Here is a 143,736-nt window from a genome sequence, read left to right on the forward strand (position 1 = left end):
GAAGTAAACTGTATCTCAGGCCCTCTGTGCCTCTCCTGCTCCTGCCAGTGCAGGTGGGCTGCTGTCAGAATGCTGGTCTGAGGCCTTTGCTCGTGCAATGTGTGCTGTGGTAACTGCAAGGGTAATTGGAAAAAAAGATGTGTCCACTGCAGTACAACACAGCTTGTCACCTGCAACATAGGTATCAAGCCCTTGCAAGTTTTGAGGACAGGAACATTTCACAAGATGTCCTGTAAGGACAAGATGCAAAAGAGGCTATTTGTGCAGAAGCATCTTGTGCTGCTCACCTTTCAGACACTGATGCTTCCCCTTGCTCCCAACAAAAATAGAAACACACCAAAAAAACCCCAAAAAACCCCAACAAAACCAAAACAAAACAACAAACCAACAGAGGCTCTTGCTTAGGAATCTGAGCTTATCTGCAGCTCTTTTCCCATTGCAGGCCCTAGAAATATAGTCAGATGTTTCTGGGTAGTCTTTCTGATATTTTTTTGGAACAAAAGGTCTCTGCTGGCTTAGGGCATTAATTTAGGCGGATTTTACAATATGTATAGGGAGCATAAACTATTACTTGCTATTTTCCTTTCTCTCTAAATAAAAATGTATGTGCTTTCCTTTAAAAATGTATTTTGTGTGTAAGTCACATAGTGATAACATTAAATGTGGTATAAAGACGGTAATAAAAGTGGTTGTAACATTTATATATTTTTCATGACCAAAGTGCTCTGCACTGGGAGATGCTATAAACACGTGCTTGCCACTGGAGGAAGCAACAGTCCTATGCTGCAAAAGATGTCAGCCACGTGAGCTCAGGCTCCAGTTCTTCTGGGCACAGAGTGGGTGGATAGGCAGCTCTCCAGGACAAAACAAGGGTGAGGGCATCTGGCCCAGCATGTCACTGCCATGGGAAGGTTGGGTGCTATTCCTGAGGAAGAGGCCATGGTGGACAGGGTGGAAAATGCTGCTGGAATGGAGAGGAGACTCCTTGCGGAAGCATCTCTCGACGCAGCAGAGGAGGAAGGCCTCCTCCTCCTCCTGTTGTACCTCAGCTCTGCCAATTCTCCCTCTCCTTTTCAGCTGCAGAGCCCTTTGAGGGCCTTGTGTTCAGCATCACCCAACCTGCCCAGAAGCCCTGGGCTGTCTGTGGGAACAGCATACTCTATGAGGAAAAGCACATAAAAATAGCAGGAAAAGGGAAGAACAGGAAAAATGCTGCTCTTGGCACTTCTGTTGAGATGTAACAGGATGAAGCAGACTCCAGGCATGCCGACTGCCCTCTAGCCGTATCTTCTAAAACAGCCACAGCTTGCAGAACTCCACAGCCTTTTTTGGGGACTCTTTTTTTCCATTGGGAGCATGGCTCATGTCCCTCCCCAGCCCGTGGCCCAGGAGCCGGTGCGCTCGCTGCAGGCTGCAGCGGGCAGTGTGTGCCAGAACCTATTGGCAGTGCAGCCGTGGGGAGCGGGAGGCGAGGGAGTGATGGAGCGCTTGGAGCTGCAAATCCTGCCATCGGTGCTCTCAGGAAAGCCACGCTCTGGCTGGCAAAGAGCATACGAGTATCTGAACTGCTCTCCATTAGAGGGCACTCAACATTTGCACGGGCACGAATCTGCAAAGTGAATTTTTTTTAAATGTCCAGTGACTTTTACAGAAAATGCACAATGAATATTAAATAAAGGGCATTGCCTATTACTGCACTTCAGATGCTGTTATGTGGTGTGACTTTTTAAAAACTTTTTTTAAAGGTCATGCTGTTTATGCTGCATAATATATAATACAATTGCACTGTAAATTAGAGACATGCTTTACAGCCTGCTGCTGTGCTTCATGGAGGTGAACAAAATTTGAAATCACGGGTCTCCTCCCCACGGGGAAACAGTTGTGGGAAATATTTAATATCACAATAACCAAGGGCTTAATGGCCTAGTCTAGTATGAGCGATGGAGGCCTCTCTAGGACACCTTGCTGCATCTCCTGTCTCCTCTCTAGTTTCCCTAGACCATTTTCCCATTCTTAACACTTAAATTTGATTTTAATTTGCTGTTATAGGACATTTAGGGTAAAATGTAGCATTACCTAACCCACAGCATTTCCTTTAGCTGCATGTGATATGCTTAGCCCTGAGAGGTTTCTCCCCCTGCAGACAAGAGTTGACTTTTCTCTGTGTTGAAATGGTTGTAAGCCTGTGCAGTTCCTAAATACATTAACTCTTTGGAAGGATTAATTGTTCTATTCCTTTATAATAGCTTCAAAACTTCAAAAATGCAAAAATGCTACCTGGAAAGAAAAATGCTTTTTCTTTCCAGGTAGACCACAGCACAGAAACTAAATTCTGAGGGACATGCAGTCTGATTCTAAAAATTCCCTCAGGAATTTCCCTCCTCTTCAGGGAGCTAATATCAAAGGTAAACAAATGAGTTAAGCCGTGGTTTTTTGATCCTTATTTTAAAAACTTCAACTCACACATTGCTTCAAAGGGCAGAACACACAAAAAGGAGAGCAGCCATGGAGAAACAGACTGCATAAAAACGCTGGAAGGCATTTTGGTCCCACTTCACTGTGGAACACGTATGTTTGAAAAGGGATGGGAAGACTGTTGAGAAAATACAGACTGATGCCAGGGTGAAGGAAATACCAAGTAAGAAATTAAGCAAATAAACAGCGTCTTGAAGTGCCGAGAGGTGCATGAAGAGTGTAACACAAGGAGAAAACTGAGAAGCAGATTTCTTCCACCTAAGGGTACAGGTTGTAAGCCTTGCATGAAATGGAAGTTAGATGGGTTTTTCTTTAAGAAAAATGAAAAAGAACATAATTTCACATTCACAGGTCTCTTACCAGACTGTTTTAAGAATAGTATTTGGACTGGAGGAGCTGCACATGGAGGAGTGAATTACTCTGTAAGCACTTGCTACCAAACAGGTTTGCAGGGCAACAGCTGATGCCCAGATGGTGTGGGCACCAGGACTGATGGGCAGCACTGAGCAGGGTCTCTGAAGCCAGTTGTCACAACTAATTTTATTTCAAAGTTAGATCTAACCTGAGGTATCATCCTAATAGAGCCTTCTTGGAATTTATTCCTGGTCCCTGTATTAGTTATAGAATTTGCTAGAACACCTGTGCATTATTAATGAGTTAGAAAAAGGAAACATTTATGATGTAGAACTGATTTTTTAATATAAAGCCAGTTCTCTTGTTTAAATATACTATCAATGTGATCTGCAACATATTAAAAATACTTTAGAAAAAGCAGAACAAAGAAACATTTCACACAAATGCACAAATTAGATAATTAAATCAACAATTTCGTCAAATTCTGTCGTAGAAGAGACAGATAACTTTTTTTTTTTTTTTCATATGTCAACAAATGAAAAGAAACTTGATCAAAATTTCAGAAGGATAAAGTATTATCTTATGGGTGAAAACTCCATGGTATTTCTATAATGACATTCTTGTCAACACATCTTAAATTTTATTTAACATGACTGGTTACTGAGAATGCTCCTAGTTATTTGGTACAGCTTAATTTAATGAAAATGTACTGTCTTCTACTGAACGTTGTTAAAATACAGCACAAAATCTTTAAAACATTTTGTGAGGGTTAGCATTACCTCAGAAGCACAAGAAGAGAACAAAGTTCTCATTTCTGCTGTATGATAACAACATTTACTCAGGCCACCCACTGATCTTATACATCAGTGCCCTCAAAAGCCTGGCTTCATAGGTGACTGTGTTTTTCCCGTTCTGCATCCCACTCTCTTCAAGGGGGTGCTCAATGACAGCTGGGATGTTTCTTCCATACTGTTCACATTGCTTCAGAAACTGCAGGCACTCCTGAATCACACTGTCACGCAGCATGATCATGTGCTTGGACATGTTCTCCAGCAAGGACAGGAAACACCGCTTAGCGTAATACCATGTGTCCGTGCTCAGTTTTTTGTTATATGGCTCCAGGCTTTTAATGATCCTGGAAATACCGAAGTCATAGTTCCCCTTCACACAGTAGAGGGTACCAATGACTAGATTGACAATGCAAAGATGGTAGGTATTTTTATCAGGATGATCATAAGACAGCTGCTCTTCTGCCTTCTCGATCTTCCTCATTAGTTCCTCTGCATCCTCATTCTGGCTTGTCAGGATGTAGGAAACGCAGAGGTTTGCCAACACAATGGCACTGACATCGAGAATGTTGTCGTAGTGCTTTCTAACTATTGGCTCATAGAAGCTAATAGCCTCTTTATACCTGTTCTCCTGCATGAAGAGCACGTGAGCCACATTGAGCTTCCACACCTCGTGTTCCTTGCAGAACTCCACTGATTTGTGGAAGATCTTTTCTACCATTGTGTAGTTCTTCATGTCCCAGTAAATCTTTGCCTGGGCCATCAAGACAGGTACATATTTATCCAGAGTCTCATCATACTCATTAATTGCCTTTTTTAGAGCTTCATCATCCCAAATTTGCCTAGCTTCCTGTACCTGTTTTGTGAGTTTTCTTAGCTGCTCAGTCATCGTCCCTGCTAAATCATCTAGCTTGTGGAAAGCCTCCTCAGGGGCGGTTTGACAAGTAATAACAGCATCCAAGAAGTTGTACAGATAAGGTGTGAGCAGTTTGTAGGTCAGGTGGGCATTCTCTGCCAGCACATCAGCTGCCAGGTCATAGTATTGATGCTTGCAATACAGAAGTAGCAAGTTACCAAAAGTCTCTGGTGGATAGGGGTTCTGCAGGAGAAGAAACTGCAGCTTCCCAAACCCATCAGTGGGCTGGCTGTCCATGTTCATGAGCGCTTGGTTGTGCAGCGTGACCGGATCCAGCTCCTCCTCGGCCCTCGGCGGCATATCCGTGAGCGCTTCCCGCGCCGCTTTCCCGTTGCGCAGCTGGTACTCGATGGCTGCCTTGAGGTTGAAGGCCTCCACCAGGGCCGTGCGGTGCAGGAGCAGCGTGTTGCCCACGCTGCGGACGTCGATGCCCTCGGTGGTCATGCCCACGTTGAGCTCCGGGTGCTGGTGGATGCCGCGCTTGATGATGTCGGAGATGTACTTGAGGGCAGCGTGGTACTGCTTGGCCGCGTAGGAGCAGAGCGCCATGTTGTAGGACAGCTCGGGGCAGTAGCCCAACACTTGCATGGCGCTGGCGAACTTGCCGCTGGCCTCTTCGTGCCTGCCCTGCCGGTACAGCAGGCAGCCCAGGTTGACCTCGGCATCGGCCCGCTCCGAAGGGTCCTCGGCTGCTCCGGAGCCGCCATCAGCAGCGGCGGCGAGCTCCTCCTCCACCAGGCTCTGGGCCGCCGGGAGGTCGCCCTGGGCATAGTGGACGGCGGCCTGGAGGCGCAGGGCCCGGCGGTGGAAGGCGGGCACGTCCAGCAGCGGGCTGGCGACGCGCAGGGCCTCGGCGAACAGCCCGGCCTTGTAGAGGGCCTGCGCGTGGCACAGGCGGTAGGAGTGCAGCTGCGGGTGCAGCGCCACCAGCTGCTCGTAGCACTCGGCCGCCGCCGCGAACTCCTGCAGCTGGTAGTGGCAGTAGCCCAGCAGCGAGAGGCAGCCCCGGGAGCGGCAGCTCTTCTGCAGCCCGCGGTTCAGCAGCGACACCGCCTCCGCGAAGCGCCCGCCAGCGATGAGCCCGTACACCACGGCCGTGTGCTGCCCGTCGGGCACCGGCGAGGCCTCCATGGCCGGCCCCGGCAGCGCCGCGGCGGGGGCGGAAGCGGGGCCCTGGCTGCCATGGCAACGGCGCCGCCGCGGCGGAAGTGGCCCCGTGCGGCGGAAGTGGCCCCGTGCGGCGGAAGTGGCCCCGTGTGGCGGAAGTGGCCCCGCGCGGCGGAAGTGGCCCCGCGCGGCGGGCGCGGCACCGGAAGCGGCGGCGCGCGCGGAGCCGTGTGGCGGGGGATGGCGGCGGCCGCCGTGGCCGGGCCTGAGCGGCCGCTCTGCCGCCAGTGGGAGCTGGAGCCGCGTCCTCTGCGTTCTCCCGCGCTCCTCCGCTCCCCTCCCTGCGCCCGTCTCCCGAGCACTGACACGGCGTGTTCAGTGCCGCTGCCGAACTGGCGCAAAGAGCTGGAGCTTTCTGAAGTCGCTGCCTGGGCCAGAATATTTCCCTCGTTTCGGGATCTCGGGCAGCTGGAGGAATAAAGAGTAAAAATCAGCTCCTGTGCTTGTAAATGCTGTGTAGTATTTCCCTTAGGCAGTAAGTGGTGTAAAAGCAGGCTCTAAGTGGAACACGTAGCTTGCGTGTGCCTACTCGGCAGCAAGCATTTAACTTCTGTCTTGGGCTTTGTCAGCATGGAACATCCCCTTTACAGACCATCAAGATCCAAAGTTGGTTAAAGCTGGTGGAAGGCAGAAAATATGTCTCTGTCTTGGCACAATCGGACAGTTCTCCTGCAGCTCTCAAAAACAGAAGAAATTACTTCCAACTTTTCTTATTCAACAATGTAACTGTGCTTTGGGGGGACTTCTTTCCCTCCATGGTATTTCTACTGAACAGTGATACTCCAGACCACAGACTGCATAATCTGTAATTTCTGTAGACGGGAATAGCTCCCTTAGGGTCACCAGACAGATCTGGTTTCTGGTCACTCCAGACTAATGCCAGGAGTATCCAGTGAAGGAGTTTGGTTTGCCCCAGGAATGAGTGCTACTAGGCTGTGTGTCAAAAATCCTGTCTCTTGCATGTTTTCAGCATCTTCTATTTGTGTGACTCGGTAGTCGACAGATAAAGCTGTGGTTGATCCCAACAAGTTTCAAAGTAATAATAATAAAAAAGAAAATCATAGTAAGCCATTAAAATGATTTATTTTTTTAAAGACTAGTAAACCCAAGTTGCTAGTTTCAAAAGCATGCTTTGAAAGCTGAACCAGCATAGTTTGAACTACTAAGCAAAACAACACGAGTGATGGTTAAAGATAAAAAGAAAAAAAAAAAAAAAGGATGCAGAAGTCTTTTAAGTTACACATTTTGCAAGTATCTGGGATTCACTTGCCTTAGAACAGACACATGGTATTTCTGTGCATCTGTCAGCTGTCTCCCATAGGCAGAGGTTTAGGGTTTATAATGGTATTCCCCAGAAAACTGTAAGATGCAATGGCCAACATGCTTAAAAATTTGTAATTAAATACAAAGTAATCCAAGAAAGAAAATGTAGCAAGCAATATACAGGATGTATTCTGATAGTGGCACATTCCAGTGACAGGAGTCTCTGGGGCATCTCAATTCAGCAGATTATACATCCCACTTCATTGCTATCTTAGAAACCATTCACATGATTTTAACTCTTTGAAAACTCTTCCTTTGGAAAAGCCAGTAAAAAAACTTTATTCCTCTATATTTTCTTGCCCATAACACTCTAGGCATTGAACTGCCTGTTAGTATGTTTTATGTAGCTTTGAAATAAACCTGTTTAAAAATTTCTCTCAACGCACAAATGACTTATCAGGAACTAAAATTGTTTTAATTTTACAAAGGGAAAATAAGTATTTGGCCTGCAGACTGAAACACTTCTGGTTTTCCACTAGAACAAATTCATCTAAATATTACAAATGACATTAGGCACTGCTGGTTGCAGTTTTCAAAAATAATTTGTGAGTACTAGTATTGGCTTTATTGATAACTACAGGCACATTATGAGATTGCAGTGCACTCTAAGAAGGAGCCATTAGCAAGGTCACCAGACCAGAAAAATGCAGCTGCTGTACCAAGGACACCATCTGCAGAAATACCTGAGCTAAAAGGAGACACACTTGTCTATGCTGTGGTTACCAAACATACAACAGATTCTTGGCAAGACCCTTGGCCCTGCAAATAGTAGGGGTTGTCTGAGACAGAGCTGTGTGGAGAGTTCTGTGCCCACCTGCCACATGAGGCATCCAGTTTAAACCTCAGTGAGCTGCTGCTGCCTGACCTTGTGCAGCTCTGCTTTGGAGCAGGAGCAAAGTCATGTCCTTACAAGCAGAGTCCTCATCTCCATCACATGATGAAGCTGTTCTTATTTGCCTGTAGGTCCCGGGCTGGGAGGAAATTGTCTGGTTTCACTACTTGGCCTATGGCCAAAGACACCTTTTGGGCATCTTGTTCTTGGGAGGTTCTTCTGTCTCTACCCCAGGTGCTCCTTGCCTTGAACAGTGTTTGGTTTTCTGGTGGGCTCACAGCGTCATGTTGCAGGGGAGCACTTTAGTCCAAGGGAGTGCACACACAAGACCAGAGTTCTTCCACCAAAGCTTGTCTGCTCCATGTCCCTCCCAGGAGTGAGGCCAAAATCTGGGCTGTACCCAAGGGGCATCCTTTTCTCCTTGCTGAACGCATGAGAGGGGCTTTGGCAGAAGGGCAGGAGACAAGCCCACCCTTGTTACTCACCACCAGCTGGTGGGGCAAGTGCACCTGCAGTTCAGAAGGCTGCTCGAAATCAAGCAGGATTTGAATGTCAAGCTCCTTCCTGATTAGCCTTTGCAACTGCAGAACATTTATGTTTTTTTTAAATGTTGGGGTTTTAAAAATAGTTTTATTTGGGTTTCATTTTTTTTTTTTGTGAGGAAATAATGATTTTGGTAAGTGGTTTCACAAGTGGGAATCCTGAGTGAAATTACTGTTTGGCCTGAACTACCTTTGAGGATAGGGATGAAGTCCCAGATCTTCTCCTGAGCATTTTCTGGTGATAAAATTAAGGCTGCTGCCTGACTATTGTGAGACCTCAAGGCCTGTAGTTCACAGGCTTAGAAACCTGACCGAATTCAGGCTGCAGCTGGCACGAGTCAGCAGGACACCTAGAAAAAAGGCATTGCCACAACCAGCCTGAAGCACCTCTGGATGTCCTATGGAAAATCCATGTGCCCATCAAATTTTAGCACTGGAATTGTAAATGCCAGAGGCCTCATTCAAGGCCAGATTTCCACTTACAGGTGGGGCAAAGAAATGGTGACTTGTCTTTTGCTGGTGTGCTGGGCATCTCAAGGGAAAGGCCAAGCAGCACTGTCCTGGGTAACAGTTGTGTTCTCCATGTGTTCTCTTGATTTCTTGTGGACCTGTGTTTTATATGCATTCAAAGAATTAGGCTGATTTCAATGTTTGTTTGGTTTTTCTTTTTAATCTCTCCTTGTTCAGCGGGCAGGGAAGCAAGTAAAAGACAGAGAATGAGATTAAAGAACCTACACAATAATGTCTCTGGTGCATATCTCAGAGAGTTTGGCAGAACTGATTGAAATACTGGGAAATTGTTTCCCTATCAGAAATAATAAAAAGCAGATACAATTTCTGATCATCAAGTTTATAAGTAGTAGCTAAAAAGTGTTTCCCACAATCTTAAAATATAATAGACTTGAAATACATTTCTTTACTGTACTACATGCTTCCACAAAGAATCATCTTTTTGTTACAACACTTTTTTTGCTGTTTCCTAAGCTAACTCTTAAAAAAGAATGTAAGGTTTTTGTTTGTTTAGTTAGTTGGTTTTTTAAGATTGAGCTACATGACTTTCAGAGACCGAATGCTGTTCTGAGATGCACTACTGCCCCCCCCCAGTTTCAGTGGGGTTGCTTCATTTTGCATGAGAACAATTTGATAAGATCGAGCCGTGTGCTCTAATTTTCTTCCTTGTGATGGAGGAACAGAACCATAACATTAGTCAGCAGTTTCTGAATTTTGACCCCCAATGGCAAAGATACCAAAAGACAGGAGAAATAGATGGAGGCAATTACAAACAGTCACTTGATTGATGGTTGACATTGTTAGGGCTTCAGCTGTGTGTCAGGCTGCGGTGCTGCGAATCCCCATCCCTGCCAGTGGGTGTTGCCATGGGCAACAGTGCATTGAAGCCAATAAAAAGGAGAGGAAATGAGGGGAGACTCAACCTTCGGGGAGGCTGTAGGGTATGCATTATAAATTATGTTATACTTAGCAATATACAATATCAAAATTCAAGAAGCCATGTGTACCTGCCAGCAGTACTGCCGGTTCCTAGTATCTGTTTTTTCCCAAAAAGGACATGTTGTACGGCTTGCTGCTTACTAAACTGCACCTGGCTTTATTCAGAGAAGAAAGAAGTGGTAAAAGAACAGCAGAAACATTTCCATTTGCTGCATGTTCTCACTGCTGTGCAGTTTGCATTTCTGCCCCTTCCCTGCTTCCTTCTGCAAGAGAGTGATGTGATTCAGTTGTGCTGAATTTAGTTGAACTAACAGACTGGCTTGCAATGCGACTGAATTTCCAGCTATTGTCCTACACACCATTAGAAGCACAGAGCATTTTTTTTCCGTTGTGTTTCTTTTGAAGAAGGGATCAGCAGATTTGTTGTTTCTGTTTGATTGTGAGACATGTAGTCAGCTTTTCTAAGGCTCTAACAACTCCGTTTCCTTAGAAAGGAGAAAAGCCCTTTTAGAATCTGGTCAGCTGGGCCAGGTTCTGATTTCCATTAAGCTGGTGCCAGTTCAAGGTAATTCCACTGAAGGAAATGGAGTTTGGCACAGGTGTAATACTAAGCTGAAATCAGCTTTAATTTCTGCTGCCAGACAATCCTATATTTAGAATCCCATTTTTCATGGAGTACAGAAGCGCTTTTTTTCTTTTCCCCTATGAATGGGCACTCACAAGCACTGCAACATGATTCCTCTTGTGTCTGGTCATGCAGCAGAGAAAGCACACTCAAATCACAGGTTTGCTGCATTAATGATCTTGGCACTAATGGAAGGAGACCAAATTTCAGGTAATAATAGGGTCATCACACAGAGACACATTTGGTTTTGTGACCCATCATATTTGATTAGATTTTTAGGGACACCTTTACCACAGATGTCAACATGTGAGCCTTGACTAGTGCTGTGCTACCTGTAGTAACAGCATTTGAAATTGAACTGAAAGAACTGCAAGAGTGTAAGGGATAGTCAGTCCAGTGTGATGATTTTCTACCTCTTCACCATTTCAAGATACTAATTTCAACTGGAAATTATGCTAGAAAGGCTTATCCATGGTCTGCTTTTCAATATAATATAAACCTGAAGCACAAAGCAACAGATTTCCTTTTTTATTTGTATTCTATTTTCAAAAAAACACATTAATCTTTTCCTTAGGTGATACTATAATTTTTAAAAAAATGATGGCGTTACAAGAGCATCTTTTAAAAGGAAAAAAAAACACTCTAAAATTACCATGCAATATTTTGCCTTTATGCAAACTTCCTCTTGCTGAGAAATCTGCTGCACTGTTAATATGAATTTCTCTGTGAAGAAGGGACAGCTTGGTGTTTTTAAAGATAATAAAGTTTGGTTTTAAATGTAGCAAAGGTAGGCAATTCTAAAGGCCCTGATCAATCACTAAGAAGCTTTGTTGTAAAAAAATACTTCTTCAGAATACAAAGCAGGCTTTTCAGAACATTCAGGCATAAAAGAGGAGGGAGAGTAAGAGAGGAGCATCACAAAAGCAGGCATAATTGATTCATAACATGTACGGAAGAGATGCAAAACAACAATGTAATTACACACTACTGTTTTCTGCAGCTCCTTGCATATGAATTGACCAGTTTGCATCCCAGTCCTGCTCTGTATTATTAATTTTATTAAGCTGCAAGTTCTTATATTTCAGTCTGTTGTCAGCTTTACAGATTTTTACAGCAGCAGTTGAAATGTAGTGGAGCTGAATGAACGCTTCTTCTGTTCAGTGTTCCGTGTCGCTCCAGATACCAGCGCAATCCCACTGCAGGCTTCCGTTCAGTCCCACTAAGCCTTCCAGGAAAAGAAAACTACGCTGCCATCAAGATAATATCCGATCAATTAAGCATGTCTGGGAAAGCATTTCTTAAAAAATGGTGGGTCTAAGCTTATGAAAACCTTTCAGACAGCTCTTATTGTAAAGTGACACTGATATTTCCAGGCTTAATTTATGTCTTTGAGAGACATGGTGAAGCTAGAGGAAAAGGAGGACAAGGATGCCGCCTGAGAAGGAAGTTTTTTTTGGTGCAGCTCCTCCCATTTACCTCTATTTACTGCCACGGAGTCCAGCATAGGCTTCAGTTTCACATTCAGCTTCACTAGACACTGAAAGAAGATTAAAAAGAGGATGAGAGAAAAAATACTGACAGTATATCCACTTCTTTTAAGGACAGTCCACGGCTTAGCAGGGGCACAAAAGAGTTTAGTCTGCACTATGCCCCTACCCTCCCCACTCCCAACTGTAAATACCTATGGAGGTAAATTTATTGTTCCCATTGAGTCCTCTTTATCTATCTGACTTGTTTTATGTAAGGCTTTAAGCCACCAAAAATGTAAGAAAAAGCATGTAAGATGGCAGAGATGCCACTCAGCTACTTTTTTAAGTAAAAAAACCTTTTCTTTTACTACTTGCAATCCTTAAACATAGCCCTTTTGAGGGATCCCCACATGCCTGAGACTACCATCTATGGCATCTATGAGCAGGAAGGTCCACTGGCTGGATGACAAGCTGGACAAAACTAAAATAATCTCCCTAGTGCTATATTCTTTTATCCTCTAGATGACTAAACCACAACTGTATTGTGCTTTCCCAAGCTGGCAGAAAAAAACAATTAGCGTGTGCTCAAATGAAAGAAATATAAATGAGTTTTCTTTGGTTTGAGGTTGCACTGAAATCACCTCTTCTCTACATATCCAGTCCAAAGCTCGTAGAGGCCAGTAAGAATCTTTAATCTGGTTTCATCTGGCTTTGAATACATCCCCAGATTATGAAATTCCTGCATACCTTTGCTACAGGTTTATTTTACCTTCTTCTTTAATATAACCTGTTTATATGCAAAGTCCACAAGTGGTTCACTTGTTTTGTGTATCTCTATTAAAGACAGAAATTAACAGAGGCCGTGGATGTCAGGAAAGGGTTAACCAGTTGCCTCCCGAGTGGTCATGTAATGTGTCCTTTCAGGACAGAGGAGTGCTCTTTTGCAGCTTTTCTGATTAGCAAGCAGTAGCTTTTGCTGAGACCTGGGCAGCATGCTTTCTCCTATAACATGGAAACTATGTATTTGTCATTGGAAAAAAGGGGTTGGTGCTAGATTAAAAACTAAAAAGGACAAAGAAGACAGCAAAAGTTGTTCTTCTGAAAGTGCACAAAATTATAAGAAAACGAAAGGAAAGGGGAAGCAGGTACCTTTGCAGTTGATAAGTTTTTGCTTTAAATAGCAGGGTTGCAGCAACTGATTTAAATGGTCCCCAGAGCCCAGACACCACTAAAGAACTGGATTTTTTTATAGCTAGCTTGCAAGCCATGGGAGCTTGGCTTGAAGTCTTGGTAGATTTTTAATTGAGCTATTTTATGATAATTAAGGGTTAATGGCCTGATTTTAAGATGTGCTGAAAACTTGCAATTTCAGTTTACTTCGGTAGGAAATATGAATGCTCATTGCTTAGAAAAAATCACATCATGAGGAAGAAGCTGGAACTTGAATCAAATTCACTTGAAATGATTTCCTTAGAATATGGCCCAGACTGGACAGATAATTTTGCAATCTTGGGCCTGGGGTAAGGGGCAGGGTTCACTGCAGTCTCTGCCCCATAGAGCATTGGTTCCGCTGATGGTCATTTATTTTATAGAATGGATGAGGATTTTTAACATTCCCATTACCATGCCTCACAACTCAGCATTTTTATATCTTTATTTCAGACTGTTGTGTATTCCTTAAACCTAATTTGGTAGAGTCTAAAACAGAGAGGCAGTAATGCATTATAAACAGCTGAAAGTATCTGAAAAGCTCACTGTCATTACCATCAACACCTGCATTACCACTGTCAGCTCAGTGTCCAGAGGTAGCACATGAGATACTCAGCCCTTGACAGCAACGTATCAGATCCTTTCTGCACAAGGCCAGTGTCTTCAAAAAGATTTTGTGAAGTATTTTTCCAATATACACCTCAGATTTAAATATAAGTAAGTAAATAAATAATTAAAATATATAAGCCAACAACCCGGTGGTTAAATCACTGTTTAAAAATCAGTATGCTTCAAACCTCTCTAAGCACAAAGGTGTTCTGCACTCACATCCTGTCAGCCCCAGGATGTGTAAGTACAAAATGCAGTACAGGCTGTTCCTGTGTATATATCTATATATACACACTATATATACACTAATATATAGACTATACCCAGGAACCTATAGCAGCTACAGGCAGCATAGAGAAGACAGAGCTCACTGGGGCTGCAGACTCTGTCTCAGTGTGGCTGTGCAGCTCTCCACTATGTCTGTGTCCTTTCTGTGACCTTGCTTTTTTGCCAAGACTGACCACAAGACCAGGATACTTTCCAGCCTAGTGCCAGGGAGCAATTGCAGAGCTCTGGGCATGACCTCGTGCTGTGCCTGTCCCTCCAGGCCTTGGCATCTGCCATGGCTTATGGCAGGAGACAGCCCTGCCCCGTACTGTGCCAGGATGGCTGCGAGTGCTCGAGGTGCGTACAGCAATTAGCTTTGCAGAAACTACAGCAGGGACCAGGAGCCCAAGTAGGCTGGGAATAGATTCAGGAAGCACTCCCACAGTTCTATGGTAATCACTGTTATCTTTTGAGCTGTAAACATATTTTAAATCTGTAAGTAAATACACATGTATTTCTTCAAAATATAGGTCTAAGTGGACATTAGAGTCTAATAGTCCAGGTGCAACAGAGGCTACCAGGTAAATAACAAGAACGGTTAACTACTAACATTAAATTTGATGAAATAGATTAAAAGGAGTATTTAAGAAAGAGTAAACCATGTCTTTGATTTAATTTTTACCATAGCACCAGCAATTAATTCAATGGAATACATACAAAATATATAGTGTAATTTTAAGAAACTTTATTTTGTTACACATTAATTTAGATTAGTGATTCTTGACAGTGCAGATTTTGCACTTGGTCTATAAACTGTCTTTATTCAGACATTGATTTGATGTTTGAACCACTGCTTCTGTATTTAGTATCCTTTCACTTTGGGACTTTTTCATTCTGATCTAGTCTTTTAATTAAACTGACTACTATAATTCCTATGGAAATTAGCTTTTATTTTATTTTTTCCAGCTACCAAAGCATTTCAGTAGGGCTTCTCTGATACAAAGTGCACAAATTGGATTTTATTTCTTCTTGAGATGTAATTAAAAACTCATTTGATTACTATATATCTGGCCATGTTTTAATTATTAAACTCCAGTAATCAATTTGCTTTTATGAAGCTTCTGGGAAATTATCTCAAAAGCAACACATTTCTCTCCCTTCTGGCAGGGTCTGGACCATTTACTGAATTACATTCATTGCACCTGTTCCTGATCCGGATTAAACCACCAATTTATTCCCAAAGCTCTTTATTTGGCTGTAGCCTTGTCAGGGTTTTCCACCTCCTGGCTGCAGTTTTTGCTTTCCATTTTATTGCATGAGAACCCCTTGACGTACTGCTCCTCCATACCACTATTTTTGATGCATGCCTCTCGCAAACAGCTTTGCTCATGATCTGTCTAATTTGGTATCTAGGTTCTTAATGTCTTATTTATTACTTGCCTTGCTAGGGAAAGGCTTGGTCTTCACCAGCTGTCTGACATGGGATACCAGCACATGAAGTCAGAGGCTGCAGCAGCGCCCTGTTGCTGGTCCCTGCTTGCTGGGGCGGGCAGGCTGGGAGCTGGCAGGCAGCCGGGAGAGGGGGACAGGGAACCCCTGCCTGGGGGAGCTCCTGTTTCCCGAGGCCTGGGACCTCACTGCCCACTTGCAGTCTTTCCACTGCAGTGCAGCTGCCTTGCTACACAGCAGGGCATCCGTGACCTTCCCCATTCCACCCCCTTTACTGTAAAAGCTGTTCTTAGTTGCAGAATGATAAAGCATGGGGGAGGCACTGCCTGCTCCAGCATTAGGAAAAACCGGAGAGGTTTGCAGTTCCCTTCTGCATCCATGTGTTACCTCAGATGCATGACTGAGCTGTTTGTCAGAAAGTTACCGTGTAGCAGCGTCTTTTTCGTAGCTCCTTCATTTATTTAGATGTCTTTTAGGATTGTGTACTACTCTGCCCACAGCATTCTTTCCCAAGGTATAGCTCTGCTTACGTATAAGCTCCTCCAGCACAAGAAAAGGTTAAAGACACTTCAGCACTACATTGTGTGCACCGGAGAGAGGGGCAGGGCTGCCTGAAAGAAGAGCTCAAAATGGGGAAGAGCATAAGATACTCAGAGGGAGTTATTTATGTGAGAAGCTAAGGAGGCCAGAGTGGCTTGGGTTTTTTTCTCATTTCCTTGTGTATAGAGATGTATGCTTTGGTAGGTAAAGCATGTAGACTCCAGAAACAGTAACAGTAGAAGCAAAGCCCTTCAGGGAGAGGGTGATGGGGAACAGTGGAGGCATTTGTTTGTACCTCTGGGTACCCACTTCCTGGGTTGAAATGGGGTGTGGGGGGAAGAAGACTTCATCTGCTACATCACCTTCATCTCTGGGGAAGGATATTAGCAAAACTGCCAAGATGCAACACAGATGTGTACAAGGGACTAAACTATTTGTAAAGCAAATACAAAATTTTGTTGTATTCTAAGACAAATCTCTTTAAAGAGGAGCACAATATGTCCTAACCTACAAACACTGCAGGACTTCCAGAGTATATACTTTTCTTTTTGCCTCCTTCCTGCCAGAGATTCTCATCCAAATATTGACCAATTCTGACCTTGCTTAACTTATGAGCTTTGACAAGATTACAGCTCATGAAAGTATGGTTGCGGGGCTAATATTTGTAAAGTGAGTTTATGGAATAAGACCATATAAATTCATTTTTATGACTGAGCACATATAAAAAAGTTATAGGTCTCAGTGTTCACTCTACTTTGGAACCCAATGGTTTCTAATGAATCACTTTTATTATGTAGGCAGTTTCTTAGTTGGAAGGGAGGACCAGTGACCGAGAAGCCATGGGGATAAATCCAGACTCGGTGTAAGCATATGAAGCATTGTTGAAGTCAGGAGTCATGACCAGTTACAGCAAAGCTGAATTGGACTCCTGAGTTTTGCTGAAGTGGCTTTCACATGAGAATACATAGGCCAAAGGTGAGCCATCTATCTGAAAGTCCTTGAACTTCAGATTAGTTCAGATAAAAGGGAACCTGTGCTGCAGTTATCCATAGATTTTATCTTCATAATACAAATACTTGATGGAAGTTGTTTAGAAAACCCAAGAGTATTTCTGTATATATGCCCATATACTAAACCCCCAAAAATTGCTAGAATTCTACTTTCCATAGTACAATACAGGAGATAAAAGTGATACAGAGAAGATGTAGGGATTAACTTCTATGAACCCTTGGCTGTGTGTGTATATGAATTAATTATTAGCCCTACTGATTCAGGACTGTATTTAATCATTATGTTCTGCAAAAAAAGTACAGTATTTGTGAGGGGGTTGAGTTCATGAAAAAAAAATTTATTGCAATCTCCTTGTGGTTGAAGGGGACCTTGTTTATTCCTTTAAGGCCTTAATGAGGAAGGGTCCAGGTCATCATGTACATAATGCATTAGTGGATTACTTTATCATTTCTGCCAGGGAATTTTTTCAGATGCCTAAAAATGTAATTAGATTTAATGAATATATTACTAATTTCCCTTATAGAAAACAGGAGTTTCTTTTAGTTTCTCTCTAAAAATTGTTAGTGGGTGGAAGCCAGTTGTGACTGGAAAGGGATCTAATACATGCACAAGTGTTCTGCTCTTCCATTGTGAATTAATGTTAAGCTTCTTTCTGGTGATGGTACACTGGAAGAATAATACTGTACTCCTCTGGAAGTAAACTACTATAGTGGGATGATTATGAAGTAAGATTAACCCTTGGTGAAATGTGCTGGGCACTTCAGGGAGGAAAATATGTACAGAGCTCCTGGTAGCAAAACGTGCTCTGACCAATATGATGCACTTTATGCTGCCAGAGGGAGAGCGATTCTGAAGGAATGGGACCAACTGAAGTAGCTCTACTGATGTATTGCTACACTGCAAAGGATTCATCTGTTGTTCATTACAATTTCATGAAACCAAGGGTTTGCTTGGAAGAGTTATTATTTCATAAACAACTTCTTATTTAGCTCTACTTTTTATGGTTTTGATTCTACATCTAGAGCATGTGAGAGACAGAATGTTTCTGACTCCTTTCCTTTCAACATTTTAACCAAGCAGCTGATCAATGTCTTTTGCCTTGCTATTAAATGGATTTTGAAAAATTCTTCAAATCATATCAGTCTCATATGTCGATTTAGTTCTTTGAATTTACCCTCAGCTGGGAATTCTGCAGGCAACCGTGATTCTGTTGTGTTAAACACTTACTTGAAGTGTTTCATCCATCATCATTTCTAGTCCTTTTCTGATGCAATGTAGTTTGTGCTTTGTCTTTCTTGAAAACTGAATGGCTGTTAAATTATCCATTCATCTTCTTTCAGATTTGCTGTACAATTTGAGTTCCCTCTATTGGCTGTCTCTTCTACCTTATCTGCCAACTTTTCAATCTGCTTCCTCAGATCTTTATATACGTTTCCATACATGACTGCCATGTCCTTCACAACACATTGGGCAGATAATTCTATGTAAAACAGCAGCAGAAATTATAATATTACAAATTATTCCATTTTTCTCACAGATTAGGGTGAAAGCCTTTAGTGAAGCTTAGCTTCCCTGAAGTCAGTGGGAAATGTTTGTTTTTCTGTCTTCTCCCAAATACCTTTGTTGATGAACTGCCCTTTCAGCTGAGTCTGTTTTGGCATAAGATGACTCAGAAGTAAGCTGAAGTACTCTTGTCTGAAGGAAGAAAAGTACTCCTTTCTGCTGCCTCTTCTAAACATTTGGGAGAAACTTGTAAATTCTTAAAATTGTTGATTATAATACAATATTACATCAATAATCTCACCAAGTTATGAAAATCATGGCAAAAATAATCTAATTTTCAAAGGCAAAATGAAACCCTCCCTGTTGTCAGAAAACAGAAAATGAGGGTCAGGATCCTTGCTTTACCTTTTGTAAAAAGGTGTTCATGATAGTCACAGACAAAAAAAATCTGTGTTCTGAAACCACCAAAACTATGCTTTTCCGTATTATACGTGAAATATATTATACGTGAAATAGTGACGGACTTAGATGGAAATTGCAAATAAAATAATTCTTTCTATTCCTAGTTTTTCTTTCATGTATAGCTCTTCTTAACCTTTTCTGTTAGTAAGAAAGTAGCAGACAAAAGCTTCTCAGATTAAGGGAAATAGGTAAGAAAAATAATTTGGTAATGCTTATTCCATTTACTGGAAGTTTTAATACAGGGATAGAAACTGAGTTTTCTGAAAGTTCCAGAGAATTCATTCTGGGTTTCCTCATTTACATTCATCATTGGTAGACAAGAAACAAAGAAAAGTGCTGAACCTACTTAAGTTCCTACTTCGAGGCTACAGAGAGATCCTTCTACTGTGCCAAAAATCTCTTTTCTCTGGGCCAAACCCTTATTCCTAACATGGTCCTTAGCTACCAGCTTCCCCCCAGCACTGGTATTTGGCCTGATTAAGTTTCCTCTGACGCAAATTTCTTACAAACACAGCAGAATATGTTGCACCTGCTTTTCCTTGGTTAATATTACCCACTGGATTTCAACAGAAAGGGAGACTAATTCATCTGCCAACATCTGTTTGATCTGCCTCAGTCCCTGCTATCACAGACTGCATCCCGGGCTGATGGACCTTGCTAATCCTTGTCAGCCAGGCACCCTCAGGAAGCATTAATGCTTTATCTCTCACTCTCTGTGTCCAAATCAAATGTCAGAAACAAACTCTGCCAAAAGTGTTCATCTTTGTGGTGTTCTTTAGGATCTATTGAAAGTTATCCTCTTCCTTCAACATGCTACAAAGGAAAAGCTGGCTTCAATGAGAATCACACAGAGCTGATCAAATAGCTTCCATTGAACAGATCCTTCCACACAGCTTAGTCCTGATTATTTTTGTTTGTTTTTTTTTTTTATTAAAACACTTAACAACTTATGAACATGTTTCATGAACTGTCTATATATATGCATGCTGAACAGCTAGTGAGTTCCCTGCTCTGACTAGTTGCTAACTTAAAATATAAGAGCAGTGCCCTGACTTTCGTATCAACAATCCCAGGAATGGGTGAATGGTGGAAAACCATTTCCAAAATATTCATACAGATAAACTCATCTTGTTTAAATAATTTTAGAAGTTTTTAGATTCTAATTGTATAGATGGAACAGAAACATCTGAAGGAAGAAGTCATTGTTTTGGCTGCATCCAGTGACTCTTGCCTGGGTAAGGACTAAGCCATGCCATACAGTCCATTCTGGACAGGCAGGGTTTCTCAGAGGAGTGGAAACCCTGAATTTCTTATACAGTATTTCATCATGCAAAATTGCAATTGAAGGACAGAGGGAAAGGAATAGAAGTGGTAACTGAGGAAGGGCTGCATTGGGATATAGCAGTGTAAGCATGATTGTTGAAGAACACCTTTTTAATGTTCTCTGCAAAGGAGGGGCTGATCTCCTGTCTAATAATTTCAAGTAAAGTAAATACCTTTGGGAAAAAAATCATGGTGTGTGTGTATGTACTTCCAATTCAAGTATCAAAGTCAAATCTTGAACCAGAAAAGTTAAAACACAGAAAGCCATGACTGTTAAAGATTTCTGTGTATTTTTTCCGTGCTTTGTAGAAGCTCTGCCATTTATGACACCCTGTGCATTTGATCTAAGTTTAGAAGCAGAATAGATGCTTTTGCTGCTACATTATCATAGACAACAAATAGATTTCATTACAAGGCCAGGCATTATCTTCTGTAGGAAGGTAGGCATATCAGAGCTCTTGGAGCTGCAGACAAAGTGATTACATTTCTTTGTAAGTACTTCAGACAATTTTAAAGAAGGAATCTGTCCCTCTATTCAAAACATTTAATGTACTTGCTGGGCTAAATGTTTCTACTCTTCCCAGGTTCCCCCTAGAATCCTGGATGGAGTAATGCAAATTCAATTCTGTAGATACTATTATATGCTTGAAGTTCTCAATACCCAAGAAAATCTTGAATAGCTCTAAAAATAGCACTAAAATGGAGCAGTTCAAGGGAGCACTAAGGTAGAGGTGAGCAGGGCAATCTCAGGCACGCATAAGTTGTAAAAGCCATGAGCTTCTTTATCTTCCACAAAGACATCTCCCTTAAATTTAAATAGCTGCTGTCATTGTCACTGACTACCTGACTATGTATTTATCTGCTCAGAAGCAGAGTGCATGGCCTTTGGCCCTGCTATTCATAGCGTTACTGTCTCTGCCTAACAATGCCCTGAACAGAGCTGGGTTTCTGTTAGCATCTTTTGTTTGATGTGAATCGCTGAAGCTTTGATGTTGTTTGTGAGAAATATAAAGGTTTAAAAGAATAAGATCTTCACTCTCCCACTCTTTGTGCTCCCCACAGAGAAATCTAATCTGAGTTGGGAAAAATCTGTGACTGATCTGTTCTTAGGTAGACACAAATGATAGAGTGCAGAAGAGAAATCTCTTAGTGTTGAAACTCTTAGCATCTCTTTACTGGAGGGTCAGAGAGGTAATTTGTCTTAATGATCAAAATTCTGTTTCATGTTACATAAACATTTATAAATAGGTACAAAATACTTCCTCTGTGTGAACACAACTGTCAGCAAAGACATAGTTTTTTATTTTCGGTGGGATGCTTGAAGTTTTCTGCTTTAGTTGCATGCACTTCCTCCTTATAGGATATTCTAGCAAAACAAGGGATTGACTATTTTATACTGAAGCTACATTAGTAGGTTTGAAATATTCTACGGTTTCAAAAAGGTGCATTTTTCTTTAAAGAATATTATTCTAATAAGCTTGTTTCTCATCTTTATTGATAAATGCTTTTCTTACTGTCAGTTTTGGATTTGAAGAGCAAATGTGATGCAGTAAAGTGTAACTAAAGCTCCTAAAGTCTGAGATTCAGTGTAAATGGATTGCTGTTTTGCTACTCGAGGCAAAAACTACTGTAACATAAAAATACTCTGATCTGGGATCACTACAGTAACAAAAAAAGTAAATAATAAAACTGTAATGTCCTAAGTGTAATAAAATGCAATGAACAAAAAATTGGGATGCTTTTATCTTCACAGACCTTTGATCCACAGTGTGGAGGAAATGGATTTGATTACTAAGATATGAAATTGGAGGTGACTTGATTCCTACATTGAGCAGCAGATAGGGGAGAGAGCAAGGGAGCAGAGCTGTGGCTTACCTTCTGCCAGGAGCAGTCAGGTTAACAGAGGAAGCACAGAGGTTTTGGATTTAGACACTTGGATATGGGAATACTGTGCATAATTCCAGATATTAATTATTTTTTTAATATATATATAGCTGCATATAGCTATAAAGACCTTCAGTCTTTACAGTAACTCATGGTGTGATACATTTTGTGTATCACTGACCTTCTTTCTTCTGGGTGGGATAGGAATTCCAAGGGGCAGTCAAACAGGACTGCTAATGGAAGTTGCATAGATCTTGTTGATTCGCTAGTCACTTGTAAACCTTCTAACTAAAAGGGGCCAAACTCAGGGACAGTCCTAGCCAGGGAAGTAGAGGGATGTGATGTTCCCCAATAAAGGAGACTTCATTACCCTTTACCTGGGAGAACTACTGCACCTCAAAATGAGCTGTCTTGAGCTACCTTCGGGAAATGCGGAAAGCAGAGCAGATAGAGCCAAATCTCCACAAAGGATATTTCAGAACTGAGGAAAAAGCTCTAGAAGAGCCATAACTAAAATGTGCTGCAAAGTTTATGTATTGTTTTAAGTATGAATCATTCCTCATGGGCACTCTGGTGCAGCCTAGTTCCTAATCTTGGACTGCAGAGAGGATAGATTGTTCTGGTACTGTGAGAGGCACTGGGATGGTATCAGACCACTCCTGGAAGTTTGGGCTGTGAATTTTCTTCAGTACTGCATACTTCAGATGATCTCAGCTACCAGGAACAGCCTGCTCTTGGGAGTTACTTTGAACAAAGACAATTTCAGGGAGCTCTGCTGATCTCACATAGACTCTAATGGGAGTTGCCAGCATTCAGTGGTTGCTGGGATCATCTCTGCTGTGTGTGTGTGTGTGTGTGTGTGAAGAACACAGAGCAGATCATTAGGACTGGCACATTCCCCAGAGCATTCCCTTTGAGGCTCTGGATGCTACAGAATCCCACGTGGATTCAGGATTTCTAATCACTAGCATGGAAAAAAATAAATACAAAAGCTTTGGTTTTGTTCTCTATGGTTTAATGTTGTAGTTTTGGTATGAAAATAAGTGTTAAATGTTTGTGGGTTTTTTCAAACATGGTTTTTCTAAGTACTGTGGTAGTGAGCTATAGGAGTATTGCTAATATTTTACTGATTTATCAGCTGCCACTGCATCTCTTTATATTGCATTTGTAATTCTCTCCCCACATGCAGTTCTTACAATGTACTACAGTGGCAAGAATTTTAAAGAATGTAAAAAAACCCACCAACCCAAAATCTAGGATGTGGCCAGAGTTGTATTTTTCAGCCAGCCCGAGACAGCGGATTTACAATGCCTGAATACTCTGCTGATGGGATCTGTGTATTGAAGTTTGATTAAGCTGGATGTGAAAATTAAAACTTGGCTCCACACTGAAGAGAGAATCTCCTGCAGTGTGATACTATGGCATCAAGTTTTCTGTTTACCCCTAAGGCTGATGCGGCTGTGACTTCCAGGTTTGATGGTGTCTCTTTTTTAAGCTGTTGAGCAGCAGGCTAATGGCTGCACAGCATGATGCAAGCACAGTGGAAAGCAGGGAAATCAGATGTGAATATATTCCCTAGAGATCTCCTGCTAAGATGGAGCTAACTAACCAGAGCTTTAGTGCTCAGATGTAGTTTCCTCATGCAGAGGATGGGCTGATTATCAGCTCTTCCTGCTTTACTGTACATTTTTGGATTACAGATGCTATTAGAAATAATGAATTCTGGTATAATATGCATTCTAGTGTAATATGAGCTATTTTATTGAAAGGAACATTATTTTTAAAGAGTGTCTGTTGAAGATCAGTGTCCATCATCCCTCCTCCATATTGTCCAAAATATCTTGGTCTTTTAAACAATAAACAATATTCTTCTGTGCTTGCTTTCCTGTAATTGTTTGAAAATGGTAGCTGTAGTTTATTTTATCAGGAAAGAGACTGACCTTAGAAAGGGACAGGATCTCTTGGCAAAGCAGCAGCCTGGCTTACTGCTTACACAAGTATCTGCTCTCTGTGTCACAACAGGAATGTGTCACATTGCTGCTGGGTCATCATTTCATTATTTCCATGGTGGCAGCCTCAGATGCCACAAGGTATAGAGGGAAGAGGGGACATTGTCCTTCTTACAGGCCTTATTATGTACTTATTGTATGATATTGGTGATATATGTGGTCTATAAAATGAAAGGAACTGCCAATCCATTTTTACTTGTGTGTAGGGAAGCTACATTCAGGCACAAGTTGATAATTTTAATGTTAATGTGGAAGCTGTTATTGCTGTGTATCATCACTGACCCATTCATTGCTTTGAGGTCTTAGGCAGTTTAGGGTGCACTGGGAACAGGGAGAACTTGTTGCTGTTCCCCAAAGGTGCTGAATGAGAACATCCTCCTGTTTGCTCAGCTGTCAGCAGCCAGTCAGTCTTTGGTGGAATAAGGCAGTCTGCATGGTTTCAGTCAAATCCTGAAGCTGCTTAATCCAAAAAGTCAGAAGCATTGTTCTGATAGGAAAAAATTCTTCGTGAAATGGTGGCTAAGCATTGGAACAGGCTGCTCAGGGAAGCGGTGGAATCACCATCCCTGGAAGCGTGCAAAAATCCTGTAGATGTGGGGCTTAGGGATATGGTTTAGTGTGGACCTGGCAGTGTCAGATTAATGTTTGGACTCAATGATCTTAGAGGTCTTTTCCAACCTTAATGATTCTGTGGTTATCTCTAGCCTTAATAAAGGAGTACTTGGGCATTTACACACCGTGTGCCAAGCACCCAGGCAGCCTGTGTAGAAGCGCCATTAAAAGAGTAAACTGAGTTAAACAGCACAGGTTAAACAACAAATTGCTTGTCACTGACCCTAAAGGCTTGGCCTAGAGTGCCCCTTAGCAGTTTGGGAAGCTGCCAGAAGAAAGTGTAAAGGTTCAGGTTTGCGTTTCCTTTTGCATTACACAGATTTGGACAGGTTTTGGACAAGTTTGACAGCACCTACTGAGACTGCCCCTCTAGCACTCCATACCTCACCCTGATGAGAACCAGTTTGTCTCAAACATAATAAACAATTGCCCTATCAGTCAGTTTCTATAACTTAGAGGGGAATTTACAGACATTATGGATCTTTACAGACAGATCTGAAGACTTCTTCACAGAATTCCAACTTTTGGTAAAGTCAAATACAAGAGTTCAAATAGCCTTCAAAGCAGCTCTGAAAATGAACTCTTTTTCCCTCAAGAGACAGGAACAATCTTCTCTGGACTCTACAGGAGCCGTAAGTAAAAATTACCTCATACAGTGGCATGCAGATGCTATCAATCCACTCAAGCTGCAACCTGGGTAGTTCATGCTTCCTGTTCCGATCAAAAATGGCCTGAATTTAGGAGGAAACAAAACTGTCATGCTTTAATTACACTGGAGTATTTTACAGACACATCATTCAGCACTTTGCAGCTATGATCAAATTCTCACAACCAGAACACTTTGTAAACCATAACCAATCTTTGCAGCTGTCTTCCTACTGCTTTGCCTGGCATGAAAAATAAACTGTTTATTTTCAATTTTGTTTTGAAACTTTTAGGCTGAATGTGTTTGTGTTTTATAATTCTGTATTGTAAAATAAATTCTCCACAGCTGGAGTTGAGCTGGTAAGTAACCTCCTGTAGGAATGTAAAGCAGATGCCTTTGCATAGAATTTTCTCTTTTCTCACATAGGGTTTTGCAGCTCAGCAAAAGAGAGATGGATTTGGGCTGGCTCTTTTCCTCCCAGTTAAATTCTTTAGAATACTTTTTTGTTACCCTTCTTCTGTTGCCTCCAGATAATGGTTGCTCAACATTTTGAGTTATTCAACCTGATAAGGCTTTCTCTTCTAATTGTTCAGAGAAAATCTTTATCAAACTTTCCTAGGCCTTGTTTGGTGCTTTATACCCATCTGCTTTTATTCCACTCAATTCCATTTTATCCCTTCAATCACAGTAGTAAATTTATACTTATAGCAATATATACTTATAGAAATGCATTTCGAATAACACAGATACACAGCTGCAACTGTAAATTGCATTGTAAATGAAGTAAATCTGACAATTTTGATTTCCACAGGTAGCTGTGATTTTTCAGTTCAAGTCTGTATATTAAACCCAACACCTGCTGCTTAGAAATTTCACTGATAGAATAACCTTAGGAACCGATACAGAAAACAGGTAAAAGGGCTCAGTGCAAAAATGGCTATGTTGACTGGAGAGCTTTTATATATGGTTATAAATGCATATCCTTATTGGGCAGAGCTTTTATTTAGTCTAAGGTTTCTCTTTATGTACAAAGTACAGTTCATTTTTCTGAATGAGCCCAACAATATTTTCTTACTCTATTGAAGTTAGCAACTATTTCAGAAGTGATAAAAACTTACTGAAGGGGTGAGTTTCAGTTCAGATCTTTCTCTGTCTCCTTGTTCAAAGAACTCACTTGTTACCAGCTCGGCTGCCTAAAATGAAAATCATTATGAAGATTAGAGTTCTTGTTACATAATTTTTAGGATAATGAGTTTCTGCTCAGACCATGACTTCAGCCTGTGCTTAACTGTAAAGAAATGAATAACCTCACTTAGATGACTGACATCAGGCATGTGTTCATATAATTTTTGGGACTGGGCATACAAGGAGTATAAACAGCCATAGTCAGGCACAAGGACTTATCCCTTTTTGATAGGGAATTGACCTGGGGACTTACATTGCACTGCCAAGACAGCACTCAATGCAGTTATAAGCAATTTACTCAAGAACTGAGACCAAAACAGAAAATGATAGCTTTTTGTTGGCATCCACTATTTTGTTTGTAAAAATGCTATGTAAAACATGCAAGTGCTCTCTGGTTACTTACAGGTTGTTGCCCTATAATAACAAATTTGCTTATCAAAGAAACTTAACCAATTCCCTCTGTTGTTTTAATCTAATATGGATTCATGAAGGGGTTTTTTCCTCCACTAGGCTTTACTTTTTTCCTGGTGACTGTCATCACTATAGGATCTGGAAGTGTAAGAATGAGCTCAGATTTTAATGATCATCTTGATTTAAAATCAAGAAGTGGTAGGTTGGAAGTTAGAATGCATCTTTCTGACTTTTGTGAATGAAGACATTCTATTCAATGCAGAGGTTTGTGCTTCTTAGAAGAAGACAAGACTTAAAAATAAATTTACTTATGGAAACCTGAGGAATTTGAGGAAGTCAAACAGTAAGCAGTTCTGATATATTACTGTACTCCTGTCATGTGCAAGACTTTGAAGGTAAGCACATGCAGCATTTTGAGATTCAAAAAAACTGGAAGCCAATCTACTAAGAGGCATTCACATGCTAAAGCTCCTGTCATGTCAGTGTATTGTTTTTAAGCTAGGAAACTATTTCATAATGCCAAGGAACAAGAGGGTAAACTAAGCAGAAAACCTGTACTTCATAAAATCTCAAAATTTCTTGCTTTAGCAACTGCATGCTAAGTAATGTTCACAAATGCTAAGCTTGTTGTAGTTGAAATAATGAGTACCAAAATACTTTGGAAGTAGGTGAAATGATGTTATAAAGTACTCTTAAATCTTAAGCCAGCCTATCACAGTTTGGAACTTTTATAATGTGCATAATCCAGTGCATTAATAAAATTTGGGATCAATATTCCAGAGAGAGAAATAATTTAACAACTTAGCAGCAGTTAAGGGTTTGCTATGTGTATTGTGTAGAAACAGTCAAGACACAGTATCATCCCTGTCCCTCAGTGCTATTCTGATCACGTTCTCCTCATATCCTTTTCTCTCTTCTTTTATCTGTTTCAATCTTCTCTTCCTGAATTTTTCCATTTTACATGTGGCCTTTATTCCCTTTGTTTCAAATATGTTTGGTTTTTTTTACTTGTGGCACAGTTAAGGTTCAGCTATTTCCTGTTTTGCCTCTGCGGACTTATTGGCACTTCTGCTGGACTTCTTAGCACTTCTGCTCAACCAGGTAATGTTTCAAGAAATCCCAGACTGGATTTTTCAACATGAAGTAAACCTGTATAACTAAGCTGCAAGGGACTTTTCATCTGTAGACCTCAAAAGTGATAAGTATAAAAACCCCAGTTTGACAGAGACTCCAGCACTTATTCAGTAGCACAGCACAAAGATTCACAAATAGGAAAGCAGACCCTACCTGACACTTGGCTGTCAATGAAAATGCAGAAGCTAACTGGGTTAAGGAGGGAAAATGAGGAGGGATTACACACACTGCAGCAGTGGCTGAAAATGGCCAAAAGTGGCACTGAAAAATCTCGTTACTCAAATTTCCTACTGCAGGATAGAAGCAGTGTTCCTGATTTCCATGCGAGGTGACCTGACCATATTCTGGCCAAGCAGAGCAACAGCCTTAGAAGAACTGTTGTCACAGTCTGCTGATAAAACAAAAAAGACTCACTGAAAAGTTACAGGCAAAACTAAAAGCTGAGGTGAAGCCCTCCCCCATTAATGTTTTTTTTATTCAGTTGATATGCATGTAACTTCTGTAGATCCCTTTCAGCTTCTGTTGCTTCCTTGTCTAAGAAATCTGGCTGCTCCTGCATCTCTAGTTATCTGGACTAGCTTTCTCTTTTTCACCCCATCTTTGCAACTATTACTTGCTGTTGCACCAAACTTCCTCCAGGTGTGTACCCAAATCCAGCTGCACTGGTATATTTTCAATTTGCTTCTTGATACTGTCAATTACTCCAAAACCCAACACGCTCTGTCTTCTACTGGCTTTTTCTGGGCCTCAGTGAAGGACAGAGAATGACTAGCACAGACACTGGAAATATTAAGGATGATTTCTGGGTAGAGAAAGATGTCTAGAAGAGGGAGAATCACGGGGCAATGGACAAGAGTTTTGGGACAGGCTGCTTTCTCATATTGTACCTGTTTGCCAATGCTGGATCTGGTTTTTATGTATATTTCTAACAAGCCTACTCAGCATCAGAACACAGAATTTTTATTTGTTGGTTTCTAGGTACAGGACGTTCAAGAAAGCCCTATGCTACACTTGGAGTTTTGCAACATTCTTAAGAAAATGAACACATTTATTTTATCATATATACTGAAGATTTTATGCTAGTGAAAATTTGCAGATAATCTGTTGGTATTTTTGATTTAGGGAAGACTCTGCCATTGCCAAGGAAAACTTTGGCATGAAGCAAGTAAATGCAGCTATATGAGGCTAAATGTCTTCTTTGTTTAATCTGTCCATTTTTGAGTATGGATTTAAAATGTTAGTAAGAGGAGAGGTTGTAAAGCCAGATGTACACACCGGCATGTGTACAGGGAAAGATTACGCAATAAAGCATTTTTTGCAGAAACCCCCTGCTATTTTTTTATAGCATTAATACCGCTGTAAATTGATTCCAGTTTTGGTCCCTTGTAAGCCAGGGCCCTGGGAATATTGTCCTGCCAGTCCCGCCTCCTCCCAGCCCTGCTATTAATCATGACTTGCCTGTCTTGAAATCTCCCACGGTTTGGTCACAGCTCCAAGGTCACAGGCTGTCATTAGCATTGATCTGAAAAACAGAAATGAACAATACAAGCTGAATCAACCTTTGTTGAATTTCTAAACAACTCTGCTCTGGATGCATAAATAAATAATACATATATAAAATGTCAGCTCTGGCACCTTCTTTTCCTCCAGAAAAGAATGGCATGTTTGAAATCTTAGCCATCAGCGTGGCTTTTACATTACAATTGTGCCTTGGAAATCTAATGTGTTGCAGGTTATAAGATGAATTTTGGTAGTGTACATTGCACACTAGAAAAGAAATGATATCGCAAGGGAGTAACTGCTAATTTTGCAATACTTCTAACACTACTTACATTAATACCTATAATATATTAGAAAGCATGTGCTTCACATGATATAAGTAAGGGTATTATTACATAATAACACCTGCAACTGGATTAATTTATATGCCTATTTGTAAGTGACTGCTGTAGCAAGAGAGCCTATAATCACAGGAGGCATCCCAGACACTGTTTAAGCAGTTTCTACTGCTCATCTACAATAAAAATTGAAGATTTACTATGAGCTATATGGTTCCACTGTAGTTTAATACCTAGCTACAACCATGTTTTATATGCATTAGGAGAAAGAAACCATTCAGCTGTAGAAAGCGTTTATGTACAGTACATGATGCAGATAAAAGTCTAAGAAAGTTTAAATGAAGAACAAGGGCACTGAAAATGAAGCATCAAATATATTGCCTGAATCTAAAATTAGGAATGGGTGAAATGGTATGGAAAATAGAAAATGGCCAATATTTTGTCAAAAGACCAAAAGATAACAGAATTTTAATGAAATTTCAGATAAAATGAGACATAATCAGGCATGCATATACAAATACGCACATTTTATTGTCTACAAAGTGTGATCTACTCAAACCACCCACAATGTCTGAGGTTTTAAAAAGGATGCATGCTCAGGGCATTCTTGAGGGATGGAAGGGCACTGAGGTATATGAAAATTCACAGGTACAGACTGAAAGAGCAGAGAAGTGCATGGCCAGTGAAGAAAGGCAGATGAGAGGAAGAAGGATTGGGGAAACAGACAGGAAAAATCTTTGTGTAGAGAGGCAGAATATAGATACTTTCTGGAAAAAGAGCGGAAGGGCTGAACAGGAACTTGTGAAGCTGGGAGAAAGGAAAGAAAACAGAACTGAGTGTGTAGGAGAAATAAAAATGGAGACAGTGAAGTCAAGTTGATTAATGCCAGCTATTTGCTAATGTTTAAAAATCATACCATATATTTCTTATTATGGATTATATTGTTAAAACAAGATACCTTCTCTTGTTATTCTAAACCTTCAGTCCACAATACATGAAATTCCTTCAACAAACATGGCTACACTTTGAAATAACCAGAAAGCAAGAAAAAACAGCGCTTACCGAAATATTTCTCGGTGGTTTTTTGTATTCCAATCATAACCGCCTTTACTGACAAGTTCAAAAAACTCTGTCCTTCTCCTGCAAAAAACCAAATTGTCAGAGAAGGAAACAAGACACTTCCAGGGCAGCACTGCAGCAGAAACGTTTCTCTGTGTGATACAGAATCACTGCACCTCATGTATTATTGTTAAAGCTGTTACACTGACAGTCCATTTAAGCGAAACATACTAATTTTCAAACATGTTCTATAAATGTCTGTTATCAATGTCACAGTTGCCTAGTAAAAGCAATATTGGATTTATGCTCTCCGCAGATAAGGAAATGAATGGCTCTGAAATGTTCAGTCTTCCACAGAAGCATGAAATGTTCACCTACAGCAGTGGACAGACAGACGATAGAAATATCCCAGAAATACACACACTTCTGTTTTCTTGTCCTTGCAAAATGGTTTTTACTTCTATATCCTGAAGGGTTTTTCAGAGATGTGCAATTCCTGTTATTTCCAGCACACAGAAAGAAACAGAGACACACAGGAGCTGCTGCTGTCTTGAGTTCATAGTTCTTTTAGACTGGAAACTAAGTCTCCCTGCTTGGTCCCACGGTTTATCTTCTCATGCTTTCTTCATGTCCTCAAACAGGGACAAAACATGAGATGGACAGAACATGTTAATGCTTGATTGCTACCTTTAAGAATCAAAATTCTGACTCATAGTCTGTAATCTTTTATGGCACTGAGACTCCAAGCAGCTCTTACCGCTTGCGATGTGACTACATTATGTAGTCACAAAATATAGCAGAACATGAGGTACAAAATATTGGAGCCATTTTCCCCCAGTGACATAACATATGAGCATCAAAGCTGGAAAACAAATAAATACCTGTGTCCTGAGTGGCAGTCCAGTGCCCCATCTCATATGAGACTGTGCTCTTTGTCAAGAGGAAATGTAGTTAGATTCAACAGGAGAGAGTTTGCAAAGTCTTGTATTTTCTATGCTTACTTCAACTAGACTGAAATTTGGAGCAGTGATTATTGACAGTGCAGTCTGATGGCAGCCAGTACACGTTTGCACACAAGGAGATGCACGCTTCCAGAAACACTCCTTTGATCAGTGGACAGAACATTATGTGGGGCATGTTGCAATGTTCTGGTCCCTGTCATGGTTATATGACCAGTCACTCCTACTGTAAGGCTTTTTTCTATAATGGATTTTATACAGCAGCTAGAAGATGGCTATAAAAGGGCTGCACGATGATATCAAATACCTTATAATTTGGGAAATAAAAGATTTCATTTAGAAGTGTTAGTTATTTTGAGAAATTCATATGTTTCTGGACAAAAAGCAGGAAAGAATGTTTAAAGCTGAAAGCTCAGGAAGATCCAAAAACAGTAACTGAAAATGAGAGCCTCAAGGCCTTATGTTAAGCTAAAACCTTTAAGGGTTTTCTTTAAAATTCATTTAAATGGATACAGAAGTAGTAGTCCAGCTCCACAGAGAAGTTTCAGTGTAGGAAGGACTGAACCGGAGGAAAGCAGTCATGTATGATGAAACAATTAGCATTTCCTACTGGTTTCTTTGGCACCCACAATTATGAGGTTTTCTATTAATAAGTAAATATAATTTGGCAGAATTTCAGAAACAAACTGAATTATAACTATTTTCCAGGGTCTTTGAATAACATTGACTCTGGCTGTATTTTGCCTCAAAGGGAGGTTGTTTCCTTATGTATAACAAATCCATTTGCTCTACAGCCCAATGGTTCAAGATACCATTTGAATTAATTTCCATATTATTATTCCAACTCAATATTGGCTCCGTGCTTTTACTTGTATTATCTACAAGTGTCGTTATCTAGAATTATAAATGAAAATCAAATATATTTCTCATCTGATCTTTCAGTGAAAGTAATCTTTTTGTTTGTTTGTTTTTATGAAACGAATGCCTTGCTCTGCCTGGAGTTTTGTTGCTGTTTTGCTACTTGGAGCTTGTGATCATTAGGTTTAGTTAAGAATACTGATATGAGAATTCCCCTCTCTACAAAAATATCGAAGATGTAGCAAACTGAAAAAACAAATTAGGTACTTGTGTAGAAACACCTGTTCACATAGGGTGGCTTTAAGAAAGGTAACACACCAATGTTTCTAGAGATTGATTTTCAGGCGCTTTTGGAAATAAACTAGCATAGCTACCACCTCATTAATGAATTTTAGTAACACAAGAGGAAAAAATCTGCAGACTTATGAGTAAAGAGGTCTCATTTACTAAATGTCTTCTGATACATGCGGCACAAAAAAAAATCAATTAGGTAAGTAAGAAAAAATTATCTTGAAATTCAGTTGTATCCCTTTTGGACATTATTTCTCCGTATTAAAATTAGGAAACCAACCTGACTTTGTTTTTCAGCTTAAGGCAGTCAGGGGAGAGAGTTCCTTCACATCTGGGTCTGAGCAGGGTCTATCCCAAGGCACTGCCATTAGCTCTCTTTGGCTCCTCCAGGATCTCAGCCAGGGGGAGCACATGGAGCTGTGCCAGGGCAACTGTCCCCTCAGTCCCTGTCATTCATCTCCTTCTTGAGAGCACAAAACATTTCTGCAGCATTTATTTATGGTGAGACAAGAGAACCTATGGTTCTTGTATCTCACAGAATGGAAGATTCAAGGTCATTAAGCCCAAAAGTCAACCCAGCACCACCATAATCCCTAAACAATATTCCCCCTAAGTACCATATCAAGACAACTCTTTAATACTTCCAGAGGTGGTGACTCCACCCTGGACAACTTATTGCAATGTCTTACCACTCTCAGTGATTTTTTATTTCTCTAAGATAAACTTGCCCTGGTACAATGTAACCCTTTCACTTGAGACATGGCAGAAAGACAGACAGGATAGGATGCCAATGGACACCAAACAAAAATTCCTAAGGATGACTTTATTGTCCGGACTGGGAAGGCAGTGCACAGAAGCTGCACATCTGCCAGCACTTCTGCCCCTAAGTCAGGTGCAGGTTAATGCCAGATGTCAGGAGTGCAGTGCAATGGTGACACTACAACTCCTCTGACTACATGCATCCTCCCACACATCCTCACAGGACCAACTCGAAATCCACTTTGAGATTTGATTTGCAAACAAGGAAAAGGAAGAAAACTGTGTGAGAGACATCCTAGTGTACTTCTCCTCCATTAAGCTTTTTAGGACCTGTTCTCATCGCATGATGTGAATCAACATAATTTGTCTTCAAAGCAGCAGAGTGTCTGCTCTGTTAACTCTGCAACCGGGTCTGTAACTAAATACAGTATTTCTTAGCATACATGTTTAGAAATGCTGAAATGGTGGAAAAGAATTCTCAAATGTTGTTGATTTTCTATATGCCCGAAGAAATGATCATAGAAAGGACAGAAAAATTACGGCACTGAGATGTAATTGTTTCCTGGGATTGCTTTGAAGTATAAACCTAGGATTTCATTTGCTTTTGGTTGATACAGACATGTGACACATTAAAGCAAAACTTACTTGGACACTTGAGATATTTCTATTAGTCTAAAAGATACTAAGTATTAGACTAAACCTCTTCAACCATAGCTAAACACTAATTTCTCATATTATATATCCTTATTGGTATTTAATAGGTTATTAGAGTAAGTTCTCTGAATTTTCATTCATCAAATACCAGAAATGCCAATACTTACTCAAAATACAGAGTGAGGTCTGTTGCCAATATCGATTGCTTTAGAAGCTGCATAAGGTCACTGTAGTCCTTAGAGGACAAGTTAGCAAAGATGTTGTGACCCTATAATGAAAGAGATAAAAGAGGTAAAGGGCTAAAAATCAATACAGGTTTTTAAAAGGTTTTCTAACTTGTTAGTCTACTGTTTCCCTGTAATGCAAGCCTTTTCTGATTCATGGCAAAACTATGACAAAATAGCAATGTTAATACTGCTGAGATTACATTGAGGCAGAAGCATTGATGATTGTTATCAAGCATCTGGTATGTTTCTCTAAACTCTGCTGAAATTATAGCCTGTCAAGTAAAGATTTACTCTCTGATCTGACCCTGCACAGACTCAGTTTATGGGGAAAAACTATGGATACATCTCAGTCTCTCATCTTATTAAATGTTTTGGGGAGCTGCATATTGGAGCTTTTGAGTAGTGATCCTAATAGATGTATCTGTGCTGCTGCTTGCATGCACACAAACTGCTGTTAGAGCAGCCAAGGACACTAAATCAAGTTTTCATTCAAAGCAGCCCATTTGCTCACTCTGCCTGTTACTGCCTTGTCCTACAGTGTGTACAGCCATTGCCTATGTTGGCTGAAGAACCACAACTTTATATGCAGTTTAAACACCCTCTGTGGGCCCAAGCGGCTGATTTTTAAGGGATTGTGGATTAAGAATTTGAAAGATGCTCTATGGCCAAAATGAAGGGAAATTAATTATTTGATGTTGCTATTTGAGAGGGGGAAAATTCTTTTGTGACTGAATTTCTGAAAACAAGAGGGACAGAGATCCTATAATTCCTCTGTGAAATTATCGAGAAAATAAGATGAAACAAAAAAAATTAATGAAAAACTCTAAATGTAACCTTAAGAAATTATCTTTGTGACAATAGTCACATATATTATCATACATAAACGTATTACAGGCCTTTTTTTTTCTACTACACAATCACCTACACAAATATTGAAGTTCTTTCTAAACAGAGTCTGATTTTGCTGGTATTTAGTCCTGCTGTGCCCACATTCAGTATGCACTGCCATCTACTGCTTAGGAAGATTAAAATGCCCTTAAAACCAAGAATTTTCCAGCAACAGGGTTACTATAATCATGATGGTATGAGGACATATATGTGATAAGGTCTGGGGAGCTGGAAGTGCCATTTTTCAATGGAGAAGCTAATTGTTGGAATAAAAAAGTAATTTTCCATAAATGCATAAAATAATTCATTTTCAGCTAAATATTGAGAAGGCTTTGTGAGTCTAAAACTTATCTATGAAAAAAAAATAAAATTAAAACCAAGGTACTCAGAAGAAAATAGGAGTTTTTTCAACAGGGCTAATTTACCAACTTGCTATTCTGTAATATCTACTGCCTTTCCAAAGTGTTTCGTGGAGAATAAAACCATGTCACTACAGAGCCCATGATCACTTATATTGAGGTTGGTATGCAAAGAGTAAAGGATAAATAGCCCCTCAGTCCAACGTGCTAAAATCTGAATAAGTGATAGAGCATGTTATGTTTCCAACTAGACAGCAAAGACGGACTAGAATATTTCAGCTTATTTGAGAGAGACCGATTGCTCAGCTGGTAACAGAATCTTTAAGTAGATTGAAGGTTCCAAATCTGCATTTATTCCAAACTAAGCAGTGTTCCATTAGCAAACTGTAGGTGTTGGATAAAAATTCCATAGCATTCATTTTCTGGTTTAGACATGACGACCTGGAGAAGAAGCTTCTGAATTATCAAAGGTGAGGATTTACATTTCAAGTAATATTTTACATCTCTGAAAAAAGCCAGAGTAGAGTCCAAATAATTTTTTAATAAATGTATTGATTTTTAAGCTGAAAAGATAAAGAAAAGCATATCAATTGACATGATCTATGAACTTTTACAGAGTTGTCCATATCTTGAGCCTGAGACATTCAATGATAATGATTTCAGGAACTAGAGAACTCACTGTTTTCCAGAAAAGCTTCTTCTAGAGGCTCAATGGTGTCACAAGTATAAGGAAAAAAACAACAAAAAACCCCCACCCAAACAGCTTTCCTTTTTTCTTATTCTGAACCAGTCTGTTTCACATTCAAATGCTGCTTTTTTGGTACACCTTTCCCTGGCAGTATAAGGAGCCATTTAATTCCTAGTATCACCTTTCATATGAGCTGGCCAAGGCTAAATGGATTGAGCTGTTTAAATCTCATGCTGGTGCTCTCCTTTCCTATGTTTACTTTTTAAATATAACATCAGGAAACTGAACACTAAAGATGCAGTTCTGTGACAAATCTCCCTGGCTGTGTACACAGATGTAAAGCCATTCCCACTTGTCTGTGATCATGAACCAATCCAGATCTCTTCAGAAGTAACTGCAGATCAGGCTATGGTCTCCAATTGTGCTGCACGAACAGCAGTTTTGGTTTTATATTTACTGAATGCATTTTTTTGCCACCAATCTCTGTAAATTAAGAAAATGCATCCATTTTGAAAGGACTCCATGTCCATCCATTTTGAAAGGACTCCATGTCCATCCTTCCACTTTTCTCAGTTATTAAATACATGGTGTAGTATATGCTGTATAGTGTTACATGCAAGATATTCTAGGCAAGAACTATGTCTATGTCACAGCTATTTGCAAAGCAATTAATGTACTTTGGACAGCATGATATTAGTGATTTTAATTTTTAAAAATAGTGTATTAAATTATGGAAAAATCATAAAAATACTGCTTAGAGCAAGGCTGCCGAAGAAATTAAATTGGTGCAGTAAAAGGATGGCTCTGATACTCTGAATACCTGAACTGAACCTGTGGGGAAAGGTAAGCAACTGTTTCAGCTACCTATAAACCACTGAGCAGGATATATGTAAGAAGAGTGAGAAAAGCTGACAATATGATTAGGATGTATTCTCCTTGCCCCTTGCTGATTGAGACAGATATAATCTCTGGGCTCTATGATCAGCATTTGTAGTTGTTTAATTTGGTGCTGGTTGTGACCTTTGTGGTAACCAATAAATAATTCTTCAAGGAGAGGGCATTAAAAAGGTACTGTACATGGTATTTCCTTTCTCCAGCTGAAACTGCCCAACAGCTTACAGTGAGATTAATAGTAATGCTTTTGTACCTCACTTTGGAGAATCATGACAGCATGATTGAAATGGTGGTGCTCCAAGGTAGCAGAGGTGCCGTAGAGCTGAGCTAAGGCTGATCCACTCCTGAAACAGAACATGAGAAGTCAACAAATCCTGCTTGTCCGCTTACAATGCAGATTACAGAGACAATTTAGTGACAAAAGCATGTCACTCCACCTCCACTTAAGCAACCTCACTTAAAACAGCTGATGAGATTAAAATACTAATTTAAATCCAGATACAAAGCATATATGTTCCAGTCTTTGCTAAATATTGCCAGCTGGCTAAAGATTTTTCTGGAACTACAAGAAATTTTGTAATGCAGCTTTCAAAGTGCCTCAGCAACAGCACAGACACAGAACTGCGCAGTAAAGACACACATTAATGTCCTTGAGCTGGGATTGGCTGTTCCCCTGCTACATTTTATTTTTAATTCTTAATAGACATAAGCATGAGGGCTTACAATGGGCAGCTACAAACTCTTGAAATAAAACCCCAAAACACAACAACAAAAAACCCGACTGCAAATACTAAGGTAAACAAAAAACCACTAGCAAGAGCAGTGAATATAGAAGTAAAGCTTACTTAGCATATCTCTAGAATGCATTTTCTCTACACATTTATTGTCCAGACCAAAATCAGATTCAAAATACACAGTGTAGGTGAGTCTTCTATGTTTAAAGGACAAACATATCCGAAATAATATTATAAAATTGCAAACTGCTGGGAAGTGCAGAGAATGGGACTGGATTGTCAGAATGGTCACTGTACACCAAGTACCAAAGTAGTTCAGGCAAAGTACTTCACTTCTGGGACCCAGCCTAAAGTGACAAGATGGGTTTTCTTTCCAAAGAAATGAGAATAAGAGATTATGCTAGAGACAGAAGGAGTCTCCTAGGAGCATATACCATAAAACTGCACTGTACTGATACTTAATTATCAGAAGCAGCTATATGAGAGAAAAAGATGTCCAGGAAACATCATCCCTAGAGAATGTGATGTTGACATATATAACAGAGCCATTTGAGACAACTGTGATATTGCCTTCATCATATACCTCTTGAACTTTCATCATACAGAACAGCAGTATTGGACACCGAAGATAAAATAGGAAAATGTGATGCTTAAATTTATGTCAGGTTAGAGGAATAAATCATAGTTAGCGTTATGAAAACTACAGCTTCTGTTTTCAGGGATGTTTTATACATGTGTGGTAATGTTTGTCTTTCATTAAATGTCTTCAGCAGTTTCTTTATGGAGTCGTAAAATGGTAGCCTCCTCTCTGTACTCTGCTGTCAAACAACAAGCATGAGTGATAGCAGTCTAATGCTGAACCCTGTACCTTTAACTCAGCCATCCCTCTGCACAAAAGATACTCTTGTGTAATGGTACAGCAGAGAAGTGGTTAACTTAATCAGAGCCTAAAATGGCCAGGATGTAAATCTTAGGTCTCGTTTTCGTAAATTAGGAACATAAACATCAATCAGCTGAGCTTCCTTCCCATTTGTCTCGTCTATTTTGATTCTCTTCAAGACTCAGCTGCAAAAAGGCATCTAGCAGCCCTTGGTAACCTTTGCACCACGAGCTCTGTCTTTTGAGCTCTGCAATTGATTTTCCCTGCTATGGTGATTGAAGATCCAGACAGTGTCATTGTTTCATTGAGATTGTATGGCAACACCAATACCTCAGGAAATGGCAGCTTAGTGAACATCAGAAACATCAGTTTGAGTGATGGTCACTGAGGCAACTTGCCCCCAGAAAAGCAGCAGCCTGTGCATACACACATTGCAGCAGTGTACTTCTGCAAAAGGTAGGACAAAATAGGCTAATACAGCATCACTCTGCCTTTCAAATATTGCTGGACAACCATTTGACCACTCCCCCATCACACTGGAGGATTAGCAGTAAGGCAGAACAGAAAAAGCTACAAATGCACACTGGGATCTGCAGGACAAGAATGCCTTGGGGTCTCGTATTCTGACTGTAGAGGAAAACGGGGAGTGAAGAAAACAAAATGGGATTTGAATCTCTGTGTCTGGCAGCTTTGTTTCACAGCTTGGCCAGGATGTTGCTGGGGACATTTTCTGTTGTCCCTCCTATTCTCAGGGAACACAGATTTTGGAATGAATTTGACCTTAGTCTAAGGAGGTCCCTTACCTACACAGTAAGAAGTACCACCCTTAAACCTTCTACAAACCTAATTCACTGTGCCTGAGGGCAGCAGCATGATTTCATTGCAAGCATTATTTCAATTTCCCTTATTTTCTTTTCTTCGCAGTAGCGGAAGGTTTTGCTTAATGTCATGCACCCCAGTCAGCAAGAAGAACCCAGACAGACAATTTAGGTTCTTCCTGGGCTGAAAACCACAATCAATAATAGCTGAGCCTGAAAAGAACATCAAGTTTTGGCACCACATTTCAATATGTGGTGTCAGTTCAACAGCCAGCTACAAAGGACAAGCCAGCAATTACTTAAAGGAACAGAGAATGATAAAGATGGATAGTCCCTCACTGCACACAGGAATAAGAGTACTTGGCCTTGGCCTAGAAGGCTTGAAATTAATGTTTCATTCTTTATCCTGGTCACCTTTTGCTCTCCTGTGGAAGAAAACCAAATTAAAATAGTAAGAATTAGAAAGCTTACTTGGCTTGGAAGGCATTGTTGGTTCCCCTGTGGTCAAGGTCATGACATAAGCATCCCACAATCAAAGCTAAAATTTCAATTTCAGTTAGAATCTCCTGAAATCCTGCGGTCTGAGAGCAGAAAAAAAATAGCAGCTGTAACTATCAGTAGCAAAAGGGATAAGTAATGTTAGTCCATCCAGTAACAGTCAACTTTGTTTTGATACCATGAATGTTTCAGTAAGGAGAAGATAAATGCTTTATTGCCATATTCTATTCCCTGCTGTATGTCAGATGGTTAGCAGAATAGATAATGTCCTTGGAGTGATCTGTTATTATCTCTTTGTTGCATTTCCAGCATGCCATTTCTCTGCTACCCAGGAGGCACTAAAGGCAAAAGGAGCTGAAAACAAATACCAGTAACTGCAAACTGAGACAGAAACTGGATTTTTCTATCAGAGAAATAAAAATTTCAAACTAAACTGATAAAGTTTTAAAATTATTTTTTAGAGAAGTACTTAGAAAGATTTCTTCAATCCTGAGATGACCATCTTAGTCAATTCCTACTGTCAGAGATAGCTGACATGTTAGGTTGGAAGAGCTTTTAAAGAACACAGACAAAAATATACTCTGTGGAACTGTTATGAACTATTAGGAGATTTTTTTTTTAATCTGGCACAGTGAAATGAAGTGGCATGATTTAGAGAGGAAATGTCTCAAATGGCATATTTCGGCTGCAGATACCCACTTGAATTTGGGAGACGCATTTGAAAACAGATGCAATGAAATTCCCTACAAGCAGCTCTGACATGATTGTGTGAATGGGGGAGTTAATCCTAAAAACACTTTTTTACCACTATGTTTTTCCTCTTGGATACTTGTCATAGCAGTTTTCCTGCCTGAACGGGCTCATGTCAGAGAGAAGACATTTCCTAACCTCAAGCATCCTGAGCAGATCCTGTCTGGACGAGGTGCTAGAGCCTCTGTGGGACACCACCTTGTCGGTGCTGTACCTCTTACCCATGGCAGAAACAACCTGGTTCTTCAGAAGCAGAAGATGCAATGCCTGCAAAAATGACTGGCTGAGGTGGAAAATCATAACACTTGTCTTTTCACAGAGCCCGTCTCCAGTGACACTCCTCAGTTAGCCACACGATCTAGTTAGCATGAAAGGAAACTACATACAAGAAATACTAAATACATTTGTATTGGAGGACCAAACCAAGGCTGAACACTAACACCATGTAAGAATTCCCAAATTTTATTGATTTTCAAAGGGGCATAATTTCACCCACAAGAGAGAGGGCAAGAAGAGGGTTTAAGTGATACAGTGGGTTTGTTGCCCTTCCTTGGTAGGAACTTACACTCAGAAACACCAGTTAATTGCTGCAATACTCTGTGAAAGCTCTGCTTTTCACCCCGAAGACCACAAATTCTGCTTAGAGAAATGCACGTTCAGATCTAAGTATCCTCTTGTTTAGACAGTCTGAAATGTGGCCACAGTTAATGCTTAGGCAGTACAGGGAACCAAGCCCCACCAGGTGCTCAGGAATGCACTTCAGTGGGAATTGAGGAAGTGAAAGACTTGCTACAAAACCTTTATAATTGCTTACAGTTTATACAGGAGAAAAGATTATCAAGTATGAAGAAAAAAGAGATTAATTAATTTTGTGTTGAATCCACAAGTGTACAGAATAACTTGAATATTAGGAAAGAGGTTCACCTGATTTCTAGTGGCACTGCTTTTGTTTTAGTTTCAGTAACATCTACCCAAGTAGAAAAAATCCTCTAAAAAGTGTTTTCTGTTTTTATTTTTTAACATAGCTCTTGTATAACAAATAATAATAATTTTTCATATTTATTGATAAAATGTTGATAATAGTGTCTATTGATAAAAAGGGATTAAAATAGTTTGTAACTGACAACACACCATATGTCAAGTTTCAGTCTAGAGAAAATATTCATGGCTAAGTTAAAATAAGTTAAAAGAGAAGTTTTATAATATGAAATTGATGTTGTAATAAATATTCTTTATTGTAATCCAATTTGATTACAATAAAGATTAAATCAGATTGATTACAATCTGATTAAATTCAAAGATTCAGACTGTATTGCAAATGCAGGAGAACCAATTAAGGAATTCACTAACAGTAGCAATATCTCAAAAATAAATGCCACATTTTATTTAATGAAAAGTCTTGTCACTGAATATATGAAAGAAATATAGTATATGTCACATAGTAAAAACCATTTCATTTAAAACAATACTACAGTAAGAGGATATCTTCTTTGAACATAATGCAAGTAAACAGAGGATTACATTTCCCCATTTCTGAATTTACAAGAGAAAAAAACCAAACATGGCTATAGATGGTGGTGCAGTAAAATTTATTTTCACCAGAAAAGGAATGACCCATAACTCATGAGTGGCAGAGTCTCCAGTGAGTTATGGAGGTCATTCTTTCATGTGAGGAAATGAATTGCATTCATTATACCTTGCCCCACATCTATATGTTTTGTTATTAGCACACCAGATGGGATTTTAATTTGGTATTGCTTACTTGTTCATTTTTGCCCTTTGAAATAAGTATCAATGTGAACTGTGCTGGCAAAGGCACTGATAATGAAGTCTGGGCTTTTACTCTTTTGTACTCCCTTAACTTGCAGGAGCAGCCTTGCTGCAGTGCTTGTCTTCAGAATTCCTGGGTATCTGAAATACAGAACTATGGCTTGCAGAACTGGGCTTCTGATTGTTTGGGAGAGAGAAAATACAAACTTAGATATACAGGAACGTGCTTTACATATGCAAAAGGCTGAGTTTACCAGGAGTGAAACAATGGTTTACTCTTCGTTGAATTTCTGTTGTTTGGCTTGTTCAACACAGCTGAATTTTCTTTGTGCATTCAGTAGGAGTATGGTGGGGCCCTTACAGGCTACTGCATTACAGGTTAGACATCACTATGCTATGGTAAATCCTACCTGGAAATGCCCTCAAATAGAATTACTGGTTTCTATTTGTGGGTGAGTCTATATTGCTGACTATTGTGGAGAAATCAGAAATAAGGTGCAATAACTGCACAAAGCAGTTCCTTCTTGACTGGCAGAGAAGGGCTCTGCTAAGCCCTTCAAAGGGTTTGTCAAAGAATTTTTACCAGTGAATTTTTACCCCTTTTTACCAGTGAATTTTTACCCCTTTTTACCAGTGAAAAAAGAAGGCACATACTAACTTGGATGGAGTCCCCAAGACAAACGCAGTAAGAGCAAACCTTGTATTATTACTAATCTCAAATCTCTCTTTTTTGTCTTTTTTTTTTTTGCACAAAATGAATCTTTGTGTATCAGGAAGGGGGAGCAGACCAAACAGATCACACACTTGAACTTATTTTGATCTCAGCCAGAGCCAGAGCAAAGCTGGGTGGGATGTGTGGAGACTCCAGTGCTGTGGCCGCTCCCATCCAGCCCTGCATGTGAAATTGCTCATTCTGTTTATTACCAGGGGCGTGGGCAAGGACACGAACTTGGCTCAAAAATGCCCGATCACATCTCACAGACAGCTTTATCCCTGTGCTGACTGCTGAAAGGATTCTGAAATGTCGCTGTGAGAGCCACTGTCAGAGCATCTGTCGGAGGCGGCCGGGCAGGCGGCTGGGGGCTGCTGGAGCAGCAGTGCCATGACTCCTCCCTGCTGGCCCCAGCGCGGGCACCGCTGCTAGCCGGGATGGATGGAGGTGCCCGGTGCCACCGGGATGGATGGAGGTGCCCGGTGCCACCGGGATGGATGGAGGTGCCCGGTGCCACCGGGGATGGATGGAGGTGCCCGGTGCCAGCCGGGATGGATGGAGGTGCCCGGTGCCACCGGGATGGATGGAGGTGCCCGGTGCCACCGGGATGGATGGAGGTGCCCGGTGCCACCGGCAGAGCATCACGCCGCAAACCTGGCCTCGGAGCTCCACCTAGGGGTGTCAGCGCTGGGGCTGGGGGCTCCCCGCCACGGCAGCCTCTGGCAGAAACTACTGTAATTCACACCCAGCCGCGCTGCCCGCCTTTCCCCATACTCACAGTAAAATGCTTTTCCTTTTTGTAAAACTGGGGGGGGGGGGGGACCACGTCAGTTTTATAAAACCATAAAAACTACCAACACCCAGGCATTACCACCAAATTTCCTCAGAGAGCAGCAGCAGGTGCCTGCTGATACAGTGCTAATTCTGCACAGCTGAGCAGCCTCATGCCCGGAGGAAGAGGTGGCCGTTCTCTTTGCACGCCTTCCTTTCCTTTGTCTCACGGTCACAGCTTCACTGTGCCTCCAGCAACACTCACAGAAACACGGCCACCCTGCCGGGATGGACCAAGCACTAGAACATCTTCACCTGCTAGGGGTGAAGCCAGAAGAAGTCAGAGTCTTTTTTTCTTTCCCAACACACCAAGTTCTGGCATCCAGGACCCCTGAGTTTTTATTGGTACATTTACAAGAATGAACTAGCCAAATAAGGGTTGTTTCATGCAGTGAGGTTTCTGTGGGGTAGGGAGAGAGAGCAGTATACTTGTTCTAGTATGTTAGCAGTGGTACTTCCAGCAGAATGTACCTAAATTTCAGCAGAACGTACTTGTATGCTGAAAGGAGCTACAGGTACTGCTGGAGATCACTGCTACTAAAATCCTTAAGTGTTAACAGCGTCCAGTGGGGACTCGAGATTCACTTAGATCACGATGCTGGAAGGTAATTTTCGAATGTTTTGAGGCAGTACCTTCTAAAACTATTTAGATGAAGCTGGATAAGGAGATATAATAAATACCAACATAATAAATACTTTGGGATTGTAATCCTTAGTTTTGTACTTCCCAATTAGGAGTTTGAAATAAATGTCAAATCAAAGACTTCCAAAAGAAAAATATTTTGTAAGATCAAGATCTGTAATAACAAGAGCACTCCAAGACTGCCATCTGTTTTCAGTCACTTTAATGTGCCTATGATATCACAGTCACTAAAACACTATAAGGCTTTGCCAAATATGTGCTGCCTTAAGTTGAGTATGTTCTGTCTGCTTTGCTATTGGAAATGAGTGGCATAATAACTAGAAAAGAAATTGAAAGCTGGAAAATGTTTAGACAGGTTAGGCGATGTGTCAGTAAAAGCTCTTGTGGGGCTGAGTAGCGGGATACTCACAGTTAACATGGCAAACATCAGCTGGCAGACGTTGAAAGCGTGCCTCCAGTTGTGATACAAAACCATTCGATAGTTCTTCCGCACCGTCAAAAGCCACCTACACAGCGTCTGAAATTAAAAGTACAATTCGTAGCAGGGCTACTAAATGTGTACAAATGGACAGAGCAGTGCCAAGACAAAAGCAGCAGATATTTGCAGCGCAGATGGTTACCTCATAGTCAATTTTAAATTTCTGAACCATTCCAAGCTCCATGAACATCCGCAGGGCTGCAGTAATCATGGCATCCACATCGAGTGAGAAGTCATCAAAATGGATATCGTCAATGCCAAGCTCTGACACCAGAGGGATGTTTGCTGCCTGAAAATGCCAAAGGCAAATTTCTGATTCAAAACTTCAGTCTTTTTTCCTTTTTTTCACTCTTACCAGAAACAAACTGTATATCAGTTCTGACCTGCCAATACATCCCCTGCTTGATTCAAATGCTGAACAGTAAAAGTCTTCATCTGAGAAACACAAACATGTCAAGCTAACAGAGTGTGGAAACAGTGGGAAGAAGAACCTGGTATGAGCAGGAAATATGTTCACCATCCCAACTGGAGCCCAGATACAGCATTTAGACTGAAGGCTGACCACTTTACAGCCACTGCAGTAACCCAATATATTCCAATGCAAATTACAGTGCTGTAATGCAAGAAACATCTGGATAGCCAGAAGCTGGGAGTTTTAATTGCTACCATTTAGAAATGCAAAGTAAATATACTGCTCTGCAGAATTTCTTCATCCAAATGCCTTCACAATCATAAGCACACAAGTGCCCTTTGCTTTACACTGTTCACTACAAACACAAGGAACCAGAGAAAGAGGAATACAAGAAATGTCTAGCAGAAGTACTCTCCAAAGGAAAATAAAAGAATTTAATTTTCAACATGCTGATTATATAGTAAGTCAATAAAGCAACAGCAAAAGCCTTACATTTTGCTTTGTCTGTGTAACAGGGACTTCTGTTTGTAAGGGAGGAATGAGCTGCTCTTGCACACACAAATACAGGAATGTGTGCCAGACAGGCTGATGTATTTAGCTGAGCACACAGATGTGCTGTGGCTCGCTCAGTGGCAGCACCTGCATGAGCTGGGCAGAGGCGCTGACAAACCTCCCAGGCTTCTTTCACCTTCCTTACACCCCTGCAGACTTGCTGCTCATCCCTCTAGAGAGGGCAGGTGCAGGTGGTGCATTCACTGAAGGAGCATCTGACCCCTCTCCTGCAGTGAGAAGGTGATGGGTCAGGTAGGAGCCTCTCAAAGGGGCTGGATCCAGCACACAGGCTATGAGCTGGACAACGCTGAGTTAGTTAAAATCACACAGAAACAGCTGTGGAAAATCCAGTTACACGCTTGCATAAAATACCAATTAGCTCATGCAACTGCAATGAAAGTTCAACTTGACTGTTACAGGTTCTATGTGACTGCTTCATAGTTTCCTTTTTGAAAACTTGTGTTTTGAAATACTGCACTCTAACTACAAATGACTGAAATTATGTTAATGAACATTATGTAAATAATGTAAATAGACTATGAAATGATGTAAAATCTTCTTTTGGCTGAAGACAACGTGCCACCTCAATAATTACTTTATGCAGAGATTTAGCTATACCACATAAGAGAAGATGGTGTAAACCTGTCATAAAATAGTATTAACATTGTGTTTTCAACTTACGAGCTAGGTAGAAGAAAAGTCTTTTTGGTTCCATACCCAGTAGAGCACACCAGTACCTCAGAAAGTCAAGGCACTGTGCCAAGGAGTTAAACTGATACAAGAAATACAGCAAACCCATCAAGTGAAGTGTCATCCCAGGACACAGCTTAAGAGCCTTGGAGCATGCCAACAGAAATGCAAGTTCTGTTAGCTGCACACTCAGTTATCTGCTAACATACCTACCCAGGCTGAATCAATTGACATCTTTTTTTGAGTAAACACCAAAATGTTTGGAATACTTCTAGATGATCCCAACAGGAGTTACATCTTAACACCCTTTAAGATCTGAAAAACTATGTCAATACTTCCAAGATAAATAAATAAAGAAAATATGGTTAGGTGTGAAGCAGGAATGCTGTCCCAGAGACTGTGCTGTCCAGACCTTCAGCAATCTTACAAAATTTATGACTTTTTAATAATTCAGTTATTCTTCAAAGACTTGGGGGATACTGGATGTTAATATTAACTCTATGAACACACTCACTGGACAGAAATAAGACTCAATATAATCTCTTTTTGGGAAGAAACACATTTATAAATCATGCTCCTTAATTGAAAGCTTAAATAACAAGCTGAAAGAGAAGCCCTTGATTGTGAGTAGACCTTCTTGAAATTGTTTATCAAAACAATCTTTACAAAGCTACTGCTGCATTTTCATTAACTTTGAAGTGGGATGTAATGAATGTTTTCAGAGTTTTTTGCCTCTTAAAGAAAAACAGATCTTTTCCTTGTTATTTTTTCTGGAAACCAACACTTTTATCAGCCTGTTGCAATTCAAGGTAGAACACTTGAAGCAGTTGCTCAAGTAAAATTGTCTTCCCATTTGTCAAACAGTGGAGAAATAACAATATATTCCAAATCTATTATAAATCGAACAACAGGATATTAGCAAAGCAAGTCAGAAACGATTTCTTCCCACGTCAGTCTGAAACTTTTAAATATTTATGAGGTTTTACATTCCTAAATTTAACAGGAGTGCCATAATCCAAAATAACTGCTGAATTAATAGCCAGGAGATAACATTTGTATAAAAGAACCATTTGCTTTACAACAGCAATAAAGGAAACAACAGAATTATGAGTGCAGAGCCTAATTTGAATAATGTTAAAAAAAAATGATATGTTGTGGGGCTGCAGCAATATTCTAGCTGCACCTGGCATTGACTATCCTCAGCTTCTTAGGCTAGAAATGCAGAAGTCCAGGGTTTAGAGGAGAACAGTCATTAAAACTTCATTTTTTTTTTAATTACAGAGATATAAAAAAATATTAGTAATGCAGAATACTAAAACATAGCCATCCCTGAAATTTTGCAGGGCTACAGGAAAAATTTCAGTGGATTTCTTAAAATAAACAGCAATAACAACACTCTCTTTCAGGAAAATAGAGAGGAGGAAAGAACCATGACAGCAAAAGGAAAGGGCAGGCAATTAAAATTCAAGTTACAGTGAAATTGTTTTTTAAAGCACTGCAGTGATTTAGAATCACTTAAAATGCTATGGGTTTTTTAACATTTGGAAGCTGAATTTCTCCTTTCTAAAAACACATAAGAACATTTTACTCTGGAATCTTTTTACCCTGTGAACCAAGCAATTTCAATGCTCTTTGTAACCCTGAGGAAAATTCACGACTCTTCCATGAGCTTATGGTAAGTTAAAGCCAGATGTTCCTCCTCTGGTGACATTTCCATACCCCCAGTGCTAACACAAAAATTTGTCTTGAAAGGAATCAGGTTTGGCTGAACACACAGAAGGCAACTGGTCTTGCCTAATAAAATACAAACTTGGGAGTTGCCAAGGAAAATACTGTCAGTCATAGGTAGCTTGAAAAAGAGGATGTCATGCCTCCAAATGAGCATAAGGATAAGATCTGTGGTTACTCCATACTCAGGCATGCATGGAATAGGGTGGAATGAATACAGGAAGGAGGAAAAGCACCTTTTTACACCATTCAGATTAGAGACAGATTCTCCTTTCCTCATTGCTCTTTTCTACCACATAAATTCTATCACAGCCTGCTTATTATTGGTGAACAGGTAAGAGACAAGGGACTGGTTGAGCCTTAGTTTCCATCAGCCAGCACAAAAGGTCGTGTCATTAATGACCCTCTTACTGTCAAAACACGTGGAACATCAAAGTGCCTTTCACCGCACAATTCTGGCCACTATAAAAGAGATAGCCTATGGGAACAGAAAAATAACATTTTTGGTTCAGTATTAATAAGCCTTTGGGCTCCTGTGGATGAATAAAGCCTTACTAAATGATTTTGCACTAAGTAATCTAGTAGCATATTCTTTACAATCTTCTGTATCCATATTTGATAATGTGATAAAATCAGATGTAAAGAAGCTGTCGAGTTCTTCCAAAAACATTCTTCCTTTGTAAAATGTGCCCTACCATGGTAGCAGTCCAGCTAAACACAGAAAACATTGACATCCTACTTTGCCATGTCATCTTAAAATTTCTCTACTTCAGTTTTAGTACCTGTGAGGTTAAGACAGTGCATATTATGCAAAGAAAGTATTTTGAAACATACTGATAAGTATATTAGTATGGCTTTGTTTAAGAATAAGGTACATTCTGCCATTTGATATACTCAGCTTCCTTCCTATGTGATACCAGAACTGCTCTGAAACAGCAACTTCCCCTTACTGAATGTAGTCCACTTTTTTAGCCTTATTTACAGTGGCATGTGGAATGATCAGCAAGGTTTCCTCATCAAAATACTGCCAGGCTGATGGAAAGAAGTAACAAGAAACTTGATTATATCTAACACATATAAAGATAGCTCATGAAATACATATCCCAATGTAGCAAAAGGATGGCAAAATTATGTGGTGTACATCTTAAATCCCAAAGGCACTGTTAGAGTCCAGAGTCCACATACTAGTCGAATAGCAGGTCAGGATCTGACCTCATGTACACTCTGGAGTGAAACAGGAGCTCCAGACAACATGAAACACACAGAAGAAATAAAATTGCCTTTTCAAGTATCTCTTCATCTCAAATTTCTCTCAGAAGATTAGGATCTGAAAAACCTTAAAGGATGATCATCAAAAGCTGAAGAGAAAGTATCAAAGTGAAGAATATTTAAATGTGATGCCTTCATTATCTCTCATATAACCTTCTATGATTCCATGAAGCCATTTAGAATACATCATTTTCTGATGGCAAAGATTTTTATTTGTGAAAAGTTCTTTTCATATATAAAGGCTTCTAAAATACTTGCTTATATTTATAGCTGCAGGCAGGCATCTTTTAAAATTTATCTTTATAGTCAGTTATTAGCAGCAGTGGACATATTTTGTACTTCTTCATAGCCATGGAAGACCAAAGCCTGTTATATTCCAGTCTGACACATTTACTCTCTCCAAAAGAGAAAGAATCAAATGTTGCAGCTCCGGCATGTTCAATGCCCAGAGCAAACTGGCTTTTAAAGGCCTCCATCTGTTACTGGAGACTGCGGATGGCAACTCCTTGCCCTTCACAACACTGAGTTAGCACCTCTTTTTCAATGACCAACTGGAGCAGAGGCAGGACAGTGGCATTAAAAGGGAATTTTACAATATTTACTGTAAAGGTGGGTGGTATGGAAATTACTAATTACTAATTAAAATACAGTAATTAAATATGTGCATTTTCCTCTTGATTTTGATTCTAATAATTTTTTAACATGATTATTACAGGACCATTGCTCTGCCTTCAATAGTGAAATCACCCAGAAACACAGCCTTGCTTAGTTTGGAGAGAGTTTTTGAGACCAACCAGTCCTATGTCCCTGCCTCAAGGAAACCTCATGCTGCCAGATAAACACACTTTGCAGCTGATCTACCAGATTCCTTCGATGTCCCAGTCTCTGTGAATATCTTATATACAAACAGTTGTTGGATGAAAGGCATGGTGGAACAGGATTTGTGTATTTTATATCTCCCCAGAAAAACCCCACAGATAAAAAGAGGGTTGCAATTGTGAAATCAAACGCCCAAACTCTGTCCCAAGTCCAACAGTAGGTGTCTGAGCCCTTTGCTGGAAAAGGTCATTCCTTGATTTAGTGAAAGTTTCACATCTGTAAACCAAGAATAATGCAGCATGTGCATCCAGCTTCAAGATCTGCAGCTGAAGCGTGTACATGTATGTGATGCAACTGCTCCACCTTTGAATGGCAAACGAACAGCTTAACATGTACTTTAGACATGAAACATAGAACAAAGAAAGTTGTATTTGGACTTGTTTCCAAAAGTTGTGTTTGGTTTGACCATTTACCAAGTATAACTACTGCTTAGTGTGGTGCTCGTATTTCTTTTAATTATAAGAGAAACTTCACAGCATTAGGAAAGATTTAATCTGCTTCTTCTATCAGAACAAGAAAAGTAGCCATTAAGCAATATACCACTATTAAATATAGCATTTAGGATTTTTTTTTTATTATCGTGCATTGTGGGCTTAGGACAAAAGTATTTACCTTCTGTTTTTGGGATAAACTAGTATGTGTCTGAGGAACGGATTTGTCTTTTATAATTTTCATTTTAAAAGGGCAAGCAAAGGTATGTCGTTACAGCGTTACACGTGCTATTTCCAAAGCTAGCCCCAGAATTACAGCTAAAAAGCAAAAAGCATTTTGAATATTTCTAATCAGACAGTCAATCCTATCTGAACATACTGCTTTTTGAAATTTGGATCCATCAAAAAGAAATAATACATTTCAGAGATAAACATGACATAAAATTTTGTTACAAACTATAATAGACACAAAAGATGTTATTTTATGTTACTAAAAATCAACCCTTGATGCTAGAGTTGTTTCCTAGTACACAGAAACAAAATATATGGCAGCCTATAAAAGGAACAAGAAATTTTGATTTTAAAAGAACAGAGGCATAAAACAAAAACAATTAATGGTCTAGGCATCTATTATTCTTAAGGCCAAAGTCCATAACCACAGCAGCCTAGGGCTGGAGTTTTACAGGGCATGCACATTGGACACAATGATCTCCCAAGGCGCGCTGTGGAGCGTTCACGTCCTTTTGGCTGATGGTGATTAGGAAAGAACCAGTGTGTCACATACTGCAGGCTAGCAACTGTCGAGTTTTTATGACCATCACTGCAGATGAGAAGTTTGTACAAAAGGGTCTATTCAGTCTCTGTTTCAGAATTTCAAACAAACACAAGCAGCAAACCTAGGGCAACTATTTCTCTACACTACAAAAGTGTCAGGCTGCCATTTCCCACAAAGGTTTACTTGGTTTTGGTGGCAAAAAGTCAGCTTTGTTACTCCCATGAAGAGCAGAATGGGTAATGTGGACTGACCCCCCTCTCCACAGGCCTGTAAATTTGGGAGGGTGAGGAAAGTGGGATACGATGTAGCCTTTTCCAACCCAGAAAGTGGAGGGAAAGTTCTAGCTCCTTCTCTGAGGCCTGAGAAGAGGAAAAACACGATTAAGGGTAGAAGGAGTAGAGACAGGTTCTTCTCACGGTGGACATGATGTGATGGCATAGTGGGGAGCTCACACATCTGGGGACAAACAGCCCAAACTGTGCCCTGCAACTCTCAGTTGGGCACACAGTGGAAGAGAGCATGTGGAAAAAGTGAAGGGTTCCCAAGATCAGACACTAAAAAAACCCCCCAAATCCAGAACACCCCAAAGTCCCCCCAGAGCCACAATGGCACGTGCACTGTTACCACACTATTTCTGTGATGCCAGCACACTCCAGCAGATCTCAGTGCACCAAAGCCAACATGCAGGACCACCAGTCCCGTGTCACCTTGGGGCCATGGTGGTGCTGCAGGGGCACAATGGCACTGGATGGGATTTCCTGGGAGCTACTGGAATTTTCTTTCTGAGCAGCTGTGACAAATCAGGCTGGCAGTACAGGGGCTGGTGGGGAAAGTTATGCAAATGTATGAGGGGTTACTGCTCCACTGGGGAGAAAGTCCTATTTCAGACCTGCTAGAGTGACAGCTATAGCAGAATACTGTCAGGTGGACAGTAAATAATATTGACAATACCTTCAACCTTAAAATGTACGTTTACAGGAATCCTACAGAGAACATTTCCATAATTCTCCTTAAAGTATGTTTTTGTCTGTTTTTCCTTACTTTTTGTCAAGTTCTGATTGTATGTTTAAAAGAAATCGAGCCATCCTATTCTGAACCCATAAATCACTCCCTAGGAGCACTCAGGGCTGCCCCAAAGAGCTTTCTCCCCAAACTCAGAGGTTCATCTCGCTACAGCTTCACAAGCCAGGGCTTACCCCATGTGAGGCTTCTGCAGGGCAGGCTGAACACTGAGCCCAGCTCCTTTCCCCAGAGCAGAAGGTACATCCTCCACTGCCCCCTTCTTCCACAAAGCCGCCCAGCAGAGAAAGCCCAAGCACCCTGCACTGCAGCACCACCTCTGCTTCACACACAACTCACAGCCTCAGCAACACAAGCTTTTTGACAAAACCCAAAATGTGCAGATCCCATTCTTTCAACAAAAAACAAATAATAGGCACTTCAATCTTATATTTATTTAGCTCCTTATTTACTACCCACATACTACTAAAATAAATTTATAAATTTATTATTATTAATAATAAATTTTCTCTAAACAAAAGTTGCTTTCATATATCACTACTTTGAGGTAGAAGGCTGCAATACAGACATAAACACTTGTTTCTTGACATTCATGTTTTGAATACATGTATATATTATGCTGCTTATAGCTTTTCCTTATCACTCACAGCAACAGGTTTCCTTCAGAGAAAGTAGAGGCAGCACAAGTAGATACTGGAATCAGCTTAACAGTAGAGTTTATGAAGGCCATACATAGAAATTGATTTTTTAATTATTTTTGGGCTGGGGTTTTTTGTGTGCCCCGAGCTTGTTGCAGGGACAGAACACACACAGCTGTGTGGCAGCAGAGAAAGCAGGGGTAGGTGAGTTACACCGAAGCAACCAAGCAGGCTGTTATATGCACAGGCAGATTATGATGGGGTGTGTGTGCTATAGTCTATTTCTTATACATGTAAAGTGTTTGCAGTTCAAATTTGAAAGAATAAACCCATAAAACTACTAACACAATTTGTCTTAGAAACTAAATTTACTCTGTCAGGGATTTTGCCCACACTAAACCAGTAGCTGATGCCACCCTGAGCAGACAATGAAAGAGTGTAGTAAAGAACCTACACAGGACTACAATTACAAATATTTTTGTACATAATATAGGCTAGATAATGTTTTACTTGGATGACCCAGGCCCATAAATCCCAAACTGATCTAGAAAACAAGTGTGCATCCAGGGAATTTTTTCTTTCAAAAGAGCCCAGAGCCTAAGTTAATACTGTATAGAAGCACAGTCACTCACAAGCTCATGTGTGGGAACAGCCCTTTCAGCACAGCCTCATTCTCACCAGCTGATGGAGGAGTTAAAAAAAAAAAAAGTAAAAAAATTGCTGAATATAACATGGCTGAACCCATCAGGATATTTCTCTCCAGTCTCTCAGTGCAAGAAAGACACGCTGCCTTGTGCTGGGAACATACTCTACCACATGCACACACACAGAAATTATGATGGTGTGAAATTGCACTAGCATTACATTTTTTCAGGATTTTATGGCTTAACAGAAACGCTGCTTGGCGATCATCCTTAGAGTGGAGCAAGGATGGCACCCAGTGGCCAAACAGATTCATCTCAGAAAAACGTGTCCCACTCTTTGGAGAGTTTTACTTGTAAAAAGGCTCTAGCTCTAATATCAACTCCTTGGAAATATCAAAAGCCTTTAAAGGACACTGCCTTCTTCCTTTGGGGGACATTTTCTCGCTGTAAAATATTGAAAAAAGAAAGCCTGTAGAAATATTGCCATTAATAATTTAAAATCAAGACAAGCAAACATTTATGACAAACAACTGCTTGCAGCTGGAACACTGCATAAAGGCAGAAATGAACAAAGAAAAAATATTTTTTTTCCATTTGTAGGGTATATGCTAAGGGAAAAAATATCCTGTTTTTAAATTCAGTACAACTAAGTTTTTAATTTTAAAATTAATATTGATATTATCAATGCCAACTAGAAGGTTTCTATCTAAGTATGCAAAGCAACTTGATTTTTTAACCAGAAAATTCCTAGTTATAATTCTCAGCCTGCTGGGGCTACAGAAGAAATTAAGCACAGATAAATAAGGAATAATTTAAAATGTAAACTATTATGCCATTTTTATAGATTTCTTTGAAAATTTCTTTATTTCATAGGTTAAAATAAACACTACAATGATCTTTCTGGAACAGTTGGGAATGCAGGTCTCAGAAGAGTCAGCTATCACATACAGGGCCAGCCCGAGGGATGTCTTATCAGCTGTGTGGGGAATAATTTGCTCCTCATTGGTGGCAAAAGAACCATGATAAAGTCACACTGAGGAACTCTGAAATTACCTTCTTTCACTGAACTACCTTTTGAATTATGCTGGCCCACTTTCAGTGCATGAGTCTTTGCAAGATAAACTTTTCTTCCTGTTTGAAAATGTTTGCAAATAGAAATTCCTAAGTCTGTCACTGACTGAAGTACACTACTTTATTATTTGACAAGTGTCAGTATTTTTTTTCTTTTTTAATCATCCATTAGATATCCCTCTGGCTTGAATGGTAATTCAAATGTATTCCATGCCTTTCCACTTTTTGCATGGTTGCTGGTTAAATAGCAGCAATGTTGAATTCTGTTTCTTCCTTGATGTTTTCCATCTGACAAGGGATTCTTACGGACAATGATGACTGATCAGACTGAAGGACAGACAACAGGTCTGTTGGGTAATAAATCATCCCATTTCACTTGGGAGCAATGCTGTGTTCCAACAATTGCTTGTTCTAACTTGTTTTTCTAAGCATTTTCAAGACCTGGGCCAATTGTGGTTTTGCCTATGGAAACAGATGCAAGCAACACAAGCTTTCCCATGTGAATAACAAAAATCCAGTATCTGAGAGCAGCATAGTAGCAGCATGCTTTTTTCAGTATGGACAACTTAATAATCCTAAGTGCTTTATTAGTCCTCTGCTGAAAGTGTCTGTTGTTTAAGTATCGCTGTATTACTGTGCGTAATTACTAAGAAACTGAAAAACAGCCGCTATTAAAGGCAGTAAGTCAGTAATATTTTTCAACTACTTGGAATGTTTTTTTAAGTACTGTAAATATTAGAGTATAGCAGAAATAATTAGAATTATTTAGATCAATTGAAACCAATTTCAGCATTGGAGGCTTTTTAAAGCAACTAGTACAAAGACTGTTTTGATAGTGCACATATTTTAATTTTCTGGTTTTTTAATTTATTAAAATATTTTTAATTTTTAAGTTATTTAATGAGGAGATTTAAGCTCTGGTACAACTATGAAGTAGCTTATTTGGAAATAGTCATTTATTATTTAATATTTCTTGTTACTGTGTGTCTTTGCAGTTAGAATATAAATGTTGATTTTTGTTTTTTTTTTTAAATCATAACATTTAAGATCCCTTCTTTTCAACCTACAGTGTAAATGAATCCAAATATTATTGTGCATATCATAAATATGTTGAAATAAATATATTTTGCTTTTGCATATTAAAAATTTCCACAGAAGTTCCTTATTGACTTCTGCAATGCCCTTGCTCTGAAGCAGTCCAGACCAGAATCTATTCCTTGCTGAAAGAAGACTATCCCTTTTAAAAATTCATTTAAAGACTTGTGCTAAACTCATAAATTAACAGAAAAAGTTGTCTGGGCATGGGTATATGATTAAAATTGTGGGCTTTATCTAGCTTCCAAGCCCCAGGCTTCTTTCTGAATTTGACCTTAACTCTCCCAAATCATATAGAGTTTTCCTCAAGAGAAAGGTTTATTTTAAAACAGGATTTATGTATCTCCTACACTAGAAAATAAACTGGTTTTGTGCAGGCTTATCATATAAATGCAATACAGTTGCATCACACAAATTTGTTGCAGTCCAAAAGCAGAACTGTTGAAACCTTTCACAGATGTTTTAATATTTCTGTGCCCACTTTGCAAATGGGAAACCAAAACATGAAGCAGTGCCCTGCCCTGCTCAGATGATTTGGCACCACAAGGGCAAGGAACTTGCTCCATTAGACTGCAAATATTCAGAATGCAGATCTGTCCTCACAACCACTGCAGCCTCCCTTGAACTCCTCCAGAGCCAACAGGCAGGGCTGGCTGGACCCAAGAGGGCAGCTCGAGCCTCACCAGGCTGAAGTACTCCTCGTGAACCTTCCCTCCACAACATCCTGGAAAATTCATATTCCATTTGCCCTGGAGGGAAGGTAATATTTTACTCTGGGAGCTCTATGTTTTCACCTGAAAAAATAAATTTGGCCATGTTAGCAATTTTACAAGAGGAATCCCCCCGGTGACCTTTTGTAGCTGTTTAATCTCATCTTGGTTACCTATGAAGCCAGTAAACTCAAATGATGAGATTTTAATAAAAGTGAATGTGTAAAAGTTTTTGAAACCAAGTTCAGAATTCTCACTAGCTTTTTCAATTTCCTTGAATTAGGTTAGGCACTGTAGCATGGCACCAGTCTAGCAGGACAGCTCCACAAGTAACTCCTGAAAGGTGCCTCTCATGTCTCTGACATGCAGTATTTATCTGACTATTTCTGATAAGACACCTCATGAAAGGAATTAAGCAAAAATTCTCAGGGAATATTATTTGAACTGAAAAAAACATATCTCCCTGGTGCACTCTTTTCTGCTTTGGTGAGCTGCATGTTGGAGATTCCCTGACCTAGAGAAGATCAGTCTCAGTTTGCCTTTTCTTTCTTCTAATTCCTCATTTTAACTCATTAACATCTACACTGATAGGTCATATAGATTAACTACAAGTTTGCTGAAGAGAGATTCTTAATCAGATTAAAATCTCCACCCTAATTTCATTTAATGTATCTAAATCCAGACATTTTATGAGAAAACCGTGAACAATCTTTCCCTACTCCACTTTTCCATGCCATTCCCTGTTCACTGAAATTGGAAAAAAACTGAACTACAGAGCACTTGTCTGAAGTCAGATGACAACCTCACATTTCAGAAACCAGTATAAACACTCAGTATTTTATCACTGTTTATTATTTTCAGTGTATGCAATGTGTTCTTGACTTCTTATTTCCATGACAACTGAAGACATAGGCACATGTCAAAGCATACAAAATAACATAATACAATAAAGACCTTGATTTTATGAACTATGAAACTCTTAATGTGGTGCTGTAGTTCTTACGTGGGCAGTGGATGTGGAAAAGCAGAGAAATAAACTGTGTTTTACACCTTGTGATCATGTACCATTCTCAAAAGGGACAAAGGGAGCACAGTTCATTATCAACACTTAAGCCCTGGTTACTCTCAAAGTTTTTCTTTAGTTTTTATGCAAGTGTTGCTGTTCCCAGTGGAACCTGAGCAGCTGGAACAGCACTAGGGAGAAGCTCAGTGCCAGCCAAAGGGAGTGTGTGAGCAGCCTTGGAGGCCAATCTGGACATTCCCGTAGCGTGGGAAGAGCTCGGCGTTTCCCCCCGCGCGTGGCTGGGCACACGGCTCGCAGTGCTGCTGCTGCAGTGGCACTTGGGAAACACAGGTACCAAACTGATTGACACAGCAGTGCCACCAAAAAGCAGCAGTATTTCATAAATGGTCCAAAACAAAGGCCAGATTGCCTTTCTGAAGTTTCATTACTGATGAAGACTATGAAGTAATTACTATAAACTACTAAAAAATGTTTAATTACAAACTTATAAAAGTAATTAAAGTAGTTCTAAATTGAAAGATGACATCACAGCAGAGAATAACATAGCCGAGGAATGCTTTCCCTGTTGTTTCAAATATTGAAGATAAAATCAGTATAGAAATTGCTTTTTTTTCATTGTGATGCCCATTGTTATACATTTAAGGCATGAAAAACAAATGTTCAACCATACATAACTCACGCCAAGTATCAAATTCACATAGATACATTATCTTACATGGATTCCACTGTTTACATTGTCATATACAATAGCAGTCTTAAAAGTTGTTTCTTTTTTTTGGTTCAACTCTTTCATCATTCTGTAGTTAAAGAGTATTTTGAAGAAAGACACAAAAGCCTCCCTGTGTGAAGGTAGATCTTAAATAGCCACACCTCAGGCTACAAAATGGAGAAATGCAGAAATTGTTATTCATGCTACATTTTGAACTGAAGGTTCTGTAAAGCAGGTGATACATTATTTTCCATTGTGTATCTCTCCTGTGTGCAGTTTGACCTAAAAAAGGGAATCTCTCCCAGGGCTATAAATAATGCATCATAGTCATTAAATATTGATCTTGCTTATACCATTGACAGCTGCGCAATTAGGCTTGCTGCTTAAAAATAGCTTCTTGTACATTGCCCATAATAGGACAGTGTTTACATATTGTCTTTGGAAACTACATTGGTTAAATTTAAAGGTGATGTGTGTTTGTGGGGCTGCTTGCTAAGTCACAGGACTTGTTCATTACTGTCTCATAAATCAGTAACTCTTGCTATAAATATCCTATCCTGGACACAATTCTGCGTTCTTTACTCATGTATCTATATTTGTCTAACACATAACTGTATTTAGGCTTGCAGAACCCAAATTTTAGTAAGAAAAAACCTGGCACTGTAGCACAATGCAATAGGATAGCTTCAATCTCAGATTAATCAGATTTCAAGTGCCTTATCTATTCCAATGACACAAATGCTTATAGCACTAGCACACAACAGAAATGACACAATAGTCTTTTAAGTCTAAAATACAAGGGAAAACTGAGTTGCCACAGTTTTTAAAATCATAGCTATTTCTAACTTCTTTGAAAATAAGATTAATATTTATATGATTCAATGGTGTATTACTTTAGCTTATCCAGCCAAAATTCAGTTTGAATATAGCATAGTTATGTAGATGCAAGAGAGCAGAAGCACTGTGATAAATCAGGCTGAAGATTTCAGACATTCTAAGAGAAATTTGCACTCCAAGTAATTTTTTGTTTGTTTGTGTAACTTGCAAGTGCCCATGAAAAGTATAGTTTAGTTTTTCTTTCTGTATCTGAAGGAATGGTATCAGAAATCTACCTATCACAGTAATATGGCACATATCAGAAAACCTAAAAAAAAAAATGCAGTTTATGTATGAATTTAACAGTATATTTAATTTAAATATTTTTGAAGCCATCATAATCTAAACCTGAAAATTTAAAAAAAATTAAAAACATTTAGTAGCCAATTGTACAACATGGTCCATTTTCATACCCTCATGTTTTGTTGTTCCATACTGTAAAATTAGTTCTGTATATTTCCAGCTCCTCCAGCAATAATGCTTTGCAGTTTTTCCCAGATAAACATCTGGAAAAAGGTTTAGTATGTTAGGGGTTTCTTATTAAGTTGGGGTTTGCTTCATTAATTCTTAGATGGGATTATAAGAAACAGAAATAAATGTTATTTATTTTACAGAACCTATTCACAGTGATTATGCTTAATTCTTAAAAAGATACCAGATATATTTGTGAATTTGTATGTTTTTTAATTCACCCACTAACAGTAAGAAATTATTGATGAAATTTCAAATAAAAAAATCAACTTTAACTACTCTTGCTAGGCTTTCTATGGTGCAATAAAATAATTCACTGGTAAAAGCCAGAAGAAAAATAAACTTCAAGTACACTTGCAATTTTTCACTTTTTATCAGAATATTCTTGAGATCCTAAGCAAATAAAAATTAATGAAAAAAACATTTTATGAAGACTATAAAAAACAAGATTACAACGAGGGAAAGAAAAATCTTGTACTACAAGAGTATGTAATTATTTCCAAGATCTTGGGGTCCAGTTATGGCATGTTTGGGATAATATGTTGAGAAGCTGTCAACTCAAATGTATTGTCACTGCAAAGTCATTAATTACTGCTGGGTGCTGTGTCAGTCAGGAGCCAGTAGTGATCTCCTGGCACTGGTCTCATTTAGATGTTCCTGTCTGTGTGTGTGTGTGTCTCTGCTCTGACTGAAGCAGGACATGGGGTAAATCGTAACAGACATTTGCTCTGACATCTGCCAATAAATCACCACACAGACAGGGGACACTTTCAGCCCCAAACACCCCCAGAGGGAGGGATGGTTTATTAGCCAGTCAAGTCTAGAAGATGACCCTAATATAACAAAGGGCTTATACAAAATATAACGATCTAACAAACAGGGGAAAGAGCAGTGATTTCAGGGTAGGATGCCTCTGGAGACCTCAGCAGGGAGGCTGGCTGTAAGCAGGGAGATGGGAGCAATTTCATCCCACAGATGGATGGCCCTCTCTGGGGTGAGCTCTGTGTCACAGGCCCACAAGACATGCTGGTTGTCTCTGGGTTTTTGTTCTTTTGTTTTGTTTACATCCAGTGGTGTAAAAGCATTAACAAAGACTACTTGAAAGTAATTTTGTCAGGAATTGAAAGTGAGACAACTGGACATAAATATAGAAAAGGGACAAATTTTCTGAAAAATAGCCTGACTTACTTTAAGCATTGCTTGGTTGTGTTCCTTATTTTCTAATCTACGTTCTTTATAAGAAATGTATCTTTTGGAGTTACGTCTTTTGGAATTATTAATGAATAAATGCTTTTTGTTTCCTTTTACTTTATTATTGGGCATTAAATGGATAGTCACATGCCTTCAAGGTAAATGGATAACGAAAAGATATTTCTTACTTGGTCTATCTATTAATGAAGTCACCTGGGAAAACAAGTAGAATAGCTTCTCATCACACAAGCATCTGAGTCCAAAGAGTAACTAACATAGCAGGCTGTTACATCAGCTACAGAGACTATGAAGGAGAGTTGTCCTTCAGTGGCTGACAGCAATCAACTATGGCCCTCTGGTACATACAAAGATACTGATGGAATCCTGAGAGTCATAGAAAGTATATTACAGATGCATATTCTAAGGTAAATAGAAATACAAAAAAAAAACAGAAAATTGATGGTCCTGTCTTCTATCCCTTCCTTTCTTCTTTCTCAAGTTCTTTTTGCCAAACACAAATACAAATACGACTTACTGTTCACACAAAAGTATTTCCTGTAGTGTTGGATGATCTTCCAGTATGCTGATTCCAGCAATACTTCAGTAATCTCATCTTCAGCATACACAAGTGTGGGTAATCATACCAGTAACTACAGTGGAGGGAGAACATTACACCCCTATCATCAGGTATCAATACAGATACCAGGCACAGCCATCATTTGGGCAATAATCTACAAACTAATTAACTATCAAGAGCTGCCCTTCCTCAGCCCAGATCACTCAGCAGTATCAGCTCCATGCCAGCCATGTGTTCCCCCTTTCACCACAGCCATCCCCGTGGTGCAGAAAACAGGTTGCAGCCTGACAGCCAAATGTCAAAATAACCACCCAAAAGCTATTTTTCAGCCAGACAGATGCCAGGGCTCCAGAGCAGGGAATGCCAGCAGTGTGGGGTCACAACAGTCCAGATCTCCTTCCCAGACCTCTCTACAGTCTCTGATGCACTGTGGGTCCAAGAGATCAACAGTGATACCCACCATGAGAGCCTCCCAAACAGGTTTGAGGAGCCCTCTACCTGCATTGCTTCCTCACAGCCAAGGGAAGCATCACCAAATTTCCCAAGTGCCTCCTCAAGCAGGAAAAGACAAACAGTCTATCACAAAAGCGGCTCTGGAATGCTGGCAGTGATGAAAGCTCAAGGTCATTGTTCCCCCTACTTTCTAGGCCATGGCAAGGCAGGATTCAGTGAGAACATGTAATTATTGGTCCCTACCAATGCTACCCTCAGAACACATCACTTTCACATTCTGCCAAGGCTGCTTACAGGAGTTGGAAGATCCCTCACCTTCCTGTCCAGCCTTCTGAGCTTATGCACAATCTGGATAGTGAATGCTCCACTTTTCTAGTAAACACAGGGCAGCTTCCATGCTATAATAAAGTCTCAAGTTCCTTTCTTTTGCTCTAGTCTCTCTCTCATCTCCTATGTTGTGGTAGGACTTCCCTGTGATGGTTTCTGGTGAGGAGGCCACCAAACCAACACTGACGTGCAGTGCCAGTAGCTGGTGTTGGGACAATGGGACTTTGCTGCTGTGCACCCACCACTGCAGCTCCTTATCCTCTGAAAGAAACTTTCCACCTCCCTGCTTAACAGCCTTACATGTAATATATCCATTGTAAATAATTTTTTATTAAGATTTTCTGCTTATGATGTGAAACTTCTCTCATATAATCTAGACAAATATTAATTTACTGTTACAGTTTCAGAAATAAGTATATTAAAACCTTAAAGCTTACCTTGAATTTATCAACTTCTGCCTTCGAACATGTTGCATGATAAGACAACACCTGCCCCAGAACAAAAGATAAAAGCCATTTTTGTACACTTGACAAGTAGCAATATCAGGGCTCTGTACTGCAGTCTAATCAATTATGTTTAAAGCAAATTTAATTAGCATTTGTGTAATAATTCAGTTCTGATTGACAGCATGTAATAGCTAATTACAGGTTATCAGGCATACATTTGGCAGTTACACTGCCGGGAGTTTTATAGGGAATAATGAACAGTAAGTAATTCAATATTATGAGGATTCCTACATTGTTCTCCTGAAGTTCTACAATCAAAAGAGAAAGAATTTAATGCAAAAATAACAGTAGATTTACAGACTTTTAATAATGCCTTTTGCTATACTGAAAAGCTTTAATGCCTATACTAGTGGCACATTGCTGCATCCAAATATCAGCACCTCTGTGCTGCATCTGGCATTCCCTTCAATACATTCTGGAGATGGCAGTATCAAATAAAATGTACAAAGTACTGCACACCTGCTCTAATTACCTCTTAGTATGCAGCCATTTCTCTGTAGTGTGTTCTGTCCTTGTGGGCTGACACTGAACAAGCACTGCAGAAGGCCAGGGAGCCTTGGCTCTGGGCCACCATGGTCTGTCTGGCTGTGCATGGGATGAGCTGCTGGTCCAGGAGGGAGCTCCCAGAGCCAGAGCACTCCCAGCAAGGACAGCTCCTCCTGCCCACACCTGACCTGCTGATGTGCTAAAGCTTTGGTACAGACTTCCACTTTGAAATCATTTTCATCTATGAATGTCTCTGTTATTCACACAAACACCTAAACTGTGTCTCACAGGGCTTTGATTTGCAATACCTCATGGCAGTAAGTCCCAAGACATATTTACTCTTATCAGTTTTAGAGATGCCACCTTTTACAGTAACAGGAATTCATTCCTGGTCTGTAAAAGAATAAATAACATAAACTCATTTGTTCTGTACCCCGTTTTACTTTGTATGATTATACATCACGTCCTTTCTCAAATAGTATCTATTTTTACGTCCAACCATATTGCAACTTCTCTCAGAAATTGGTAAGGTTAGTCAAATTACTTCTTCTGCTATGACAGATTACACTTAATACCAAAATTCTCATCAAGCTTCTCCTTGATCTATGTTCATTATATCCCTCTATATTTTTACAGTCTTCCTTAGTATTTATTATTCCAATGTTTAAATAATTTGCAAATTTTGTGTCCCTAGTATAAAAAAAAGTATTTAGCCTGGCTTGGAATCATGGCAACCTTTTCTGAACATTTATTTATGCTTTGCTCATCTATTCATTAGTCAGTCTTATCAGAATACTATATGAAAACCTGTATCAGGATATATGGATACGAATCTTATTATGATATATACAAGTTCATTCATTTTACATCTGATACCAATGTAATTTTCAAGTGCCATTCATTGCCATTATGGCTAAATACCTAAACACTAATGAAGTATTCTAAGTATTCTATTAGCAAAAACCCAGTCTTTCATCTCATACCATTTTAGTGTTCGGCACTTTTCTCCTGCATTTTCCATCACTTTATGCAAATGTTATCAAAAGCTGTTTCCCATGTTTAGAAAGAATTACTCTTCATTGAAGAATAATGGCTATTTATCAAATCTATACTCTACATGTAAGCTATATGGTTATTAGTCTTTTTTTAGATCAAAGAAGGAAACTGTAATTTAAACAAAAAAATTTTATTTTCTTTTATTTCAGTAGCAAATAACAAACTTCTGTGCCAAGTTTCATCCCTATATATCTGTGTGTGACATCTAGCACTGCTTGTTTTTCTTACCAGGAGGAGCATTCATTCTAAGGTATCATATTGCACAAACATCTGGGACGTATGAAGGCTTACACTAATTCATGGCTATGACATGTAAAGTACAAGGGATCTTGCAGGAGACCTGGACAGATAAGCTTTTAACTTTTCCTCCTACATGGGTAGATATATACAAATAATAAAGATAGCCGCTTAGGCTTAGAATTTCTAACACCAACTGTCTTACTGACTTTGGAAAGTTTTAATAGGCCTGTGTGCATCACAGGATACAACCCCACTCTGCAGATTAATATCTCAAACCCTAAAGAAAAGAAATAAATCCTCTTTATAGTAATTCAGTTGGGTTTGATGTTTCTTTTAAAGGAAAGAAATTTATAACTCATTCAGGTCAATGTTATTTTTGTGATCCTTATTGTAATGGTGAGTACTGGAGAAGCTCAAAAGAGTTACACAGGCAAAGATGCACACATTAGGGATAACTAGATCATTTTCTTTTCTTATCACATGGGAAATTTAAAATACCAGTATCTTAGTGATGTTTCCCTTTCCTCAGAGCGATATTTTAAGATTAATCAGTCCTGTATAGTGCTTTTAGAAAGATCTGAAAGTTCATTCGAACCACTCAATTATTGTAGGAATAATACAAATTTGTAAAGTTATCCTCAAAATTCCAGGCTTTTTTCTTACCAAGATTATTTTTAATATGATAATATTTAAAATGATGTTTAAAATCTTATAGTAGACAACAGTGCTATATTGTTGAATCTGGTTAGAGAAGTTTAAATAATCACAGTATTTTTAAATATAGTGGGCTCTTTTACATGTGACAGTTAGGAGCAAAAATGGTTTCACAAAGATGTACACATACGTCAAGAGCCACAGACTGTTTTGCCCAGGATTTCTTCACTTGGTCATACATAATTGTGTTGTTGATACCCAGGCCACAAAAAATAACAAAAGCCTAAAATTTAAAAAGAGAAAAAAAGAGCGTCAATTATGAATTGGTTATAATACAGGCACAAAGATGAATACTGGCTTAATCATTAAAAGAAATTGCATGGAAATATTAGGAACAATCATGTTTAAACAGACTATTTTAAGAATGCAGGTGAGTCACTGGCCTCCAGATGAGAGATTAGATGCCAGAAACTTGTTTTAATTAGGATGCCACCTTCTAAGTGAGGATTACTGAGAATTCATGTCAAACCACAAGATATTCTCCCCCCATCCCTGAAGTGGACTGAAGCAGATTACTGAGAAATACCAAATGCTACTGAAAAAGTATGTTAATGTTGAACTGAATGCCTCTTACTTCAAACAGTCGCTGGTCAGCATCGTCAAAGGATTTCCCATCAAGCCTGTTCAACACTTGAGCTACCCCTTCAGAAAGAGTTAATATGAATTATAATCTTCATTCATTCATGCACAATGCAGAATGTTTTATTCATTGGTAAAATGTAAACCCCATATTTCAAACTGAAAAGCAAAATGCAAATATTTATTCTGAAAATAATTAGACACAGATGTGCAATAATTTTATTGTTTTGATATCAGTACTTTCAGCTGTTATTCTTTACTCTCTTAGTACTGAAAATCTAAAAGTTACTCACAGCTTTTCACAAAAGGTTAAAGATCTATTTGAGAAAGAACTTGATCATTTTGCTAACAGCAATCACACAAGTTGTCTTAAAAATGTGGAGTTACCAATACAATTTACTGAATCAATACCTTCATTCCTAAAATCATAGTTAATTTAGCATCATCGGGGTATATAAACCCCTTTTTACTCATGACTGGTTCATCAATTTACTGAGCCATTGAAATAAATGCATTTTCTGAACAAATGCTGATTTCTACTGCAACAAACATTTCTATTTCATTTAGCTACAATAAGCCCTTAGAAAAATACTTTAACAGTAATCAGCTGCCAAGAGTCCAGATTATTTCCTCTTGAAGATAATGCGCGGTTCACAATAAACAACAAGACGTATTTTTAAAAGACTCCCACGTCATCTCTGCTAAAGCAGCTCAAAGATCCTGCATGACACAAGTGCCTTCAGCAATGCACTACTGATCTCAGCTCTCCCTGACAGCCACAATGCACAGGGATCTAACTCTTGCCCTGACAGTGTAAGTCGCAATGGCTTTGACGTCAGTCCTTCTGAGGAAAGTTACCAGAGGAATCTGGCACGGTTATTTACAAGCACGCCTTTTTGTGCCAAAAGCACGTAATAACACAGGGCAAACTGCTGGTGTAGCATAGCTGTGGAGCTATCAAAGATCCCCTAAAACCATGTCACATCCTGGTCCAGCAACCACCACTGCAACAGGCAACCCTGAGCACTGCCACAGCCCCTCCAGTAAACCTTCCCTGACTGTGTCCAGAGGTTATCATTAGAGGGAAAAGACCACTTCACTTGACTTCAGAAACAGTTGCCCATGTACTAAAGAAGAAAACCCAAGGAAAACATCAATGCATATAGAACAATTTTCACTAATATGGTTCAACTTTCTGTTTTCATCTCATTAAAGTTCAGTACAATATGTAACTTAACAACAGCACAGCTGGAAAGCTGAAAAAGTCCATACAGTATCCAAGTCAAAACATCCCTTCTTGGATATTTAGCATGCATCCTAGGTACTGTAACTTCTTAACAATATTCAGCTGGGAAAAAGAAGAAAAAGGAACATAGAATTAAAAGGATAGAACTAAATTTATATTAGTACAAATATTACACAGCCACGAGGAAAGTCTTACCAATTATTTGGTGGGTGCTGTTCCATATAGGAACACACAGAACAGATCTTATGTGAAAGCCAGAAATCTGGTCAGCCTAAAATGCAGAAATGAGAGCTTCCATTAGTGGTGCTGTTTCCAGCCTTTTAAATCACAGTCATAGAAATGTCAAGGAGTGAGTTTACATTATAAACGTCATTTCATATGAATCAGCTCTCAGAAAAAATTCTGCTAAAACTTCATCCACAGTAGCCAAAAGTCATAAGGATTATTCTAAAAATTGCCAAAGAAAATACAAACATTGGCATCTTTGCCACATGAAACTTACACTATTTGACTCTGATTTGGCACTAAAGATGAACTATAATTGAGGCAATGTCCAGACAAATTCTGGATTACTTACACTGGTGGATTAGCAGAGATAACTTTCTCTGAAAGTTATCTCTGCTAATAACAGAGATAACTTGCCTTAGAAGTACTCTTCCCAATTGTCAAACTGAAACTGGACTTAGCAAGGCAGCTGTAAAGGGAGGCTTACGGGAAATACACATTTTCAGAAGGAAGGTGAGAGTAAGTAGGGAATTGTGCAGAAGTGCAAGTTAGTAAAAAATGTAAGTTTGGAGCCAAACCCTAGATTTGAGATAAGTGGTCCTTTCATTCCAATGCCAATTTACTGTTTTCTATCTAAAACAGTATACAACTTTACAGTTTATTTTTTACAATATTTTAAGTGTCACTGATTCTCTTTTTTCTACAATTAATAAGGGTTATTCTTTAGTGCCACCGCTGTGAAATCTAATGAACAGAAAACAGTTTTTCAAAAGAGATTAGAGAGTGGAATGAGTCCACTCACAGAAGATCAGGAGATGTTCTCTTACTGCCACTGCTAGAGGCAATCTTTAATAGAAGAAAACTAAAAGACCAGCAATAATTCATATACAGGAAGCAGAATAGGATCACTGTGATCTCCTAGCTAGCAAAAGATATAACCCAGGTTTTAATTAGATTACTGTCTATTTATACATACTCAGAACTCATCACTGAAACCGGTGTGGAGTGACACCAAAATCCTGGGTAGCAGGGCAATAACTGATTCAGATGTATGTCTTAAAATTAACTGCAAAATACTTTTGTATAAAATTCTTGATGGATGAGTTGAAAATTGAGCATCAACATTTGCAAATGAGAAGTAGTGTTCTGAGAAAAAGATAAGAGATGATTTTCAACAGAAGCAGAGAACAGAATTTCTGTTCATAACTATAAACGTATGCTTGATTCTATCTAAGTAATGAGGGATACTATGTTCCTCTTACTACTCTTGACTGAAAAACTAATTTAGTAGAAAAACTGAATTTAAGAATTAAATTTTCATAGGAACCCATCAAAAGAAAATTATTATTGCCCTTATGTATCATTTTCTTTATATATATTGGGCAGTGCCTCCAACTTGGAAAGAACTAAGTGTGAAACAAATAAGAGATAGCTGAATTATTCAGGACATGATATAATACAAGTACAATTGCAAACATCATGGATTGGCATGCTTTAAGTTAGCATATCTAAACGCCCCAGGCATTAATTGTACTTGCAATTCTGAACAGATTAACATCAATGCAGTTTTTCTTTACACTTTTACAGCAGGCCTCTTTTATTTTTTCTTGTTTCTAAAATTTCTGCTGGTTTGAGAGATAATCCCTTTAATGACATGTGGAATAAAATTGGAACCAAGCAAATTCTCAACATGAAACACTTCCAAGAACACTTACTGTAGCAATATGTTTTGGGAAGATTTCTGACCAAGGCTGTGATTAATGTACTGTCCAACTGCTGGCCAAGTCCTCCATAGTAATGCTGGACTAGAATTCAGTGAAGATTTTGTCCTTCCATATGTTTCTAACATTTATTTAGATGTTGAGTATACTTACATTTTTATCTGTAGCTACACCTTTCTAGGAGGAAATAAATACCTTAAGATACACAAAAACTTTTATTGGGAGTGATAAGTATCTTGAAGAAGTACCCAATTCAGTGTGTATTCGAGCAAATTAAACTGTTGGTTGGCTAAGTTAGATCACAAACAACATTTGTCTGTCTGGATACCAGCTCTGTTTGCACTCTGTCTGTGTACAGCCCCAGTCACCCCAACAGCTAGCAATGCTGGTGCTGCTAACACTGAACACCAACAAATTTTCAGCAATAAAAATCAGTTTGCATAAATATCAAGTCAATTGGTAGGAGAAGTTATCACGTATAAATAGGAAAATCAAAGAATCATGGACAAAGTAACTGCTTAAAGTCATACACTAATTCAGTGATTTGTGCTTACAGTATAAAGCTGCGTCAACAACAAAAGACCAGAAGGATAACTTACTGGATAGAAAAAATAATTAAAAATAAATATTCACACATCTCACAGCCACTCGGATATAAACCCAAAATTTTGATATGAGTTGCAGTGCTCAAAAGTAATGTAAATTACATTTGTAAAAATTTTTTACCTCAGCATCAAAGCGAGGATCCTGATAGGCATCACTGATGTTCACTGGGAGACCTGTGGAAGCGACGAGCTCAGCAATGCTATTATTTATTAGCCAGTCAGAATAAGATGATGATTTTTCCATGCTGTCTTTGAAACTATCAAAATGCAGGGCAAGGGGAGAAAAGAATACAGTCAATGTTAATTGCAAGTCCAGAATATCCTACATGCACATTAATAGAACCATTCACAATTATTAATGGTTACCAAAAAATTAACTATAGAACAATAATTTGGTATTATTGAAATGGTACTTCAAAAATTCTCTCCTTTACATGACTCTTTCTAATGAAAACAGCATTAGTATCTCAAGTAAATAAAATATTTGATAAATTTTACCTATGAACCAACAGTGGATTACGTTCTAAGTCTCATCTGAAAGAAAACTTAATATGCTTAGAAGACTATAAATAAAAATAATAATTATTTACAGAAATCTAAAGAAATCAACTTTCATTTGGGATAAGAATTTTGAGTGACGGTAATAAATGTTACATGTATACTTTGACAGAGACCTATATATAAATATATTGAGCTAAGTAAAGAAATCGCATTTATAATTTAAAATTTAATTCATAATTTAATTTATTTTAAATACTTTGGAAGAAAAAGATCTTTAAGGGTAAGGATCTAATTTCAAATACATAGTTATCAGTTTGTAACTTATCTGAATGGTAGTATCATTATCATATAAGACACATAAATCAGGACTCTATTATGGGTGTCAAGCACTTTAAGCAGAAAATTAATTCAAGTAAAGGAAACAAGCTAAAAATTCATGAAGAAGTTTTAAAAGTGGGTTCTATTATGTTCTCTCCATTCCTAACAAGCACTCTACAGCCATACTCCAGAAGATAGGCACATCATCCCAGGGACAGTAGAACAGCTGGGCGATTTCAGCACTTCCTCTGTACCAGCCCAAGTGGGAAGGAGAACAGGTATTTTTGCCCACACAGCTCATACTCTGGCCCAGGCAGGAGAGCTGTCCACTACCACCGGTACCCAGGTAGAGAACTGTCATCTCAGCTGCCTGCTAAAATGTAACCTCATCTGCCAAAACCGCTGCTTCTGTGCAGGAAAGGCACAGCCCGCAGCACGTTCCATCAGGCCCATCTTCATCTAGATCACACCAGAACTGAGCCCTCAAGGATTCTGAGACTTATGCAATATTTTTTCAAAGGGAGAGAAAATTCAGGGGTCTTGGCTACTTCAAGAACAAAATCGCTGGGAAAAACAAGAGCATCAATGTGCCAGTATCCAGTATGGATAATAAACAAACTTAATCATGACATGTGATGAAAAATCGCAAATTGAACAGATAAACACAAGTGTGGCCTTGCAAAGTACTTTTTTACAAACAACACTAAAGAAAATAGATAAGAGTATTTATTATGATATTTAGGGATTTAACAGGTGAGCTGCTATCGCACATATATAAGGAGGGCAAAAGAAAAGCCAGCTTCTAAAACTGTGTGAGAAAGTATATTAGGGCATGAAATAATGTCTTAAGACCTTCTTTCTCATTTAGATAAAACTCATAATGAGAACTGTTCTCAGCCTAAAATTTCTTTGGATTTCAACTATAATTTCAAAGAAATAATATTTTTCTTAACTGCTGTAATGATGAACTCGTCTTACCATTTTTTCCCCCACATGAAATGTCTCATGACTTTACATCAGTTACAGCTGCAGAATGTAGAATGAAAAGGGCAAAACTCACTAGAAAAATGCTCAAATGTCAAGGGCTCGCGGCATTGTTCTGTATCCTAAATAACCTTTATTTTTCCACAATAGTGCCAATAACTCAAGCTGTGCCTCTGCAAGATCCAAATGTGACATCATATCTGCCAGTCTAACCTTGGTCTTCGTAAATGCAACTTCACTCTCCACAGGAAAAAATCATCAAAGAAAAAGCAATGCATCTTTATGTTAAAATGCACACAAATATACCTTTATCAACCTTATAAAGGCCAGCTACCAGGTTGCATGTGTTTATTCATGTCTTAGACTAAAGTTAAAATAATCTTGACTTGACTACATGCAGAGCAGGCTACTACAAACTGCTTTGTGGCAACATGCTAATATAACTATGGTAACAAGAAATGAGCCAGCTTGGTTATCTTGACACCACTCTGCATTGTTTTGACAAATCTGGCTACAGATCAAGTTTGAGAAAAACAGGAATAACAACCACATTCCTTGATTCATACTCCTGTCCCTGAATAAAAGAAATGTATTTGCACCCCCTAGGAAAGACCAACTGCTACTCTGAAACTCTTTGTCAAAAACAGTAACTTGTGATTTCTAGATGAATCAACAGATTATTTATTCATATTTAAATATTCCTATTTTTTATTGCTTGTTTTCCATTTGCTTCACCATTCCCATACCAGGACATGGAAGGGAGATAGCTTTTACCCATATTTCTGTGTGGCCCTGGACTTTGCTGTCAGCTTGCACATCTTAGAAATCTTCTAACACTACCCATTTTTCTAATGCTGTGAAATCAATCCATGAAATGGTTTATCACCATGACAGCCATTTGATGTGGAAAATTCTTCCTCAGAACCAGTATGAATTAATCTGCATAAAACCTGTGTGATAAACACTGAGCCCTGAAAGATGAAGAAATGTTCTCACAATAGCCCTGAATACTCATCCCCTCATTTGGTATATAGGACATTTTATGTGAACTGCTACCACTGGTGTTACCATGCAGGGAATGATATAACAACCCCACAAGAACAAAAATCTCTCTTTTACTACTTAAAATTGGCCCTTTATAAATGTTTACAGATCCTACTAAGCAAAACATATACTTCCATTTTGACTGGGCTCCCAAACAAGATTTAGTCGCAGCAACACAGTTTCTAGGAAATACATATGCTCTGCAGTTTCTAGGCTTTCCAACTTGACAAGAACAGAAATAAAATTTTACTGGAAACCTCTCAACACAACTGTACAGAGGAGTTTTGTAAGAGATCGACAATCAAAAGTAATTTTGTAATTTTTACTTCAATATTAATCATTCAAAACAACATCTGAATGTTATCAATGAGTTCAACCACAAAAAGTCCATTTTCCCCTGGTTTCTTACCTGAGACCCTTATAGAATATTACTGCATGCATACACACACAAACATACATATATATATAAAAAATATAGGCATGTATATTTATTCAAGCAAGTCTCCATTTAAAGCAAGCAGGAATCTTGTCTGAGTGAAAAACTTCGGCTCACACTCTTCAATCAAATCTACACAAAGTTCCATAAGAAAATAAAATCTTGACCAAGCAAACTTTAAAACTGTGTGAAGAATGAAGTTATCCATAACCACAACAGACATGAGCACTAACCTGTTGTCAGTATCAGCACTGCATTTTGGAGATAACAATTCAAAGGATTTTGTAAATTTCACCACCTGTCACAAAAGAAGTAACTTAAGATTGTTATTAAGATGAATAAACATCTAAGAAAACAGTAATGTAAGGTTGCTCTATTTAAACTGTATTTTTATCCAATAGTCTTAGGATAAAAATACAAATTTGTATCCTCTCAATGGAGAATTCATGTTTAAAATACAAACTGTGCACAGTTCCCTAAAACTCAGTATCAAATCAAATGATGTCTTTAGATTCCTTCAGAAAACTATTTTCCACAAGTGTATACGCTTCCCTTTGAAGGCTTTTGGGACGTGAATTACAGAGCTTTACTCAAACTTCACTTTTTTAATACAGAAAAACAGAAAGGCTGCTTTGCATTACTATCTGCAACCAATCACACTTGAACATGTGTCAGGAGTACATAAGTGAAACATCTTAGGAGTGGCTAAAAGTGACACTGAGCAGAGGCCATGTGTTTGGTTGTGTCCCCATCTTCACTTTGGTTCTGAATTGTAAAAGCTTTCTGCACCATGTACAAATGACAATATTTTAGACATGGTTAGACACTGAGTTACTCTAAGGAGATCTATTTTGATATATATGTGAACCCTCCAAAACAGGAGAAAGTCAGGAAAATAACTGTTTTGCCACTTGTAAAAATTACCAAGTAGGTGGCAAGATGCTATTCTCTTACTCCAAATTAACCTAAGATTTCTGACCACTTAGAAAAAGTTTAAGCTTTTTGTCCACATTTCATAACTTTGTCTAGAGTAATAAGAACTCATGGCTTATGGTTTGTTAAAAGCCCCTCCAAGCTCAAAGGCAGATATAGTACCAAGGGCAGAAAAATGAACTGCCACCCACAGCTTCTTAACACAATGGATATTTCTGCAAAAAATAAAACTCATATTATACTTATAAACACACTTATAATTTCATAAGAATGTAGTAGAACTGCACCTTGTAATTATAAAATAGGGGAGGGGGAGTGGCTGGGGAACCTAAAAAGAGAAAATTAACTAGAAACCTTAAAATTCAATAATAGAGAACATAAGCAAAATAAAAGCCTTGATATTGCTTTTAGAAAAGCTGGTGTAATTTAGGGCATACTCCATTGAAAGTTCTTAATTTTTATTAACTGAAATGAAATGTGAATCGTATCTTTTCTCCAAGGAAAAGAATGGGGATTTTTTCTGCCGTACAAACAAATTTACGATTCTGTCTCTGACTTGTCACAGCCCAGCAACAAATAATTAACTTTAGAATCAGTGAGTACAAAAATAGTAACTGAATAGAAAAAAAGATATTACAAACAATGTTTTATCTTTCAACTACTTCTCAAATCAGTAGAAAGCAGGGTAGTTTATATTTAACAGCCTGAAAACACCAGAGGGAACTATCAATATAAAGGCAGACAATTTATTGCTAATAACAATACTCATAAAATCTTTAAACATTTTTTAAAAGGCTCTCATACCCTATGAATATCAGTACTGCAAAGTCCCAGTGAAAGCCTTGTCAAAACTGTCAAATACTTTCATACCGTTTACATCCATCTGTTCAACAGAGCTCTGCAATGAAATAATTATTCATTGGTCAAGCAGACACAGTAATTGCAAAAAACCAGAAACACTTCAGTAATTCTGAAAGTTGGATTTCCATTTCACCTGCTCAGTGTGAAAGCTTACTGCTATCACAATATAACCGTACTGGGAAAGAGACACAACAGGGGTGTTGGTAAAGTTTCAACATGTACCTAACTTACATTTAGGAAGAACACACTGAAAAATACCTGCTGTCCTGTACTTACATGCGCTATGCAACTATACTTACTGGTGATTCAATATCTTCCAGAAGTAATACTGAGCACCGCTCACACTTCAGCAGAGTCTGGGCCCGATGCATAATTTTCTTGACAATTTTCTCTAAGTCAGTCTGTTCTTCAAAGAGGTCATTCACTACTTCCAGTAAAGCCTGTATACAAGGACAGAAAACTCTTTTCTGTATCGGTTGTAGAATTATTAAATACATGGAGCATTGCAAAGGAGGCATCATATTGGGGATGGATTTTATAGCAGTGATCCATTGAAATCTTCATTCAAATAAAGTTCTTAATCATTATGGCAACAAAATTGAAGTGCGGGTATCTGAAGAATGAAAGAAGTATTCCTTAGCTCACAGCTGGGCACAATCCAACTCTTAGCAAACAATGGGAACCTTTCAAACTGTTTCACTTTGTTCCAAAAATGAATAAATAGCTGTAATGCAATGCAATATGGATTGAGTTGCTTGATTTTATATATTGAATTTTCTAGGACATTCAAACTACATTTTATTCTCTTATTACCCATTTTTATTCTCTTATTACCCATGTTCTTTAGTGTCAGTGCTTTTAAAGTAAGGGTTTCCCCTCTCATTTCATCAACTTTAAAAAAGGCCGTGTTCTTTCTTACCATGGGCCCAAAGAAGCTTGCTCTTTTCTTTATTCTCATATAGAGCACTGACACTAAAGAACATCAGTAAAAGTAACCATATAAACTGGAGTGGTCTTAGCTCTTCTAACATAGTGGTCATCAGCAAAATGTTGGCTATAGTTGCTGGAAGGTGCCACCATTAAGGTCTGGCTTCATAGGGAAGGCACAGTACAGGCTTGTGCACCTTGGTACTTCCCAACTAACTTCAGCCATGGACCAGGCAAAGTTAAACACCACCAGTAGTTTAGAAATACAATCATGTACAGGCCACCACATTGCTGTCCAACAGCAATATTTGTTACACCTTGCATGGCTGAAGCAGCAACAGGAAATGAAGAACCTCTAACTCAGTTTACCAGAATTTACCATTTTCTAATGAAGAATGGGAATGCCCCTAACACTTTTCCGCTGATTATCTCCCTCAGAAGATTAAATGCTAGCTCCTCAAAAGTCTGTATTGCTCCCTGCAGTGTGGAAACCTGTAGCAAAATTTAGGTCTTTGTAGTCAAACAATTATTTTATTTGAACATCAAAAAAACCCACAAAACCCCAAACATCCCAACCAACCAACAAAAAAAAAAACACCAAAAAAAGCTTTGGCAGACAATCTTCTTTTTTCCCCACAAGTCTCCTCCAAATCTCTTCCCCAAATATAATAGTCTGTTGTCAGACCTGGACAGAAGACAAGCTCAGCCCAAGACCCACAAGAAACTCAACACCTCGTGACCCTTAAATATAAAGTCTTTAGAAAGGGCCATTGTTATTTTTCAAAGTAGTGAAAAGCATTAGTTTTCATAAATTAAAGCACCAAAGTCATGAATACAAAAATGTCATAGCCCAATATACAGATCCAGACTATTGTAGTTACCCCTACCTTGCGAAGAAAGAGTAGGTTCAACACTACCAGAGGTATTGTTACTCAAGTTTTGGACCTGTGATCTAAGCTAACAAAAATATAATTTCCTGTCACTGCAGAAATTATGATAAAAAAGAAGCCAACCATTATTAAAAACCCTCCAAAATCACCATTTTTTTTCTTCAAAAAATAAAATACTTGTCTGACAAGGGAATGACAGGGGAGCTCAGCATTATTTTCACTTCGGAGCCTCCTGTCCCAATGCATGTATGGCAGCAGCAATCATGAGTGTGTTTTCTACAGAGACGTGTTGTCAAAACCCTTCACATATAGGGTTTTTTCCCTTGCTTAATTTTATAAAGATATATCCACATTATTTACACATGAACTGAATATTTAAAATTCAGGATTGAAAAGGCTTGAGATTAGTAGAATTTTATGAGAGCTTGGATCTCTGCCTAAGTAACACTTTCTCCTGCTCTGTCTGTGCCACAGATGCAATTGTTTAAGCACAAGAAAACGTGGAACTGACATCAGGAAACAACAGCCACTGCTACAAGTGTATTTCCCTCCCACACTCTCTGCTTGCTGCCTCAATCAAGACAGGAATCTTTTGAAAATGCAATCTTTAAAACAAAACTGTCTGCTTAGCAAACACATATGCATAGCTGGAACCTGCAGGAACAAAAGACAAAAGTTTGATGTTGGTCCACTACACATTTTGCACTTACCCTGCTTCTGTCATATTCTTTCCTTGAGGCTGCAAATAGCTGGGCGTTGGATATGGCAATCCCACAGAATGGGAGGTACATCTGCATCACCTAGTATGGAAAGAAACCTGCAGTCATTAAAAACAACTGCAATTGTTTATGGCAATTTCTTACCAGGAAAGAGACCTAAACTTAGGGGACGCATCACAGGAAGGTCTCAGGAAGGTCTCAGCTCACTCTTCAGCAGAGCACTAAACACAAAACAAAATTATCATGGGCAAGGCACATCCGATGCATGGAAAGAGATCAAATGTCTACGAAAGAACAAATACAATTAAGTTCACAGATCCCAGAAATCCAGGTCCTCCATAATTTCTCTGGGCATCTGTGGATTCTCAACTCTATAAAATGTCTTCTGAAGACCACTTTAAATTACTGTTGACATTACAGCTTCCCTAGAAATTATTTATTATTTCTCTGGATTGCTTTTTTGTTCTGTGCTCAAGAAGCAAGCTCAAGTCACATTCCTGATGAGGAATTCTACATCTAGAGTACATAGATTTTGGAGAATACCAGCACCATGGAACACAGCACATTGATCCTGCACTATTAGTCAGAAAACTGATTGTCTTCTCCAAGAAGGTTAAAAGAAAAGTTTAAAGAACATGCTTGAAAAATTGAGCCTTAATGTATATATTTAAAAATACTGAAAAGGAGGGATTGGGAATATTGTTTGAGGTGCCCAAGATGATTTTAGGTTGGCTGTGTGAAGTTCATAAACTAGACCAGTCAAACACTTGAATATCTATGGGACTAGCGCTTTCACAAGGATGAGAGTAGATCAAGTCCAAACCCATCATTTTTTAGCCACACACTGGTAACAAGTCTGTAACATACTGCCATTCCTGAGTGGATCCCAGGCTTAGGTCTGAAATTTTTAAGTAAATTTTACAGCTGCTGAATAGCCTTAACATTTGCAAAGCCTGTGGGAATTGAGGCACTCTGCTGTTTACAGAGCCAAAAGAATGCTGCAGCAGCTAACCTTTCTTCTCTTTGGTCTGTCTGTCTGTTGTAAGAAATCCTCTCTGTGACAAATTTTGGCATTAAGAGAGTGGCATTTGTCTTCGAAATTCTATTTAATTAGAAAAAATACTGCTAACCCAGAGATGTGGGCTATTGAGACTCTCTGAGGAAAGAACCCAGAAGAACAGAAACAGCAGTAACTGCTGTTGGACTTTATCTGCCTTGAACACTCCAGTGGTTCCATACCTGCTTAGTCTGTGTTTGAGTAATGATGAGCTTTTGGAAAGGATCCTCAGATCCTCTGAATCTTTACACCTGGCACTCTGTCACAGTAACTGCAGACTTTAAGGGTGCACATCTATACTGCTAATTTGGAAACACCCTGCTTTCATCCTCTTCACATCATGATTGCCTCCAAAGGAAAATGGCACTTTAGACTCTACAAACACTTATCTTTTCAAAGAGGCAGTAATTGAAGTAGCCAACTATCACACCAGATCTACAGGACAGAGTACATAAAATGAAAAATAAAGTACAAGGGTAAAAAACTGGTAAGGAGGATTAATTCTTTTAATGGTCCGAGTTTCTCTGACAGAGTTTTGCATATTTCAGTTTAGGTTTTATTTCCAAATGAAACAAAAAAAACCCTATCTATATTTTCTTGTAATAGTACTAAAAACCACAGCCATGTAAGAGATCAGAGCAGAAAAAGTTAACTTAAGAAAAATCCATCCTTTAGTGAAATTTTGAATATCATAATGAGACTGGATATGTTTTTACTTTATAGGTAAATACTAGTATTTATTGTCTGCACACTGGAATCTCTGTTCCCAAAATTAATGTGGCCCTGTGACAGTGGAAAGCTCGAGAGAAGCTTATGAACCTTCAGGCATCACAAAACCAGCTAGCAAAAAAGTCATTTTAGTGAGAAGAAAATAAAACCTTGCAATAGTGACAACCACTGGTCTCTGGAACCCAACCTCCAAGGCACTGGCTCTATACAGAAATTAGCACCCATAAAACACTGTTTTATGAAATGTTAAGAGCCACTGACATCCATCACTCTTTTCACCACTCAGACTAATTGTGTAAGGCATAGCGCAACTAAGAAAGGCACCAAGTTGTTCAAGAAAACCAGTAGAATAAATAAATGTCAACAATTATGAGGAAAGAAACCAAGAGAAAACCTGCCAGGTAGAGAGGAAACACCCTGTGGTTCATTTATTCCTGTTTACCTAAGACTGACAGAACAAAAGCCTACTGTTCCTCTTTTGTACTCTGAATGGTTAAAGTGAATTTCCCCTAAACAAATTGTAATACAGCACCCAGTACACAAAGAATGAAGATGTTTCTAATGGTAGCTGACTTCTAAATTAGACTTCTTTGACCAAAGTTTTTCAGTGGGATAGAAAGCAGTTATTGCATTATTATTTCAGATTACAGATTTAAATCTGCAGTATTAAGACTATTTTACAAGCACCTCTTACATGTTTATGCTATGACTGTGGACATTCCATACAAATATGGAATAATTTAATATCTGTCTGAGCCACAGACTCTAAGGAGCTGCTATTTTTATGCCAGATTCACAGTTCAGGGATTTTCCCCCCAAAGAGAATAAAAAAAGTTGAGGAAATGGCAAATAACACCATAGGATAGACACATCTTTTCCCCCTTCCTTTTAAGTGACAGATAACTAATTACTAATTTACTGGTGCTCCAAGGTAAAAACTGGCCCAAATGTTGAGTATGCAACATGCATGAAGTATTTGTGTTAAACTCATGGAAAAACACAATATACCCTGTAATATACCCTTCTGACGTACATAAGGTATTTTCCCTTTGTTAAACTATTAAAAAATTAGTTTTGAAGCAAAATGGAATAGATCTGAAACCGAATTTCCTTCCACATCTATTTGGAATTAATTAAAGGATAAGATTCTGCAGATTTACTAAATCAATTTTCTAAGAAAGTAAATAGGCAGAATTAAAAAAAAAATCAAAACAAGCTTTAACAGATGTGCCTCATTAAATTATTTTGGCTAATAGCATTAGTTGCAATGATTCATCAGTACTGTGTGACATATTGACAAACACATCAGTAAGGGTGTAATAGTACATTTTATAAGAATGGTGTTTAGGCTGAGTAACAACCTAATGAATGTGAGATGTTGAAAGAGACTAGTTTTTGTTGGATTGTTTTCATGACAACTATGAAGCATTCTGATACAGTAACTTTAGACTAACAAGTTTGTAATGTGAATTACTTGAACATTCAGGGTCCAGGTGACCTGGCCCAGTTTCTCTTAATTAACCTTCCAATAAGTATCCTTGGGTAGCAACTACACTCACCTCACAAATTCACAGCAGCATACGAAAGCTAAAAAGCTGTACTCACAAACTGTTCAATATTTTATCAGCACAGGAAACCTATGAAAAGATGCAGTAGTAATGGGCACTTTCAATATCTCACTTTTTTCTTTTTTAAATTCTGTTATTTCATTCTTGTATGTTAGGAGTATTAAAACACAATATGAAGGAAACAGTATAATTACAAGAAGTTTTAGAATTCAGTTATGTAACTACTTACATTTTCAGCTAGATCTTGAAGATTACATATCTTTACTTCAAAACTACACCAGTAAGATTAAATATCTGCCCTGACATAGTTACTTTTGGCTTCCCACAGGATATATTTCCATTGCTTTAGTATCTCCACACACCTCCAGACTTGTATCCCCAAAGTTAGACCTTCAAGTCCACAAAAATAACTGAAGCAGAAGCTTGATATTTGGAAGTATAAAGCAGATAGTCTTATATAAAGTTAATATTCTGCAATATTAACTACTCAGATAAGTAAGCTACAAACTGTACTTTTTAGTGGATACTTTTATTTTATGGCATCAGTTTAGAAACACACCAGTGCTCCTCCAGAATTTTAAAGGGCAGTCTTCCATATGTTTCCTCTTCATAACCACAATTTTACAGGCCAGCAAGTTCCACACCTGGTTGCACAGTTGTCAGGGCACATCAGCATCTGGACACCTACACTACAGCAGCACAATGTCTTGAGATGTGACACTCATTTTCCTTTCACATAGCTTTTCATAGATAATGAGACATCATCTATGAAAATGTTTCTTACTGTTCCTATGAACTGCTAAAAATTAGGGTTTCTTCTCATCACCTGGGTTTGGATTTCACAATAACTTCACACACGATACAAATCTTTTTGTCATCAGAAACAGGACAGAGACCTCTGGCCAAGCTCTTTGTGACAATGTGTGTCATCAAGAGACACACCGCCTCTCCCTTCACTGCACAGCCTGGGGATGAGGCTCCTTATGGAATCTGCAAACTCTTCCTTTGCTGGGTAAGAAAAACCCCTGCTGTTTCCAGGTGCAAAAGGCTGTTTTCTAGAATTGTGTGCCTCACAGGAAGCAAGTTCTGAAATCTTCTCTTCTGAGAGGAAGGCATAAAAGCAACGAAGTTGCACGCGTGCAGACCTGCAATGCAGAAAGTTATTAGCTAATGGTGAAAAACAGCCAGTGCTGCAATGGCAGCACACTGCAGAGGTAAAATGTGAGTTTCACGCTTGCTGGCTGGAAAGCAGCCCTGACTTCAGCTTCAGCAAACGCAGTGACATTTACCCTGCTTCCCCCACACACGGCTTTGCCCTCACGGAGCCCTGTCCGGGAACACGCGCTGCCATAACTATCCACTACAGTCTAACTCACGGCTGCTGGCATGCTCCAAGCACCCCCTGCCTCTGCAAGGAAAAGAAAACACTTCTGATGCCTAACAGAAGAAAGCAGCTCCTCAGTAGTGCTTGTGTACTCACTCTGGCACAAACTCCAGGCTGAGCTCTCAGCAAATGCCTGTCTGGTTCAGCTGTTTTCTTTAGCGGCCACAAGAGCCACTTCTCTTTACACAGCTTGCATGGTGAGCCTGTGGGGAAAGGAGCTAGGACAGCCTTCCTAGAAAGAGAAGTCCGTTCAAAGGAAATGGTTTTGCTATAGCTCAAAGTGATAAATGTTTTGTGGCCATGAAACCAAATCAGGGAAGCCAGCTGCCCTTTAAAACATTTCCTAAATGTGTTCAAAATAGGTTCAGAGAAAGAAATATTCTACTGAATTCTGAAAGCAATAAACCAAATCCAATTGCAAAATGGTTAAACACAAGCGCTCATCCAAATTCCATTACCTTCTCACTGCTGTGCAGGGTCTGGCTAGCCACACATTTGATAAAATCTAATTATCATCTAAGTTCACAATTCTAAGAAATATTTACCAAAATTATTTTTCCACCCTAAGCATGGAAAGAACTATTGGTTGGTAAAAACACCCCATAAATTGTAGGTGCCCAAATAGGGCACATCACTGCTTGTATCACTGAACCTGCAGAGGCTTCTGGGCCAATCTTCTACTGCCTTTTTTTTTTTTTTAAAGTTTGTATTTGCATGTGGTTATTAATGCAGTGCCATAAAAATGTGCTAATGCTTGCAAACATACAGCAGCATCTCTGCCCTATAAAGCTCACTATCTGACTCTGGAAGCTTTTGGTGTCTGTAAACAGCCTGAAAAGGACCACGGGAGCAATCCTTCAGCACTCTGTACTTGCCTGCCTCACAGAATTACTGGCACGCATTCAAACTAGATAACTGCGTCACCAGACAGATTACAAAACATGTCTCTGGTAGACACAGACTTATTGCAGTTTACAAACCTGACTCCTATGTAGGTCACTGTCCTCACAAGCCATGGCACTGGGAGACTGTTGCATGCAGGACCAAGGGGCAGGAAAGGGTGGGAGTGCAGCCAAATGTGCTCAACTCTGACTTTTCTGCGGGCCCCATCACTCCCCTCTAGGTGTTCAATACAATCTCATCTTCTCTCTTTTCTGCTATGCACCCAAGGTCTTTAAACTGGGAAAACAAATGAACACATTGAACTTGATTTACAATAATACACCTGCAAAACTGTTTGTACAGTCAGAACACATCTACTAATCTTAATTTTTTTCTGGCAGGTATTTGAACATTTCTTGACCTGGTCACTTTACAGATAAATATTATCCATTATTCCCATCACCACCAGGGTGTGAGCCTCAAAAAATCTAAACAAGCCATGCTGAATTATACTGTCCAAAAAAACAAAATCATTGGAAGTTGCTATTAAACCTATTTTTAACAATATTCGGTAAAACATAAACATTTTAACATTGCATTAGATTTAGCACCCGGTATAAACTAAAAAGGAGAAGAACTGTACTGTAAATTTCCTTACAGCACCTCATTTTAAATGGTGTTGCTCCAAATGAATCTGAAATATGAAAACATTTCTGCTAAAGACTAGAAGGCCAAAAATAAATATATGTTAAATGGCTGCTATTCTAGGATCCAATCATCTGAGATCTCCTACATGCAAAATCCAGCTATTTTCTCTGGAAATGTCTCTATATTTTACACAAACCTGAATCAGTGATGCCCACTAATAAGCCCCATCCCAGCAACCACGTCAAACTGCCACTCAGTTATTCAACATATGATATTAAGCCAGGATTTCCAGAGGGGAAAATGAGGACAAGACAAGGAAAAAAGTTACACAAGGAATAGCAGTGGTTCTATTAGAATCAGAAGTGTATGAACTGAAAAAGAGCAGAGGTAGCAGAAAAGGAGCATCACCATGCCAGTGTAAGCACCTGTAAGGCCAGTGCCTGGCATCAGCACTTAGCCCCAGGGCTTCAGCAAATGCACATGGAGCTATAAAGCAAGGAAGCCTCAGCTTGCAGGCAGCCTGAAGGAGGGCTGCAAACTTACAGCAGTTTGATTAAACCAGTGAACCAACATGTTTCTACGTCATAAACATACTGACAGCCATGGAGACTCCTTACTGCAAGGGCGACTGAGGACTCAGGTCTGGATGGTGGAGGTATGGGCTGTGTCTGTGGGACCACCTGCAGGCAGAAGGCCATTAAATCAACCCAACAGTTATAAATGTCCTTATCAACTCTAGAGTTTCTACTCATTGGACATTGGCAGGGCTTTGAAGTGCTAAGCAGCTTTTATTAGCTCATCTGAAATAACAGTGATAAGAAGTGATCACAAAAGGCCATGAATCCTCAAAGCCACAACTCCTACCCACAAATAAAGTTCCTCCCCTTCAGAGAATGAACATCAGTTATATTTGAAATATCTAAATTATATCACCTTAAAAAAAAACAAAAAAACAAGCAGAGCTAATTCACAGAGGACATTTCACCTGTGTAATGCTTTCCAAGAGGGGCTGTTACTGCCTGGCTGCTCTGCCCTCTTTGAAGAGGAATCACTAGAGGCCAGCCCCAGGCACAGGAGCCTGAAGCTGTTATGTAAGGCAGGAAGCTCTGCAGTGCCTAAATCTCAGTGTCTCAAAGCACTTTGGCAGACAGACCATCAGCAAAGTTTTACAGCAGCGATGTCAGGTAGTAATTTTTCTCTAGAGACAGCAAAACTGAGCCAAAGAGAAATTAACTGATTTCTGAAGGGAGGAAAAAGGTCAAAAAGAAAGATTTTGTCAAAATTTTGGAAAGACTCCTGGCTCCCATTATGCTTGAATCAGTGGAACCAGCTTAATAAATGTCACTGCATGAGACGGGAAGATCTTGGTATTGGCAAAGTGAGAGCTGTGAAGACTGATACTACTAATGCTAAAAATGGGAATTGCAGATCAGAATTTTAAACTGGCATAGGAGAATTGGTAAGTATGACCTCAAAGCTATCTTTCCTACAACACAATTGCAGACTTTGATCTTACCATTTCAAGTTGCACTTGTCTGTCATCTGACAGACAATATATATAATTATTGATCATGCTAATTGAATGGCATTGAAACCAAGAGATCAATTCCATATGCTTCCATACAATGAGAATGTAATCTTCAAGTCACAGTTCTGCTTACAACTCAATTACCAGCTCCCAATTCTTGTTCACAATGAGAAATAGATTTATTCACTTACTTCCTGCTGCAGACCATAAGTATTAGAGTACTCAAACTGAAAACCACTTCTACTAATTCTTGACTTATCCATAACTGAATGGAGATGCCTTCTTTCACTTTTCATATGAATTAAAATATTCTAATTGGAGCTACAGTGCAGATATATACAGAATGACAAACTGACTGAGGCTGGATGGGGCCTTTGGAAGTCCCCTGGTTGGCCCAACACTCTGCACTCAAGCAGGGCCACCTAAAGCTTTTTGCTTAGGACTTTGTCTAGACATCTTTCAAATATTTCCAAGGATGATGGTTTCACAACCTGTCTGAGCAACTTGTATGTCTCTCTCATAATAATAAAAAAAAAAGTATCCTGACTTCCAGAGTTTTTGATGTTTAAGCATATGTTCATTGCCTCTTGTCCTGTCACTTGGCACCAGTGAAAAGAGCCTGGCTATGCCATTTGTATTCTACCATCCCCTATTTATACACAGTGATGAGACCCCCTCACCATGAACATCTTCTTCTCTGATAAACACTCCCAGCTCCCTAAGCCTTTCCTCACAGGGGAGGTGCTTCAGTTCCTTCCTTAATCCTCTTGTTGTACCTGTATTGGACTTTATCCAGTACATTCATGGACATACTTGTACTGGGAAGCCCACAACTGGACATGTTGTGTAGTCATGAGTGAAACTTATCCTGTGGTTGCATGAATGCTGTGTGCAGTTTAACAAAGAAAAAATTTAGCTAATTTGCATATAACAGTCTGCACTGAGATCCCAGTGATACTAGTAAGTTTTTATTCAGGTTCTTCTCTCACATACTTCAAGATGTGTTTCGTGATATTTGAAGAGGAAATTACTTAAAAAAGTAGCCTTTTTTCATATCAGACTTTGTTTAAGAGAGAATTTTCCTGGCAGAACTTACTGCAGAAGCCTGATCTTTGCCATGCTGAGCTCCTGTTTCAGCAAGGTGGGCATTTTTGCCTGACTGAAGTAGCCAATGTCAGCAAAATCCTTCCAGCTGAAGCTCCAACTGGAACACAAAAGCCTGAATCTAGCACATTAACCAACCAGGTAACATTGTGCCTGGTGTGAATAAGTTTTTCTCACCCAACTTGTCACAAGCATTAAAGTTCCAGGGGGATGGAAAGGGCTGGCTCTGTTCCAGTAGAAAAAAAATGTGAGGCAATTTTTCTTAAGTGATATGCATAACTTGGTGACAGCTTAAAAGAAAGCCAGGGAGTCAAGACACCAACTGTATTCCCTTACATTACTGTTTGTCAAACAAGGCATCTCTAGTGTTTCTTATGCAACAAAATCTGTACCCTCAAACAGAAGAAATCTTCAACTGAGTAGAAATATCCCACAAAGGACAACAAATAGCATAGGTGATTCTTCCTTTCATCACATCATTTTGTATCTCTCTTCCAAACAAGAGGCATCTGTACCTTGACCCTTTCTTCCATAATACATAGAAGCACCACAACCCAAAATAATCACATCATACTTTTTACATATATCCCTACTTTATTTTGTAGAGTTTCTACTCAACACTGGGAAATTTGCCAGTGGTCTTCTACATTTGCCTGTTTCAATTTTATGTATATTTAGTGGCTAATATTGTACTGAATGTCATGGCGCTTCATGCTGGTGACACCTGTCTACTCCTCATATAGTTCTACAGAGAGTAGCTCTTATTTTTTTTTTCCATTTTTTAAGATGAAAAAATATAGAATAAGGAATGTAGTGTATTTTCAAAGTATCATTTTTACTCATAAATTTTTCCTTAGGAATGCAATATTTCTGCAAAAGCACAGAATCTAATTCTAGCAGAACTGATTATACAACTAGACACACTTGACACATGCTATTATTTGAATCTGATTATACAAATTAGGTAATCTGAATTGCTATCAATTATAGCATTTCCAGACCTGATTAAAAGCACTTCTAACATATATTGTAATCTGTACCCATTACATTGTGATAATGTTTAACATAAGGAACTAAGGGAATAAACCCTACAAACCTTTGCCTTTAAGAAAACAGCTCAAACCCTCATTTTGAGTCCATATCTGAGGAAGAAAAAAAGGCACCCTATAGTAATAACATCTTTAGAACAGTTACTATATAAAGTGATGGAGAGTTTGCTGGAAGGAAACTTACCTATAAATCTAGACACTCATTCTTAGTGGTTTGAGGTTGGCAGCTACTGAATTGGTGACAAATGAAAAGTAACCTGATTCCAAGACAGTAGAATAACTTCTAAACCACAAGAAGGAAGAAAAAGGCTAATTTTTATTTGTTTCAAATGAAATGAGATTTTAAAGACCATCACAATGTACAGAAAAATTCCTGAACTGCTTTCTTAAAAAAAGTATTTACAGAAAAGTATGTTCAACCATTATATATTACCTCTCCTTCATTATGAGCAGTTTCAAGAAACAATAGCAGGAAAGTAGCTGAGACAAATACTACTCTGATCTACATCACTGTGAGCCTGCAGTTATACCTCTGACAACTTTATTTGGATTTACATGGCTGCAATTTACAGAATTTTGTTGTCTTTAAAAATGTGGAAAGGTGGATGAAGCCTCAGGCCATTTATAATCAGATCTGGCAGTACTAATTTCACTGAAGGCAGGCTGACGTTAAATTGTTTTACCTTTTCCTGGCAATGTCAGTCAGAAGAAGCTGAGCATAAATATTAACAGAATTTCTGTGTAACCAGGTAATTTTTAATACAGTCTGAATGGTTTGACATTCCTTGCTTTTTCTGTAACGATATTCTATATCCACCAGGATGTCCAAATATCACATTTTACTGCATGCACAAGAACATGCCAAGAGAAAAAGGAAAGGAGATTCTAATCTCTGCACAGAACTTTGAATGCTAACTGTAATTCCAATGACAGTAAGCAAAAAATATATGGTACCTTTTGGTAAGACCTAACATCAAAATTTTAAAGTGATCCAAACTTGTGCTTCAATTTTCTCTTCACTGCAAAAATAGGAAAAAGAAGACATATGGCAAAAAAGATTGTCCAACAAATAGTAAAATGTGCAACTTATGAAGATAAACAATGATTCAATCTGCTGTATTGAAAACATACCAGTTGTAGGATGCAAATGTGCTTTCATATGAAACAGGATTCTCTTACTTCTCTCTTTAAACATTAGTTATAAAAATAACTTAAATCCTGTTTGAAAATTCAGTTGTTATGCTGGGAACCCTCACCTGGCATCAGGACTCAAGGTATCCCCTTTCAGCTCAAGTTAAGCCTTAAAAGGATAAAAATTGCCAGACCAGTTAAAACTAAATCAGGCATGTTCTTGAACTAAGAGTTCCTTTTTTCTTTCCTTTGAATTCTCTCCAAAACCAGCACCTAAGTGCTATTTTGGTACTGGTAGATTTCTTCATTACACCCTCCATTAACTCTGCAACCAAGGAGGTCAATATCAGTCACTGTTTCCAGTTTCAACTCATGAAATTTTAAAAAGAAAATCAAATAATAATTTGGATATTTTCTTAATTCCTTAGAATTTACAAGTATGCATTCTAAAACAATGATTTACAGAAAGCAGCTTTGACACACATTTGTGTATCTTTATTGAAATTGTGATAATTAACTCAGGAAATTGGTGACTTACAAAACTGCCTTTTGAGCATGACTGATCAACAAAGTACGGGGAGAAACACTGGATTCCATATTACTGCACCTTTGAGTTTTAAGTCTGGGTGGGCTTCAGCATCCTGACTTGAAAAATTTATATTCTGTGCTGCAGACTTTAAGGGGCTGATGGAAGTGTGTGGGCTGGTTTGGATGTGAGCCATACTTTTTCCACACATCATTGTGTCTCCTGCACTAATGACTCACACCTGCACATGCTGCTATCTGATTTCTAGACAAAGTTATTTATAAACTGGAAAAAGCACTGCCAAAGTCTGGTGGTGTAACTACACCAGTCATTATTTACCTAAAGCGCTTGTCTGTGAAGCACAGACAATTTGGGGACACTGAGTTCACTCACCTTTGAGAAGCCACGAGAACTGGATGCAGCTTCTCTCTGATAAAACCCACACTGCAATTTTATCCTGCAGATTTCTATGGATTTGATGTGGTAACACACTACTTTTCACATGGCTGCAAGCTAAACATTGGCTTCCTAGGACCCAGACACACAGAAAAAATCCTATCTTCTCTCACAGCAGCTACTGGAACTATTTCCTATAGTGGTTTTTTATACTTGGAGACTTGCATGTTGCAGACATTAAAAAAGAGGTATTTTATTTAAGCAAAAATACGGTTGCCCCAAGCTTATGATTAGCCTTGCTGCAGTGACTCGCTCACTGGTCCAGAAAAATATTTAAATTTCACATTACAGTCTCTGTCTTCAGACACTGTTCCCCAGCGCTCAAGTTTTGCTAGCTGTGATCGTAGAAGTATCAGCATTTGGTACCAATTACATATCTCTTTCTCCTTCTTCTGCAAGTGGCCATGAAATGTTTTTACTACAGCTTCAGATTAGGCTATTTGTCTTCCTTTCTTTCTTTGGGGCAACTTGGTGAAGAGCACAGAAGAAGAACAGTTCAGAACAACTGCCTGAATGACCTCTCAGTGAGAAGAGCATTATGAAACATACAACGGGTTACATGCTTAGAGAGATAAAACAGTCATCTTCTGCTGTGTGAATTTTCAAAGATGTTAATCTCACGCCTAGTAAGCACACAGCATCCTGCTCCTAAATTCTAAAAATCATACAGTGTCTTGAATCTTGAAGTGATTGTGCATCTAAAGAAAGCTCTAAGTGAAAAAACAAAAAAAACAAAAACACAAACAAACAAAAAACAAAGTCTTTATACAGAAAATCAGGTATATAAGCAAGCCTGCTCCTGTTAGTTACAGACATGTATTTTGCTTCCAGCAACACAAGGTTCTTCCACACATATACTTACATGCATTTCTCACTGTGTGCCTCAATGTGGCTGTTGAACAGCACACTGGAGAGCATTTGATTTCAGGTAGCTGAGTTGTGTTCAGAAATCAATATGCTGCTCTCTTGTTGGTGCAAATTTACTGATCTTAAGGGTTTGCTTCTGCCTCTGTTATTAGCAGCTCAATACAGGGCCAAATTATTTTAAACTTTAACAGATCACTCAACAAAATAAGGCTTTGCTCCCAGTTAAGTAGTATCATAGTTAATTAGCCTTTAAGTACTATCAGAGTTAATTTAGCTTGATTCTGTAGTACTGTGGATTAAAATACTGCACAAACTGAGTAAGGATATCTTTAAGCTACAGAAATAATAGGAAAACTATTTCCTTTCATCATACAGGATATGGTCCCCTCATAGATATTTTATTAAAAAGTGCAAGAATAGAACAATGTTCTTTGATTTGATTAGGGTTTGAGTAGGTTTGCACTTTTTTTGTCTTCATAATTTTGTACTGCACAAAAAGTTGACATTAATCAAGCAATGAATACTCACCAAGGCAAGGCTGTCTGATCAGGGAGGTGCCCCAGGTCATACACCCCTGCTTCTTACAGCTGAGTATAAGTACAACAAAAAAATTGAAATTCAGTTCACTGCATGTGTCCATAATTGCCCTCCTTCTGCTTTTGCTCATTTTCTATGTGTTTAAATATTTTCCCAATGCCCAGTATTTCTTACCTGCTTAAGAAACTCTCATTCTTCATTTAGAGCATCTTTTGATGTACATTCAGTCTTGTTGCAGTTCTTACACCCACTCATTTTTCCATCTTTTCTGTCTTCTTTTTTAGTTTATTCTCTTCTCAAAATTATAATTTTGAACTTCATCTCTGCTCATGAAGCAACTAATTTATCTAATATTTCTCAAAATTAAAAATGCCTTTAATTAATTAGGTATTTTTTTTAATATAAGAAATTCACTACTTCCTTTAAGAAAGTATTTTCTTTATTCATGGAACTACAACAGCCCAAGAAAGAATGGGTGATTTTTGCAGGCCTGCCTGTCAATTGTCCTGAAATACTACACAGTCTTGTAAATGGGATTTGTTCTTGCTACTTTTTCATGACAGAATTTTTACCAGTACCTGTGTCACAGTGAATTTTTATGGTGTTTTTAGGAACTGAACTCAAAGCATAAATTGATTTCACTGAAAAAGACCAATAGATGGTGCAGTACTATCAAATCCAAAGAATCAAAGATTCTTATACAAATCCTTATACAAATTGCCTAAGGCATTTTATAAAGAAAGAGCTTTCTGCAAAGACTTTATCCATTCCGAAAACAGAACATTTTAAATTTGTAACTGTATATCTGATTTCATATGCTGGGGAGAAAAAAACAAGAACAAAACCAACTTAACAAAAAAACCCAGGAAAAAACCCCTCAAACCACTGGAGAGAAAAAACAAAAAACCAAAGAAATAAGAAACCCCCCTACACACACTTTTTCAATCTCCTGTTTCTCACAGCTGCTGGTCTAACAACTAGCCTTTTCTGTCATTGGCGTTGCTGCTCCTTCCTTCCCCATCTATCCATTTTTACCCCGTGCAGATTCATGGAAAGCCAAAACCCAAATCCATACTGATAGGGGAAAGGAGGCTGCAGAGCAGAGGAGTATTTCTGATTTTATCTGCTTTCATACACGTGGCTGGCGGGCAATCTCTGCACCACCAGCAGTGTCACACACCTCACTGGGGGCTGAGCAGTGCCACTTGTGCTGAGCAGCACACAGGGCCCCACAGCCACTACAGGACATTTTCCTGCTGGCCTACAGCAGGAGCTACAAACCACATGAAAACTGTCAGGCTTTTCCTAGTACCCAAGCTGTGTATATCCCAGCTCACAGTCAAGTGCCAAGAATTCCTTTCCAGAACTTTAATGTGCAATAGCTTGTCAAAGAAAATATTTTCAAAAACAGTTTGAAAAAAAATATTTTGAATACACTAGAAGAAAAAAAGGTAAAATCCAAAGGGGTTTCTTCTTCATTCACCTTAAATATCTAAAATGTGATGAAGTGATAAGTCACTGAAAAAACATTCTGTGGGAAAATGATCAGCCACTGTCAGCATCTAACAAAAGGAAATATTGTTCAATTTTTAATAATTGATGATACTACTAGACTGAAGCACCAATACACACAGAGATGCTGGATAACTTTATGGACAAACAAAAAACTGTTGAGTGCAAGCCATTTCTTGGATCAGGTAACCATAAAACTATTTTTGATGATACCTGAAGTACACTTAAGTCTCTTCATCTTGTCAGCCTCAGAAGAACGCTGAAAAGTGGGAGGCAAATAAGCTACACAACAAAGCCAGGACAAAGAAATAGCAAACATTGTTTGTTCACTGTTTAAGGCAGATACGAGAAGCCTCTCCTAGGCAGCTGCTAGGATCAGAAGCGCACGTGAGCGAAGCTAGGCTCAGTAGGATTTTGAAGGTAGGAGGAGGGATGCTGAGAGTGCCTGTCCCCCTCCTGATGGCTCTGGGAGCGGCTCGGAGCGGCTCGGAGCGGCTCGGCACGGGCGGCTGCCCCGCCCGCAGTGCGCTCCCGCCGGCGGAGCGCCCGTCCCAGCGCCGCGGGCACCGCCAGCACGGCGGGCTCCATCCGCGCCCAAACAACACCCACAAAACGGGCTACAGGGGTACAAAAAATAGCAGAAACACGAAGCGATAGGAGAATTGCCCCATGTCTGTGGAGTCCCTACTCTAGCTATGTGCGCTCACTTCAGTTTGTAGCATTATCACCACCAAGGAGGAGTGCAAGCCACTAGAGGGGGTGAGACCCTTTTCTGGCAGCGCACGAGTGCGAGCCTCAAGCACAGGACCGCAGGATGCTCCCCATCACTTGTCGCTGTGTCCTCAGCCTGGCTCTGCCACAGCTTTTCAATCCCTCAGCCCTGTCCTTTCCTGCCTCCACTTCCTCTCTCCCTGCCCCAAAAACCTGTCTTAAAGCGGTAACAGTTTCTCTATCCCTACCTGTGCTTCTAAATGCTATTTACAATCAGCCCATTCCTGTTTGTTTGTTTTGGGGTTTTTTTGGTGACAAATGAAAGTGATAAGGTATCAGCATGCAGCTCTGGTTACTGCAAAAATACAATCACAAGACCATAGATTTGAGAATTAATTCAGTAGTCCCACTGCCATATTAACAGGAGAATTATAACCATGCCATTAGGCATGGCAGCAGGTACTTGCAGCAGCGGCTGCTGCAGAGACGTCTGTCCTCCAAGAAAATCAGAATCAACTCACAAAATTAAAATATTGAGAGAAAAGGAAATGCAAAATAATTCCATTAAAGAAAGAAACCTAACACAGTTCTGCTGTTGTAACTCTGCCATTGTGAAAGATACATCCAGATACACAATGTTCCAATTATTGTTCCTGATATTCACTTTCATGATTCACAGTTATATTCAAGGGTTCACAATTATATTTATATAAAGTCTCACTGTAACTTCCCATCAGAAGTACAGCAACTATGCCAGAAAAGCAGGTTCTGTTTAAAAATATTCATGAGATACTGTTTTAACAGTCAGATACTTCCTGCTCCAACATCACATTCTACTATAAGCATCTAACATTTAATCTTTTTATATAATCAAAAATAGATCTTAGTATCTGACTTGACATATCTATTCTAATAAAATCCACAAAACTGACAGCAGATGCAAAACAGAAGGCCATGCATATTATAATAAAATTAAATTAGAATCAATTCTGATTATTCATCTCTAGTTCAGTTTTCATTAAAAGAAAGTCTAAGTACCTGATGAAACAATAATTGAAGTATTTTGTTTTAATATTCAGGACATAATACTGAAGTATGACATCAGTGAGGAACACGGTCACTGAGTAGTTACTCAGTAAAACTCATTTTCACATTCATTTTATTGACTCCTTCTTATACACAGAAGCTTATCAGAAAAGTTTCTCACCATTCCTGCTCTGAGAATGGAATTTAATTTTTAAATATCAATTTTAATTTTAAAAAAATTTTAAAGCTGTAATCGGTTGAGGGGAAAAAAACCCCAACCAACCAATAACCCCCACCTCTTTATTCTTCCAAAAGTAAGCATTAATGCCACAACTTCAAACTGATAGCTGAACACATAAAAGGCTCAAGCTCATTCCCATAGGCTTTTATGGTGGCTTTTCATATCTCACTGGAATGGCCTTTGATGCCTATGTATGGTGATTTCCTAAAATCCCCTAAAGAAAAATAGAATGCTTTCCATTTCTATATGAACTGCTTGGTCTGGCAGCAACTACTGAGTTCATCACCCAGTGATGAGATGCTCATGAAAGCACACAAAACCAGAGGTTATTTCTTTACTTACAGGGCAAGCTACAGTCTCTACATTATATGTTTTTTCCAAAACGTAGGTTAAATACAGTTGCTCCAGTTTGTTAGTGAGAAGCTCCTTGTCAATCTGCTGTTTTAACACTTCTGCAGGCAGACTTCAGCTTTTGTAAGTCATCCACATCTTCACTGCTCTAATCTTACCAACTTTTTGGTTCAGAGTTATTTGATATTAAGAGATTAAGACCTTGGAACAGCTGTATTAAAAAGGTGACATTTCAGCTTCTGTGCATGCCCAATAGGGTAGCAACAAACTTTGCCACCACTGAGAACCAAAATTTCTGGACATTCAGGATTAAAAGTGAATGTCTTTACACTTTGAGTTGAAGAAGTCCTGAAACCCTAGGCTAGAGCAGATTACCAACCTTTGTAATTCAAGCACAAAAGCAAGTACCCAGGCCCTACTAATTTTATTTTGTGTTTGGGGTGACAGAAAAAGAAAATTCAGATTGTGTTTATGATAACATGTCTAGGCAAGCTACCTCCTTTAAAAGCCCCCTCTCCTTAGTAGGGGGTAGTACCATATTCACAGCTGTTCTGCTCAGTGGGACAAGTCTGCAGGACTGCTCCAGCTCAGACCACAGCATGTGGCCCCACTGTCCTCTAAGATCCCCACATGGCAGCTAGGACACCCTCAGCTCTTGGATGTCCACAAGTCCATCGCTGCTTGGCACTAAAACCATGCCACAACACTGTAGAGCTATTATCAATGAATTTGCTTTGTAACCATGACACCAGCTTTGCAAAATGCTAGTCTGTTTTTATACAGCAAGAGCTTTTTCTAACAAGAAAAAAAAACCAAAATCCTTCACAAACCCCATCCAAAAAAAAACAGAAAAGAGAAAAAAACAAGGTTTGTTTTCACCTATTATACCACATGGACAGCAAATTGCCAGCAAATTGATACTAAGGTTAAATCTGTGTCAAGTTTAGTCCAAAAACTTTAGCCTTAATAGCTGTCGGTATAAATATTGTTTTGTTTCACTAAAAATATATGTGGATAATTATTCTGAGTAATAAGGCTCCCCAGAGACCAAATTAACAATTAAGGGTCCTACTCAGAGCTTTCACAAAGTGCTGTTAAATGAAGCATTCTTCCTGGTGCCCCACCTCTCTCACTGTGTTCCACAGGAAACATTTTTTTAAATACAGTTCACTAAACCTGTTAAATGCTCTGCATCATTTCCTGCCTGAAATTTCTGACCCAAATTCACTATTATGAACAATGTGGCTCAATTCTCTTACAGTTCCAACAACATTTTGACTACAAAAATCATCATAATATTGTTTTAACCCTAGTTTAGTTCTTGCCAGTTATGCAAGAGATGCAAAATTATTATCCTTAATGGTTAAACTACTTCAGCTTTCATAATTTCAGTGAGCTCTGGTCTAGAACATGTAATCTGACTACCCAGTAACTCTTAATTGTGTTGACTAATTTTACTGGTAACCCATATTTTTCATGCTTTGTTGTATGTTGGGGTTTTTTGAATTAAAAACCCAGCATCCTCAGTGATTCAAAGAGCCGTGGAATCTTTCATATGAACAAATACAAAATTAACAATCAGAAAAATGAACTAGCTAGTTAAGGGACAAACAAAAGGTTTTATTCATGGTAATGCAGTGACAGCAAGACGGCAACAGAAGCAATGAAGGCATGCTCAGGCTTTCAAAAACAGTTCTGGGCATAACTAAAAGGTAGTTTAAAAACACTAAGAAAAGAGCAGTTGCTGTTTTTACACACAATGTGCAGGATACTGTGAAAGTTACAAGCTTTTCTTGCTTCAAGAAATGCCTGAATTCCTAAGCAGAAAATCCCTGGGGTGGTATTAAATACACACATAGCAAATAACAGTACATTGGTGGGCTATATGAGAGAAATGCCATCCTGTGCTTGCCTCATTCCAGGCATTTGCTTTCAGCTGCTGACAGAGAAAGGTCCCATGAAAGACGAGGACAACAGTTTTATTCATTTGTGGCCACGGATTTAACCAGCCATCTCCCAGATACAGAGGAACCACATGGCTGTATTCTCCTAACAGGCATCACAGCTATGCTGCAGCTTGCATATTCCAGCTGCTGGATGCAGACAGGAATTCCTCATGTGGACAATTGCAGAGATAGCATGGAGAAGGGCTGACTTCCTTCTAATGTACAATCAGGAGTTTGATGGTTAAAGAGCAGCTACGCTTTTGCAAACCAGTCAAAGACAGGAGGGTGGCATAATTTTCATGGGCCTGAGAAACACTATAGGTAAAGCTGGGGACAGAGAAACTAAATACTATATGTAAAGCCAGGACTATTAAACAAACTGCTGAAAAGGATTTTTTAAAATTGTTTTGGTGTTTTTTGAGCACACCTGTTCAAATAAGGGATGCTACATGCAAAGAAAGCAGTCAACAAGGCTTCAAAAGCTTAGACTGAGTCAAAAAGAAGGAAAATTATTTCCTTATTATAAAGTAAGAATACTTAAAATTGAAAGTCTGATAGCCCATATGGAACCACCTAACGCCATTTTTAGAATTATGTTTCAGAAGAGAAATCACTGTAAAGTGATTTGCTCAAGGGGATACTGTGAATCAGAGCTAAAACAACAATACTGTTTTAATTACAGTTTCTTATTAAGCATGTATTAATTTGCTAAAGGTCAGAGGTTGACTTGATTTTTAGCAAAATTATTTGCCAAGAAGCTTTCAATATCTCATCGTGTAACCTATAGCTACAGATAGGCTCTGCATCACTATTCCAGGGGGAAATGTTTTTGATGGTAGGAGCTTCTGTATGAACATTTCATTCTGCTTCAGGAAAGATAGGCAATTCACAGGAGATACAAAATGCTATTTTCTAAAAGTATATCAAGCCTTGAAGATATTGTGAAGAACAGCTGGGGAGAACTGAATAGGCTGAAAGAAGTTCAGAAAACACTTCACTAGAGACCAAGTCCTCCCATCCCACCCACAGGGCACATCTCCAGTGTCAGAAATAAAGGCTTCACCAGCTGTTGACCACAAAGGTTTCCTCTAACATGCTTCTGTAACAGGGCCCCGGTGCAGATTTCACTTCAAGCAAACAAGATTTTTCTAATAAGACATCTGATCAAAATAATTTACTTGGTTTAAGGGAGTTTTGCCAAGAAAAGAAAGACAGCTGAGAGTAAAAATTTTATTCCTTAGGTAATGGAAGAATAGGGTTTTCTCCAGAAAAAAAAACAACAATAAAAAACCAAACTCCAAAAACAAATCAGCCAACAAACAACAAAAACTAGCTTTTCTAATCAATTCCTTATATAGACAGTACCTAAGAGTTACACTGTAACACAAGTACACATCATAGCTTTCAAGACCCGCAGGCTTTCCTTCTGATGACAGATGTATCAAACAAAATTCTAATCCTCCAGAGCCTTTGTATTATTGTTGTTTTGGTATTCCAAGCTTTTAAGTGAAAAATCTATTAATAAAAAATGTAATATTAACATCACCCTTTCTAGTTACTGAGGTGTCTGAGAGTTACCATCAGAACTGCAGAATTCTTAGCTTTTAGGCTTCTTGTTGAAAAATTTATTCTGCTCTGATTGAATAATGTAGTATGGCTGCACAAAGACTTCCATGATCATGGCATTTGGTAGCATTACCAATTTTCCTGAGAAGTTGTTCTTGTGTTTGACCAGTAGAGATCTGGGCTCCTTTCTCCTGTTGCAATGCCTTGTGAATACTAACGAGAGGAGAAAACAGAGCCCAAGTTCCAGGGCTATTTCTATGCTTCAGAATCTGCAGGAATACCCAGCGTTTCTCTTAGTAAGATTTAGACTGAAGGTACTACTGAATAATAATTCAGTAGTATAGTCATAATTCATGTCTCTGAATAGATGAGTTATTCTCATCACTCTGGATTTTTTTCAAACAAGGATATAATTAGTAAAAGTAATTTTTGATAATGTGACTGAAAAAAGCATGAAGGCAAGCAGCACAGTCGACTGTGAACCTGTCTCCTCCAGTGGAAGCAACAGGAGCCAAAATTGTTCCTTAACCAATCTCTTTTCAGTGATCTGACATGGACGAATTTAAGCTTCATAAAAAGACTTGGGGGTCTGCATTAATTAAATGTTCCTATGTTAGAAAGGAACAGAAGTTTGATTTTTAAAAGCCCATTAAGTCAGCAGAGATTCTTTTGTCTAGTTTAGTGAGCTCTGAGTCAAATACTACAAATATTAGCTAAATGACAGTCAAGGTTTACAGGTAAGAGCTCTTATTTATTCAAGTCTCTCTGTATTAATTAAGAAGATACAAGCACAGGCAATATGGGAAGAACCAACAGGTTCAGATTTTGCTGGAAATTGCAGGAGGAATCCAGATGTCTTGTAAAATAGGGAGAGTAAGGAAAGTAAGAACAAAACTCCAGTCCCCACAAAAAAAATCCCATGACAATTTGTCTTGAGCTGTTCTATAGAAGAAACTCTTTCTGATACCAAATCTGACCATTTGTTTATTGTTTTATGATAACATCTAGAGGCATCAAGCAAGTATCAAAAATTTAGTGTAATATGTACCATATGCACACAGTGAAAAGTAGCCCATGAGTCTAGGAAAATACACATTTATGTAAAAAATACACATTTATTAAAAAATATAGAATTCACTGAAATATCCCTGCAACGCATCTTAGGCAGGTTTCCAGGTTTACCTCAGAGATAAAGATATCCAATTCAAATATCAACTGCCAGTCTCAAAATAGAGGTACTGATAAAGGGAAGTTTTTAAGTTTTGAGTGCATTTCAAGTTCTGTAATTAAAAAAGAATCTAGACTTTCAGCTTAACTTGAAAGCACAGCTGAATGTATACAAGACCGAAAGAAGTCCATGCAAATGTCTGTCATGACAGTCATTTTGTGCTGTTGGTTACAAACCAATGATGTTAAGCTGCCTTGATAAAGCAAATATCCTAGTGGCAAATTGCTTTTAACTCCCCCAGCATGACAGTTCAGTTACTGTGATTTATTTTAATTTAGATTTGTGCAGCAAGTACATTTCGAGAAGTGTGCCTAATAGACCATTAGAGTTATCCCAGATAGCTCTGGTACTTCAGCACCTTCATCCTTCAAATATCTTCGTTATTTTCAGTCTTCTTTCAGCAAATTTGTCTCTGGCACTGGGAGGCGAGTGACATATGGGCCACATGATACCTTTGAGGATTATGCCATTTTTAAATAATAGCTTTTGGAGTCTCACTCTGGAGTCTCATGGAGCCATGCCAGAGAACCAAGGCAAGTATTAGCAGAAGGTTGTCACATACTGCAATATATGGAACACACAAAAAAATTCTGTATCTAATTTGTTTCTCATGTTCCTTTGTAGTGGATCCATCATTTATTTTCAGGTGACTTTTTTTTTTTTTGTAAATTCCACACGTTTATAGAGCTGGAGTTATCACTTTCACAGCAGCCAGAGATGCTTGCCTGTTCTGGATCACTTCCTTTCCTGGTAGTTTTATTTACAGTTGATTACTTCCCTAAGATAAAGGAATGGTCCTTACTGACTTTGAAATTGCTATCTGCCAGCATGACTCTAAGCTCATCATGCAAAAACTCACAGAAAATGAATTAGCAGGTACTGCAAAATCCCTGGAAATCATTCATCACTTTGGCAGACCTGATGTAGGATATATTTAAGCTTTAACAAATATGGACTGAGAAGAACACAATAAATTGGAAAATTCAGAATCACATGGCTGCTATTAGGAATGTAAGAAATAAGATGTTGGAGCATGAGAACACTTGTCTTCAAGCCCCCACAAGCCAAAGACACATCAGATAAATCCTGGAATCTACAGACATATATACTTCTTAAAAAAACTAGCCACAGAGCACAGACAACCAAATCCAGTGCTTACTTCCCCCTCCCAGGTCTCACTGCATTCAAACTACTGGTTTTCAGCAAAACCAGCAGGGTTTAATTCGAGATGGCAGCCCTGGATACTTTCCCTGCAGTCAATTCACTTCTTTCAGACGAGGAGGATGTCAGAGGCAGGGAGAACCAGCCAATTTAAGTGACCATGGTGCTGCTGCTGCTGTTTGTTAAGCCTCTCTGATGGAGGACTAGATTTGTTTGGGCACTGAATTTCAGAAGACTCTAAAGGGCAGACAATAATCTAAACCACAGACTGTCAAACTCTTGTTAGGTTTTCTCACCAGTCCTGGAACAAGTATGACTCACCAGCAAACAGCACATACACTTAAGTGAATCTTCAGCACAGAACAGGGAATGCATGTTGGGTGCATGGCTCTTTTCAAGGGTTCAGGGCTTTTATCTTTGTGCTCTTTGTCTGTGCAAAAGAATTGGTCTCTTCATTTACAAAACACATGTAAAAGTGTATCACCTGCTATTTTTCCAAAAAGTTACACAACAGAGTGCAATAGTGATGGCTCTTGTGGGTAATAAGGTATTCCAATATTGTTTGTATCAAACTGAAAATCTCCAAAATCAGTTTGTTCAACTGAGCCACTAATGTTGGGGTGACAAAATGCATTGTGACACTGAGCATCTTTCTCTCATGCCTGTGGCTGTCATCTAATTCTGAACTTAAACAATGAATTGGCTGAAACATCCCTAAGGAGAAAAGAAATTTGGCAGTGGGAAACAGTATTAAATGTGGAAAATTCACTTCGATTTGTTCTTAGTGCCGTGCTTTTTGACACTGTGGTCAGACATGTAAAAGAAAACCCTGAGAATTTGCCATGAAAAACAAAACCAGAAGAACTTTGCAACATAATACTCCATTTTAGGTACTGCAAAGTATAAACTTGGTTACAGCTTGAGAGCATTAAAAACTCCTCAAACCTTAAATATTTTATTTGCTATTAACTTCCTGAAAACAACTAAGAGTACATGAAAATGATGCTAGCATCTACTTAATTCTAATTGAAAACATAAGTCTTTGTTTCCTATTGACTCAAGACAGCAGTGCCGCCAAGAGACATTTCATTATACAGTATCGTCTTGCCGTTTTATAAAAACACTCCAACAGATTATTTTAATTGCTTTGCACAACACTAAGAGAGGAACGACACTTGCAAACAAGAGCCAGACTCAAATTCTCTCAAATTCTCTGAGACATTTCTCTGAGAGGGCTTCAGGGGTAGGAAAAAGACTGCTAATTTACATTTGCATTTTCTAACCATTCTGAATCTGCTGATTGTCAGAAAGTGTAACATCAACATAAAGCTGCACAGAGGTCTTTTGCCAGCTACTTATCAGGCTTTTCTGTTCAAGCCATCTCAATACCCAGGCTACCAAAGTTTTCTTTTCTTATTCTGAAGGGGGTTTCTCAGTTTTTGCTTGCCTCCTCTCCTCACAAACATCTATGTTGATATAATGGTTAAAAAAACCTGTTTGCTAATGCTGCAAGACAGTTCTCCTGAAAGTATGTGCTCTCTTGCTTCCCAGAGCTATATCATGATTTTTCGGTTACCAGCTGAGTGAAAAAAACTTAAAAGCATGGGTTTTGAAATAACAGCACATGGACTGCCAGGCCTCATTAAATCCAGGATCTATAGGGCAAAATGATGGTTATGTTCTCATTTACTTTTCCATAAAATCTACATGTCAGAGCGCATCCAATATATTCTTGAAAAGTTCTAACATACAGGCATATAACTATAACAGTGATATAAATTACTAAAAAAAAAATAAAGATGACAAAGTATGGATAATTTGCTGATTTTTAGATAATATTTGGCAGTCACTGAATCAAAAGTAACTCAGAAGCAACTTACAGTTTCATAAGTTTAGATAGCTTCTAAAGAAGCAATTTAAGAAGTACTGGATAACTCCAGATAAGGTACTATCTCAAAATTGAGAGTTAAACTTAAATTTAGTTAATTCAGTCTAAAGCACTATGCCAAATCAGTTGCACAAACACTTTGCAGAAATAAAAAACCAGGAGTTAAAATTATTTTTATTAAAAAAGAAAAAAAGGGTGTGTAACATTAACTGCATTTGAATCCATATAAAGAGCTTTTTGGAGGAAAAGTGTGCCTCTAACTACACTTCCACAAAAATGGAAGTTTTTTGAACCCAAATTCAATTCTATTTCAATCCACAGAAGAGTAGTTCCCTATTACATGCTTAAAGGAGATTCTGTTTCTCTCTCCTGGGCTGACAGAGCTGCAGTTCTGTTCCTTCCCAGTTTGCTGCCCTCTGTCATTCTCTTCCCCAGTCACGTTTTGGCTTTGTGCACATTTTCCCTCCAAGGTCAGCTGAATACATTTGCCTTCAACAGCAGCATTTTTTTATTTCCCTCTGTCTTTAATTCAAGCTCCTTTTTTGCAGATACTTCTACTTTCCTGCCTTTTGAGCTCACTTTACTCCCCAAATTCCACCTGAGATACACGTACCTGGTGTTCCTTCCCATCCTCTTTGTCCTTTAGTATTTGAAAATCTCAAATATTTTAGAATAACAGATTTATATATGCATAATTTCCTCTAAAATATTTTTTTTGCATATGCTACAGGCATTTATACCATAGAAAGTACAAAGCGAAGGTCTTGATTTTTGGAGTCAGCAAGCTTAGGAGTTTCTCTGTGATAATTTCCCCCCAAAGTAATTCTTACAGGTGAAGTTTTCAAAAATAAAAAATGTCTTCCTACTAAGGTCTACCACATAAAAAAAGTCTGCATAAAATTAAGTTGAAGTTTTAGCCATAGGAACTCAGACATTTACAGAACAAATTTTCTATTTTCTTTTCTCCTTCTCATTTCTATTACATTTTCTATTGAAAACAACAAAGATGTACACTTTGCTATGTACTTCCAGAAAAACATCATAAACACAATGTGCTATTTACTAATTTAGATTAAGTCTCTTTAGACAAGTCTACTGAATTAGAGAAAAGATTTAGAAAGCATGCAAAAGTAAAGGTAACCTTACCTTTTCATCATCATCAGAAAAAGGGGCACCTCCTGGAGTCTTATTTATTGCTTGGGCAACACCAATAATGTCTCCATCACTGTTTCTTATGGGCATGCACAAGAGTGACTTTGTCTTGTATCCAGTCAGTTTGTCAATCTCATCATTAAAGCGTCGATCCTTTGAAAGAAAATAAGAGAACATCAACAACATCCATTTCATATATCTGAGCTTTCTTCAGACAGCAAAGTACTTTTCTCAATGTCTGATATGGTATTTTTCAGTAGCATTAGGCTGTTGCTTCTCTGTTATCAGCCCATTCTTTATTAGCTGTTTTTCCTCATTTTTCTCAGGGGATCAGTACAAGATTTACCATTACATAATCACATTCACTGAAGTCCCACGTTTATACCTCAATTAGAAGAATGTCAGCAAAGACTGATGTCTGCCATCAGTAATGTGACCACACATACACATTTCTGCTAGGCCCTGCTGCCATTTCACACCCATATTCTCTATACATTCACAATGTCTCTCTCAAATAAATGGAGACTCTTTTTGGCCCCATATTTGTCTGTTCAAGTAAGACTGGTTATGTGGACTGGTATTCCAATGCAGTACAAACACATTCTCAAAGAAATACAGTCAAAACCTCAGCACTTTCTGGAAAACTAAGTACAGGAATGTCCCTGTTTCAAAAAAGGCACTGTGCAGCAATCCATTCTCTGGAACAGTAAAGCCCAAACTGCAGATCATAAAGTAACTCAAAGGAGGCTGAAAACTTTAAGAGGTAGTGCTGACATCACTTTTGTTCATCTTGCTAGAGCAGTCTTCAACAGCTCTTCTATCAGCCAGAGAGGAAATGACTGCTTTTCACAGGCAGCAGCTCTGTTCCTGCAGGGTGAACATTGTGCTGCAGGCAATAGTTATAGCCAGTTCAGACTCTCCTGACATGAGGGAACTAAGCTGCTGTACAAAATTAGGCACAACTTTTTGTTTTCTAAAGTTTAAACAATATAGGCTGTGAAATAATGTGCATATTTGTCTCAAGTCATGAAAACAATCCACACAGTGCTTAATTTTATTGTGATGAGGAATTCATTAAATTTTTACTGAAACTAAAAACTGACCATTTTTTTTCTTGACAATTTTATATGTATTTCTATTTCCCTATTGTAAATTCCAGATACTATAGAAATAGTCTCTTCTAGTCACTTTGAGACATGATTAAGAAATGCTGTATTTTTACCCATTATAAAGATTAATATATACATTTGGCTACTTTATCACTAATTGCACATTTTCCAACATCTCAACCAGGAGGAATTAATACGAAATGTACCCAACAACCTCTTTGGGAGAACCAGAACTCCCATGATGGATAGTTTTTAATAACAGCATCAAGGATGCAGATCTGCCTGATCTTGTGATCTTTCCATATGCTTCTAAAAACTTTTATATCAACTTCAATAAAAGCTGAACTGTTCTGCACCACAGAGAATCCTGCCTAGAAAGATATGTTTCTTCTACAACAGAAGAAAGGAAAATGCAGCGCAATTATCACACAGTTGGCTTCACAAATGCATAAATTAGATATTTCTTCCAGTACTTCCTGGTAATGTCTTAACTACTGCTTGGAATTAGTTGCTGTTGCTGAAATATTGATAAGATATTTTGTGCTACTGAAGAACACTTCCTTTCGAGCTCTAGAACAACAACAGTGTGCCTTGAGTAGCAATACTGCTGTGGATTGACACCTAGCGGACCTTACAAAAAAGTAAACCTTCAAGGGGCAGTTTAACTGAAAAAACCAGCTGTTGGTCACAGCAAAAGCGAGTTGAGATTTTCTCATCTGAGTACACTCCATACATGTGGTGTAGCAGTCACTGCCATTTCAACAGGCCTCAGGATTAACATAAGAGCACTGCTTGATCTGCAGGGTGTGGTGGGACACAGGACAGGGCTGGTGGACCTGTCAGAATGAGATACAGTACAGCTGCCAGTGTCAGATGTAATGATCAGCTGTGGAGCCCTAATGGATGCTATGGAGCAGCAGAGACACAAGGGGGATTAGCAGTCTGAAAAGTGTTGGTGCTTCCTTTATCGTACTGCTCCTTCCTGCCACACTGCTTCTCTTTCCAGGCAGATCACGGACGTTTCCTGTTTGTATCTCTCCCTGGAACCTCTACACTAGGAAGAAGCAGGATATCAGATTATATCCACTGATGCTAGAGAACTGGGTGACCTTTTGCAGAAGGGTATTACATCTTGGAGACAAAACTTAAGGTGCAGTAGTCTAAGAAAGTCAATGCGTTTAATTGGAAAAATGAGACATTGTTCAGAAAAAATTCAGTAACTTGGTAGAAGCTGAGAATCATCAAGATGTGAAGTGAACCTACCCCTAGTCTTTTGTGGAAAAGTGTGCCAGAATTTCATTTGGCTGACATTTGAGAAAGTGATGAGGAGAGATATATAAGTGAACAAAATAAAATGCTGTTCCTGGCAACATTGCTATTGTTGAACCATGCAATATGCAGAGAAAACCGTGACTGGGTGACCTGCATTATGTTCCAAACCTCTTATCCCCACACTCTCTTCTTTCATCAGTTACTGTCATAATAGGACATACATGGCAGGATCTAAGAGAGAGGTTTTACTGAGTTTAACAGTACCAATAAAAACTTTAATTCCCAGGTGTGAACTGTGATGGCCAAGAATGGACAAAATTCATACCTCCCTCTCCTCACAGGGTAGTAACCTTGAGCAAGGAGGCCTGTTTAGCAGCTGATAACAAAGCTGGTAAATCAGAGAGAAGATCTGTCAGATTGCAAACATTTTGAGATATAAACTGAATTATCCCACATGTTGGAACAGCCTGCAACACAACAGGGTCCTCATTTGCACCAGGCTCCTGGGTAGTAAGGAGTCTCAGTGTTTATGACAACAATGCAGCACTTGCTTTTAAGTTTTTTACGATTAAGACATACATTCAAAAATCAGGGGCAGACTAGATAAAAGCTTTTGAGAGAGAGACTTCACCATAATTGTAATTGTACTTACAGTATTTTCATGCAAGAACACTCATGAATTAAAGTCTTCCACTGATTGTTTAAAGCATTACTAAATACTGCTGTGGTTCTATATAATGAGTTTTCTACACAGAGATATTAAAAATGTGAAGGCTGAGGCACTTTCAACTGGAATTTCACATCTGTCATCAAGGAAAAGTTACTCTGTAGGACTAACCCTATCCTAGTTTTAAGGGTATTTATTGACTGTAAATGTTACCCTGTGAAAGGTGAATGAAGTAAAGACATAGAAGAGAGCAAGTTTGATCAAACAGTCCAAGTGCTGGTAACCCAGTTATCTGCACAGGAACAATGTTGTCCCAAGTTTTTGACATATTTGAAGATTGCCAGTGAATGAGAACAAATATGTTCATGGTTTTATTCTGCAGAAGACCAGATTAAGGTACAAAAAAGGGTTTGGTGGTTTTTTTTCCATTAGGGTTCTAGAATCATATATAGTATCAGAATCTCAACTTTCAACTAAAGTTTTGTCTTCTGAGCAGTTTCACCAACTGCCTTTTGGTGATGATTTTCAGTTAAAGTTGGCAGTTCATACTTTGTTAGCTAACATACAAGTATCATGGTGGGTTTTATTTTTTTCAACATAGGATAACTCTTTGAACTTGAAAACATGACTTTTTATAACCTTATCAAAACTATTACATTTTATGTGAGCATTATTACCATGATTTAGAACAAAAGAAAAAAGTATAACCCTAACCCAAGTTAGCTAAGAATCAAATATTATAATGGAGGATGAAACTTGCTTGATAACATTTCCAAGAATTAAGTCTTCATGACAAAGCCACTTACTCCTTCTGCAGTATCTAAGGAAAAGTGTTTAATTGAGTGAAATGCACCAAACACCTCAGTCAAAGCTGAAAGAGAAAACCATTTTTGATTTTATGATTTGAAAACACCTTTCAAGTCAAGACACAGAAGAGAACACTACAAAAAATGTTCAATTAACAGGCCTGGCCTATTATTTTTTTATCATTTACAGCACCATTTTTTCTTGTTGCTTTGTTTTATTTCTTTAGAAAGGGCTCTATTATAAAAAAAAAAGCACAACTTGCATCAAAATTTCCTGGATTATAATGTATTTAAGTCACTGATTAAGTTGCTAAATTGCATCAAAAATAACTAATACAAGTATTATGACAGCATCGTTACTACCTGAGTATTACTGTAGTACCAAACTACATGAGATAGACAAGTTTGAGTGAATTTATAGAAAGACATCCTCCAAGAGCCTTTACAAAAATAAAGGAATTGGAAGTTGGAAGATTTCATAACTTGATTCACTTTCCTAATCGCACTTCCTGTAAGTATAATACTTAAGTTTTTGTAGAAAGAAAAAAGACCAAGAAAGCTAAAAGAGCAATCTAAAAGACAGCAAGTTCTCTAAATTCAAAGCCTAACATTAAAAAAGCCAAATACAAATAAAAAAAATTAGGGCATGCAGTCTGTTCTAGATACACTTTTCTAAAAATCACATATGGTGCAAATTACATTGTGCATAAACAGGAAACAAAACCCAAGCAATAAACCACTAAAGGAGATATGAGGAAACCTTGTAGACAGGAAACACACACAAAACACAAGTAATAAAGCAATCTCTGAAGAAACTTCCATGTAATGACTGCTGCAGCTATTCCTGTCATCTCCCCCAAAATCCCTAAATCCTCAGAGACAAATGCAGCAAGAGAACAAACTAGTACCAGGCAGCAGCACCACAAACCTAATTCTCCCAAGTAAATAAACACAGTCCAGTTATACTGTGACTATTTATACAGTGACAGCAATATTTCTTATAAGAAAAAAATTACTACAACAGATAGGATACATGAAACAGCTCAGCCAACTCTTAGTTCTTTACTCCCAAAATAATTTTTATAAAAGGATAGAACATTGATCCTCAAAAAATTTTTAAATTCCAGATTTAAAACTAAGACCATATATAGTCTGAATTTGTAAAGCAGCTTACTTTGAAAAGACAGAAAAGGTGTTGATTTGCAACAACAAAATACTAAAACTTTTTTGGTGTTTTTTTTTTTCCCCCCGCATATGTCAGGAGTTTGGGGCTTTGTTTAGTTTGATTCATCTCATATGACTTAAACCCTTCTTTTGAGAACTGTTTCAGTTGTTAGTTTGACAATGGACATTAGTAGCAATGCATCTTTGTCTGACTTGCACAAAATTATGTGAAAAAATCATATAACAGTCTTAAACAGGAAAAAAAGACTTTATAAGCACTAACAAATCTGCAAAAACAAGTGCCTAGCTAATAAGTATAATTACAGTTCATGCTTCATAGTCTGAATTGATCAGCAGAAAACATTCCTCTGTAGGACATCATCTAGATCCATAACATAAGGATTTTGTTTTCCTTCTTCAAAACAAACTCCAGAGAGATCACCAGTAGCATGACTGAGTCGAGTTGCGGCCTTACATACAGCAGATTCTGTGCACTTCTAGTCTGATTGTAGCACTATTAAATAAATTGTTTACAAAGAAAAATATTTTTCCTCTAGTTTTCAATATTTAGAGATGACATCTGATTACTCCATCACAGTGGTTCTCTCTCCCCTTCTGCACCAGCCCTGACTGATACCCCACTGGACACCAGCTAGAACCATGCCCATGTTCCCATCGTTGTCGCAATGTTTCTTTGGGACAGGGCTTAGAGCTGACCTCCTAAATATTAATCATTCTTTATACAAGACATATACACAGATGGCTTTAAAAAGCTAATACTCCTCTGAGCAAGGAAACCAACAAGACTCCTGGGTGTTTCAAGAGAAATCTGTGTATGGGTTTAAACCTAGCACCTGCTGGAGATTACTCAGGTGGGCAACACAGTTCCAAGTGTTACAGCAGCAGTCTTACTGTGACCTTAGCAGTAGTGTTTGTTATCGACAAAGCAGCACTCATTTTGAAGTGTGCACTCTAGAGACATGAAGCTCAGAGTGCACAGAGCTGCTGTTGCCCTGTTAACACATCACCGCTGAGCCATTACTTCCATTTTTTTTTCATAGTTTGCCAGTAGGGTTATTTTAGAAAAATAAAACAAATTAATTGCATAATGTTGTGTGTATACTTCTTAAATTTGTTACTCTATAGAAAAGCTATGCAATAGCATACAACTGTAAATAACCAGAACGAAATATCCATTTGTTTTGAAAAATTGAAAGCAAATCAAGCAGAACACCAAAACAATTTACCACACCAAACTACAGCTTTACTCAGTCTTGTGCTTGTAACAGGACCTCAATTAAAATCTGAAGGCCCGAGTCCTGACATTTTTTCTGCTTTTCACTGACCTGCTCTCATGAAATATATATATTTTCTATATAATTTCTATAATTTCTCATGAGGAACCACAGAATGTCACCAGTTTCACATCTGTTCTACAGAGACATTCTAGACTGTCTGAGGCCAAAAAAACTGAAAACATCTGTACTCTTCAGATGGATGGATCAGCTGAGCAATAAACCAGTTAACGTCTATCAGCTTACCAAAAGGAAAACCACCTCAGCTCTCCAAAAAGTTTTTCCTGCCAAAGCCGTGCAGGGCCAGCAGCCCAGGGACCTGCTGTGGGAGGGAGAGCTGGGGACTAGGGCAGGAACTTTCAGTAAAGCCCCACCTGGGCCCTCTGAGCACAGCCACTGCTGGTCCCGCTCATCCCAAATATCTCAGCACCAGATCTGTGGTGAGCACAGCTGGGGCAGCGAGCAGCGGGTGAGGATCCACTGAGGAATGGCTGAGCACCCTGGAGGACAGGCCTGGTGGGGGAGGCAACATCACCTGCTCACACGAGTGTGGAGGGAAGGTGTGACTGCTCACCATGCCTGAGGGCTGCCACCTGCAGCGTACACTGCGCTGCACAGCCCTCTCTGTGCTGGGCATCCGCAGCAGCAGCACGGGGATGTGAAACAACTGAGCCTTCACTTTGGACAAGTGTCCCTCTACCTGTCCCTGCTGTCAGCCAGGAGCTCCTGCCCCTGGTGGGCATCTCCAGAGAGTCACAGTGGTGTGACCTGAGGAGGTCTTGGGATGTTGTACGCATCAGTCAGAAACTACCCCTGGAGAAGAAGACTTATGGAGTGAGGGAGGTGACAGGAGGTGAGAGACAACCTCAGCTACTGCCCTGAGGGCTCTCTGCCTTTCCTTCCCAGGACATGCCTACTGTAGAAAGATCCCTCTCTCCAGGCTGTGACATGAAGGATGAAGGGCTTGTTCACGGCCAGTGGGCTGCAGACACAGGGATAATTACAACACCCCTTCACTGATTGTACTTAGAATTTCAAGTTTTCCTAAATTTTGCGTGATGGGCTGTAGTGTCCTTTTCTGCAAACCACATCAGAGCATCTTAGTTTTTACTGCTGAAGTTATTCCTGCATTCCCCATGGTATTTCCTAGTCATATTTAGTGTACAGCAAAGAAATTCCATTTTTTTATCTTTCTTTTTCCTGTATTACATGGAAATTTTAAAGACCACTGTGTATTCTGCTTGACAGGTATTACAATCTTTACTCTCTTAAGAGCAACCTCTGTCCTTGTTAAAACTGAAATTCATAGAGCTGTTGGTGCCACTGTCCAATGCTGCTGAGCAGAACTGAGTGCTTCCCATTTGCAGGGCTAAACCTCCCAGGTTTTAGTGCTTTAACTGCTCTTTGAAACTGAGCGAGACCCACTGTTAATACTGCTGATGACAAACAGCCACCCTGTGTAAGGAAACATGGCTCATGCCTCTTCTTGACCTTCTGCACGCACAGCCAGCCCCACAGGGGCCCTCCAGGCTCAAAGCTCTGCCCTCCTGAGCAGTAAGTCTGTGATGCTGTCCTGGCACTGACACTGAATACCCAGAGCTCACCAGGACGGCTTGGAGAAGACAACAGCCACAGTACCTGTACCGAGGTACTCAGGGATGTTTAACACTTGCTGTGAAGGGTTGTGCGTGTGTTAACTATGTTACACTTGGCCTTGAAAGAGGTAACAGGAGAGTCCCCTAAAGAGAGCTCGATTCATTTTTTTCTTTCCTTGATTTCAGTTGCAGTAATGTGGTTACATTTTCTTTTTGATGACTTGAGATATATTGAAAAATAACTGGTCATATTTTACAGCACTTTCTCTAACTTACAAAACCCATGTCTTAACATGACTCCATTTAATATTTCTCCTCTTTGCTACATGCTTTATTAAAACATCCATCTGGTAAGCCATTTTTGTCTCCTGTCTTTTAAAGCTACTTTTAAAATTCCAAATTTAACATAAGATGTGCAGCAACTTTATTCAGCTGATACGGGAAAATGGCAGAACACATTTTTTACCACTTTCTGATGTTTGCTTACTATTCTAGGGGCTAATATTTTTTTACACTAGTTAGAAGAATTTGGGATGCTATTAAATTGTTTCCTAATTTTTGCACAGCTAAAGGTATAGCAATAACCAAACATTAAACTTGTAATTTAAAATGTTTACTATTTAAATACTGCTCTAAAAGATGGAACAAAATTGAAATTATCAGTAATTTCAGCTAAACACCATGCATGTCCTGTGGGAAGAATGGATAACATGAAAAAATCCACAGTTTCAAATAGGAAAAAAATCTTAAATTTGAAAACAGCTTCTAGGAACTACAGGTAATGGTCTCTGTCTGTGTACTTACAACAGGCTCAATAGTCTTCATATATGGCAATGAAAACTACATCTATTCTCTGTCAAAAGGAGGCTTTATGGACATTTAGGCCCCACATTTCCTTGCCTGTATGACCTAACTCTTCTTCCAATATGTGTGCTCAAGATACAGTGCATTATTCCCATATGAAAAAAGAGTCAAAAATGCTTCCCAAAATTTACATATGGGAGCGTCCAAGGCCTTATTTTAGAACTTAAAGTGACTGAAAGTTTGATTTACAATTCAACTGGATTAATTTCAGGAGAAACAGTTTTAGACTGGCTTAAAAATGAAAATGAGAGAAAGTATTTAATTGCTTTCCTTTTCTCAAATTCTCTGTACTGCTAACACTTGCATATCAGATCATGTTAAAATTATAAACTCAATTCCATCAAATGACTTTGCAATGTAATAAATAAAGCTTTTAATGCCATGAATGAAACTTTTCAACCTTTGAATGAGTTATATGACATTCATCTAAATTTTTCCATAAATTATTTGTCGAATTCTCTATTGCTGTGAGCCTCCAAAAGTTTGTTCAGTCAAAGCTGAACTTCATGAATTAAACTACTGTGAGATCTTACATAGTCATTGTTTAGTGTTTAAAAGAAGTGATTATTATACAGTCCTCCATGTGTGATATTAATTCCAAACCTTGTATCTATGTATGTTTATTGAATTAAGAAAGATTGTTCACATAAGCAGGTTTCGAAAGTCCCACTCAACAACAGTAACAATCACCTGGATTGTGGAAAAGTCCCATCCTATAAATTACTTTTTATTTTGCATTTTTTCTTTTTAGAAGAATAAATGTGCAATTGAAATTGTATGCTGTCTCTGATAATGACACAACCAGTCATTTACAAATACTTCCTGAAACAATCAGTCTGATGGACACAGGGGACTGCCTGCACGGACCACATTACAAGACATGACAGCATTTAAATGTAATGTTGATTGCACCAAAGTACCATTAATGTCAGTCATAGCTGACAGTACAAGCAGGCAACCCAATTTGTACTCACTGGTAGAATTCCAAATGGTATTTGATCAGGCTCTGAAAAAATAGAGATGGTTGAATAAATTTCCCAATACAGTAAACTAGCTAACTGATGATATGGAAGTATGTTTACCTATTTTAAACAAGTTTGTTAATTTAAAAAACAAGCAAAATAGATTTAAATTAATCTAGAAGTTCCTCTGACCTTGTGTAAAGCTTTTTCTTGCCAAACAGCATCAGTATAGAAACCCTCTTTAATGGAAAAAAAATGGTGCTCTGCTGTCACCTCTTTTTCTTCAGCTCCACCTGACAGAGTTTCCTGGTCATGCTGGCTTTTTACCTGACAGTTGATTAAACACTTTCATCACCAGTGGCAAAAAAATAATATTATCACACTTATTAATTTTTAAAGTGCTCCATTGTGGGCACTACAACAATCTGAAATGGAACAGCTGTCACCCCTTCATGCACAGGTACCTGGGTTCCACAGAGCTCTTTATACCTTTAAATTAGGAATGTCTCCTTTTGATGATGCACAATGGATATATAGCCTTGCCAAGTAAGAGAAGATGAACTGTACTAACTCAGAAACGTAACTGAAAGCAGGGCCCTGTTTTATTATCAAGGCAAAACTTTCATTAGAGTTGGAAGGTCTTAAGTTTCATTTGCACTAGAGTAAATCAAACTAGCTCCACTGAAAGTAGGGAAGTTGCATTTGATGTAATTACAGGATGGACTTGGATTAGAACTTGCCCGTCGACTGCAGCTAATGTACTTAAGGCTTAAAGATACAATGAGTTGTATTATTTATAATATTTAAATCGATTTTGAATAAGAGCCAGACAAAAGTATAACATAAATAGCACTGGGAATGGCAACTGGATGGATTGTTTTTCACTTTTCTCTGTGGATGAAACATAAAATAAACTGTTCAAAGCAGCTGTACTCTTTAGCAGGGAAGCGAACACGAAGTGGACAAACACTGAAGAAAAAGTAAAGCAATATATGTCCCTAGGACTAGAAAACACTGCCCTTTCAGCGGCATTTTCACCTCCAAAAAAAAAAAAAAAATAAAGGTGGCTGGAGCTATCCAGAGTTAGAAGAAGGTATCAAGTCCCTTCCTAGCCAAACTCAGATATCCTTTATCTGTTTATGAGATGGGACTAATGACAACATACTGCTTCACCTACAGCAGCAGATATTCTAGGAATTGCACAGTTTTACAAGTGAAAGTAATAAAATCAGACTGCAAGAAAAAGTGTATAATGCAGAAAGGGGAAAAAATAAAGGAAGAAAGCCAGCTGAAATTTTTTCAAAGGTGATCCAATACTCATTTTAATCTGAGCATTTTTACCATTCCTTTTAAAATCTGTGATTTGGGAACCTTTGGCAGTCTGGATCTGTGAGGTGCCTAGTATTTTTCAAATATTGTTTGACAAATAAATAAATATTCAGCCCCAAATACATATACCTTGGCTCTTCTGTATTCAAAACCCAAAAATAACTAAATCTTATTTTTCAAGTTTCTTCCTTGTAGTCTGCTGTAAAGCATCATCAGTTTTTTAATGTTTATTGGTTTTGTTATTATTATAGAGTAAAATAAGACTACTAAAATTCTTCAAGACATACATACATCTCCCACCTCTCTCAAGCTTTCCAAGATCCTAACTGAGAAAACGTGAGAAAACTTTGTGGTTCTTCATCTTCTCAAGAAGTTCTAATTGCTGGTAGTATCTTACACAAACAAACACTAGAAACAGACTCCCACCCAAAGGAGTGGATTTCAAGCCAGAAAACTGAAGGTTCTGCTCTACATTGACACATTCGGGCAAAGGCTCGTATGTCCCTGCTGAAGCCAAGGGTCAATGTCTGCCTTGAAACCAGAACTACATTTTCACAATTTACACTGAAGCCTCTAAAGAAGTAAAAGGTGGGGAAAGTCTTTGCCGGAGAATAGCAGGACACTGGCTGCATCACTACTAGGAAGAGGTTTGAAAACACATACCATGTGGGCTGAGTGGGCATATGCAAAGGTGAAAATATATGCTTTTTTGAAAGCAATGAGATTTTTTTCAGCAGCGGAGATCCAGGGAACATTGAGACAGAAATTTAAGAACACCATCTTTGGGATTGTCACAGGCGTTTTGTTTTTTTTTAAAACTTTCTTCAGCCGGTTCCAAAACATGCTTTAGAAACACATGAAGCGCCTATCTCCCCTGCGAAATCCAGACCCCTGTGGTGCGATTGTAGTGCCCCTTTGGCCCCATCGGCGGGGCTTCCCCTCCCGCTTTACCCGGCGGTCCCTCGGCACTCGCCCCGCGCACTCCGCGGCGCTGCCGGCCGGGCCAGCCCGGGGGGCTGCGGCGGGGGGGGCGCCCCGGGGAGAGCCAGGGCCGGCGGCTGAGGGGCTCCTCGGGCCGGGGGAGCCTGCCCGGCTCCTACCTGGTAGGCGTCGGGAATGTTGACCGTCTCTCCATGCTCCGCCACGTAGCCGATGATGCCCTTGCCCCAGGGCACCTGCACTTCGTTGCTGTCCTCGGTGGAGCCGCAGGGCAGCAGCGGGGTGCCGGCGTGCACGTCGAAGAACTTGGAGACCAGGGTCTTCTTGCCGGCGGAGGTCCCCTCCACGAGGAAGAGGGATCCCCGGTCCGCGTCCACCATGAGGCAAACGAAGATGAGTATCTTGTAGCTGAGGCTGGTGAGGTCCAGGTCATTGGAGATGTCCTTGACCAGTTCCAGGAAGAACTGGCGCTCGTTGTGCTCCTTGAGGTAGCGCTTGTAGTCCAGGGCGGTGGGGGGGTACTGGGGCAGGCTGACGCGGGACTCCAGCAGGGCGCTGAGGATGTGGGCGGTGGTGGGGGGCAAGGAGCTGGCCTTCCGCAGCAGCGCCCGCCGCCGCACGCTACTCAGCGGCTCCTGCGCCCGGCCGTGCACATGCTCGTCGTAGGTGAGGTTGACGTGGATAGCCTTGGAGCGGGCGAAGCTCTTCCGCAGCTCCTTCTGGGACGCTCGGCGCTGCAGCCCCCCGGGGCCGGGGCCGCCGGGGCCGCCCGCGCTCCCCCAGCCGCAGCCGGGGCCGTCGCTGCTCCGCCGCTCCTCCGATGGGCCGGCCGCGGGGACGGCAGGCGCTTTAGGGGGCGAGTTCTTCCTCTGCAGCCACTTCTCCACCAGCTCCGGGTGCCTCTCTAGGAAACTTTCCACCGCCGCCACGTCGAGGCCGGCATCGCCGGCGGCTGCCATGGTGCCGGCGGCGGCTCAGGCCGCGGGAGCTCCCGAGCTGGCCATGCCCGCCCGCCGCCACGTGCTGCTGCTGCCGCCCCGACGGCCGCCCTGGGGCACGGGGGATGCCGGCAGCCCCGGCGAGGAGCCGCTGCTGCCCCTTGCCCGGACCCCTCCTCAGCGGCGCTCCTTCTTCTCGCCTTCTGCTTTCCACTGCGACCTCCTTTTCCTGCCCACCACACTTTATTATTATTAGTAGTAGTAGTATTCGTATTTTTCTAGCTATTTTTTCCTGCTTCCCGGTTTTCAGCCTTTCTCCAGCTCTGGTCTCGGTTCCCGGTTCTGGGCCGCTCCCCTGGTGAGTCGGGCAGGCGGTGTCGCCGCGCCTCTGGAGATGCTCCGGGAGCGCTCGGGCAAACCCCTTCTGCCAAGTGCTGTCAGTGCTGGCGGCGGCTCCTGCGTAAGCCAGCCGGCAGACCACTGAGAAGGAGGGAGGGGAGGACGCGTGAGCCGAGCGGGGGGGCAGGCGGGGAGAGGGAGGGCTGGCGGGAGCGCTGGCAAGCCCCGCTGCGGGTGGGGGGGCACTGCCGCCCGCCTGGCAGCAGCCGCCTCGGCAGGGCGGGCTCCGGCAGTGGGGAGCTGTGCTGGGGAGTTTCATTCAACAACATCGGGGGGAAAGGGAGGGGCCTTTTGTCTGTGATGCTCGTTCGGGGAGGGGACGAACCCCTCCGCGGCTCCCGCCCGTGGTCCGCGGGAGAGGCGGCGGGAGGTGATGGGAGCGCTCCCGTTAAAGAGCTCTCGTTTATACCGTTATCTGAGCTGCTTCAGTGCTTCAGGAGACAAGCAGAAAAACGGAGTCCTTCCAAGAATCCTGAGTGAATTCTCTTTTTTGAATCACTGAGTTGACTTGCGGGTGGCCTCACCCGTGCGGGGCCCCGACTCTGGCCGGCTCCCGCGGGGTGTGAGTGGCACAGCGGGCTCTGTCCGCCCGGAGCCGCCCAGGGCTCTCCGCCGCAAGCCGCTGCTCCCCGGGGCAGCAGGGCGGGAACGGGCGCGCCCAGGCGCTCCTGGGTGTCCGTTCGGGCATCACCGGCTGCCAGACGGAAACAGACCGTATCCACCGCCCGCAGACGGACAGGGGTTATTTTTATGCGCACGTGGAGCACTTACCATTGCTAAATCAATGCCTACGCATAAGCGATTGAAAAAACAAGTCATGGATCTTAACACGTGAAAATGTTTTTCATGCGCTCACCAAAGACTGAATGAAGGCGGCTTCAGAAATTCATGAATGGGAGTTCGGGTGGCTGGGAAAACACACGGGCAAATCTTGAACCAAACGAGATTCCCACCTGCCGGGGACCCTGTGCCTGCAGCAGCCCCTTACGGCGCAGGGTGCGGGCAGTGCTTGCAAGGAGAGGGAGCACTTTTGGGACACGTGTCGATAGCGCAGGCTGGTGCGCGGGTGCCAGGAGGGGAGGAAGGGTTACGCGTGTATCCCGGAGGACGGCCGCGTCTCCCGCGGCAGCAGGGGTGACCCTCAGGGGCCTCGTGCAGATGCTTCGGCTTGTGCAGCTCGGACACAGCTTACGAAGCCACAGACAAAGGATTTCGGCTCCCGGTCTCGAAGCCCGCGCTGTTGCAGGTTGAGCAGCATTGCCCTCGCCGCCGCGGGTCCCGGGCCGCTGCGGCGGCAGGGCTTGCCCCCCGCTCTCGGTGGGGTTTCATACAGCCCTCCGGCTCTCCCCGCCGCGCAGGGATGCTGGCGCAGGAGGACGGGCTCTCCATTGAGAAACCCCGCCGCCGCCGGCACGCATCGGCAATAGGGCAGCGGGGGCGGGGGGCGCAGCCCCGGCAGCAGCTCCGGCAGCAGCCCTCGGGGGGCGGAGGAGGGAGCCCGGAGCCAGCCCGGCCCTGGGCGGTGCGCGGAGGCGGGGAAGGGTCGGTCCCGGCCGCCGCACCGTGCCCCGCCCGACTTGCGGAGGGCGCCCGGCTGCAGAACCCGCGGCGAGGGGGCGGCGGGGCGAGGGGGCGGAAAGCGGGGAGGGGTCGGAGGACACGCTCTAGGCGGTCGTCCTTGAGCTGCTCGCATCGCTAAAGAAGCCGAGCCGTTTCCATGCAGGTGGCTCGGGTATGACAAGGCAGCGTATCTCGGCGAGGGCAAGGCTCTGTAAGCGTTTCCGAGCGCGTTGCTGGAGCTGTGACGCGAAGGGGTTTCACAGGCGGCGGCGGGCGCAGCCCCTCGGGCTGAGCCGCCACTGGCTCTGGGCTCCGGGATCGGGGCTCGGGGCAGTAGCGCCGGGGGCGGCTCAGCACAGCCCCGGGCGGGCGAGGGAACTCCGCGGGGGCCCCCAGCGCTACTGCCCCGATCCCCAGCTGCATCTGCGGTGTTGCAGCGCTGGCACAAACACTCCACTTGAAAAAGAAATCGCATGAGCTGCTGGAGGCTAGCCCAGCGCATACACCCAGCTCTCAAGCGAAGACCTCGGGTGCGAAATAATTGTATGCAAATAATTTTTGCCATCTCACTGTGGTGAGGTTTGGTTTGAGCACGCATACCAGTGTTTACTACAAAATGGCTACTGTGTAGCAGTTCTGTATGTCAACACTTAAAGCAAGTTAGGGTTTCTGTAAGCCTAGGTATCAGCTAGGGCCTTCAAAGTCTTGCAGCATCTTTAGTTTATTTTGCTGGGGTTTTATGCGTAGGATTTGATTGCATCAGAAATCTGCATATTCACAATATTAACAGTCAAGACTGAAGAAAGTAAAACTGTAGTTGTCTCCATTGCATGAAATACATAGTGAAAAATTTACTGTAACAGTTTAATTGTAAAGAACTGTGGAACCTGAAATCCATGTAAAGATTAAATGTGACAAAGATGATCGCTCAGGTTTGACTGTTCTGTAACTTTCAAAGGCTTTGGACATGCTGTCAGGATAAAATCTGGTTCAGAAGCCTGGCCTGGTGTACCTTGATGGAATTTAGGAGTACACCTACACTTTTAGGACACTGGCGTCTCTGCTCTGTCTGCAGGATGAGTTAAACAAGCACTACACTGGGCTTGTTTACACTGGGCTGCAGCCTCATATGTTGGCCTGAGAGAGATTAGTTCCAGCCTTTTGTGGGAGGGCAAGAGTAGGAAAATGGATTTTGACAATGCCATAGGATTGTGCCGCCACTGTAATTTTATAGGTATGCTACAGTGGGGTACAAGCATCTGATGCTTCTGAGGTATGATGCACCTTTTGTTAAAAGGGATGCACAATGCCAACTTAGTGCAGGTTTCAGCCAATTGCACCTGGTTTCCTTGGGTAGAACATACAGAAATGCCCTAAGATGCCCTAAAATAATCACAAGGAGAAATGTCGGTGCATTTCTTGGGTGCAGTGTGTTTCTCTGTTCAGAAAGGCAGTGGAATAGCACTCCTCAAAATGCAACCAGGAAAACCACTTGAGAAAATTTTACCATTTGGGGAGATTCTTTATTACTCTAAACAGTCTGAAAGGGGGAAGCAGTCCAGTAGAATCCCGGAGGATGGGAGCACAAACGATGTATAATATAAAATGCAGAAGGTATACTTTGTGTCACTTGTGTCACAGGTAAAATATAAATCCTTTTTGCATCATGAAGATTTGCAGTTCTTTGCATCATTTCATATACAACTACTTACTACTTCTAAACTATGTGAATATCTTTGTAATTCCAATATCCAGATGATCCAAATTTAATTTCATAATTTTTTAAAATAAGCATGAGATTAACATTGAATTCCTCAAGGCTGTACTCCATTTAAAGGCATTAGAAAAAGGGCTGTCAACAGCCAGTTCCTGTCTCTTGACAGAAGTTGAAAAACCATTATTTTTTCCTTCCAAACCTGCTAAAACCTGTCTCTTCCAACAGAAGCCTGCTCTTGTACTGAAGACTACTGCAATACCTGTAATGACATGTTCACATTTCTCTTCTGTCCTCCAGAGCTGACTCTTCCAATTGTCTAAAGTGAATTTAGATATCAATTTGTTTGCCTTCTTTTGAAAACTTGTACTAACATCTGTATGATTTGTTCACTACAGTTTCACTTTAAAAAACAGTTACTATATGCTGATGATATCTTGAAGGAAATTCCAGTATAAAGTGAATGTCACAAAACGATTCCTAGAAATCACAGGGAAAAAAAAGCCACGCAATTCTAAAGCACTTTAGTAACCAGAAAAAAAATCCAAATCATGGGACACAGGACTGTATTTGTAATTAATGGCTTAATTCAATTAATATAATTTATATTCAAGTAATATGAAGAAAACCAATGAAACTCACACAGAATAATTTCTCTTTTAGATGTTCCGCTGTTCATACTTTCTCTGTGAAAAGCACAAGGAAAACCAAAAGTCATAGCTTACTAGTAGGGGATGGTATTTAGTCAAGGAAAACAACTGCAGAACACCACGATGCCAGCAGAGGGTAGTGACCAGCAAACAAAATCCGAAAAACTCTCCAGAATTAGAAATTAAAATCTGCCTATTGGAACTACAGTGTTCTGAGAAAGCTATAAACCTTCTGACCTGAGTATTGGAAAATGTAGCAATATTTTTATACAGGGAGTGAGGGTTTTGTTTCTGTAGAACTGTAGTTCAAATTCATCTGCAGTACTGCAAAGTCTACAGTTGTGATGGTAAATCCTTGTAAGGCTAGCACACCTCTAAAGATAAACTTTTTTTTTTAATGTATGTCCCCCAACCACTGCACCTTACTTATGTCACCTTTTAGTTTTGCCTATTTTTGTTTGGACCTGAGTAAGATAATCCTGCAGCTTGTCCTGTTGTACAGCCAAATAAACCCCAAAGATTTGGTCCTGTCTTGTGCTTTCCATCTTTTCCAACAGTGTGGCACTGAGATTATTCCTGAATAGAAATCATGTTACTTTTTTCCACACAACCCGTTTAGATCTATGGAAAATGTACCAAATGCTATCACGTCCTTTTGCTTGCCAACTGCATCTCCTTATGTGAAAGAGGGGGGATTTCTGCATATTTAAATTGTGAGAAAGCGAGCGAAGGCAGTCGGCGCTCCCTGCCGCAGGGCCGCGGGGCGGGGCAGCGGCGGCGGAAGGGGCGGACGAGCCGGATCGGCGGCGGAACAGGAGCCGCTGCCCTTCCTGCCCTGCCGGCTGCTGGGAGGCGGCTGCGGAGCTCGGCGGCCCCGCCATGGAGGAGAGCAGCGGCATCCGCCTCTCGGCCGAGTGCCTGGACGAGCCGCCCAACAGCCGCGTCTTCGTGGTGCTGGGCAAGGACACGGGCGAGGCGCTGATCCGGGAGCGCTTCTCGCCCTTCGGGGACATCCAGAACATCTGGCTGCTGCGGGACAGGCGCACCAACGAGTCCCGCGGCATCGCCTTCATCAAGTTCGCCCGCAGCTCGCAGGCCTGCCGGGCCATGGAGGAGATGCACGGCCGCAGCCTGCTCCCCGACAGCAAGCCCATCAAGGTGCGGCCGGAGGAGCGCCGAGGGGCTCGGAGGGCGGCCCGGGGGCTCGGAGGGCCGGGCCGGGCCGAGCGGGGGCAGCGGGAGCCGCGGGCCGGCCTTGCCCGGCCTTGCGTGGGCGCGCTGCCGGGGCAGGCCCGGCCCCTCCGGACCATCCACCCGCGGCTCTGGGGAGGAGCGGCGGGGCCCGTCTGCTCCCCGAGATCCCACGCGTGGCGGGAGCTGCAGCGGGCCTGCGGAAAATGCCGCACCCGGAAGCGAGGGGGTGTTTGCGACAAAGATTCCTTTGTGTGTTTTAGTTCTTGTATGTTTTAGGTGTAGCAAGCAAGATAGTTGTGAATATATAGAACTCGCTTTGCCAGTATGTTTTATATTGGTTTTGTAGCTTGTGAACCCTTTTTAAAACTTTTTTTAAAATTTTTATTTTAATCTGTGGAACTGTTCTGTCAGCTTTCAGCTTCCCGATTTGTTTTCCTATTCACCAAGTACTAAGAAAGGATGAGTGAGTTTGAAGAGTGAAAGAAGATGCCATGTGTTTCACTTGGCAGTACAATTGAGTCAGCGAAATTTTTCTGAAGAACTTACCATCAGAAGCCAAAAGATCTGAGTTGTAGTCCTCACACCCTTGCATGGCTGTTAGAAAAATAAGTTAAGAGCTCTGTGAAACCAGTTGCTACTTTTGCTTAAGAGGCTTGCTTTGAAAGTTGTGTCTTTCTTACTTGGTTGTTTTTGCTTTGTTTCGGTTTTTTTGTTTGTGATGTATTTGGGCTTTTTTTCTTGGTTGTCTTCAGGTATGCACTTCAGAGGTGAAATTTATTTCAGTAACTAAAAAAGACTTTAAGAGTAACAGATATGAGAAGTTATGATCCTTCATAGAGCACTAGATCCGTAAACTTTGGCCCAGTTGAGCAGTGAACTGCAGTAGCACGGTTTTTTTAATCTGCTAGGCTTTCTTGGTTGCTTATTTGTTTCTACTACTGCTGTACTAGGCCTGTTAGAGCAATGCATTCTTTGCCACCTCACCTGTCACTGGTGATGTTGACAGTGCTGCTGAATCAGCAGTGGTATTTCTCACCATTCCTCATTATCCCCAGTAAGTAACTTCTCTGGCCCCTGTCCAGTTTGGGAAACTGTTTGAGATTTATCATTGTAGGTCTTACAGGACAGTACAGGTAGGATTTATATTTGTAGGACTTTTATCACAGATACTCTTTTTCTCTCCATGCTAAGGAGGGCAGCTTATGTGAACCATAAATACAAAGACAGTTAAACTATTTCACTTGCTTGTTGATAAGTGTCTTAGACCTTTTTGCCAGTAATTAGTGTCTATGTAATTATTTTGTTAGGTGTTTATTGCGCAGTCAAGAGCTTCTGGAAGCCACCGAGATGTTGAAGATGAGGAGCTTACACGAATCTTTGTTATGATACCAAAAACCTACACGGAGGAAGATCTGCGAGAGAAGTTTAAGGTTCTGATTTGCTGTTCATTGTTATTTTAAAGTGCCTTTTTCTAAATTAATTAGAAGGGATTAGCACAGGGAAATTTCATGGTTTTAAAAAATATGAAATTAATAAGTTTTTTAATTGTTCTAGATGTATGGAGACATTGAATATTGCAGCATTATTAAAAACAAGACTACTGGAGAAAGTAAAGGTTTGGGCTATGTCAGGTACCTGAAGCCGTCGCAAGCTGCCCGAGCAATTGAAGAGTGTGATCGAAGTAAGACTCTGAGTGAATTCTTTAAGTTTGGTGTGTTTTTTTTTGCAGTAAGTGTGTATCATCATAGTATACCTTTAATTTTCAGTTTTGTTTTCAGGTAAATTATTCATGATGCAGAAACCTGTTGAGACAAGGTTCTGTTGAAAATAAATAGTAGCATTGCTAACATTCAGTGAGAGCAATCACCTGATTACGTTTTTTTAGTACCAAACTGCAAGTAGGATCAGTGAGAAGAGTTTGTAAATGGACACAGAATTTTCTTTTATGCATTTTTGGTCTGTAGTGTAGGCTTCATACACAGGAAGATATTTTAATTTGTCCTTGCAAATAGGCAGTTTTAATTTGTATTTGACATAAAATTAATTTTTAGATAAAACATATTTCATGATACATAGAGATTCTGTTGAAATTACATTTATTTAAGAGCAAATTCATGCTAACTGAAATTGGGGGAAGGGTGCTTGATCTTGTTTAGTGTCATGGTTTATCTGTTACAGAGTGAAAGACTTTGTATGCTTTATTTATTACCAGCAACTTTGTGAGGCCCTGGCACAGGTTGCCCACAGAAGTTGTGGATGTCCCATCCCTGGAAGTGTTCCAGGCCAGCTGGATAGAGAAACTCTGAAAAACCTAGTGTAGTGGAAGGTGTAGTGGAAGTTGGAACTTGGTGATCTGTACGTTTCCTTCTAACCCAAACCATTCTGTGATTCTATAACTTGTCTCTTATGCTCTAGTACAAAAAGTTAATGAATTTGATTGAGGCTGGTGGAAAGTCAGAGGCTGGAAGCACAAGACTTTGGAGGAAAGACAGAAGGAATTGGGTTTGCTCATCCAGGAGAAGAAAGGTTTCCCCAAAAGCCTAACAGCAGTCTTCCGGTCCAACCTCCTGTTCAGTATTGCTTAATCACAAATATGAAACAGCTTGGGGTGTGGTTGGTTGTAGTTCTAGTTATTTTTATGGGTTTTTTTGGTTCTTTTTTCTTCAGTAATGTGGTGGTTCTGCGTTATTTCTATCATAAATGGTTCTACAGGAATTGTATTTGTGCATAGGAACATGAGCCTGAGATTACTTAGCAGTCAACTTTTATTTCCTTTTTGCTGTGAGATTAAAATGAAATTAGTTGGATAGCTTGAGTGTAATACTGCTTTCTTTCATGAAAGCAAAATCTAGATCCTTGTAAAACATCCATAAATTACTGTTTTAGCACAGCAGTTCAGGTGATGGCTTCTGGAGCATCTCAGAATCTTGCTAAGTATCACAGAGTGGTTGAAGTTGTAAGGAACCTCTGCAGATCATCTTGCTCAACCATTTGGCTCAAGCAGGGTCACCTGGGTACTGATGGCCCAGGAGCATGTCCAGGTGACTTTTGAATATCCTCATGCATGGAGACTCCATAGACTTTCTGGGCAACCTGTGCCAGTGCTCAGTCACTCTCATGGCAGTTAGCTTCTGTCGTGCTTAACTTGCGAGCAGGAGTAATTCCATTTGAAAGCTGTTAACGTTCACAAAATTATTTGGGCAGACTTCAAGAGTTATAATTTAGTTATTTCTCTAAAGCCAGCACTTACTGGGTTTTCTGAATAATATGTTTCTAAATACGGAACTTGGAGAATGTGGGCCTGGTCAGATAACTGAGATGTGCTGAGGTGTTGTTATGTGTGTGGTTGTTTCTTTCAGGCTACAGGGCCATTTTGGCTGAACCTAAAAATAAGTCATCTGAGTCTTTTGAACATGATTATTACAGTAATAGCATGAGGCCTGAACTAAGAGGAAATACGCTTCCGTTTTGTAAGTCACAGCTTTTTACATTAAAAATGATTTGTAGTCTCCAGATTGGTCACTAAGTAATAATGTGATTTGGAGAAAGGGAGGCTGATGGAGGCTTAGGTCAACACTTAAATAGTAGATTGGATATTGAAGTTAGAAACTAGCCCAGTGATTCATCTCTCTACTTCTATGGCTTGCTTTGCTCTGGTTTCAATTATTTTGGGACCTGCACTGGTGAAATCAACATTTAGTAGTATATAATTGACTTGGATTAATTTTAAAAGTCAAATGCAACATCTGCATGAAATGAAGGCATACAAGTATGATGACTCAAATTATTTTGTTGATTCTTGAGGTATGCAGCCAGAATTTTGTAGCTTTGAAAAAGCTGACACCCGAATTCAAGAACCAGTCTCCAAACGCCTGTCAGTGGTATCCCGGCTCCCCTTTATTCAAGAACAGCTGTTCGCCCTCTTTGATTTAGTTCCAGGTCTGGAATATTGTGATGTTCAGAGAGACCCTCATACCAATAGCGGTAAGTAAAAGTACAAAAGATTTTTGTTTTTTTTCACTGAAGGGAATCCCTTGTAATTGTACTTCAATTAATTTGCACTGCAAAATACAGTACACTTGCTGGAAACAAGCAGTGGTTGCTGCTAGCATTGCATACACACAAAAATTCACTTTTGTTTGAGCCCCTGTTTACACATAGCCCTTAATGGCTTATACCTACACTTTCAGATAATAAAAACTCAAGAAAGATGGAATCAAAGTCATGGTAAGTGGGTTTTGGTCAAATTAATAGTTTGAGGCAGAATAAATTAAGAAGTTGTTTCAGAAATTATTAGACATTAAAGTAAAATGTTCTCTAAACAGATCTTTTGAATTTTTCATTCTGAAATGTGTGTAGATGTTGATGCATGAGATTAAATAACTCCAAAATAGATCATGTTTTCTATTGAAAGATTATTTGGTTTCAGTCTTGTTTTACTGCTGCTGAGACAAATATGGAAGTGGTCTCTTCTCTAAGAAACTTGAAATGTCAATGATTATATTTTAACTTTACAGTTCTTGAAATTAGCTGTTGATGGGATAATTGCATTTTTTAAATAAAATTATTATCTTTTTGTTACTAGTTCTGGAGTAGTGAGGAAGACATGTTTTCACTTGCATGGTTTTACTGCCAGCTTTTCAAGCTAGTATAAATACAGTTCATCTGGCACTAGTAAATTTCACTGAAGCTTGATATCTGCTAAAAAGACTTAAGAATTTTGTGTCATCCATGACTGATGTGCAGTGTAAATATGTTATTTATATGAGCGTAGTTTGTTCTGAAGATTTACCTGTTTCCTGCTGACACTGTGTGCCCTGTGCTTGCAGGGTACGCTGTGATTCAGTACAGCACTGCTGCCTCAGCTATATATGCCAAATACAAACTGCATGGGTTTGAGTATCCTCCTGGAAATCGACTAACTGTCATTTTCCTAGAAGATGGGAATGATAGCTCAGAGTAAGTACAAAGTTGTAAGTTGTGTTCTGGAGAGCAAAATATAAATTAAACACATTTTTAACATACGACGTAATGTCAGTATAACTGTGAGCTTGTCGGTAGTGTTTTCTGAAACTGCTTTGGGGTTTTCTTTCTGAATGGTTTACAATAAGCCTTTTGAAACTTGGTAGTCTTTGATAAAGATTAAAATACATATTTTTAAGATACCATGGAAAAATCTTGGATTTGGGAAGAATCTGTCAACATATCTGTAACGTGTAACAAGGAATGTATTTTTGATGAGGTTTATGAATTAGAACCAGGTGTATGTACTTCATCTCTTGGTTGTGTTTGCAGTAGTGCAAGTAGTAGTTTAGTGAAGCACATATGTAGAGTAAAACTTGAGGGTGCTGAGGATCTGATATTGGCACAGGATGGAGTATTCTCAGGTGTTTGACCATCTCTGACTTCTTCCTGTGTTTTGAATGCCCAGTACAAGTTGGAGCAGCTTAAGTACTCTGCTGCAGTGAGTGTTTTGCCTTAGTTTCATCCTAAAGGAGTCTAGTTTATGTCAAACCTGTTCTGGGAAATGAAGACAGTAAGGAGGGACACTGGGGAGATTCACTACAAAAGTGCTTGGTTGATCTGAACTGAAACTAATGTTCATTGCAACCTTCATTCTTCACTGATTCCTACATGGCCTTACAACACAGGCAGTGTATCTAAGCAAAAAGAACATAAAAAAAAGATGCTTTATCTTACTCTGCAACAGAACAAAGAAATATCACTGGAAAATGAGAGCTGGTAGTAAACTCTCTATGGTAACATTTTGATTTCTGAACTGAATCTCCGTGCTCTTTACTGAAACAGGTGAATATTTTTGTCCTTTTTGCTTTTTAGGCATTTCTCACAAAATGTAGTGGGCTCTTGTAAAGCTAATTTAATCTTTTTTTCTTTCCCTAGAGTGTTAAAAAACCCAAAGGGTAGTTTTGTGTATCTATAAGTGGTAATGAATGAATGAATGCTCTCAGTGAGTTGCAGCTAGTGTGCAGGCTTTCAGATCTCTCTGTAGGCTGTCATGAAAGCCTGTCTTGATTTTCGTTATCTCCATGGCATTACAGATTTCTAGAAATACTCTGATGTGTATTAAGACATACTTTTACTTGCTAAATTTAAGATTAATGTAATCTTAATTAATCTAATAACCTAATCTGTAATCTAATTCTTTGAAGTAGTTTATTATGACTTCTGCTTGCAGCCTTATCAGGAAAATGGCAGCACAGCTGGTGACAGCCCAGGTGTCGTCAGTGTTGCGCAGTAACAGTGCGATGGTTCAGCAGTACAGGTCGCCTCCTGTAAGTTCAAATCATGGATGGTGTTGGTTCTGAATTGTTGTAAGAAACTTCACATATACCAATAAAGAACACTGCTCACTTGCTTCTGCAGACTGTTTTACGTGCTCCATTTTTAAGACATACCTCTGGTTGGTTGGTGCATTTTTCTTCCCTGAAAAGGCGTCTGACCTTACTTGGATTTATTGTCCAATTTAATGAAATAACTGAAGTAAATAAAGTAATGAAGATCAGAACTCACAGGACCTATTTATGTCCTGTGATGGAAGAAAAATGGTAAGAAAGGTAAAATTACTTCCTCTGCCCCCCCACCACCAGTTAACTTATACTTGCATTTTTTTCCCCTTGTTTCAGCAAGCATTTGGAGGAACTTCGGGGCCACAACTGCTGCAGCCCCAAACAGATGCCATACTTCCACCACCCAAAAAAAAAGTTCCACCTGACACTTCTGTGAAGGAAAGGCTTTTCATACTTTTTCATCCCCATCCTTTACCTGTAAATGTACTGGAGGATGTGTTCTGGTAAGACTCTGTTTACAAATAAGTGTTCCCTAACAAAAAAGAAACAAACTATGAAATGTTGAAAGTAAATAATGAAAATAAAAAAAGATGGCCTGAAAACTCTTGAGAAAATGCAGTGCACTAGTAAGTCAGAAGTGAACAGTATGTAACAGCTACTCTTTGAAAGAAGAATGTAATGAATGTAATGAAGGATTTACATTGAAGCATAGATGCAGTACCATCAGTATAGCAGCTTAATTATCAATTAACTTAATTTGAAGTAAAATGTCTAGTCTTCTAATGTAGATTTTTAACCAAAAAACGTAGTACTTCCAGTTATTATTTCCTAATTCATTTTGCATTTTCTTTTATATATTTTTGTAAGGCATTTAACTATTTTGATAAATTTCCACAGTAACCTAGGGGGAACAAGTGTAGGGTCTTGGTGTTTTTCTGATACTTAGATCTGATATTTATAGTAATGGTTTGCATCCTGCTAACACTATTTCGACTGTTCTTTCTATCTCCCTGTATGGAACAAAGAATTGAGACAATTTTTGCCATCTTTAAAGAAATCTATAATTGGCAATCATATAAAGTATTTTGTATTATTAATTTTTAGTATACTCTTGAAAAAAAGGAGACATTTACCTTTTCTAATAGCTTGAATTTGCAATAAGTCTTTGGAAGCCGAAATATTTTAAAAGCACCAGGAGAGGAAAACATTTTGTGTGAAACTTTGTGTGAAATTCAAAGTTGTACTTATTTGATACAGTGGATTTTCTTAATCAAATACTGGAGGAGGAAAAGACTATGGACACGAGTCTTGACACTTCAGTGTAGCTTCAATAAGAAGCAAGCAGACTATTTTTTAAAAATAATTAGGGATCTGTCTAGGAATCTCCTGAGTACTTGGAAATCTCTGTTTTTCCCGGGAGCTGTAGTGCTTGCTTTCTGAGTCATTTCAGTGAGACCTTTTCAAAGATAAATGAACTTGCTCAGTTGTGATTTAAGTGAGATGCAGATTTAGCTTCTAAATTATCTGCTGGCTTGGGTGGGTGTCTTACTTTTGGTTGGTTTGGGCTTTTTTCTTCTCTAGTTTTTGTGTGGTGTTTCGAATGCCATTTAGTGTTTGGGGACTGCAGTATCAATCAGCTTTGTGTTCTTTTAAATAAGAGAGAAATCACTGGTATTTGTGATATATATCATAATATTTCATAGAAAACATCTGTGAACTTCTGGTGTTCATTTGTGCTTCTACCTATAATTCAGAGAAGGGAATATGCAAATTGGGAGCATAGATATAAAAATACTGGTTTTGTGATTAACAAATCATATGTGCTTCAGATTGGAAGTGTTGCAGGAAAAATCTGTAAATTACCTTTTCTTTTCCCCCTCCCCACCAGTCGTTTTGGACAATTGATAAGTGTTTATCTTGTGGCTGGAAAAAATGTGGGCTATGCCAAATTTGCAGACAGAGCAAGTGCCAGCGAGGCCATAACTGCATTACATGGCAAGATTGTGAATGGTGTGAGGCTGAAGGTGAGGTTGGCAGACTCGCCCTCGGAGGAGCCCAACAAGCGCCAGAGAACTTACTGAGCAGGTGAGTACCCCGCCCAGCCTGAGCTCTTACCCTGAAAGTGTCCAGCTACCTGAAATGGGGACAGGCAAAGATTTTAAAGTTAGATACAAACATCCAGTGATAAACTCTAAATCTATTCTTAGCTAGCAAATTGAAATAGATTTTTTGATATATCTTTGTGTGTATACACATATCTATATATATATATATATGGGTGTGTGTATGTTGATATATACACACTTGCTCTTCACAGAAATTAAGTTTTATAATTCTTGAAAAAAAAAATTAACCAGTTGATAAAAATCAATCTGGATGTTCATAGAAATATCACTTTTGTACTTGGGAGAATCAGTTGACTTTGAAAAGAATATGCAGAAATAAAAAATGAAACAGACATAAGCTTGTGTGTGTCTTTTTTTCATTACAATCACGTGCCCTCAGTGGCATTGGTTAAAGATGAAAAGTTGAGCCCTTGAAGGGCAGAGGAGTGAAGGGGTAAATAAAAATGGATGTGAGAGGACAGGTAAGATTATTAGGGGAAACCAAAGGTTTGGGATATTTGGGATATTGGGATATTTCTGTGATCTCAGAAATCAGGTGTAGCTGAAATATGTGTTAGCAGAAAAAATATAGCAGAGCCTGTGGTGGAGGAATTGAGAGATGTGTGTGAGATAATTAGGCTAAGAACTTTATTATTTGATGCTAATGGCCTGTGAAAGCTGGCTAAACTAGAGATGTTTTGTATCTTACTGACTTCAGGGACCAAAATTCATTTTTTCTTTTAAAACATTGCTGTGCTTCAAATTATATTGAATTTCATCAAATTTTAAAATTATTTTTTTCAGCATTAGGACTATTGCCAAAGGAGAATATAGCTGGGGGAGAAAAGCCTAAGCCCTATATTCTACAAAATAACTCTCATATATTACTATAGCTTCCAGATATTTCCAGTACCATGCTATCTTCTTAGGGGGCATGAAGTTTTGATTTAACCAATTCAGAAATTATCACATGTCTGTCTTTGCATCAGTATTTTCCCTCTAAGCTTCACTCTTTGTACCTTTCTTTGTATAGATGTTCTTTGTGACCCCAGAGTTGCAAAGACCAAAAAAACCTTTTGCCCAAAATGTTCTTTTTCTCCTTTCCTTCTAAGGACCTCCATGTTTCTCTTTTGATAAGCAGCAGATACTAAATGTGGCCTTAGTTTTTATACACAAGTTTTGTTTTAATAAATTGGATTTCTAGACATTCATTTTCTGCATGGAATTATAGCTAAAATCAAATTGAAGTTTTTTTTTTTTTTTAATCAGCAACTCTGTTGAAGGCAATTTTAAGTAACTTGTACCCATGCTCTTACCTTTGTACACCATTTTGTTTGTTTTTAATGTGACTTGCTTTCAGCAATAAAAGCCCAGCCTCCATGTCTCTACAGAAATAACTATGATGTGAAGGGTAATACAATACCGGGTTCACCTTGTGTACTTTTTACTGGAGAAGTGTAAATACAACATACATCCAAAATAAGAAAAATTATTTATCCCCACTTTTTCTGTACACCAGGTTCCTGGTTCCAAGCTTCTTAGCACGTTGTCTTGGCACCTACCTCTTTTAAAGATAGACAGAATTACTTGTTCATTTGTCCTTGAGTTGGTTTCTCAAATTCAAATGTAGTGGTACCTAAAAGGAAAAATTGCCTTTCAAAAGGGCTTGCCTGTGTAAGTGGTTTTCTCACTGCCTGACTTTGCACTGGACTGACTGACAAGCTTTGCAGTAATTTGGAGGCTTATATTTTGCTTTCAATTAAAGTGTTAAATTGTGCATGTGAAAAGAAATGCCATTCTCTCTACCTCTAAAATAGTTGTGTTGTTTTTTTTTAAGATGTGAGAATACTAGCTCTTTTCATTTTGAAATTTAGCTGTAGGAAATAACCTTCCTAGCTAAAACTAATGGGAATTTTCACTTAAGGAAATCATTGCCTCTTAATAAAAAAATCCTTTCTGAAGTCCTGTTGTACTGCTTGCCTTTTGTCTCTAACAAGGTGACTGGATTTCTGAAATAGTCTTTTCTATGCAAGGTTTTCTGATGAAAATTCATTATAAGACCTGTGAATTCTAGAATCTATATGAAAATAAATGCCATTCAATGGAATAATTAAGTAAAATATTTATTTTTTTAACGCATTTGAAGTTCTGCCCCAGCACCTTGTTATGTAAATAGTCTTTTTTAAAATACAATTTTCAAAATTGTTTCTTAAAGAAGGCTGTATGGTAACAGTATGCTACTCATAATGCTTTTGCAATGCAAACTTCTGACTAACTTTTTGTTATCTTGCAACAAACTTTGTTTATCAGGCAAATTTGAATACACATCTCTTAATATTCTGAACTAATCCACCTAATGACTTCTACAGGCTCTGATTCTCTTACAAGTCAACAAAAATTCAATTGTTTATGTGAATAGTTAAAAGTAGCAGAGAAAAGATGGAAATACAGACCAGTAGGATTCTCTTCAGCACTTTAAGTTCTTATGTAAATTTTTTGGGGTTTGAAGTTATCCCCTTTTATGCTAAGTAAGTATTAATGGCTGAAATAATAATTTCAAACTATCTTGCTTTAAATCAATGTAGGCTTGAGAATATATCTACAAGGCAGTTTATATCTCTAGGCAGTTGCTAGAAGCAGACCTACCTTAAAAATCTTGCTGTTGACCAGCTTCTGCTCTTCACTCTAGGCTTTGTGTTACTTTGAGTATTCTGTGAAAAGCTCACTACAGTGTCTGATGGCAGTTATACACGTTGTGTCATTCAAAAATAGAAGAGGAAGGAAAGCATTTCCTATCTGTCACAAGAATTTATTGTGGCATTCCAATTAACCTCTTCCATGCTGCCTAGTAGTTCTATTAAGTTCTATTTTACCCTTGGAAACCCTCCCCCCTCCCCAAACTACTAAACAAGAGACCCCCAAGCAAACAAAACAAAAAACCCAAACCCACCCAAAATGTCTTTCATAAAGCTTTCAAATAGTCCTGAGAAAGCAGAATGTGTAACCAGTGTTGTGTTAGAAATGCCAGACACAGCTATGTGGAACTAAGTTCTGTGGCTTTTAATACTCATTGCTGATTGACTTCAACCCACAGCAGATGCATTAATTGCATTTTTCCCATGCTGGTAAAACTTGAGTGTTTTAAATAATTATTTAGTTACTGACTAAATTGAAAAACCCATTTATTCTGTCATAAAGTCCTTGGTTATTCTTGTCCAGAAATCCTGCATCGCCCATTTAATTTGCATTCATTTTTTGGACTTAAACCTTTATTAAAATCCTGATGTTAATATGTATATATTTTAATGATATATTACTCTGCATAAATGTTTTTAAAAATTAATTGTATCATAGTTGTGATATACGTTGAAAAAAATAGCTGTATTTTGTATCAAATGCAGAAAAAATGCCAGAAAGAGGCGCTTCTATAAAAGTTAGAGAAGCATGCCTAAAACTTAAATGTCATCGTTCTAAAGATATTGAAAGTCTTATTTATATGCTGATGTAATGATTACATTTTATAAAATGTACTTTAAAATAAAAATAGGTATGTTGCTTTTTGATACTATTTTTGTACTTGTGTTTTTTCTACAGAAACTAAGTAATGACATGATCCTCAGCTAGCTGACTGACTGACTGAAAACGTGACTAGACATGGTTCCTGTGGACAGTGACAGCTTTTTTCAGTGACAACTTTTTTTTTCTTAATTGTTACTTAGTTAATCCATGATCCTTTTTCTTTCTGAATATGCAGACGTGCAGTTTTGAAAATTATATAGGCATTGAAAACTGTAAACTGGTGGTTGTTCTTGTAATAGTACATAACCTTGTATTACAGAAATAGCTCTTGTTTTTACCTGAATCCTTCCTATAAGATGGAAATTACAATGATGGAGGAAATAAAGAAGCCAGCATTTTCTGACTTGACTGGTTAATTGATAATGATTCAGATTCTGTTAAAATAGAAGACATCTCTCATGATCCAGATTGCATTGAACACTGAAGTACAGCAGTAAATTCAAAGAAAATGAAATAACTTTAACAATGCTAGCAGACATGACAGTATTAATCTAGATTTAAGAAAATAGCTGTAGTCAAGAAAATAATTAAAGGTACATTATTAAATACTGTGTTGCTTTGGGCCAAAATTATTCATATGCTGTTTAGTGAAAGGAACATTTGACTCTGTTAGACAACCGAAACTTTATGCTTTCTTATTCTGAGGTCTGTTGGCTATAACTGTGGAGTCTAGGGCTGTGGGTTTATTTTTGTTAGTTTTGAGGGGTTGGGATATTTAGTTTGGTTTTTTTTTTTCCCAGAAGCTTTTAATAGATATGTTCAAGTAAGAGTTGGACAAGTCAAGTTTTCAGCAGGATGAAGATAGTTTTGGTGCTGATGAAGATTAAATAAAGATAGTTCGAATAAGTATGTGCACAGATAATTTTCAACTGCCATTACTTTTCCATGTATTCCTGTATGTGATTTGTTGAATTGGAAATATCCTGGTTATTAAAATATGATATACAGATAAAATTGAGGAATTCTAGTTGTATGCACTCTAGAGGAGAAGCATGTCCTTGGGTGCTTCCTGCTTCCCAGCATCTCCCATACAGTTCCTTCATCAGCTAGTTCAGAATTTTAACTTCAAAGTAACAAACCATGTATCTTTAAAAAAGTGTTTTTTTACAAGAATATTAGAGTTCAGATGGGAGCAAGTTACAGAGTAAAGGTTGCCTGAGAAACCTTGTCCTTCCCTCCATTCCAGTAGTACATGTTAAAAAGCAGTCCTTGATGACTCACTAGCATCTCTTTTTCCCCAGGTGCAGTTGTTTCATTCAGCACAAGGAACAGAATTGAATAAGGGCTGCATGGTTAACCAGGCTGTAAAATTTCTGCTTAATTTTGTGTAGCTGTTAGAAATTAGTGAAAAAACAGATTTATGGTTGAGCGTGGAGAATTGGATCCTGGCTCTGACTCTAGCCCAAAAGTTTGGTTGTAAGGAAGGTTGCCATTTCTCTTGTGTTCCCCTGAGAAAGTTCCAGTTTGGGTTGGTGTGTTGGGTTTTCTGTTTATTTGGTAGGTTTTGGTTGTTTTGTTTTTTTCCCATCCTATCAGTCCTGTTCTGTGAACATGGAGGGACATCATACTTGTACAGAGGGCCTGATACATGCTGCAGAACCTGTATGGTGTGGTGGATCTGCACAGTACCAGCTGAAATGCTGAGAATCCTTGTATAGGCAGCTGAAAAAAACCCAGCTTCTCATTTGGCCTCTTGATAAGTCTCCTGTGCCAAGATCCCAAATCTAGTTGGTAAATTAAAACTTGGTCTGCTGTGAGAATGATCATTAGGTTCCTGTACTGGCAAAAAACCTGTGTCACTCATAATTCCCGTTAATGCTGGTGAGTGAATTGACCAAAACTCTGAGGTTTTTGGTGTGCTGTTTTGCAGTATCAGTGCTTTAATGCTGGCAAGTAGAATTTAGCGTGCTTACCTATAAGTGACGTAGATTCCAACTGTGTTCATCAGCCATAGTTTCTGTTGGTGTTGAACAAGACTTTTGTATCTTTGAAAATGAGATAATAGAGATTTCACAAATCACACTAAATTATGTCCAGTAGAAATATTTTTATCTATTTACTGAGTCATAACCGCTTGGTCAGCAGAGGAACCTTGTTTGTGTAACTGCAGGAAGTTACTGATTTATGTTGCCTGAATATCTACATGAAGGTAATTTTGATCATGGATTGAGAAAAGGCCATTCTCAAGAGGGCTGTGCATCCTGAATGAGATTTGTGAGTCAGAGTTCCCCTCATCCTGGGGCTCTTGAGACCTTTCTTTGGGAGCACAAACCTCTACTAGAGAAGCTCACATGGAGGCAGAGCCCTTTTTCTGACCCAAGGCACTCTGTCACGTTTTTTCTACGATGTCTACGAAGAGATCATCTAACCTCTGCACCTCCACTCTTTCAATTACTGTGGCAGTAGGTGAGAGACAGAAGAATAATCAGATAGGAAGGGGAAGCTGTTGAAGGTGAGTACAGCATGTGATTATGTGCACAGCTTCAATTCAGGAAAACATATATTCTCACCATACCACTTCCCTGAATTTAAATTGTAATTGTTAAACATTCATTTAAAACTTCACCAAAGATTTTGGTCAAGTTTTCCACAGAATGTCAGACTGGAACGGCTGTTATAGTGGTAAATTTTCTCCAAAGTAAAATGAATTAATGATAAATTAAATACTGATATAAGACTTTGATTTAATCTACTTTAATGTTATACATCTGCCTGCTCCCATACCTTGATTCTTTTATTAGGAATTTTTCTTGAAATTCTGCAGACCTTGGGAAGGTGGAGCTTCTTTCAACACGAAGTGTGGGATATCCAAATCCAATGTTAACATGCAATATCTAATACACAGTATCTAATACACAATTATCTGCAAGACTTTATTAAGACTGAAGAGTTAACTTCTGATCATACCCTACTCTATATTTAGAGAAAGTGTTTACACATCCTAAGCTTGGGAGTACAGAAGTTTCCTGGGAATTCATCCAGCTCTTCTGACCAAGTTCTGTCTTTGGAAAGTGGTAGTGAGTAAATTTTTCAGATGCCATTTTAAAAGATACAGGGCAATGTTAACAGAGTATGTGGACATTGAAACTATTGGAAATGCAAATATATGCTGGAAATATTTTCTAAGCTTGAAATTATAAGCACCTTCACAAATAAAATTGCAAGATGGCTGAAAGTTATTTTAAGTAGTGGAATGCTGACTATCCTCATGCTGGGCACACTAAATCCTCTTTCTAATATGTCTGTTATAGCTAAGGATAGCAGGAATGAAGTTATGTTTATCAGCAAAACAAAATGAAAGGCAATGACATGGGAATACATGTAGTGCATGTTTTGACCCACTGATATTTTTACATTTTAATCAAGTCCACAAAATTCACTTCTATTCTGAATTCACTTCTTAAAATAATGCTGAGGGACATTAAAATTTCTTTCTTCCATGCCTTTCTTCTATGTGGTAACATATCAGCTAAGCTACTTAAAATTATGGCCAGAAGTTTAGACATGGTTATGGATTATCCATAAACAGGTATCACAGTAAGTTTTACCCTTTGCCTGTTTAAAGACCAAGGATACAAAAATGACCTCAATGCATTCATAATGCTCTTAACAGCATTCTTGGAATTTTATCCTGGAGACCCTCTCAAACTTTGAAACTGGGTAATCTCTGTTGCTTTGGAAAAATAAATTATTTAGGTAGTTCTCAGAGTCTGCAGAAGAAACTGTACCACTGTGACCCTTTTAAAGCTATTCTAGTGGAGTTACTAAGAAAAAGTCCTTTAAATACTGAAGCTTGAATGAACTGAGTCTAGAACAGAAAGTAGAGGGTTGGTAATAGCCAGCAGGGTTATAAGGATTGTAGTTACAACACTTCCAAGCAGAGATTTTTTTCTCTGTTGTTTAAAATGTATAGCTTTAAGTCTTCATACTGCTTCGGTTTTGCATTCTACACAGTAAAGAAACCATGCATTGTGCTGAAAATGAGACCGTGGGACTACTACCCACTGCTAAAATCAAGTATGAAACAAACTTTGCTTTATCTGTGAGTGGATATAGTTAACTATACTATCATCCATATATAGTTTGTTTATGTGAGATTGACCCACTCCAGCTGATTTATCATGTTTGCCTTTCAGAGATTCTTGGAGTTCTGACAAACTGCATTTCAGGTTTGCTTTTCAGGTTTCTGGTTTCTTTTATTTAATAGGGATAGTCTAAATAGAACTCAGGTAAATTATTATTACCTATGTAAGGGATTACCTGTAACTTCATTTTCATTAAATCATCTCTGGGTATTTCTATTTCGCTTTGCAGTTTCTTCAGTGAGAAGACCTAATTTTCCTTTTTCCTTTGGAGATGTCCAATAATAGTTTAGTTTTTATTTTTTGTGATCATCTATGAATATGGAAAGTATTTTTGACATATTCTATGCATATATTATGTTATTATGCTTCTCTTGCTATATACTGCCCCAATCTTGTACGAAGGGTAGTAGAAAATGGCACTGAAATGAAATATGGACTATTACTACAGAAACTGAAGAACAAAATGTTGAAAAGATGAAAACAGTTTTCCCAAATTCTCTTCAGGGAAATGGAAAAACACCCAAATGGAAAGATCAAGAACTTAGTGACTGCTTTCCAGGGAAGATGGAGAAAAGCAGGAGTATGCTTTCATATGTAGGGATGCTGCTTTTCTCTGGTTTCATACACCTAACTGAGCAGAAAGAAAAGAATAAACCATTTGGATGGCTGTACAGGACTGTGTAAAGGTCCATTTAATCTGATGTCCTGTTCTCTATGGTGCTGGGAAACTGATGTCAGGGAAAACGGCAGATAGAGTATCCTTTCTTGGGCAACTCTTAACAGGCAGTGGGTAGGCACCTTTTCAGCAGGAACGGCAAAGGAAATTGTTGTACCTACCGCTGTCCCTCAATCATTTGTATAACTCCAGCTTAAAAACTTCTGTCCTTTCAGCTTCATAGTTTAGTATGGAAGCAAGGCATCTGATTTAATAACACTCTATGAAAAAGTTTTTCCCTCTGCCTGATCATTTACTGAGTTTTCCCAAGGTGTTGTGTGACAAAAACCAGCACGTGATTGCTTACTGTCAGCCTCCTATGTATCATTGGGGTTTTATAGATCCAATGACAATCCTTTCTCAGTTTGCTCTTCAGCTAGAAATTATCTCCTCACATATATGCACTCCCATACCTCTGCATATATTTTTTCAGCTGCACACATGCATTTTCTAGTTTCACATTATCATATGAAGGAACTGGATCTGTACACAGCATTCAAGTGCAAAGACATTTACATGAGGTTGTAATGAGCTTTCCTACTTTGTTTTCTGCTCCTTTTGAAGCAATTTCTAACACTGTTTGCCTTTTGGACTACTGCTGAGTAGCAAAACAATGTTGGCAGAAAACTACTCACAATGACTTTAAGTAATAAAGGCTAATTTATAGCCCATTATTATGTAAGCTTAGTTAGGGTTATTTTCATTACTGTTTACATTAGTTTACAGTTATTGACATAGACTTTCAGCCACCATTTCATTGCCCTATTGCTCACTATTGACAGATCTTTCTACGGCTGCTCAGAGTCAGTTTTTGTTTTGCCTACCATGAGTAATTTTGCATCATCAGGAAACCTGTTTTCACACAAGTCATTTTAGGCTATTTAGGTGCAACAGTGCTCATCTAGAAGTATTCTAAGCAATTCAGCCCTAAAGAGGACTCAAAGAAGAAAGTAATGTTGTGTTGGGTGGTCAGTATCTGTCAAAAAAACGGGATGTTGATCTGGTTACTGCATCCTGGTCCTAGTGGCAGCTGTGCTTTCTGGTTCCTGGAGATGGCTTTTCACTCCTGTGCCACTCCCCGACTCTAGGGCACATCCAGTTTCCATCTGCTGGTGCCTGCCTTTCTCCTTTCACGGCTTCTGCTTGCTATGAGCCTGCCTCACAAGTCTCCCTCTGCCTAACCTGCTTATTATCACACACTCTTAACTTTGGTACTCCATGCTTTTTCTTCAACGCACTTCTGTTCACTGGTTATTACTCCTGTACTCTTAAAGTTTTTCATAATTCAGTGAATTTGCAAAAATGCAAGGTGTAATTTACAAAAATCTTTATTTGAAACATGTCTCTTACCTATGCCTTGCCTAAGGGTACAGTTTTGCCAAACACACATCTCCCTAACAATAAATGACAGCAATGTAACAACAATATTGCTTATTACAGGAGAAATAAAAGTATTTCCTTAAAGTTCTGTAAGTAAATAAATATACTTAGCATCAGCATAAGGCTGGTAAGCAAATGTTTCCTATAATATTTAGTAAACTTCCCTGCTGCATGGTTTAAAGATTGGGAATGCCTACAGTTGTCAAATAATCAGTTCTATATAATGAAGACCTTAGAAGATGAGGTTACCTGTGTGTATGCACAGCACTTTATCATCCACCATCTATGTAACATAACTGTTATGTAGTTACTATTTTAAATTAGTTTCATTATTTGAAAACAATATTTAACCTGCCCTTCTACATGTTTGTTTCTCTTTGGTTTAAGTATAGATAAATTAGTGAAAAAAAACCCCAAACTCTGTAGAATAGCCACTTAAGAACTTGGCATCAAGATCATTAGAGAATATTAAAGAATAAATTGTTCAGAAACAAGTGAGCTAATTAACAATAGAGTTTTCTGGAATTTCTTTCAGGTCACAAATGTTGGGTGACCTCTTATCTGAAATGGTATTTTTTGAATGAACCTTAAGACACCTCTATCTCCCTGCCCTGTTATTTATTTCTTTTAGAAGAAAAATAAGTGATTATGTTCCTGGTATTGTTTGTAAGAGACTTAAAAATCATAATTTTGTTAAACACTGTTATAGTCATCAAAGGACTTTGCCTGCTGTGGTGAAGTATCTAAAGAAGCTGCATGAAGCCCACCCCGCCCAAATCTGGGAAACTGAACTGTGAGTTAGGGTACCTGATGGGAACTTGAAGTAAGATAAAGGTGGTACTATTGTCCAATTATCTCAGGCCTAATGAGAGGTAAACAAGGCATGGGAAGAAGAGTGTATCCACAAGGAAAGCCAGTTCAACAGCTGTGCTGGAACATCAGCTCTGTCTGGGTCTGTTGGGGGGAGCAGTAGCCACAGACTCATTTGCTGAGGCTGCGTTTGCACTATTCCCCCTGTGGGGGTGAATGGGGAGAGGCTTTGGGGATGTGGTGGTGGTGAGCCAGAAGGAATGAACACCCACCTTTGGAGGCCACAAGCTGGGCTTTGAGCGGGATAAGAAGCAGACCCTGCAGAGAAGGGATGACCTTACCATGCCAGTTGTCTGGCACACAGCTGGCCCAGTTGTGACATTCCTGCAACCCCTCCGGGGGCAGGTCAGATCCACACGGGACATTCTCATTGACAGCATGCATCCCTTGTGATGGGGCATTGACTGGCCTGACTTTGCTGCTGTCAGAGGCAGCTGCCATGTGTTAGAACGGATCATGAGCTATCAAACACCCCCAAAGTGCTCAGACTCATTTCTGAGGCCTTCCACCAAGGGACTGCACAGGATCCACAATGTTGCAAACACATCCAGTGTTGCAAAAGGCAGTCTAAAACATCCCTTCCCATGGAGAGGAGGTGCTTAGGCATTCCCATGGACACCTGAATGTATTAACCCACTGAACTCTACATTTCATGGCACCCCCTCTCCAAGGGAGAAGACCAGAAGAGAAGTAACAGGATGCTGTCTGGATCCATGGGTGCTGGTATCTTTCTATCACAGTGATGTCTGTCATTCTTTTCCCTCCCGACTCTCCCTGCTTACTTTTCCTTATTTTTCTCTCTCTCCTGCCCCTCTTTCCCCTGCATTTACTGATAAATAATATCCATACTATTGACTTTGGCACACTGGCCCATTTGCACCTTAACTGGGGGAAAGTAATTGTGCTCTTATAATCTCATCTTAAATGTGTTCTATAATGTCTGTGGCTTTGTACTTAATCTTTCTGTGGATTTTACATGAAAACTTTGACACCCACCAAAGTCCCGCTTAATGTTTTTCCTGCTCCGGCTCTTGGAAACGGAACACCAAAAAGAAAAAAAAAAAAGTATTACTTAATGATTTCCTAACTTTATTCAACCACATTGAAAATGAGACCTGCAGGTTCAGCCGAAAGAACAAAGCTTTTTTTCCAACAAGCTTATCTGAGAAGTTACACAAATAATACTATGTCAAGGGATCCTTCTATGGAGGTCTCTGCTTTAACAGGAAAATGACTATGGCTTTTGTATGCCAGGCTGCCCAAAATGATCCTTCATTGCACAGTGATACTGCCACATCTGAAACTGCTAGTTTGAGAAACAGGGAAAACATAAACCAGCATCACACAGCCTATCTTTGCCTATTGAATTGTGTAGGTTCAATAATTTATAGAATGCTGTAAATCTACTTTTTTTTTCAGAGGTATTTGCCCTTTTCTCCCATTCTCTTATTGAAATTTGCTGGCAGTGGCATCTAGTTCTCCAGGGATCTAAATTGATTTTCTTGGATGACAAAATCTATTTCCAATCTTGTTACCATGAACCAGAGAGCAGGGCTGAGGTGGGGGATGTAAATAGTTGGAGTACGGTTTGCTAAGAGGGGCCTCAGAGCCATCTCTGGAGGGCAGGAGGTGTGCCAGCCCTGGGGACAGGGAGTGCCCAGGCCCCAGCAGAAG

At 39.4% G+C, this 143,736-nt stretch overlaps 3 protein-coding genes across 3 annotated transcripts; 1 reads left to right on the forward strand and 2 right to left on the reverse strand.

The window, feature by feature from the left end:
• Positions 1-3,281: 3,281 nt before the first annotated feature.
• LOC131579875 (intraflagellar transport protein 70B-like) lies at positions 3,282-5,771 on the reverse strand. The gene has a single exon (XM_058840385.1). It carries the CDS (start codon positions 5,662-5,664, stop codon positions 3,664-3,666), a length of 2,001 nt encoding a protein of 666 aa, XP_058696368.1. The 5' UTR covers positions 5,665-5,771; the 3' UTR covers positions 3,282-3,663.
• A 6,039-nt stretch (positions 5,772-11,810) lies between these two features.
• PDE11A (phosphodiesterase 11A) lies at positions 11,811-117,524 on the reverse strand. Its single transcript, XM_058840508.1, has 20 exons — positions 116,727-117,524; positions 104,558-104,716; positions 78,307-78,396; positions 76,079-76,219; positions 74,219-74,283; positions 70,824-70,959; positions 68,347-68,422; positions 66,901-66,968; positions 66,457-66,549; positions 63,762-63,812; positions 45,925-46,071; positions 45,714-45,821; positions 40,572-40,681; positions 37,922-38,012; positions 34,780-34,880; positions 31,095-31,172; positions 29,649-29,716; positions 26,583-26,653; positions 25,466-25,549; positions 11,811-12,008 (listed from the first exon to the last, which is right to left on the reverse strand). Exons 1-20 carry the CDS (start codon positions 117,522-117,524, stop codon positions 11,847-11,849), a joined length of 2,697 nt encoding a protein of 898 aa, XP_058696491.1. The 3' UTR covers positions 11,811-11,846.
• A 5,079-nt stretch (positions 117,525-122,603) lies between these two features.
• Positions 122,604-135,954, forward strand: RBM45 (RNA binding motif protein 45). The gene is made up of 10 exons (XM_058840100.1): positions 122,604-122,984; positions 124,328-124,450; positions 124,575-124,701; positions 126,380-126,490; positions 126,825-127,004; positions 127,850-127,979; positions 129,217-129,313; positions 129,665-129,831; positions 131,217-131,413; positions 135,028-135,954. Exons 1-9 carry the CDS (start codon positions 122,706-122,708, stop codon positions 131,407-131,409), a joined length of 1,407 nt encoding a protein of 468 aa, XP_058696083.1. The 5' UTR covers positions 122,604-122,705; the 3' UTR covers positions 131,410-131,413; positions 135,028-135,954.
• Positions 135,955-143,736: the final 7,782 nt, after the last annotated feature.

Source organism: Poecile atricapillus, chromosome 5 (genome assembly GCF_030490865.1).
Source record: "Poecile atricapillus isolate bPoeAtr1 chromosome 5, bPoeAtr1.hap1, whole genome shotgun sequence".
NCBI classification, from domain to species: domain Eukaryota; kingdom Metazoa; phylum Chordata; class Aves; order Passeriformes; family Paridae; genus Poecile; species Poecile atricapillus.

What these genes read in the sequence shown, in the direction of transcription:
- LOC131579875 (XM_058840385.1), bottom strand. Translation starts at nt 5,664, where the DNA reads ATGGAGGCCTCGCCGGTGCCCGACGGGCAGCACACGGCCGTGGTGTAC.
- PDE11A (XM_058840508.1), bottom strand. Translation starts at nt 117,524, where the DNA reads ATGGCAGCCGCCGGCGATGCCGGCCTCGACGTGGCGGCGGTGGAAAGT. An exon ending in AACAGTCTGTGGCTCTTGAC is followed by an intron (nt 63,813 to 66,456) that starts GTATGTGTACAT and finishes GTTCTGGGGCAG; the next exon opens with GTGTTGTCTTATCATGCAAC. An exon ending in GACCTCACTCTGTATTTTGA is followed by an intron (nt 31,173 to 34,779) that starts GTAAGTATTGGC and finishes GGTTTTTTGCAG; the next exon opens with GAGAAGGACAGAGTTTTTTG.
- RBM45 (XM_058840100.1), top strand. Translation starts at nt 122,706, where the DNA reads ATGGAGGAGAGCAGCGGCATCCGCCTCTCGGCCGAGTGCCTGGACGAG. An exon ending in AGGAAATACGCTTCCGTTTT is followed by an intron (nt 126,491 to 126,824) that starts GTAAGTCACAGC and finishes TTGATTCTTGAG; the next exon opens with GTATGCAGCCAGAATTTTGT. An exon ending in GTACTGGAGGATGTGTTCTG is followed by an intron (nt 129,832 to 131,216) that starts GTAAGACTCTGT and finishes CCTCCCCACCAG; the next exon opens with TCGTTTTGGACAATTGATAA.